Source organism: Cydia amplana, chromosome 3 (genome assembly GCF_948474715.1).
Source record: "Cydia amplana chromosome 3, ilCydAmpl1.1, whole genome shotgun sequence".
Taxonomy (NCBI): Eukaryota; Metazoa; Arthropoda; class Insecta; order Lepidoptera; family Tortricidae; genus Cydia; species Cydia amplana.
In genome coordinates, this window is record NC_086071.1 from 22,132,378 (window position 1) to 22,276,556 (window position 144,179).

Below are 144,179 nucleotides of genomic sequence, written 5' to 3' on the forward strand. Positions count from 1 at the left end.
TCATCATAACTAAAAGATTACAATATATAGTAGTTAATCAAATTATCCTTAGAGATGTATAGGGTCTCCAAGAGTCAAAATCCTGTATACCTAATTAAAACATTCATTAAATTAAAGAAAATGATAGTAAAAATAAAATAGCATACGAGAACCGAATGAGGTGTGTCAATGTAATTATACTCAAAAATAAAGTTACTAAATATAATAGCTCGTGTTAGCTTAAATAGACCAGTCTCCACAAACAGCACCCGTTCACGAGTATGACGCGTATCTCAGCCATCGCCTCTCTCAACCTTCATTCGGGAAAGTGGCGACCCGATCAACAACGCCACCGTAAGCAAAGACTTTTAAGCGAGCATGACATATTCAAGCTGCCGGGCCATATTAATATTTAAATTGTAATAACGTATAGCTGTGAGACACAACATTTTGTTCTTGTATGTTACATGAAAAACGGTATATCTTCACATAATTACTAAGAAAAATGCCCTATATTGATTAAGAGATGTATAGGTCTCTCAAGTGTCAGAATCATTAAAAATATAAATATGTACAAACAAATTAAAAATAAAATTAAAACTTAGAGATGTATAAGGTCTCCAAGTGTCAAAAACTAAAATTAAATTAAGCAATATAAACAATATACCTAATTAATCGAGAACATGATGGTCTCATGTGTCAATTCTACTGGACACTAGCATGATTAATTTACAATGAAAAGAAAAAAAAGAAAAGAAAAACAATACATATTAACTCTTATTATACTATCGAAATCAAGCTGCCGGCTTAAAGGCATCTCTATCATCTATAATAGTAGTTTATGCAACAGTGATATAATAAGGGTTCTTAAAATTCAAGGGTCGAAGTTACAAAACGAGACGTAGTCGAGTTTTGTAAAAAAAGACCCGAGAATTTTAAGAACCAATTATGAGCTGTTGCATACATTACTTTTTCTATGACAGCTGCAAAAAAAAAAAAAAAAAAAAAAAAAAAAAAAAAAAAAAAAAAAAAAAAAAAAAAAAAAAAAAAAAAGTTATTATTAAAACAAAAAGAGATTATTAAAAAAAAAGTTATTATTAAAAAAAAGAGTTGTTATTTAAAAAAAATTGAGTTATTATTTTAAAAAAAAAGAGTTATTATTTAAAAAAAAAAAAGAGTTATTATTGTAAATGAAAACATACCTCTTTCAATCAAGATGATCGGAACTTGTATCTTTAAAAAAAATAAAGCAGTTGTATTATACTCATAAGATGACTGCTAGCAGTCATCTTATGAGCCTATAGACAAAGCATTCAAATGACATTGCTTTAGATATCACTGTCAGTCATTTAATTGACACATTTGAGTGCTGGAGTAGAAAAAATCATTTACAGTGTACGTAGTACGCCTTACTCAACAAGGAGCGCTTAATGTGTGACTTAAATTTGTTAAGTGGTAAATTCGCTATAAATGCCCTATTACGCGCAGTGTACCGAGGGGTTGATGTTTAGGTTCAGACGTTAGTTCGTCGTCAAACTTGCTCAGTCCGTCAGACTTCTTGGGAATGGAAGCAAGAAGCAGACGACGGGTTCCACACTGGTCTGACACCTGCTTTGGTCAGAATATGGTTGAAACTGACCAGAAATAAATGCAAACCGGAATAAAAAACGCGATGCAACTACACTAATGATGAAATGTACGCATTTATGTGTCTGGGGAAAGAACTGTATTACGACACAAGACGCAAAATTAAAGTGTGGTAGGGTAATTCGCCAGTAACTGGCCACCCAAAATCAAAAATTCATTTTAGTATAAGGTGGCCAGTTATTGGAACCTTATACTAAAATGAATTCTGTTTATAGGTGAATAGAATTCATTTTTAGTTTAGAGCGGCCAGTTACTAAAAGCTGCCAGTTACTGGCAAATTACTCAATAATGTAATAAGTAAGTAGATTAATTAAATAATACTTACAGTTTACTTCTTATTCATTGAGAACTGGGACCATGGAGTCCATGGAGTGGTTGAAACTAACTATGCTTCTATACAAACGAGAGGTTCTGTGATAAATTTTTCCAAGGTCCCTTTTTTCACTGAACGACACATTTTTTTCTAATCAAATATTATGTACGCCTTTCTATCTTTAATATATGATCTACCAAAAAAACAACACATTTAGTCGGTCTCCAGAGTGTGTACTTCGGATGTTGTCTATATCGATGCCTATGTCGGTAAAAAGATATTCACCGGCGCGGGACGATATATGTTTTTTTAATGCAATTTCCTTTTCATAAAAGTAAGTAAGAGTTATGTTTTTAAAATCTGCATTAAATAGTCTTTATCGTCATATTTTTTGTATGTAGAAAAACCAAGCAGTTTAATTTTGACAATAAATAAAAAACAAAAATTACACTTTTGTGTTTTTTTTTATTTTTCTACAAATTGCAAATTTTTTATACCAGAAATGAATTCTACGTTATTGATTTATCCGAAATTTATACCAAATATGACCTATTAGCTAAACGGGGCGTGTTAGAAGTTTTAGAATGAATCCGGGCGGGGCGCTACCTTGACCCCCCGCTCTCGGGCTCCAGCGGGGGGGCTCCTTCGGGCTACCGATCTTAATCGGCTTATTTTGATATAAGGAATAAGTGTGCCAAGTTTCATGCTTTAATCAAACAAAAAAAGGTTAGACCTTTTTTGTCACTTAGAACCTATACTATAGTGCTTCGAACAAGATAAAAGTGCAAACCCAAAACACTCTAATTGTGCAAAAATCACACAAAACAAGATGTCCCGGAATCCAGGACAATTTACACAATTCGATAGCTAAAATACGGGAGCAACGAAAAAGCCGGCATTCACACAGAGCATTTTACTGACAACTAAAAAACAAAAGTATTTTATAAAAAACGTGACAAATATTAATAGACAAAAAGGTATAATCATATAAAACCTATTTCGTCCTCGACATCATCCCCCCCGTGTAGCAAAGCTACACAAATTCTTCGTTCAGTCGAGCTAGCTTTCTGGCGGGCCTCCTTAATATGCCCCCTTTGGTCGCCACGTCAGCCACTCTTACAATTCCATCTCTGCCCGGGAACACTTCCACTATACGGCCTATAGGCCAGACACCTCTAGGCAGGTCAGGGTCAACTACGAGGACAACGTCGTCTAATTTTAAATTGTGACACTGCCTTCCGTCGTTTCTTCTCGGCTTTAGACTGGGCAGGTATTCTTTAAGCCACCTGGTCCAAAAGTGCTCGGACAGTCGTAGAACTTTTTGCCACTCCTTTCTTGACGAAAATACACCATCGTCTAAAACGGCCGGTAGCTGCTGCGGTGAAGAGGTACCTATCAAGAAATGGGACGGAGTCAGGCTTTCATACTCTCTGTTCTCAGTAACGTAGGTTAATGGCCGCGAGTTTACTAGCGCCTCTGCCTCTAGGAGAAGAGTATGGAGTAGTTCCTCTCTGGGAGCCCTTTCTTTTAGAGTCACAAGGAGTGCTGTCTTAACTGTCTTAACAAGTCTCTCCCAACAACCACCCATGAATGGTGACGCCGGAGGAATGAAGCACCATTCTATGTGTTTATTGGCAGCAAAGTCTTGCACGGCGTCGCTGTAAAATTCGCACAGCTGTCTGTTGGCTCCAACAAAGGATGTTCCGTTATCGGAAAGTATCTTATTCGGAAGTCCTCGACGTGCAGTAAAGCGACGTATGCTCATTATTGCAGAATTTGCTGATAGACTTGCTACAATTTCCAGGTGCACTGCTCGCGTAGTCATGCACGTAAATAGGGCTATCCATCGCTTTTCCCGACGTCGGCCGATTGTTACTTCTACCGGGCCGAAATAATCTAGTCCGGTGTTTGTGAATGGACGTTTGTGGTGCTCTAGGCGCACATCTGGTATGTCGCCAGTTGGTGGGATGTGGGGCGTTGCCTTTCGCTTTAAACAGTAGGCACATTTTCGGGCAACCATGCGCACTTCGCTACGGCATCGAAGTATCCAAAATCTTTGTTTAAGTTCGTTAATCACCAGCTCGTTGAAGGCGTGTGCAGCTTCGACGTGGTAGTGCCTTATGAGTAGACGAACAGCTGGGTGACGGCCATCAAGAATAATGGGTGATGTAGTGGCATAGTCAACGTTCTTCATGTGCTTTATACGACTGTCCAGTCTGAGGAGGCCATCTTCATCAATAATCGGACAGAGAGGATTCAATTTGCTCGACTTGGGCAAGGGCTTAGCTTCTCGAAGCAAGGCAAATTCTTCGCCGAAAAAATCGGTCTGCGTCTGACGAAGAATGGCAATTTCGGCCTTCTGCATCTCTACGGCGGACAGTGGTGGAAGCTTAGAAGAAGGGTTAGTTTTGGTTTTGGAATTTGGATTGTCATGTGCCAAAAGGGAACGGAACTTATCGATGCACTGAAATATACGTGCAGTTGTACGAACCAGGCGCAACCATTCACTAAAACGTGAGGGATCTGGCACAACCGATGAAGGTTTGTCCAGATTGACGAGTCCTACATGCGTTTTAGAGGATTTTAACTCCTCCAAGACGGATGTAGTTTCAGGTGTCGATGGTTCTTTGGGCCATTCGCTGAGCGGCAGTAACAAGAAATCCGGTCCAGAGAACCACCGTGATAAATCGACGTCACGATCTTTTAATCTAGTCGCGTCATCCGCTACATTCAAACCACTTGGGACGTATTTCCAGTTGGTAACTTTGGTGATTTCGGTGATTTCGCCTACACGGTTCGCGACAAATGGTTTGAATGTCCGTGCATCACTACGGATCCAACTGAGTACTGTGGTCGAATCAGACCAAAAGTAGATCGCATCGGGTTTTATATCGTGACCGATGCATACCGTATTGGCGAAGCGGGAGGCTATCAGGCTAGCTTGGAGTTCAAGTCGTGGTATAGACGTAGGTTTCAAAGGACTCAGTCGGGCCTTTCCACCAATGAGAGACAGCTTTACGGAACCGCTCGTTAATGTAAAGCGCCAATATGCGACGCACGCGTATGCCTCCTCGCTGGCGTCTGCAAACATATGGAGCTGTCTGTCACGAATGATATCATCTGGAAACCCACATCTGTACCAGCGCGGAATTTTGATGCATGTAATCGTAGCAAGTTGTTGAGACCAAGCTTGCCACTTTTGAACGGCATGTGATTGCAGCTCAGTGTCCCAAACAATACCAGTTCGCCATGTCTGCTGGAATAAAATACGACCTTGAATAACCAGAGGAGTCAAGAGACCGAGGGGGTCGTACACGCACATCAGATAAGACAATAACCTTTCGTTTTGTTAATTTGCCTTGGTCAGGTATGGGAGAACCAGTACGAAAACTAAAGGTATCGCTCTTTGGATGCCATATAAGTCCTAAAGTTCTAACAAAAGCTTCAGGCCCTACATGTATATCTTCAACTACAGGAGCTCGTAAGTTTTCTGGTACCGCCGCAAGTGCAGCGGGTACGTTAGAGACCCAACCACGCATCTCCATGCCTGCCTCTTTGTGAACTGTTACTATGTCAGCTGCAAGTTGCGCAGCTTCTTGGACACTGTCAAGACTTCCTAAATAATCATCCATATAATGATCACGAACAATAGCCTTTGCGGCGGCCGGGTAAGACCTTTGCAATTCCTGAGCGTTACGATTTTTTATGTATAAAGCAGTACAGGGGCTGCATACAGCACCGAAGATAACGGAAGTCATTCTGTATTCTTTTAATTGACAGTGAGGGTCATTTCTCCAAAGAAAACGTAAAGCGTCACGATCTTCCTGCCTAATCCTAATTTGTGGAAACATTTCTTTCACGTCAGCTGTCATTGCAACATGACCTTCACGAAAACGGAACAATATGTGTAGCAGTGATTGCAGGAGATCAGGCCCCGGGAGCAGGAGTGAATTCAAACTGACTCCCGAAGTCTTTGCGGCTGCGTCATGGACTACGCGCAGTTTTCGTTTTTGAGGGTGTATTACAGGAAAATGGGGTAAATACCAACGTAAACATTTGTGTGTAACGCTTGTGTTTATTTTATCATGGTATGTTTCCTTTGGACACTCTTCAGTGTAACCTTTTGACATCATGTTATCGATAAAGGCACAATAATCTTTTTTGAGGTTAGACTCTCGAGCCATGCGCCTTTCCAAACCGTAGAACCTTGAAAGCGCTTGAGGATAACTGTCAGGTGTGTTTGGAATATCATTACGCCATAATAGACCTGCTTCAAACCTACCTGATGGCAAACGTTTGGCCGTGGATTCTAAAACCTCTAAAGCGTGTTTATCTTCATTAGAGTACACATTTTCAGACTTAGAAATACCTATGGCATCAAGGCGAAAATAATTTTTCACAAGTTCGTCCATGGTGGTGTCACTAGCACTATTTTTGCTTGAAATGTGATTTATAAAATAGACGGGTTTAGACCAAATGTTGGATTTGCCGTGTAATACCCAACCTAAAACTGTACGTGTGGCAATCGGATCGGTTTGGGCACCTTCCCTAAGCTCGCGGCAGATAGTGAGGTACCAATGTTCTGCACCAAGCAAGACTTTAGGTGTAGCTTCCGATATTGAAAGAACGTCCGCTAAATCAGCCAAGTGTGAATATTTCGTAATGTCGCCTTGGTTGACAGTTTGTGTGAACAGTGACAACGAGTTTACGGCCTTAGCGTTGTTAACCGTGAATGTTTCAGAACATTGTTTACCTTTTATAGAAAAGCTAACATGTTGGATGGGTCTGTGTACTGACATACCACAGGCTCCGTCAACTTTGATTGACTGCATGGGGCCAGTCGCTCCAATGTGGCGTGCCACCTCCCAGTCGATCATAGTTGACATGGAACCATCATCAAGTAACGCATATGTGTCATATTTTCCATGAGGTCCACTTATTTCAACCGGAATGACTCTTAAAAACACTTGAGATTCTGGACTTGACATTTCATCGTTTGAGTGTGATCCAGTGACGTTAGAAATTGTAACTGTTTTATCAATGTTTTTGTGTTCAATAACATCGTAGGAGGAAGACGGAGACTCTCTGGCAGCATTGACTACGTGAGGCGTCGCTGCTGAATGTAGCAATGGGTGATGAAAACGCTCGCACCCGTCGACACCACATCGACCGATTCTGCATGACTTCCACCGATGTGATTTAGATACCAGACACTTAGAACATATCTTTGCTTCACGCAACCAAATCCATTTGTCATCTAAAGTTAGCGACTTAAATTCCTCACACTCCGTAAGTTTATGTTTATTGTTACAGTAACGACATAGTTCGCTATTTGTGTTACGGACAGATGTCACATGTATGTTTTCACTTTGTGTAGGTTTGTGTCCAAAATTATTGTTGCCGACTGTACCATGTCGCCTACCTGACTCTGAAATAATGGCACCATTTCGCCTACCTAAACCTGAAGTAAAGGTGCCGGTTTGCCTACCTAACTCTGGCATAAATGTGCCAGACCGCCTACCTAAATCAGGCATAACAGTGCCAGGTCGTCGGGCGTAATCAGGTACTAAACCGTAACGATTGTGTTTTATAGCCTCAATATCAAGAAACTCAGACAGTAATTGAATTTTAGGCACAGATCGGTCACTTTTGTACGCAAATTCTTTCCACTGACTGTACAATATCGGTGTCAGTTTGGCTAACACACTATGAAACAGTTCTACCGAATAAATATGCTCTATCTGATCTAAGTTTCTAATTACTGCTATACAATTGCGCAATCTACAAGCAATGTTGTTAAGGTCTTTTTGATCAAAGCTTAGCTTTGGGAGATTCCGCACGAGAGTAATCTCGTGTAGCACGATCATTTCAGGGAGCGCGAACGTCTGCTCCAGCACGTCGAGCACTTGCTCGGGCCGCTCCGCCGTGTACAGCAACGACGACACACTCTCCAGGGCCTGGCCGCGCAGCGCACCGCTCAAACGCACAAGATTCTCTGTAGGCGTAAACAAATGTTGAGTATCGCGGTAAATACGTTTAAGCATTAACCATTCTGTTGTCTTACCGCTAAAAGGAGTAAGCTGTAATTTATGCGAGCACCTTTGAGAAATAAAATAAGGCTCGGGCCGATTTGACGGCAACTGACATTCTTTGTTATTTGAGTTGTCAAGCAACGGCATTGATGTCAATACCTTATTATTATTGCTCGTAGAGGTTTGCAATAAATTTGAATTGTCATTTATTGGTATTTGAAATGTCACAGGTTTTCTGTAGACATCGCGATGCATTTCATGATTTTCAGGATTATGACGTACCACTGAATTATCATGATTGCGATGCGACGCAATCATATCATTTGTGTTAGGCTTTTGACGTGTGGTATCTCGTTCTTGAGAGAAATATGGGTTGATACAGTTGTTTACATTATTTTGTTGTATATAACAAGGTTCTAAACCTAAGTTTCTCTCGCGAACGTGAACCGTAGTAGAGTCTGCGCCCGTAGGCGGGATATTTATTAGGGCCGCATCGGCGTTGTTGTCAGCGGGACGAGGGCCACTATGGCTGACGTCGCGGACCCACGATGCAGTACGTGAATAAGATTGACTGACCGTATGAGTGTTGGATCGTCCATCCACTTCTTGGGTTGCCAGTCTTGCCTCTATTTCGAGCTCTTCCACTTGCTTAGCTTGTTCGAAGAGCTTACGTTCGAAGTCAAGCCGCTGGCGTGCGACCTCCTGGTCGCGTTGTAGTTGCAGTAGCGCCTGCTCACGTTCAAATAGCTGCTGTTCACGCTCCAGGCTGCGACGCGCCAATTGGGCCTTCTCGTTCAACCTCAGTGCCTTTATTGTGGCTGATGAACGAGAAGATGACACACGCGACCTGTTACTGGGAGAAACAACATTAATGTGTTCAGCACTATTTACACGACACTGGCGAGGCGTCTCGGGGGCCTCGGGGCCTTTGGAGACGTAGGGTGCGGGCGTATCAGTGGTACCGGTCGTAACGGTGTCCAACTTTGTGGGCTGACCGGACCCACCCGCAGCCGACGCTCCGGGCTCCTCGGGACCTTTGAAAACGTGGGGTGCGGGCATAACAGTGGCACCGGCCGAAACGGTGTCCAATCTCGAGGACCGGCCGGCCCCACCCGCAGCCAACGCTCCTGAGTCCGAGCGCGTCTTGCCAGCACTTTTTGCTGGTGTGCTCAGCTGTTTCGTTTTAGAACGCGTGATCATGTTCCGCGAAGGACCAAAATGTCCCGGAATCCAGGACAATTTACACAATTCGATAGCTAAAATACGGGAGCAACGAAAAAGCCGGCATTCACACAGAGCATTTTACTGACAACTAAAAAACAAAAGTATTTTATAAAAAACGTGACAAATATTAATAGACAAAAAGGTATAATCATATAAAACCTATTTCGTCCTCGACACAAGAGGAAAACAAATAGTGACATTTTTGGTCTTCGCGACCGGTATTTTTGAGCGAACTAATATAAATCACACAGTGAAGTGTCTACTCTATCAAGTGCAAATAAGGACAATATACGCAAGCAAAAAATAATAAAAGTCAACACCATTATAATAATTTGTGTAAGATTTTCAGAAAAAAAAATACCATTGTGAAACAATTTGTCCACACTGTCATCAGCTCCGCCGGAAAAAAAAATTGTTGAGATAATCACCCATACAGAGGTATTAATTTCCACATGCTTTGTCAGTAGAGACATTAACTAAAATATAACACTTATAAATATTAACACTTATTCTAGTATAACTAAACTATCTTTACGAAACCATAATTCAATACATTCATTAACATTTAACATAGGTCCTTAATAGCTACGGGCAATTTCATCTCTCTTCAGGAATTCGTTAACAGACTAGAAGCATTCCTCTAGCAACCATATTGAGAGTTTTCTTTTCAGTTCCCTTAAGGACAAGTTTTTGAGACTATTCGGAAGAGCATTAAATAATCTGATGGCCATCGGATAACAACTGTTCTTAAATAATTTTGTTTTTATTCTAGGCAGGTGCAACGAATCTGGGTAACGAGTATTAAAACTCCACACATCACTCACTTTTTTTTAAAGTTTGGATTTGTCTTTACAAAAACACACATTTTCATAAATATACAGTGATGGCAATGTTAATAGTTTAAGCTCTTTGAATAAAGGTTTACAAGAAACATGTTGTTTTACGTCCGTCACAAATATTGGGTATGCATTGTTTTTGTGCGATAAAAAGTCTATTTATATGTACCGAGTTACCCCATATCAAAATCTAAGTATCGAGGAAATGTAGCCATGATATGCTTGAATAGCAGTTTGTCTATCTGTTACCTTAGTCAATCGCCAAAGAGCATAGGCAAAGCTGTTTGTTCTTCCACATACTTTGTCGATGTGCGATATCCAAGAGCACTTATCATCTAAAAGTATTCCAAGAAATGGCACTTGGTTATTCTCTACTAAAGTTTTACCATCATATTCAACTTTGCCATATATGTTGTGAAATTGCACATAAGTAGTTTTATTAATATTTACATTCAAATTATTAAATTTAAGCCATTTAATTATTGTATAAATAGTATTGTTTATATCATTATTATCATTATTTCTCTCTATTTATTTTTCATCACAAGTTAGGTTATTTATAATATGGATATAAAAGTAAAATATAAAAACACTTACAAAACAATAAAAAAAAATACATATAAACACATTATAAAAAACCTAACCTAGGGTGCCGCCAGCAGCGGGGCAAGGCCCAAGCTGCCGGTGGTCAGGGCTGCAGAGAGAGGAACCGGCGGACTATCCGCGCCGTGTCCAAGATCACCGCCTTCTGCATCTGGCCCTTGATCCAACCACCTAGCGAGAGTCTCTCAAGATGTTGATCGAGACTCTTCGCTATTAGACCGTTCACTGAAACGACTATCGGGACAATGATCGTCGAATCAACATCCCACATCGCGGTTATCTCGTGAGCCAAGTCATCATCATTATCATTATTATTATTATATAATTATCGTTAATATAAAGTAAGAAAAGTAATGGGCCTAAGATGCTTCCTTGCGGGACACCTACTCTATTATGTCAATTTTTTGATCTTACCGGACACAGTTCATTTTTATCGGATAGAGTGCTTATTTCAACATGTTGTATCCTATCGCAAAGATAACTTTTCAGCCATTCATGGGTTGTACCACGAAGACCAAAATAAAGGTGTTGACAATAAAACAGTTAAGAACCATCAGTTTATCGATCACGAAAGTATTGTACTTTCGTACAATACTTTCGTGATCGGTAAAAACTAGCCAAGACAAGTCCTTTATAATTACAGGATTTTCTACACAGCACAGAACTTGGCACCCATAATGATCTCAATTATTTTGTCGGCGAGTCAACAACGACACATATTGAACTTGGCTCTCATTTCACATTTATGTTTTTGTTGGGATCATATTAACTGGATAATGTTCCCTGCTGGTTCAAACATTTAACTAATGGAGGGTTGTGAGCAGGGCCGGATTAACCCTAAGTCAGAGTAGGCAACTGCCTATGGGCCCCGCCTCGGATAGGGGGCCCCGCCTCGGCTAGGGGGCCCCGGCGGCCCGCGCGCGCCGAAAACAATATTTGTTTCATATGGCCAAAATTCATAAATATTGTTTTTATTGTACCTAAATGTTTATACCTAATACCTACTTAATGTCCAATATCAGTTTCTCAGATACACAATCATTAGATGATTATGTAAATTATGTTATTTTATAGATTTAAAGTCTGTAATATCGAGCTCGATTTTCAGGCTCCCGAAGGCCTAATACCTCATCTCCGAATAACTCTTGCTTGTATTATTGTCGAGTAACATTTGACGATTGGTTCGTGTCAGAGCGCTGCTTTTTTCGGCGTCGTTTTTTAACAAATATAAACTTTGATTTAAGAAGCTTGGCCTTTTGCCTCGCATGAAAGCTCACCTCGCTGGTTATAAGTATGCTTCGGGCTTGTTAAGTAATGTGGAGATTGCTGAGCTCGACCTTCAGCCTCACTTTTTACCTCCATTTTTGGTTTGTCTTCCAAATATCCTCTTCTTCAGCTTAGCCTTGGGCCTCGCTGCGCCAAGCTCGGCCTGCGGCCTCGCTTTTTAATACAATGGACATTGGTTGGCGTCTATGCTCTAGCTGAGCTTATCCTGAAGCACGACTTTGACCTCGCATGAAAGCTCTGCTCACTGTGGAACTTCGGATTTTTAGGCCCGGCCCGGCCTTTTTAACACGCTTTCACAATTTTTTAACAAAAAATTTCGCGCTCGCTGCGCTCGCGTTTTTTTGCTGCTTTTCTGGTTGACCCTGTACTTACATGCTAACTTGACTGGTAAATGAATAGGAATTTAAACCTATGGAATATCTTTATTATTACGTTAATTTTAATCATGTGGCTCGGCGTATGGTATTATGGTCGGACAATCGCTGTTCAGCCTCGCACAATATTTAACTACCTATTGAGAAAAAAAGGGCTCTCCCCACACTTGACGCAAAAAGGAATCGGCAAAAACTGATAGAAAAAAGCTTTATGTCCACGCAATAAGAGCGAAAAAGACATCGCTTGGCATGTTCGGATCGGCTCAACCGACACCTGAAGGTTGAAATTAAAACCACAAACTTACTTCCCTGAACTGAAAAATGAACATTATGTATGCAGAATTGACTGTAAGGGCCTAAGGGGGCCCCGAGCATTGCACTGCCTAGGGGCCCCGACATGCTTAATCCGGCCCTGGTTGTGAGGAGTCCCAATTCAACTACTTTTAGTGATCTTGAGCCGATTAGCAGTAGGCACGCGTTAGTTTCGCGTAAGTAGTGACCATTCAAGAGCCTTTTCCCAGCGGGTATGGACTCTATGAAAATTGTGCTCCGGCACACATTAATTATTCCTCCGGGTCTTGCTGAGGAACTTCAACTTAACCTTTTCTCTATACCCCTTTATGTATAGACTTTTCTTTAGATATTCATGCTTTTTGTGATCCTAACAGCTTTATTAAAGACACCTCAAATAATCGAAATAAGTTTAACCTCCTAAGACCCTGCGTACAAATTTTTATACATATTCCAAAACATATTTTTAACTTTCATTGAGTAACTAAGGGTTCCAAATTCAAAAACAAAACAGATTAATGCTTCTGGGTCTCAGGTGGATAAATATTACCATCGGTAAATTTTAACATGTGCAAAATATTGGCTGTTTATTACGTTTATGTCCTGTTTTTATGCAACAAATAATACGCCGACTTATCGCCGACTACAAATGTGGCCGAATAGTTGGCTTTACCGACTAGTCAGCGATTTGTCGGTACATCCCTAGTCTGACACGCTCAACTAACTTCAAAAATCCCCTCTTGGGCTCCCCTACTATAGGTAGGTACTTAGAGGGTTATCTCTCACTGACACTAGTTACAGTATAGTCATAAATTGGCACATTGCTTCTAGTTTCTTACTTAATAGGTTGTACTTTGCAGATAGAGGAGCCCGAGGAACAGAACGATTTCTGGTATTATGTGGAGAGTAAAATGCTAGAATGGATGAAGTTGCCCATAAACATGGGCTTACTAAAACAACATCAAGCGTACCGAATTGCTGCAGCATGTAACCATGGTAAATATATTTTCACCACACCAATGCTGGTAAAGGCTCTCTTGATTGTTCAAAAACGGATAAGAAAGTTGCATTTTTATTCACATGTGAGGCAAAGTAATCAAATGCAAATTTGAAGTTGTTTTGTTATGTTTGCTGGTAGAACTTGACTTTTAAATGATCATTTTGGAGCGGTTAAACAACAACATTGCCCCCTTGTAAAACAAATTAACTATTCTCTAACAATAATAGCGCTTTCGCTGCTACTCCTACTGAAAGATATATAAGACTATCCCGTTCTGTCAGTTATCCCCACCTCTCATGCCCAATCCAGTTTAACACTAGATTCATGCCAATAAACTATTTCCCGCTATTTAAAAAAAGTTATGATTGGTCAATATAAGTTTTGATTGGCTATAATAAAATTATATGCGTCAAACCATGGTCAAATCTCTTGCGTGAGTTGCGCGGCGTTACAATATTTTGGCGTTGTCAAACCTTATAACTCTTATAAGGATGCTACGAACCATGAGGGAACCAATCCATATAATTATTACGTATTTTGACGCGTATTTATTGTTAAGCTTACGCATGTCTATACTTTATAAGTGTATATCGGTACATTCAATAGTTGAAATATAATATTAATGCGTAGTATGTATTTTTGAACAGTGTCGTCAGTACATACATACAGACTTTTATAAAATGCCAGTTAATAAGTTTCCCAATTTTCTTTAAAACACTTTTCGGTAGGTAGGTATCGTTAAAATAATATACAAAATCGTCACTTTAATCCGTGGCATCATTGCTGTGTTTATTGTGTTATAAGTATACTTGCGACAAATAACAAGATTAATTATAGTAATTATTGACACTATAATTAATCCGGGCATGACACAGAACGGGTTTTAGGTTAGGTAGTTTTAAGTAAGCATGTATGGGTAATGTGTATTTTTCGGTTTTTATTTTATTTTATTGTAATAGTAGTATATACAGGGTGCTTCCTGTAACAGGAGCAATAAATTAAACTAAAGGCTGTACTCCTCAAACTGACCAACATTTGTTCAGCAACTTTTAAAAATTATGAATCCTTTAGACTTCCTCTTTTTCATACAAAATAAATATTGCCTTCAATGTACGCTGACATCAGTGTGTTTGACGTTGCTTGTCACGCGTTAAACATAACAAAATTTGCAATACATTGCGTCTTAGAATAAACTTTAAAGTGTAATAAAAATCAAAACATGAGTTATTTTCAAAAGTTGCTGAACAAATGTTGGTCAGTTTGAGGAGTACAGCCTACAGTTTAATTTATTGCTCCTGTTACAGGAAGCACCCTGTATATGTCGAAGAGGGAGAAAGCTAAATGTGTGGGGCTATTGATAGCGGGTGGTGGGCATGGTACCTCGATGTATTACTTCACAGCCAAAATAGTAGGTATGCTACCAACGCATGAAATAAACATTCAGACTTGTTAACCATACTAGTGCCTACTATATTTCAGTACTAAATAATCACTTGAAATCGTTCAAATCTTTATTTTACAAATGTAAGCTTCTAATGGCACATAAGAAATCAAAATAACACTTGGAAATAAACACTTAGCTAAACGGTTAAAGAACGTCAGAATCTATAAGCTTTCAGAATAATCCTTCAGGTATAAGCATTCAGGAACGTAGCGAATTAGGCACGAGCTTGGCTAACGTCCGATCTCTAGCGCGATCCGATCAAGAAGAAGGAAGCCAGTTCCAGCGGCGGAGCCAACCGCTCCCGCCTCCAATTCAAGTTGGTAAACCTGCCTGACCAGTCTACCAACATAACGACAAAAATGGCCCACTCGTGCCTACGTTCACTCAAGATACACCTCTTGACGTTCCAAAGCCTTCTACCTGTCATCTTAGTTTAACAATACGCCAATAGATGGTGGCGTTATTCACTACGCAACTTTATTATTTCGTTACAAGCAAATAATACGTAGCCAAACATTGCTAATCGACTTTATACGGGCGTCTAACTATGAACTGTAATGCTGCAATACGTCTTTCTGGTGTCTCGCTCCGACATATATAAGTTTTTGACACTATATTAGTAAATATATATTTACATCCGGTGTCCTCACATGCCCTCTGTGTGTGTAAAACATATTATTGACTATTTACTGGAAAACAAATTCTAAGGTTGCGTTTTAAAAGCTAGGAACATCGGCTCAATTCTAACAATGCTTCTAAGATGTCACAGCGATACAATAATTACAATACCACCAATTTTGTGTTCCCAAGTTCTGTTAGTTTCCCAAAGGACCCTTTGGGAAAGTAGAATAAATTAAACAGGAAACAGTTTACCGGTAAGTTTGCACCGTAATTAATATTTTACATAAAAACAAACAATCGGAGTTGCTTGTTGCTTTAAAATTAAAATGAATAGCCAACTTACTCATAGACATGTTGCATAACGCTATCCCCATTCTGCCACCCCGTATTAGATTAAATTAGATGATTTATTTCATGAAAGACAATTACATAATAAGTTTGCACTGATGACAAAAATATAATCTAGAATTTCTATCATGATCGTCAAAATAAAAATGAAAATAATAACAAACAATACTAATGAAATAAAATTATAGCTCCAATAAGGATTGTCAACACAATTAGAAAAAGAGTAAGTAGGTAAATTCTTACAAATAAAAATATAAATATTAATGAAAAACTTAATAACACTTAAAAAATAAAAACTTATAAATAAAAAATTTGGCCTAGGTCGTGGTCGCTCGGTAGGGTACCCAGAAGTCTGGCCGCATTGCCCCGCTGGATGGCAATGCTGATCCGCTGGGCAAAATATTGGCCAGCCCTCTGGTCGCCAGAAGCCTCTATAAGGCGCTTTGAGAGCTCCTTATAGAGGCTACGTGCGCTAGGTCCCCACGGCCCCAGGGTTTCCACCCCAAACGCCGCAAATATGTAGCTACTACCTAGTGTCGCATATTTGCGGCGTTTGAGGCTTTCGGCTGAGGATGCCGCCGCACCAGCACCAACTTTGGTGCTTGGAATATGGGACGGCGCCAGGGTATCTACACAGGTAGCGTCCCAGACAAGTGGCCGACCCATACTCCAAGGCACCAGCGTCATTCCGTCAGGCCTCTTGCCATCTTCCCTGGCCAGACCGTTGGGCTCGAGGACCGACGGTATCTTGGCACTGACAATTGGGCCCTTCGGATGACGTCGTTGAGGCTGGCGTGGCGGGGGATCCTACCAGCGCTCCGGAAACAAGAGAGGCCATGGTGGCCCAGTATGTCCACCATGGCGCCGCATTGACAGCGGTGAGGCTGGTTAGCTGATGCCCCAAACGTAAGCTAGCTGCCAGGCGGAAGGTGGTATTATCTAGAAAAGTACCTATGTTTGGAGATGGTAGCGCCTGCAACCACAGACCCGACTCCCACTCCGCAGACGCAAGGAGACGAGCTCGGTCTGCCGAACTAGTTGACGTATGTAAAAGGTTATTCCGTACTAGTTGACAGAGCGGCTCGTCCCATTGCCTCTGCGAACAGGGATTGGCAGGCGGGTCTGTGTTGGGACAGGTTATAGACCAAACGTTCTTGGCCTCAGAGCAGTGTGCGGCCTCCATAGATCCAATGGAAGGATCTCGTGAACGGGTGCTGTTTGTGGAGACTGGTCTATTTAAGCTAACACGAGCTATTATATTTAGTTACTCTATTTTTGAGGATAATTACATGGACACAGACACACATCATTCGGTTCTCGTATGCTATTTTATTTTTATTGTCATTTTCTTACTTAATGAATGTTTTAATTAGGTATACAGGATTTTGACTCTTGGAGACCCTATACATCTCTAAGGATAATTTGATTAACTACTATATATTTGTAATCTTTTAGTTATGATGACACTTAGAGACATTTACATCTCTAAATAATTTTAGATTATAGTTTTGTGTTCTTTTTTTTCAATACTATTGTTATAGCGTTTTTTTTTTTGTAATTCGACATTTAGAGACTTTATACATCTCTATGTAATACTTTAGTTTGATTTTATATTTGCAGCTTAGAAAGTTGTATTTTATAATTGTAGATGTGTTTTTTTTTTGCTGTATGTAAATTCCATGTTGACGTGTAAAAGTGCCCTTGTGGCCTATTTGCTGAATAAATGTTGATGTTTGATGTTTGATGTTTGATCTAATATTTTCCCTATGAGGCTTTGAGCACCGTGCACCGAGGACAAGAACGCAAGTAGAGCAACACAAGAAATTTTGCGGATACCCAGGCCGCCGAACCTAATGGGTAGGCTAGCCTGGGTCCAAGATCTATGATTTATTTATTTATCCAATATAAATTTACAATGTCAAAACTTACGAGAATACAAGAACAGAAAAAGCGGCCAAGTGCGAGTCGGACTCGCCCATGAAGGGTTCCGTATTTAGGGGATTTATGACGTATTAAAAAAAAAACTACTTACTAGATCTCGTTCAAACCAATTTTCGGAGGAAGTTTGCATGGTAATGTAGATCATATATTATTTTTAGGTTTATCATTCTCTTATTTTAGAAGTTACAGGGGGGGACACACATTTTACCACTTTGGAAGTGTCTCTCGCGCAAACTATTCAGTTTAGAAAAAAATGATATTAGAAACCTCAATATCATTTTTGAAGAGCTATCCATAGATACCCCACACGTATGGGTTTGATGAAAAAAATGTTTTGAGTTTCAGTTCTAAGTATGGGGAACCCCCAAAATGTATTGTTTTTAGGGTTCCGTAGCCAAATGGCAAAAAACGGAACCCTTATAGATTCGTCATGTCTGTCTGTCTGTCTGTCTGTCTGTCCGTCTGTCTGTCCGTCCGTATGTCACAGCCACTTTTCTCCGAAACTATAAGAATTATACTGTTGAAACTTGGTAAGTAGATGTATTCTGTGAACCGCATTAAGATTTTCACACAAAAATAGAAAAAAAAAACAATAAATTTTTGGGGTTCCCCATACTTCGAACTGAAACTCAAATTTTTTTTTTTCATCAAACCCATACGTGTGGGGTATCTATGGATAGGTCTTCAAAAATGATATTGAGGTTTCTAATATCATTTTTTTCTAAACTGAATAGTTTGCGCGAGAGACACTTCCAAAGTGGTAAAATGTGTGTCCCCCCTCCCCCCGTAACTTCTAAAATAAGAGAATGATAAAACTAAAAAAAATATATGATGTACATTACCATGTAAACTTCCACCGAAAATTGGTTTGAACGAGATCTAGTAAGTAGTTTTTTTTTATACGTCATAAATCGCCTAAATACGGAACCCTTCATGGGCGAGTCCGACTCGCACTTGGCCGCTTTTTTCTATTTTTGTATGAAAATCTTAATGCGGTTCACAGAATACATCTACTTACCAAGTTTGAACAGTATAGTTCTTATAGTTTCGGAAAAAAGTGGCTGTGACATACGGACGGACAGACGGACAGACAGACAGACAGACATGACGAATCCATAAGGGTTCCGTTTTTTGCCATTTGGCTACGGAACCCTAAAAAACAAAAACAATGAATAAAAGTCAATTCATTTCGAATTGGAACAGTCGATAATAAGAGTAGGTATAAAATAATATCTCCCAATAAGAATCGTCAACACACAACATAATAGTAGTTTATGCAACAGTGATATAATAAGGGTTCTTAAAATTCAAGGGTCGAAGTTACAAAACGAGACGTAGTCGAGTTTTGTAAAAAAAGACCCGAGAATTTTAAGAACCAATTATGAGCTGTTGCATACATTACTTTTTCTATGACAGCTGCAGCAAAGAGATTATTAAAGAAAAAGAGTTATTATTAAAAAAAAAAGAGTTATTATTTTAAAAAAATTGAGTTATTATTTAAAAAAAAAGAGTTATTATTGTAAATGAAAACATACCTCTTTAAATCAAGATGATCGGAACTTGTATCTTTAAAAAAAATAAAGCAGTTGTATTATACTCATAAGATGACTGCTAGCAGTCATCTTATGAGCCTATAGACAAAGCATTCAAATGACATTGCTTTAGATATCACTGTCAGTCATTTAATTGACACATTTAAGTGCTGGAGTAGAAAAACAATATAAAAAATAATTTGGCCATGCCCGAGTCATAGCTCGTGACTTTTAGTGTACCGCACGCATCGTTATATTTTAGAGAGTTTGTTTGCTTGTTAGGGTTCCGTAGCCAAATGGCAAAAAACGGAACCCTTATAGATTCGTCATGTCTGTCTGTCTGTCTGTCCGTCTGTCCGTCTGTCCGTCTGTCTGTCCGTCCGTATGTCACAGCCACTTTTCTCCGAAACTATAAGAACTATACTGTTGAAACTTGGTAAGTAGATGTATTCTGTGAACCGCATTAAGATTTTCACACAAAAATAGAAAAAAAACAATAAATTTTTGGGGTTCCCCATACTTCGAACTGAAACTCAAAAATTTTTTTTTCATCAAACCCATACGTGTGGGGTATCTATGGATAGGTCTTCAAAAATGATATTGAGGTTTCTAATATCATTTTTTTCTAAACTGAATAGTTTGCGCGAGAGACACTTCCAAAGTGGTAAAATGTGTGTCCCCGCCCCTGTAATTTCTAAAATAAGAGAATGATAAAACTAAAAAAAATATATGATGTACATTACCATGTAAACTTCCACCGAAAATTGGTTTGAACGAGATCTAGTAAGTAGTTTTTTTTTATACGTCTTAAATCGCCTAAATACGGAACCCTTCATGGGCGAGTCCGACTCGCACTTGGCCGCTTTTTTTAGATACACATTTTTTGATACACTCAGCATGACCATGCTCTTGGCCGGTTTTTTAGCTTCTATACGTTTAATATTGTCTTCGGTTACCGCGATAGTTACTCATGAAATAAAACTATTAAAACGGATTATATCGCATAAGTATATTGAATTTATACTACATCAAGATAGACAAAAGTAAATAAATTCAATATAGGTACGCTATATAATCCGTTTATAATAGTTTTATTTCTACGTCTAATTTACCGTGTCGTTAAGAGATTATTATTTGCATAGCCTGCATTAAAAGTACATCGCGGGTTACGACGGTAATTTGTATTTTGGGAAAGTATCCTATGAAACTCAGCGACACATTCATCTTCGATGTAATCATTTGCAAGTAAATATATACGAAAAGCGAGCCATTGTATCCGACAACAACCTAGAAGATAATTTATCGCTAGTAGGTACCTATAAAACAAAATCGCTTCCCGCTGTCTGTCTGTATTGCTTAGATCTTTTAAACTACGCAACGGATTTTAATGCGGTTTTCTTTTGTTGGAGGTATTACCGGGTTGATGATGAAAACTGATACTTGTACTAATATTTTAACTTTATTCGTCTGCTACAAGCATAATAACAACCATTTTACAATAAATATTACAAGACGTCTTCACTGTAACTTGTCCGTACTCAAACTGGCCACTTGCCGTTGGTTACCGCCCTTTTTATAACAATTCAAGATGGCGGGAACCAGTGACAAGTAAGAGTCAATTGATACTCTTTCATAATCTAATCAGGAATAAAAGTAAGAATGACCAAAATATAAGCTACTAGCTGTTGCCCGCGACTTCGTACGCGTGGATTTGTATATTGGTGGTTATATATTCTACATTAGCTTAGAACATTATGCAGCAAGAGATTGCGGTAGGACGGTTAATCATTTCTTAATTATTAATATTATACAATGCATGAGACTTGTCTTTCACAACCTACTAAGTTTCAAGCCCCTAACTGAATAAAATTGTCCTCGATATAATCCCTCTAAACCCCCTTAGAAGATTTTCAGTAATAAAACCTACTACCTAACTACCTATTTACGAAGTTTCAAGTTCCTAGCTTTAAATACAATTTGCACCCTAAGACGAACTTTCATCCCCTTTTTAACCCCCTTAGGGGTTGAATTTCCAAAAACGTTGCAATTACTTTTTTTGTAATCGGCTATTATGCCTTTCTAAGAAGTTTCAAAGCATTTGTAATGGATTCAAACATTCAACCCCTGTTTAACCCTGTTAGGGGATGAATTATACAAAACGCTGAAATTTCTTTTCCTGTATTTTAATAATATCCCGAAAAACAAAGATTCAAGTCCCGCGTTCGAAAAAATGTTTGATATCCATACAAACTTTCAACCCCTTTTTCACCACTTTAGGGGATGAATATTCAATAACGCTGAAATTAGTTTTCTTGTATTTTAATAACATATATATTTACGAAGTTTCAAGTTCCTAGCTTAAAATAAAATTTGAACTCCATACAAAATTTCAACCCCTTTTTAACCCTGTTAGGGGATTTACAAAACGCTGAAATAACTTTCCCTGTCTTCTAATAATATCCCCAAATACAAAGATTCAAGTCCCGCACTTTCAAAAATATTTGATATACGTACAAATTTTCAACCCCATGTTTTACCACCTTGGGGGATGAATTTTTAAAAACGCTGAAATTTGTTTTCTTGTATCTTAATTCAATACCTTTTTGCAAAGTTTCAAGTTCCTAGCTTAAAATAAAATTTGCACCTTAAGACGAACTTTCATCCCCTTTTTAACCCCCTTAGGGGTTGAATTTCCAAACACGTTGCAATTACTTTTTTTTGTAATCGGCTATTATGCCTTTCTAAGAAGTTTCAAAGCATTTGTAATGGATTCAAACTTTCAACCCCTGTTTAACCCTGTTAGTGGATGAATTTTACAAAACGCTGAAATTACTTTTCCTGTATTTTAATAATATCCCGAAATACAAAGATTCAAGTCCCGCGTTCGAAAAAATGTTTGATATCCATACAAATTTTCAACCCTGTTAGGGGATTTACAAAACGCTGAAATAACTTTTCCTGTCTTCTAATAATATCCCCAAATACAAAGATTCAAGTCCCGCACTTTCAAAAATATTTGATATCCGTACAAATTTTCAACCCCATGTTTTACCACCTTGGGGAATGAATTTTTAAAAACGCTGAAATTTGTTTTCTTGTATCTTAATTCAATACCTTTTTGCAAAGTTACAAGTTCCTAACTTAAAATAAAATTTGTACCTTAAAACGAACTTTCATCGCCTTTTTAACCCCCTTAGGGGTTGAATTTCCAAAAGCGTTGCAATTACTTTTTTTTGTAATCGGCTATTATGCCTTTCTAAGAAGTTTCAAAGGATTTGTAATGGATTCAAACTTTCAACCCCTGTTTAACCCTGTTAGGGGATGAATTATACAAAACGCTGAAATTACTTTTCCTGTATTTTAATAATATCCCGAAATACAAAGATTCAAGTCCCGCGTTCGAAAAAATGTTTGATTTCCATACAAACTTTCAACCCCTTTTTCACCACTTTAGGGGATGAATATTCAAAAACGCTGAAATTACTTTTCTTGTATTTTAATAACATATATTTTTACGAAGTTTCAAGTTCCTAGCTTAAAATAAAGTTTGAACTCCATACAAACTTTCAACCCCTTTTTAACCCTGTTAGGGGATGAATTTTACAAAACGCTGAAATAACTTTCCCTGTCTTCTAATAATATCCCAAAATACAAAGATTCAAGTCCCACACTCTCAAAAATATTTGATATCCGTACAAATTTTCAACCCCATGTTTTACCACCTTGGGGGATGAATTTTTAAAAACGCTGAAATTTGTTTTCTTGTATCTTAATTCAATACCTTTTTGCAAAGTTTCAAGTTCCTAGCTTAAAATAAAATTTGCACCCTAAGACGAACTTTCATCCCCTTTTTAACCCCCTTAGGGGTTGAATTTCCAAACACGTTGCAATTACTTTTTTTTGTAATCGGCTATTATGCCTTTCTAAGAAGTTTCAAAGCATTTGTAATGGATTCAAACTTTCAACCCCTGTTTAACCCTGTTAGTGGATGAATTTTACAAAACGCTGAAATTACTTTTCCTGTATTTTAATAATATCCCGAAATACAAAGATTCAAGTCCCGCGTTCGAAAAAATGTTTGATATCCATACACATTTTCAACCCCTTTTTCACCACTTTAGGGGATGAATATTCAAAAACGCTGAAATTAGTTTTCTTGTATTTTAATAACATATATTTTTTTGAAGTTTCATGTTCCTAGCTTAAAATAAAATTTGAACGCCATACAAATTTTCAACCCCTTTTTAACCCTGTTAGGGGATGAATTTTACCAGACGCTGAAATAACTTTTCCTTTCTTCTAATAATATTCCCAAATACAAAGATTCAAGTCCCGCACTCTCAAAAATATTTGATATCCGTACAAATTTTCAACCCCATGTTTTATCACCTTGGGGGATGAATTATTAAAAACGCTGAAATTTGTTTTCTTGTATCTTAATTCAATACCTATTTGCAAAGTTTCAAGTTCCTAGCTTAAAATAAAATTTGCACCCTAAGACGAACTTTCATCCCCTTTTTAACCCCCTTAGGGGTTGAATTTCCAAAAACGTTGCAATTACTTTTTTTTGTTATCGGCTATTATGCCTTTCTAAGAAGTTTTAAAGCATTTGTAATGGATTCAAACTTTCAACCCCTGTTTAACCCTGTTAGGGGATGAATTTTACCAAAAGCTGAAATAACTTTTCCTGTATTTTAATAATATCCCGAAATACAAAGATTCAAGTCCCACACTCTCAAAAATATTTGATATCCGTACAAATTTTTAACCTCATGTTTTACCACCTTGTGGAATGAATTTTTAAAAACGCTGAAATTTGTTTTCTTGTATCTTAATTCAATACCTTTTTGCAAAGTTTCAAGTTCCTAGCTTAAAATAAAATTTGCACCCTAAGACGAACTTTCAACCCCTTTTTAACCCCTTTAGGGGTTGAATTTCCAAAAACGTTGCAATTACTTTTTTTTGTAATCGGCTATTATGCCTTTCTAAGAAGTTTCAAAGCATTTGTAATGGATTCAAACTTTCAACCCCTGTTTAACCCTGTTAGGGGATGAATTTTACCAAAAGCTGAAATAACTTTTCCTGTCTTCTAATAATATCCCGAAATACAAAGAGTCAAGTCCCGCACTCTCAAAAATATTTGATATCCGTACAAATTTTTAACCTCATGTTTTACCACCTTGGGGGATGAATTTTTAAAAACGCTGAAATTTGTTTTCTTGCATCTTAATTTAATACCTATTTGCAAAGTTTCAAGTTCCTAGCTTAAAATAAAATTTGCACCCTAAGACGAACTTTCATCCCCTTTTTAACCCCCTTAGGGGTTGAATTTCCAAAAACGTTGCAATTACTTTTTTTGTTATCGGCTATTATGCCTTTCTAAGAAGTTTTAAAGCATTTGTAATGGATTCAAACTTTCAACCCCTGTTTAACCCTGTTAGGGGATGAATTTTACAAAACGCTGAAATTACTTTTCCTGTATTTTAATAATATCCCCAAATACAAAGATTCAAGTCCCGTACTCTCAAAAAATCTCCGTACAAATTTTCAACCCCTTTTTTACCACCTTGGGGGATGAATTTTTAAAAACGCTGAAATGAGTTTTCTTGTTTTTTAATTTAATACCTTTTTACGAAGTTTCAAGGTCCTAGCTTCAAATAAAATTTGCACCCCAGGACAAAGTTTCATCCCCTTTTTTACCCCCTTAGAGGTTGAATTACCTAAAACGTCGCAATTACTTTTTTTTGTAATCGGCTATTACGCCTTTCTAAGAAGTTTCAAAGCATTTGTATTGGATTCAAACTTTCAACCCCTTTTTAACCCTGTTAGGGGATGAATTTTCAAAAACACTGAAATTACTTTTCCCGTCTTATAATAATATCCCCATATACAAAGTTTCAAGTCTAACACTCACAAAAATATTTGATCTCCATACAAACTTTCAACCCCTTTTTCACCACCTTGGGGGATGAATTTTCGAAAAGGCAGAAATTAATTTTCTTGTTTTTTAATATAGTACATTTTTACGAAGTTTCAAGGTCCTAGCTTAAAATAAAATTTGCACCCCAGGACAAAGTTTCATCCCCTTTTTTACCCCCTTAGAGGTTGAATTACCTAAAACGTCGCAATTACTTTTTTTTTGTCATCGGCTATTATGCCTTTCTAAGAAGTTTCAAAGCATTTGTAATGGATTCAAACTTTCAACCCCTTTTTAACCCTGTTAGGGGATGAATTTTCAAAAACGCTGAAATTACTTTTCCCGTCTTATAATAATATCCCCATATACAAAGTTTCAAGTCCAACACTCACAAAAATATTTGATCTCCATACAAACTTTCAACCCCTTTTTCACCACCTTGGGGGATGAATTTTCGAAAACGCAGAAATTAATTTTCTTGTTTTTTAATATAGTACATTTTTACGAAGTTTCAACGTCCTAGCTTAAAATAAAATTTGCACCCCAGGACAAAGTTTCATCCCCTTTTTTACCCCCTTAGAGGTTGAATTACCTAAAACGTCGCAATTACTTTTTTTTGTCATCGGCTATTATGCCTTTCTAAGAAGTTTCAAAGCATTTGTAATGGATTCAAACTTTCAACCCCTTTTTAACCCTGTTAGGGGATGAATTTTCAAAAACGCTGAAATTACTTTTCCCGTCTTATAATAATATCCCCATATACAAAGTTTCAAGTCTAACACTCACAAAAATATTTGATCTCCATACAAACTTTCAACCCCTTTTTCACCACCTTGGGGGATGAATTTTCGAAAACGCAGAAATTAATTTTCTTGTTTTTTAATATAGTACATTTCTACGAAGTTTCAAGGTCCTAGCTTAAAATAAAATTTGCACCCCAGGACAAAGTTTCATCCTCTTTTTTACCCCCTTAGAGGTTGAATTACCTAAAACGTCGCAATTACTTTTTTTTTGTCATCGGCTATTATGCCTTTCTAAGAAGTTTCAAAGCATTTGTAATGGATTCAAACTTTCAACCCCTTTTTAACCCTGTTAGGGGATGAATTTTCAAAAACGCTGAAATTACTTTTCCCGTCTTATAATAATATCCCCATATACAAAGTTTCAAGTCCAACACTCACAAAAATATTTGATCTCCATACAAACTTTCAACCCCTTTTTCACCACCTTGGGGGATGAATTTTCGAAAACGCAGAAATTAATTTTCTTGTTTTTTAATATAGTACATTTTTACGAAGTTTCAATGTCCTAGCTTAAAATAAAATTTGCACCCCAGGACAAAGTTTCATCCCCTTTTTTACCCCCTTAGAGGTTGAATTACCTAAAACGTCGCAATTACTTTTTTTTGTCATCGGCTATTATGCCTTTCTAAGAAGTTTCAAAGCATTTGTAATGGATTCAAACTTTCAACCCCTTTTTAACCCTGTTAGGGGATGAATTTTCAAAAACGCTGAAATTACTTTTCCCGTCTTATAATAATATCCCCATATACAAAGTTTCAAGTCCAACACTCACAAAAATATTTGATCTCCATACAAACTTTCAACCCCTTTTTCACCACCTTGGGGGATGAATTTTCGAAAACGCAGAAATTAATTTTCTTGTTTTTTAATATAGTACATTTTTACAAAGTTTCAAATTCCTCGCTTGAAATAAAACTTGCACCCCATACAACCTTTCATCCCCTTTTTAACCCCCTTAGGGGTTGAATTTTTCAAAATCGCTTCTTATCTCTTGTACACTTTACAAATTCAACCTAGTGTGCAAATTTCAACTTTCTAGCTTTTGTAGTTTCGGCTCTGCGTTGATGAATCAGTCAGTCAGTCAGTCAGTCAGTCAGTCAGTCAGGACACTTGCATTTATATATATAGATAAATAATGATCCTTACAGCTCGGCCATCCTGTTCGAGGCGAGACCCTTCGCCATGAAATAGTTAAAATGATACAAATAATGACTAATTTATACAAATAATGAATCAGAAATGTATACATTAAAAACATTATTTATGCACATTATATGCAAAATTATAATAAGCAACAAGAGAAAACGCATAATGCTCATATGCACTCATGATTGCACGATGTGCTATAAAAATACGATTACAGTTGTAATGTGTAATGTGTATTGTTGTTAATTATTAGATATTAATAAAATGACAATTAATGAGAATTAAGAAGTAGGTGGCCGATATCGAAACAATATTAATAATCGTTTAAATTATGGTTTTTGAAGAAATTACATAACTCTGTTATCAAGATTAAAGAAACTGTATGTGTCATCATAGAAACGAATAAATTTAATTAGTTCGGCCTGCAGAAATATAATAAAATACTAAATCATAGAAAATTCATAAGCTTAATTTCGTTTTCAAACATTATGTATAGTTAAATTACGCAATCTAGCATTATTAAATTTTCCTTAACACTTGTTACATTTCAAGAATTATGAGCAAGAAATACAATATGTATCGTACGCAACACTTCACTTTTCACAAGTAAATATTAAAACCGCTATATACGAATCACACAATTTGATTAGCAATTATATTGTATCACCACACGATTCCCCTGCGGAAGATAGTTCCGACACCGCATGCTGCAGCGTCTGCCGACCCGACGCCACGACCTCGTTAACTGCAATGGCATCACAGACCATGCTACGATAATGCCGTCAACTTCTCTGTCGCTGTCCGCGATGAAGACGCCGACCACGTTGACGCAGCTCACCACGGGGCGCCGGATGTCGCGCCGCTACTAGCCGCAGCCTCCCGCGCCATGATGCCAGCCTTCGAAGACTCTTCGTTGTAGTCAAGGATCGTACTTCTGCGTAAAAACACCTTTATTTTGCCAAGAAACTAGAAAGTCATCGCCCTGGACATCTCACCTAGGCACTCCTGGGTCGGAAGTGATTCCACACCCCGACCCTCTCACCTGGGCACTCCTGGGTGGTAATGGAATACCAAACCCTAGCCCTTTCACCTGGACGCTCCTGGGTCCTTTGTCTGAAACTTTTAAGACTTTCTTTAGAAATATGAAATTAAGACTCCCTTTTAAATTATCATTGAATGTATAACTCATGGGTTTATTTAATTGATTTATTTTATTCTTAGTCGTTATATCGATTAAACTTGTTATGGATTTATATTGTTACGTTTTTAAGACTTTCTTTAGAAATATGAAATTAAGACTTCCTTTTAAATTATCACTTAATGTATAACTCATGGATTTATTTAATTGATTTATTTTATTCTTAGTCGTTACATCGATTAAACCTGTTATGGATTTATATTGTTACGTTTTAAATATTTTAGTACATAAACAACATGGCTACCAAGTATTGTACCTAATTATTTATTTACTATTTGTAAGTGAAGTTTAATAATTTGATTTAAAAACATAATAAGTCTTAGACATCTATAAAGAATGTATGGTTTTGATTTTATAACCTCGGGCCCAGCCCGTAGTTGACGTGAATGCAAGCATAATGCTGCGATATAAAAAACCTCTTGATAATAATAATATGAGTAACAAATTATGTTGTGTTGTTTTGGCTACTGATTATTTGATAATATATGTTGACGTAATAAATGCAAGTGTACACGATTAACTCCTGTTTGTATTAAGATTTTTAAACAATATCTTTTAAATTAAACTTTTGTTATTACTTTGAATATTACCTGTTGCCAACGATTTTTATTAAAATGACTTAATTCGATCGACGAGTTCAAGTTTGATAAGAGATAAATTAATATGAATGTGACCTACTAATCCTCATTGATCCGAGCTTGAGTTCCTTGTTTGAGGATTGCCACTTCAGCTTCTGTTGCAGCAGGCCGACGTACTCAACCGAGAATCGGGTCCAGAAGTGCTGCCGGATGTGCTGGATTCGTTTGAATCGTTCCAGACGATTGATGTTCACATCAGACACTTGTCGCTCGCTCGCACATTCCTAACCAACAATTTGGGTCTCACTCAAATTACTATTAAAATCAAACTTTGTTATTAATCAAACCAGAAAAAATAATTGTTCAAAATTACTTTAACAATCCTCAATTCTCTAGTCAAAAATAGTCCATCGAGCAACGACTAAATAAAAATAATCATCAGTAATCATCGCCGCTATCTAACGGATACACTCCAATAATCATCGCCTCCATCTGGCGGATACTCTCAAATTTATGTAAAAACAGAACAATCCCAAACATCAAAAACACAAATCACAACAGCTCTAATTCATTGCTCGACAGTATCACTACTACTGTCGTCAATATCAATTTACGGGGAAATTATCTGGCATTAAAAAAAAAATTGGTCATATGTGATCTAAATTTTTGTAAGACATCTTAAAATAAATAACATTCTGAATTGATAGTTCCAATTTTACTCATATGAACACAGTACATAAACGGGAAATCATTTTTAACAAAACAACACCAGTTCTTCGGTGCATTGCCAGTCCTTCGGCAGATACCAGACCCTCGTCAGAAGTAACCATCTCAGCCGCGTAAGTGCTACTCCTCGCAAAGAGCATTCTGCACATAAAAAGCAGACCACGTGCACATCTTACATGCTCCGGCACTTCTGATGCGGTCACTAAAAAATACCCAGTCCATCGGACATACTTTCAGTCCATCGAAAGCAAAACAGTATTGCCCAGTCCATCGGGCGTGCCTTCAGTCCATCGAAAGCATGACATTATTGCCCAGTCCATCGGGCGTGCCTTCAGTCTATCGAAAGCAAAACGGTAGTGCCCAGTCCATCGGGCGCAATTTCAGTCCTACAAAAGTACAAGCTTTCAGTCCGTCGAAAGCAAAACAATGTTAACAGTGAATTCCAAAAAAAAGAAAATAAAAACAGGTCTTTAAATCATGTTACTCAGAACCATTCGTACTATCAGCGTCGACTGATCAACTGAAACTGAACATTACTGATCAAAATCACTAAAGATAGCTTTCTTCTTTAGCTTTAACAACAGAAACTCGCTCAAGACTTCTATGCAGAAGTAAAACATCTCAAAATAATCCCAACGAAATGGGAACTGCTCACCAGCTTAATAAAGTATGATGCACGCGACCAAGTCAAAGGTGGTGGTGGTGAGGTCCAACCCAAGCACGGAGGCTGATCCTTTCCGCTTGCCGTTGCCGTTGCTGCGGCAGGTTGCGAGAGACACGATGCGGTTCAACATAGCTGGCTGTTACTGAAATCATCATTTGCACGGTATCAGGTTTATCATGTATGCAGGCTAAACTCAAAAGGTTTATGAAATGCAAGGTAGCAGACACAAAAAACATGTTTGCAATGTATACGGGACTTCAAAAATCTCTGAATAAAATTTAAACTTCAATGAGTGCGTTTTATTTCATTCCATGAACAAACAAACACGTGTTTACAAAAATAAGTAACACGGTAAAATGGGCCAATACGAAAAGTGACAGCTTATTAGTTACGTTCGACTGTTATGCTTCGCCATTACACTCAAAATAAAATTCACTAATAAACCATTAGAACGAAACCTGTCCTTTTATTTCCAAATCTCCAGCACAAAAGATACTGCACAGCTGCTTCTGTGTCACGGGCGTAATGGTATGATGTCTGCAAGTTCGCTCGGCTCTGGCTGCAGGACACTGTAACATTAATTTTCATATGCGTAGCTCATGTTTCCATAGTATGCACGATTTGTGATCTATCACGGTATTACGAGCAATAATTTGTCGCAATTTTATTAATTACTAAACGTTACAGGGTAAAGATTACATAATCCTTGCATTGGCAAATCAGCAGGATCAATTTCTAACGGTGCATTGTATTTTAATGAAAAAATATTTTTTGAGGGTAGATGCACAAGTGAGCGATGAAATAATATCACGTCGCGACAGCCAATATTTGATTTTAATTAACAATATGGATTTCATACCAAAATAACTTAAGATCACTTAGATTTCAAATCAATTATTGAGGGTAGATTCACAAGTGAGCGATGAAATAATATCACGTCGCGACAGCCAATATTTGATTTTAATTAACAATATGGATTTCAAATCAAAATAACTCAAGATCGCTTCGATTTAAATGGATTACAAAAATTAATTATAAAGAAACGTAACGATCCCAGAGATGACGTCACGTAAAGACCGCTATGCTCGACTGCCTCAATCATAATTCACAGTTTCACAATAATTCTCACCAAATAACAATGAATTACACTCACCATTCAATCAAGGTTAGACACGTGAGCTTACCATTACAAAGTGTCCAGATTATGGAATGTAGGTCACCAGAAATACACCACGCTCCCAGGTGGATGGCTGTGTAAGCAATACATGAAACTCCGCATCCATCCCACTTGCTGATGTCGGCGAAGGATGGTCCTAATGGCGGTGGGCACGTGGGGGTAGTACCTAGATGTATTACTTCACAGCCAAAATAGTAGGTATGCTACCAACGCATGAAATAAACATTCGGACTCATTAACCATACTAGTGCCTACTATATTTCAGTACTAAATGATGAAAAGAACTAATTGCTATTAGAATGTTGACTGATTAAATTGAAAATAAAAAGATCACATGAAATCGTTCAAATCTTTATTTCAGTCAAACTAAACCGGTTCCAACCCTACACCTCTGACCCGAGAAGATTTAACCCGGCAACAAACTCGGCGGGACACATCTTTTCAAAACAACACATAGTTTCTTTATTTTACAAAAGTAAGCTTATAATGGCACATAAGAAATCAAAATAACACTTGGAATAAAACACTTAGCTAAACGGTTAAAGAACGTGAGAATCTATAAGCTTTCAGAATAATCCTTCAGGTGTAAGCCTTCAGGAACGTAGCGAATTAGGCACGAGCTTGGCTAACGTCCGATCTCTAGCGCGGTCCGATCAAGAAGAAGGAAGCCAGTTCCAGCGGCGGAGCCAACCGCTCCCGCCTCCAATTCAAGTTGGTCAACCTGCCTGACCAGTCTACCAACATAACGACAAAAATGCCTGCTCGTGCCTACGTTCACTCAAGATACTCCTCTTGACGGTCCAAAGCCTTCTACCTGTCATTTTCGTTCAACAATACACCAATAGATGGCGTTATACTCTCTGCGCAACTTTATTATTTAGTTACAAGCAAATAATACGTAGCCAAACATTGCTAATCGATTTTATACAGGCGTCTAACTATGAACTGTAATGCTGCAATACGTCTTTCTGGCGTCTCGCTCCGACATATATCTGTGTTTGTTGAAAAGTTGAAGGCCTATTTGTTAGATAAGGCATTTTTTACGATTAGAGAATTTTACTGTAAATTTAATGTTAAATGATTTGCATAATATTGACGATTGTGATTATCTTATGTGATTGTTTATTGTCCTTAATTATTATTATTTTGAACTAGTTATATTTTTAATTTAGTGTTGTTTATGTTGTATTTTTATTCTGGAAATGTGTCTATTTTAGTGTTAGTTGTATATTTTGTGATTTTATTTTTATGTTATTATAATTTTGACATGTGTTGTTTAGACATTAAAGTTTTTGAAATTGAAATTGAAATTGAAATTGTGCCTAATATGTCCAGTTTGACTCTGCTTTTGCTGTGGGAGTATATATCTTGGGGGGATGGGGGGGTAAGGGGGGAAACTTGTTGCACCTTATGTCTCGGGTGGCACCTGCGGTGGACGCCGGCGGTCAGGTAGATGTCACTTACTTCGACTTTAGGAAAGCTTTTGACATGGTAGACAATGACATCTTACTGAAGAAGCTGGCGGACGCGGGGTGTACGCCGCATACCCTTGCATTTTTTGCAAGTTATATGCGGGGGAGGAGCCAGTACGTGGACTGCGCCGGTAACAGATCAAAGCTGTACTATACTAGGTCCGGGGTCAGCCAAGGAAGTAATCTGGGTCCGTTACACTTTGTACTAATGATTAATGATCTGCCTAGTGTGGTAGAAAACGCGGAATGTTTGCTCTTTGCCGATGACCTGAAACTTGTGCGTCAAATCGAGGATGTGTCGGACTGCGTCGAGTTGCAGAATGACATTGATCGAGTGGTTCAATGGAGTCACGACAATAAATTGCACTTTAATGTGTCTAAATGCTCGTCGATGGGTCAGACTGTACGAAAGGGGGGGCTGGGACTTAGATTTTTTTTTGACAAAGTGGTATCATTATGACACTATTTTTAAATGATTGTAATGTGTAGATCACGTCAAAATAAGCATCTTTTATTGGAAAAACTTTTCTCTAAAATAAAAAATGGCCGAGTTAGACGCGACCAAAGATTGATGTTTTTAAAGGGAGCTGGGACTTGTAAAATTGTATTATTATAAAAACGTCGGTTCTGGCGCTTCGCCGGCCGCTGCCGCGGCACGCTCGCTTCGCTCGCTCGGCTCGCGCGCTGTATGGTCGCAGTTCTACCTAACACTCCTCCTCGCTTCGCTCGTCGTCGTACCTCTCCGGATCCGGTCACTTACGGCCACATTAATTCTAAGGCCAAGTATTATGAACGGCCACTTCCCCGATGGGCTACTTCCTTTAAGGGCCACTTACAAACAACATTCCCCTTAGGGCCACTTCCTCAAACGGCCTTTTCCTCTTATGGCCACTTCTCCAAACGGCCTTTTCCTCTTATGGCCACTTCCTCAAACGGGAACTTCTCTATATGACAACCTTCCTCGTAAAGGCATCCTTTTGAATGAGCACAATATCAATGATGATGGTCATTCACATTCTTCTAGAGTTTGTCCCGGCTTATTGCTACTGCACCATTTTAACCCTGGAGTCCGCTTGGCAACCTTATCACAATAATTGGCGTGTGCACTAGAGTTTAAGAAAGCAACTGACATCGGAACTTCCAACCCAGAGGGTAAAATCGTCTTTATTGAAAATATTGGAGCTCTTCCTTAAGGATCCAATAGTTGCCTTTACAATTTCAACATTAAGGTGCAGTGGGCGAAGATCGGACTATTTTTCTATTGATTGGGAAGCCTTCACGGTTTATTTTTTTGCTTGAATCTAGTAAGGTTTTCTTAAAATGTTAATGATTATATTAAACAAGTATGAAATTTACTAGTTTCGACGCATATTTTTTAAAACGTCCAGCAATAATCCATTTTTGCATTACAAGTGACCAAATTTCGAGTTTAGTCGTTATTTAGCGGGAAAAGATCGGACGTTCACGGGTTAAGACCGGTAACCTGTATGATTCCTGGGAATTTTAGTCAGCCCTGGTTTAACTTTAGGTAACCTTTTGGATTTTTTTACCTTTTTTATAATATAAGCGAAAAGAAGTAAAATTGTTCTGAACAATCGCTAGTATAAAACAAAGTCCCCCACCTCATCTGTCTGTATGTTCGCGATAAACTCAAAAACGACTGAAAGGATTTTTACGCGGCTTTCGCTTAATTTCATTAAATTGTTCAGCCATTTACGTTTCAATTCAAACTCTTATTTTCTTCTGTTTAATTGGTACTCTATGAATGTCCAATATAAAGTGAACCCAAAATGGCTCTTCAATTAAGTCCGTAATTGTACAGTACCTACACTTAGGAAAATTGATTTTCGAAATTATGCTACGGACCCAACTATACAGGGTGTAATCGTTAATTGTAGCCCAGGCGATCACTCTATAATTATAACAGATATCAGAAAACTTGTAAACTGATATCGAAAGTACTAGGATTTAGTAGTGTAGTAGTAGTGGCCAATCGGGGAATTGGACAAACAAGTAAATTTTGTAGTGCCCGTTCGGGGAACTGGACAAACTAGTAATTTTAACAATGGCCGTTCAGGGAATCGGACAAAAAATGAATTTTTACAGCGGCCGTTCGGGAACTGGACATAGAAGGAATTCCAACAGTGGTCAATCGGGGAAATGGCCGGATAAGGAAACGGACGAACTAGGAAATGGACCATAAAGGAATATGGAAGGTGGACGTTCAGGGAAGTGGCCGTAGGTGACCGGATCCCCTACTCCGACCTGCCTTAAAAGCCTGGCCTGCCTTAAGCTCTATCTCCGCCATTTTCAGTTTTAGTAAAAAGTTTTCCAAGTAAAAGTTGCTTATTTCGATGTGTTCTATACATTAAAATCATTTAAAATATATGTCATAATGACACCACTCTCAATGAAAATTTTCTAAGTCCCAGCTCCCTTTAAAAATATCAATCTTTGGAGGCGTCTAACTCGGCCATTTTTTATTTTAGAGAAAAGTTTTTCCAATAAAAGATGCTTATTTTGACGTGATATACACATTACAATCATTTAAAAATAGTGTCATAATGACACCACTTTGTCAAAAAAAAATCTAAGTCCCAGCCCCCCCTTTGCTACAGTCCAACCACGGAAGTGCGAGATTTGGGGGTGCACTTTACCGCAGATCTTTCCTTTAGGCACCACATTATCATTATTTGCAAGAAGGCTTATAGGAACTTAGGATTCGTTTTGCGGCAGTGTCACGGGTTTTCCAACATAAGAGCTATACGCGCACTGTACGAAGCCCTTGTCAGAAGCCACATGGAGAGCAGTTCTTGTGTCTGGAGCCCAAATGAGGCGAAATACAAGTTTATGTTGGAACGAATCCAGAACAAATTCATCAGGTTCCTGTACCTAAAGTTGTATGGAGTGTACCCCTTCTATCCTCGAATGTACCCAACCCTGTTTGTGCTCGGAATGGTGGGATATAACCAGCTAGAGGTTAGAAGGGAATTGGCACTAGCCTCTTATATATTTCAGTTAGTGCGAGGAAAGATCAGTAACCCAGAGTTACTAGAGACAATAGGTGTTTATGCGCCGCCACAGTACGTGTGGCGGAGGCGCAGACCGCCTCTGCTAGCCGAGCCGCACGCGCGCACCGGATTGATGCGCACGGCCCCTTGGACGAGAGCCCTGCGCACATTTAACCAAGTTGCCAATCGAACTGACGTATTTTATTGTTCTGAAAGTGAATTTGTAAAGGTTACATTGTTTGTGTTGTGTTATTCTTAGTTATAGTACTTATAGTATATACCTAGTTTATAAGTAATTAGCTCTTAATGTTAATAGCCTGCCTACACTATCGCATTGGGAAACTGTTAAGATAGCTGTAATATTTATTAAATAAATAAAAAATAAAAAATCTTTTAAAATGTTTATGTACTTGTTATTTATTCCCTGTTTGTTCAGAGCTTCCTATATACTTACGTGCGAAATACAGTCAAAGGCTACTCGATAAAGGCTATAAAGTTAGAGAAGAAATGTTCATATCTGCCCCGATATTAACTGACATGTAGGTACCTAAATTGAAACAATACCTAATAATATTTTATTTATTTTAGTAAATGCTAATAATGCATTTACCAAAATTCCTTGAACAACCTAAGTGGTTCAGTGCTTATTACGTTTAGTCCATGTTTAATATAATATTTATTAGAATTCGCTCGCGCGGACTAGGGTCGCAAAAGGCGACAGGGCTCTGTTCCTCAGATCGTACCTCGTACAACAAATTAAACAATGCATCTTATTCTGAACCGAACAGAGTTCAAAATCGCCTAAGCTACATTGCATGCCGTCCTAGCGTAAGTAATCTTATTATCTCTATAAAATATGAACATCACTTGTTATCTTTCCTAATTTGCAAAATACACACACACACTACACACACACATTCTAACAAACATCCATTTACTGTAAAGAATATAACTTTTACTCAATTGATCTACGGCAGTGGGACCTTGCGAGGATGGCGGGTCAGGCCTCACAATATGTGGGCCTGGCTCACGGCCCCAGACTGGGCTCATGGTTGTAGTGATAACAATTATAATAGCCTGCTGAATAGTCCGAATACCTACAAGCCTACCACTACCGCAAACCCATTGAATTTTATAGCTATTTATTATGCCTTGTGATAATAATATTTTAAATGAAATTGACGACTCCGAAGTTGCGACTTCTGTACAATGTGACCTTAAGGACCTCAAAAAATATGTACCCGTAAGGATTTCAAATTTAACATTAGTATCCCAAAACATTAGGAGTGTATATGGAAATTTTGACGACTTAATGTTGACTCTCTCTGAATTGGAATTCGAGGTTGATATTTTAATTTTATCTGAGTGTCGTATTAACCCTAATATACCCTTACCCTCTCTTAACAATTACATTAGCTTAGCAACTAGATATAATCAAAATCAGAACGACGGGGTAGTAGTATACGTAAAAAATAATTTAAAAGCCAAACTGAAAGAAATAAAAATTGAAAACTCCACCTGTATCCAAATTATAATAAATGACTGTACTATCCTAGGTATTTACCGATCACCGTCTAACCTCAACGCTTTGAACTTTATTAACTCTTTAAATAGCTTTCTTAACAATAATCAATCGTCTAATATAATAATAACTGGTGACATTAATATCAACCTGATCCCAAGACAGAGCGAGTCGGCATATGAAAATCTGAACAGACAACAATACCTAAATATGCTCTCTTTTCATGGTATCCTACCTGGTCACACGTTCCCAACTAGACTTTCAAACTGCCTAGATCACTTCATGATCAAAATTAATAATTACAAATACTCGGCTTATTGTGCGGTTCTAAATACATCAATAACAGATCATCTAACAACATTTTTAACATTAGTAAACAGTAAACGAAACGAACAAACATTGAAAAAAATTACATCTGTAAATTATTGTGATATTTCATAAGATTTCGAGAATAAATTATAATTATTTAGTGTGAGTTAGGTTAAAATAATGGTATTCAGTAGGTAGTGATTAAAAATATGATCTGTGTATACCCGAATATTTGTTAATTAATCTGTCGGTCGTCGCGAAAATGACCCTTCTCTCCTACCCGCAGATTGTAATGATAAAAGAGTATAAATATAATGTACCATGGGGTGGAAGATTCATTCTCGCTCGGCGCTGGAACGAGTAACACTAAATTTAGCACGAAGGTTACTGCTTGTGAACTTAAGATTGTTTAAGAGTGTACGTAGAAGTAACTAGTCGGAGTAAATTAAAAGTAAATGATTGTACCAAGGACTTTGATTCATCACATTATGAAACGGCACTCAAAAACCTATCTAACGAAAACCTTGAATCCCTTCTTTCTAGTAATGACCCACGATTCGTGGCCGATCAATTAATTCTAAAGCTAAGTCATGCTCTTGAGATGAGTAAAACTACAAAATCGATGTCTAGAACGCAGCGCATAATAAAACCATGGATGACTCCTGGCCTACTACGATGTATTAGGAATCGTAATAAGCTACAACAACAAATAAGGTTGCAACCATTTAACGAGATCCTTAAGATCACATATAAAAGGTATCGCAATTTTTGTAATAACCTATTAAAAAAGATTAAACGTAATTATGAAAGAGCACAGTTAACAAATGCTTGTAAAAATTCAAAAAAATTATGGAAAACTTTAAAAGAAATTACTCACTATAAATCAAATAAAACTTCAAACCTAGATTTGTTAACCATTAAATCATGTCCTGTAGTCATCTTTCAATAATTAGTTTATTCAGAGACCATACTTTTATATCCGCAACGCAGGCTTCGTCAGGTAAACACAAACTTACAATCAGCTACAGGCATCGTCACAAAAAACTACAGCGATAAAATCCGCAACAGGCTTCGTCAACTCACTCTAAAAATACACATTAATAACAAAAAAAAAAAAAAAAAAAGAAAAAAAAAAAAAAAAAAACCTACAAATAAAATACACCCTCCAACTCACCGCCAGCAGCAGCAGCAGCAGGCAGGCTGGCCGCATTTCCCCGTTGAATAGCTATACTAATTCTCTGGGCAAATTACTGGCCTGCCCTCTGGTCACCCGAGGCATCGACCAAACGCGACGCCAAATCCTTAAATAAGCGCCGGGCGCTGGGCCCCCACGACCCTAACGTTTCGACCCCAAAAGGCTCAAATATGTAGCCACTGCCGAGAGTGCTGTACTTGCGCCGTTTGTTATCCTCGGCCGTCGTGGCCGCATGACCAGCACCAGAGCTAGTGCCCGGTAAGTGGGACACGGCAAAAGTGTCTACACACGTTGCATCCCAAACCAGAGGCCTCCCCATACTCCAGGGCACCAGCGTCATACCGTCGGGTCTCTTGCCGTCATCCCTCGTTAAACCAACAGGCTCCAGAATAGCAGGTACCTTTACGCTGACAAGAGCCCTTCGGATGACATCGTTCAAGCTGGCGTGACGAGGAATCCGACCAGCACTCCTGCTACAAGAGAGGCCATGATGACCCAAGCTGTCAACCATGGAGCCACATTGGCAGCGATGCGGGACATTAGTCACTGCCCCTACTCGCAAACTAGCAGCCAGACGAAAAGTGACGTTATCAAGGAGTGTACCTATCGACGGAGAAGGTAAGGCTAGTAACCACTGACCAGACTCCCATTCCGCAGCAGCAAGAAGACGAGCACGCTCCGCCAAGCCAGTTGACGTATCAACAAGATTATTCCGTACTAGTTGACAGAGCGGCTCGTCCCACTGCCTCTGCGAGCAAAGGTTGGTAGGCAGGTCGGTGTTCGGACAAGACAATGACCATACATTTTTAGCCTCAGTGCAGTGCGCCGGCTCTAGATTCCCAAATGATGAAGCCAAAATACACCCTATCAATCCCTGCGCGCTATGCACCGAAGCCAAAAACGCAGGCAACGCCACACTGGAGATATTTCGGATTCCCAAGCCACCGAACCTAATAGGCAGAGTAGCCTGGCTCCAGCACCTCGAATCAAAAGAAATGTTAAAAATCGACGCCAGGGAATTCTTTACCACCTCGTCCAGCTTCAAAAGAAGATTAGGAAACTTCCAGAAGTGACTACAACGAAGAACGTATGTAAACTTAGGAACAAAAAGGCAATGTCGCATGATGGTGTAAGCCGTGTGAACATTAATCTCCAATAGGCGTTCCGAAACTGACTTGAAATTCTGAATTTTGTTCTCAACATAATCATCAAAAGATTGGTCCAAAACAGGAGACCCAAGGAGGTTAAGCGAACTCTCATCCACAATCTTTATTCCAGGAGCAACCTCTCTGAACTTGTCGACTATACTTTCCCTTTCCAGGTTAGTGCTGGAAATGAAAAGTTCACACTTCGAAAAATTCAGAGAAAGGCCAATGGAACCAAAATCTGTCGATAACCTCTGTAAGTCACACAAAACGGTATCCACGTCGCCCCCAAGCGTGCCATCATCCAAGTACCAAACATTCAATCTAGATTTGAGGTCCTTTATAATGGGATGGATGGCGAGACTAAAGATTGCTGGACCCAAGGGATCACCCTGCTGACAGCCAACAGACGAGGCCAAAAGATTTGACTTAAATAACAGCTTAGTTGGGGAGCTGTAACATCCTCCTGTGTCCTGTAGACTCAGTTAACTTTGCTAACAACTTCTTTGCTAATGTGGGTAAGTCTCTGGCTGAGAACATTATTAACAATGACCCAGGGGTAACCCAAGATCTCTTGATAGAAGATACTTCCAACTGGACAACGTCTTCATTTGCCCTTATAGACACAGACCCGCAGGAGGTATATGGCATTGTCATGGGCTTGAGACCGGACAGTGCCCCTGGATGGGACGGCATCACAACCAAATTTCTTAAACTAGCTGTTAAAATGGTTGCCCCTTTAATTAGTCACCTGACTAACCTTTGTTTTAAGGATGGAGTTTTTCCCACGCCGCTTAAGAAATCTTTAGTTACACCAGTATATAAGAGTGGAGAGACGGATGATGTAAACAATTACAGGCCCATATCGGTCTTACCAGCTATTTCTAAAGTTATTGAGAAATTAATCAACAATCGCCTTATGTCATACCTAAATAAATACAACGTTTTGTCGATTCAACAATTTGGTTTTCGCAAATCTAAATCTACGGAAGATGCAATATTGGAACTCACTACACTAATAGCTGATAAGACCGATAAGGGTGACAAGTGTCTTGCTGTTTTCCTAGACCTACAGAAGGCTACACCGTCTCTCTCCCCACTCTTATTCACAAGATGGAGAGGGCTGGCATACGGGGAAATCCACTACATTTGCTAAGTGACTATTTACAGGGGCGAACCCAGAGTCAAGATAGGTGACTTTATAAGCCAGGAGGCAGACATAACATTTGGCGTCCCCCAGGGATCTGTCCTTGGGCCCACACTGTTTCTACTCTATATTAACGAACTGACAAACCTCCGAATACAGTGTGGGCACACTTTGTCTTACGCGGATGACACTGTCATAGTCTTTGAAGGCCCATCTTGGGAGACTGTTGTGATGTATTAAATTCGGCCATGTTCAGTGATCGTCATTATAACTTGAACAGTAGGGTTCAAGTTGCAATGCGCGCGAGTCAATCGCTGCTTCGTGGGTTTGTGACGTAGCACCGGCCGGTAGTGATCCGACAATTTCGCATACCTTCTCAAAGTCACCGTGGCTCTGTGGTAAACCGAGCGATACCTGTGCAGGGGGACGGCGGTTCAAATCCCGGTAAAGGAATTCTTTTTTCTTTCATTTTAAGACATTCTTACTTTAAATATATAGAAACGATATGCAATTGACCGGGCATTCCAGATTATGTTTCAAAGGCGTGCGGTTGTTCGTTAAAATCATGTACCCGCCATGGCAATAATCAAACAAAAATGTAATAGGAAATTGGACTAGAAATGCAGTTACATTGTGATGTTACGGAAATGTTATTTTGTGTAAATTTGTGATCCACTAGAACGAGAAGGGGTAAGTGCTAGTATTTAAGCACAAAATGAAATGCCAAGTCATATCCTAGGACTACAGCATAAAGTGATTTGTTTGTTCTAGCCTATGGACATGCCCTTTACGGTCTGTGACGAATAACGGATTAAATTAAACTCGCTCGATTTCGCTAGCCGATGGCAGGATCAGCAGGGATCCGGAACATAAGTTCAAACCCTCTTGGCGCTCAACAACTTTAGTTTTAAGGAATAAATTTAAGTTACTCGTAGCATTTAGTTTTCCTTCTTTATAATATAGTATTTGTGTTGATTCCGTCCTTTTATTAAGAACCTCGTATTGGACCCGCAACAAATAGCGCCCAACGTTAAAACTTACGGTGTTGGAAATACGGGTAACGGCGGATGACATGCAAAATTGAAGTGTACGTACTATGATAATTTTGTTTGGAGTATAAATTGTAGGTATTAAGTAATTGTTGATTGTTAAGTTGTGGCTTGGCAGTTATTGTTTTTGGGTGATAAATATTATTTAAGTGTTTTCCCGTGCATTTTAAGTTTTTTGTAAATTTACCTATTTTAATTTTGTTTTATACAGTTCGTGTTAGCTTTAGCCTTAATTTTATTTAGAGGTTATTTTTTTTAACTTAAGAAGCAACTTATGACTGGTGCATTTTAGGTTTTCTTTCCTTGCTTTTAATGTATTTTTTATGTATGTTTAGGTTATTGAATTGATTTAGACACATTGTTTTTTTTAGTATAAGGCTTGAGCGTTTTATGATTGATTTAATTGTTTGTATTAGTTTGTTTTATTTAAGTAACGTTGTGTTTTAATGGTTTAAAGATGGATCCGAACTACCTTTTGAAGGATGAACTGGAATATGAGCTCGAGTGTCGTGGGGTTACTCTACAGAGTACGGTGCCGGTTTTAAGGAAGGTTTTGAAGGAATTGTTACTGGCGGAATCGTCGGATGCTCAGGTACGCGAGGTTAAGGCACCGGTTCGTAGTATTCAGTCTGGTAGGTCTGAATTGGATATATGCACTAAGAAGCTAGGCGTTTTGTCTAGTTACATTGGTGAAATAGTAGGTAAGCCAGACAAAGCATTGTTCAAACGATTAGTGTCGAGGTTATACCATGTGCAGAATAGAGTAAGCTTAGTGGTAGAGGTTGAGGATGACGATGGTGTTCGGAAAGATGCGCTGGAGCAGCAATGTCAGATATTACTGGAGAAATTAGAGGGACAGGATGAGAGGTGTGAGGATGAACATTTAACGGCGGACGATAAGGCTATTTTGCAGCAGTCGTTGGGGGACCTAGGCGTTAAGATAGCAGAGAAGCTAAGTGGTAAAGAAGGTTCTAAGGATATACATGGTGGCGTGTCTTTACCGAAGGTGGAGGATCAAGGCATGTCGAATAAAAGCGTGTACTTTGGTGTAGATAATTGGGAGGGTCAGGAAGGTGCCAGAAGAATGAAGTTATTGCGATCGTCTACCATCGATGAGGACTTACCAAAACGGAAGCTGATTCCTTTATATCAATGGGGGCTCAAGTTCTCAGGTTCTAATATGAGCATCGATGCGTTTCTAGAACGCGTGTCAGAGCTTAGAGATGCTAGGAATGCCACAGATCTGGATCTATGGCGATATGCTATAGACCTTTTTGAGGCGGATGCCTTGATTTGGTATAGGGCAAATAGAGAATTTGTTCACAACTGGGAAGATCTAGTGCTTTTACTAAAGAGATCGTTTCAAAAACCGTTCTACCAGGAGGAATTGTTAGCTGAAATAAGGGCAAGGACGCAGGGATGTGATGAGACAGTTGTGATCTATTTGTCAATTATGCAAAACATGTTTAATAGGTTACCAAAAAAGTTACCGGAGGGGGAAAAGGTTAGCATCTTGTTAAGAAACATACAGCCATATTATCAGCGGGCAGTGTGTAGGGATGAATTTACTTCAGTATCGGATTTGAGCAATGTTCTAAGGATTGTGGAAAGGACAAAAATTAGTTGTGACAGCTTTGTAGAGCCAAAAAGTTTGAAAACGACTTTAGAACCGGATTTAGCCTATAAAGTAAGCAACAAAGAGGGGACCAGTAAGGAAGTTATGGAGATAAAAGAAGTGACTGAACTGCACAGCAAACCGATTGTGAATACTAGAAGGTGCTGGAATTGTCGAGAGTCTGGCCATTTATTCCGAGACTGCAAGTTACCGAGACAAAGGTTGTTTTGCTTTAGGTGTGGTCGTTTTGGAACAACTACGAAGGAATGTGTATGTAAGGGAAACGCCCCAGGGGAAAGTCAGAAATCTGCCCCATAGACTTTCCCCAACATGTTAGAACTTCAGATTGGCTGGATTGGTTAGGGGTAATAAAAAGTTATTTTTCGCATACGGATGATAAATTATGTCCGGTTGTATTGCATAAGGAGGGGGATAATCGGTCATATGTTAAGATAAAGGTGTTGCACAAAGATTTTGTGGGGATGTTGGATAACGGAGCCACTCGTACAGTAATGGATCGGGGCTTTGCTGATACACTGGCTTCCATTGGGTTGAAGAGCTATAAAGTGGTACCGCGGTTAATTACGACAGCTGATAAATCTAGGCATACTATTTCAGAAATGTTCGATGTTCCGATTACGTTTGACGATCAATTTAAGGTCATGTCTGTAATGGTAATGCCATCGTTAGGCCAGCCATTAATATTAGGAAAAGACTTCTTTGATGAATTTGGGATAGAGTTAAAGTTCAGAGGAGCTGCAAGTGAGGTATTGTGTTTAAATGGCACCGCAAAGGATATTCCCGTCATCGTTTCTAGGGAAGATTTGGACGCGGAACAAAAAGGCGAATTGGAACGTGTCATATTAAGGATGAAAAGTGAAGTTGGAAATGGATTGGGTCGTACAATGATTTTAAAACACAACATTGATACAGGTGACAATAAACCTATTCACCAGAAACAATATAATTTTTCACCAGTCATAAAAGCAGAAATCGAAAAAGAGTTGGATAAGATGTTGGCAGATGATGTTGTGGAACCTTCGTATAGCTCGTGGTGCTCACCTGTGTTAATAGTAAAAAAGCCCAACGGTGAGAATAGGCTATGTCTGGACAGTAGACAACTGAATAGGGTAACAAAACGGGACACTTATCCTTTGCCACGTGTGGCTAATATTCTTGACAACTTACGCAATGCCAAATTTTTAAGCACGATTGATTTGAGGTCTGCGTTCTGGCAAATACCTCTGGATGATAGTAGTAAAGAAAAAACAGCGTTTGCGGTAGGGGGGCGAGGATTGTTTCACTTTAAGGTGATGCCATTTGGGTTGGTTAATGCGTCTCAAACGCAGCAGAGGCTGATGGATATTCTATTTCACTCCAATGAAGATAAGGTTTGGGCATATTTAGATGACATAGTCATTTGTTCCGCGTCGTTTGAAGAACATATAGATCTCATAAAAAAGGTTATAGAAATTTTAAAAAAAGCTAACTTAACTGTCAACGTAGATAAGTGCAAATTTGCTCGCGCAGGCATGCGGTATTTAGGTTACTTGGTTGACAAGGATGGGCTTAGGACGGACCCTGAAAAAGTATCTGCGATTATTAACTTTCCCAGACCACGAAACTTCACTGAATTGAAACGATTCATAGGCTTAGCTAGTTGGTACCGGAGGTTCGTAAAAGACTTCGCAGAAGTTGCAGCACCTCTTCATGATCTGACAAAAGGTAAGAGGAAAAAGTTATCGTGGACTAAGGAGGCGGAAGGGGCATTTGTTAAACTGAAGACGCTTCTTACCTCTGCACCCGTAGTGACCTGTCCAGATTATACCAAACCTTTTCTTATACAGTGTGATGCATCTAGTAGTGGTATTGGCGCAGTTTTGTGTCAGAAATATGAAGAGGTGGAACGGCCTATAGCATATTTGAGTAGAAAGCTAAATGACCGAGAAAAGAAATATTCCACATCTGAGAGAGAACTGTTAAGTATAGTGTTTGCAATCGAAAAATTTAGACACTATATAGATGGAGTACATTTTACAGTCGTAACTGATCATAGTGCTTTACAATGGCTTCATAAAATGAAAGATCCACATGGCAGGTTAGCCAGGTGGGCTATGAAGTTGCAACAGTTCAGTTACGATATAATCCATAGACCAGGTAAGAGCAATATAGTTCCCGATGCGTTATCTAGGGGCATGGAAAGTAGCGTTAGCGTTAGTAGGGCAGAAATAAATAACTTGGAAATCTTAGAGCGACATAAAGATAAGTGGTATAGGTCTAAAGAAAAGGAATTGCAGGACAATGTGTCTCCCGAGTGGAAAGTTATGGATGGTATGCTATATAAAAAGGTAGTGTTAAAATCATTCCCAAACGCCGAGGACGTCTGGAAATTATATGTCCCAGAACCGCTAAGAATCAAGGTGCTTACAGAATGCCATGACAACATAACTGCAGGTCACTTAGGGGTCCGGAAGACGTATTTCAGGATAAAACAAAAGTATTTCTGGCCGAACCTGTTGAGAGAGGTAAAGCAATATGTCGCAAAGTGTGATAGTTGTGCCAAGCACAAAGTTTCACAACAGGGACCATTAGGGTACATGGGGAACCATAGAGAGGTGACACGTCCATGGCAAATAGTTTCCTTAGATTTGATGGGACCTTTTCCCAAAAGTAAAATGGGGAATACAATGTTGTTGGTAATGACATGTTGGTTTAGTAAATTTGTACTTCTGTTTCCCTTAAGGACTGGTAAAGCAGAAAAGATATGTGACGTGGTAGAAAATCAGTTTTTGTTGTATGGTGCACCAAAGGCAATAATATGTGATAATGGTCGACAGTTTATTTCGCAGCTCTTTAAAGACTTAACAGATAAGTACAATAGTAAGTTGTGGTTTACTCCAAATTATCATCCTCAGAGTAACCCAACTGAAAGGGTTAACAGAGTAATTGGTACCATGATCTCGATTTATGTCAAGCCAGGTAAACACAATATGTGGGACGAAAATTTACCAAAAATCGGACATGCTATAAGAACCGCGGCGCACGAAACGACAGGGTATACACCTTCATACCTATTTCTTGGCAGAGAGACAACGGTACCCAATGTTAATAGACCAAACTCACTGCAATTGATACAGAGGCCGGACCATGAGTATCCTATAAATGTCTCAGGATATTTAGAGGAGCTAGAACAGAGGCATGAGATATATACATTGGTTCAACAAAGGTTACGAGCAGCTCATGAGCAAAGCCGGAAATTCTATGACAGAAAGCGGAATCCATGCAGTTTTAAGGTGGGTGATATGGTGTTGAAGAGGACAAAACTGCTATCCAGTACACCTAATAAATTCATGGCTAAGCTAGCTCCAAAATTTGAAAAGGCGATCATAGTACATAAGCTTTCTGACACTGTGTTTCGTCTGAACAATGTTTTTGGCAAATGCGTGGGTAACTGGCACGTAAAGGACTTTAAGCCGTTAGTGCGCACTTAAAAAAAAAAAAAAATGTTTTTTTTTTATTGAGGGAGGAGGAATATGTGATGTATTAAATTCGGCCATGTTCAGTGATCGTCATTATAACTTAAACAGTAGGGTTCAAGTTGCAATGCGCGCGAGTCAATCGCTGCTTCGTGGGTTTGTGACGTAGCACCGGCCGGTAGTGATCCGACAATTTCGCATACCTTCTCAAAGTCACCGTGGCTCTGTGGTAAACCGAGCGATACCTGTGCAGGGGGACGGCGGTTCAAATCCCGGTAAAGGAATTCTTTTTTCTTTCATTTTAAGACATTCTTACTTTAAATATATAGAAACGATATGCAATTGACCGGGCATTCCAGATTATGTTTCAAAGGCGTGCGGTTGTTCGTTAAAATCATGTACCCGCCATGGCAATAATCAAACAAAAATGTAATAGGAAATTGGACTAGAAATGCAGTTACATTGTGATGTTACGGAAATGTTATTTTGTGTAAATTTGTGATCCACTAGAACGAGAAGGGGTAAGTGCTAGTATTTAAGCACAAAATGAAATGCCAAGTCATATCCTAGGACTACAGCATAAAGTGATTTGTTTGTTCTAGCCTATGGACATGCCCTTTACGGTCTGTGACGAATAACGGATTAAATTAAACTCGCTCGATTTCGCTAGCCGATGGCAGGATCAGCAGGGATCCGGAACATAAGTTCAAACCCTCTTGGCGCTCAACAACTTTAGTTTTAAGGAATAAATTTAAGTTACTCGTAGCATTTAGTTTTCCTTCTTTATAATATAGTATTTGTGTTGATTCCGTCCTTTTATTAAGAACCTCGTATTGGACCCGCAACACTGTGTTTGAAAGGGCTGAGACAGGTCTCAGTAAAGTGTCTTCTTGGCTAAAAACAAACCTTCTAACTCTTAATATTAATAAAACAAATTACATATGTTTTACTAAATATATCAGCTCACAACCTAATAATAATCTTAACTTAAAAATGCATACCTGTAATAATTCTAATCTAATTTCATGTAACTGTATGAGAATTGATAAAGTAAACTCCACGAAATATCTAGGTGTAATGCTGGACCAGCGCATGTCATGGTATACTCATACTGAATACGTTAATATGAGAATACGCAAATTGATATGGCTATTCAAAAAGTTAAGACATATTACTACAAAAAATCTACTAAATCAGTTATATATAACTTTAGCTCAATCAGTAATGTCTTACTGCATATCGGTGTGGGGTGGTTCAGCAAAAACCAAGTTTCTGGAGGTTGAAAGGGGACAACGTTGTCTACTTAAGGTTATGTACTCTAAGCCATACAGATTCCCAACGAAAGACCTCTACCACCTAAGTGACTTACTATCAATGAGGAAGCTGTATGTATTGAGTCTAACAACGAGACTACATAAAACATTACCATTTAACCCGGAGCTGCAAAATCGTTGAAGAAAACATAATGTTGCTCCCCTTTCAACTACAAAATCTGTATTTGCTAAGAGACAATTCGGGGCGCAATCTGCATATGTGTACAATAAAATAAACAAAGCATTAAATATATATAATCTTCAACTGTACAAATGCAAAAAAACACTAACTGAATGGCTTAAAATACTTAACTATGACGAAACAGAGGCTCTGATATACTAAGTTGGTATTATTTAATTAACTTAAATTCTTAAGTACTTACCAGTTTTTAAAATACGATATTATGCTTTACAGTACCTATTGTATAAGAAGTTCCGAAAAGTTCAACATATTCACTTGCACTCACACGATCTCACACACAGTCATATACCTAGACACACACACACACGTACACACACACACACACACACACACACACACACACACACACACACACACACACACACACACACACACAAACACACACACAAAGTTAGAATAAATTGTACTATTAGCTTAAGTTTTCTTTCTGTATGCTAGTTAAATATTTCTTAAATCTACAACTTGTTGCTACGGAGGAGCGGGGCTTCCTCATACAGGTATAATATACTTAATAGGGAGTCCCAACCTGTTACCTTGCTATGTAACATTTATTAATGTAAATAAATATTTTCATTTTCATTTTCATTCTGTATTTACAATATTACAAAATATTAAATTGTTGTTGTTGTTGTTGTCCTATGGCACCCCAGAGGTGCAAAGGGCCTTCACAAGCTCGCGCCACGCCTTCCTATCTTCAGCGACCCTTCTGGCCTCGCTCCAGCTCAACCCGACCGACCTCATTTGCGACGGACCGTTGCCAAGAGTGTACAGGGCGCCCGGGTCCACGGCTCCTTTTGTCCGGCGGTTTCCACCCGAAAGCGATGGTTGCGTTATTCATTTCCCCTCTTCGAATCGTATGTCCTATCCATCTCCATTTCCGTGTCGCGATTTCTTCGCCAATGGGTGTTTGCCGGCATATACTCCATAGGTCTTCATTCCGAATCGTTTTTGGCCAGAAAACGCGAAGGATCGACCTGAGGGACTTGTTGATGAAGACTTGCAGTTTATTCGTTAGGCCCTTAGTCACTCTCCAAGTCTCGCAGCCAAAAAGCAACACTGATTTCACGATTGATTCGAAGAGGGAAAGTTTAACACGTCTCGTGAGCACTCTCGACTCCCAAACAGCCTTTAACTGAGCGAACGCAGCCTTCGCCTTCTTTATCCTGCTGCCGATGTCTTCGTCCGCTCCACCTTTGCAGGACAATACGCTCCCCAGGTACACAAACTTGGACACCGAGTCTAGGCTCTCGCCCCCCAGTGATACCGGATCCGTTGTACTTGCTTTCACTCGCATGCTGACTGTCTTGCGTCTGTTGATTCGCAGGCCCATTCTATCCGCCTCTTCTTGAAGTCTTTCAAGTTTGGCTTCTAGATAAGCAAGAGTAGGCGAAATCAACACGATGTCGTCTGCGTAATCCAGGTCCTCTAACACGTTCGTGCCCCATGGTATACCCCTTGGTGTCGATACCACATTACGCATGACGTCGTCCAGGAGAATCACAAATAAAAGCGGTGATAGAAGGCACCCTTGCCTTACTCCGGCTGATATCTGTATCGGCGCCCCAAGCTCCTTCTCATGGACCACTCTGCATGTGCCACCTTCGTAAAAAGAGCGTATTATGCGGACGATCCAGGTAGGTATACCCCTCCTGCTTAGGCTTGACCACAGCGCGCACCACTTCACAGTGTCGAAGGCCTTTTCGAAGTCAACGAAAGCCATGAACAGCTCCGATTGCCATTCCACACACTGTTCTATAAGGATACGCAGGGTGTTGGTGTGGTCGGCGCAGGAGCGTCCCGGGCGAAATCCCGCCTGTTCCTCGCGCAGAGTGTCCGCCACCCTTGGTGCTATGCGATTGAGCAGGATTTTTGCCAAGACTTTGGCAGCAGCTGGAAGTAGTGTAATGCGCCAGTTATCGCACCGCGATAGATCACCCTTTTTTGGGACTTTCACCAGAAGTCCTTGTTTCCACTCGGCGGGTACTTGTCCAGCTTCCCATATACGGGTTATTAGGGGATACAGTAGCGATGCAGATGTGGCGATATCAGCTTTCAGCATATCGACATGCACATTATCGATTCCTGGCGACTTTCCCGACTTCATGGATTTCAGAGCCGTGACTACCTCATCAAATAATGGCGGCATCGTTGAAATGTCCAGCTTCCAGGCAGGTTCACCAAAGGTGCTGCCGATCGGGTCCGGTGACTGGGACTGGTCTAATATGTTCGTAAAGTGCTCCGTCCATCGTTGCAGCTGTTCGCTCGCTGTACAGAGTAGGCTACCGTCGCTTCCCTTCAGCCGTTTCTTGACTGCACGGACACCAAGCCCACTGAGCGAGCGCGTGATGTCGTACAACTCGCGCATGTCCCGACGGTTAGCGGCGGTGTTTGCGCGATCTGCCAGCTCGTCAGCGGCTCTCCGGCGATCTCGACGCGCGATTCTCTTTATCAGCGAGCGCAAAGTGCCATACTCTTCCTTCAAGCGGGCTGTCTGAGGCTCTACAGAGGACAGTAATTGGGTCTTGATGTTATGCCTAGCTTCAATAGCCTGCCACAGCTCCTGCGACATCCAGACCTTCCTCCTTGGGTTAGAGTACCCGAGCACTTTTTCGCCGGCGTTTGTAAAGGCAGTACGAATGCGGGTCCAGGTCTCCTCCATCTGCTCGTCCTCAAGTTCCTCCAGAAGCTCGAACTGATTCCGAAGACAGAGGCTGAATTTTTCACGACACTCGGGGTCCCGGAGTTTCTGCACATCAAATCTTCTGGACGACCTCTCAGATTTACGATGGGAGATTGCTAACTTAAGTCGTACTTCCGCTAGAACCAGGTGGTGATCACTATCCACGTCCGCGCCACGTCGATTCCGCACATCAAGTAACGAGGACCTCCAGGAACGGCTGATCGCAATGTGATCAATTTGGTTGCGTGTTACGCCATCTGGAGAGATCCACGTCACCTTGTGGCACTCCTTGTGCCGGAAGAGTGTTCCTCCTACTACCAGATTCCGCGCAGAGCACAGGTCGCCGAAGAGTTCTCCGTTTTCGTTCATGTCTCCAGCTGCTCCGTGGTCCCCCATGTAATGCTCGCGCCCTGTACTGTCGTTGCCCATCTTAGCGTTTAGATCGCCCATTAATATGACGATATCTTGCCTGCGTATGGTCCTGAGTGTAGATTCCAACTGCTCATAGAATGCCGTTTTAGCTATATCGGTGGCCAAATTGGTTGGAGCGTAACACTGAATGATATTGATTTTTCTAGCTCGCGAGTCAAAACGTGCTGTGATAATGCGCTCAGATACTGGCTTCCAGCTCAGAAGACTCTTTTTCGCACCACTGCTAAGCAACAGGCCCACTCCGTATTCACGCCTTGAGCTCTCGTCTTCTTTGCCGCTGCATAAAAGAGTGGTGCCATAGTCCGCTGCCTCTTCTCCAAAACCATTCCATCTCGTCTCGCTTAATCCGAGGATGTGGATACCGTATTCTTTCATGACTTTGGCTACCTGAGGAAGCCGTTCGGGTCGAGTCATTGTTCTGATGTTCCAGCATCCAATCCGTGTCCGTTGCTTCATGCCAAAAGTCGTCGTAAAATATTAAATTAGTGTAATATAAATAATTATAAAATTGCAAGAAATTGCAATTTATTGATTTAAGCAAAATATAATAAATACTCATATAATCCGCTGTTAAAATATTATTGTGGTAGTTTTGAACAATGGTGTGTGCAAAACTGCCTACCTTTGATCAATCCAAAAAACATTTATGTACAAAACTACCCCATCTTTGTTGTAACTGCAAATTATACGATTAAAATGTTAACACGATTATTTTTAGTGACAAACTGTATTAAGTACAGATAAAAAAATACGGATATCTCGATATTGTTGCCTTTACAGCCCATATTTCAAATCTGCCCCACGTAAGTTCAAAGCCACCCCCTCTTGGGGCAGTATCGAACATTATTCCTTGAGTTTCAAAAATCTAATTTGTACTTTTATCTTTAGCTTTATATATGTGGAAATGCAGTAATTACATAGGTTGTTGTGTAGAGGCTTAAAACTGGTTTCTGTAGGTAATATTTTGAACTATGACCATTAATGTAAAAAGTGTACTAGGCTGCCCCCCTCTCCCCTAGAGATCTTTATTTTCATACCAGGTATTTTACATAAATATGCATGGACCCTGAAAAGGGTGTAGTAAAATAGGAAGTTTACAATATCACAAGTCCAATTTCTGTAATAAGTAACCACCAAAAACATTTTCATGTAAAATGTTGCCAAGACGAAACCATAAGGCTCGCACTGACAAAAAGTTATCAGATCTCTTGTAGAGCCAAGCTTCTAACTCTACAAGCCCTAACTTCACAAACTCTACACCTTAGTCAAAATATGTGGCTTGGCCGTTTCGTTACTCCAAGAACTATTGTATTATAAAAAATAATGAATAGTGAATACATTTTTTACCTTACGTCCATGTGACAGTAGCGAAACGGTCAAGCCACATATTTTGACTAAGGTGTAGAGTTTGTGAAGTTAGGGCGTGTAGAGTTAGAAGCTTGGCTCTACAAGAGATCTGATAACTTTTTGTCAGTGCGAGCCTTATGGTTTCGTCTTGGCAACATTTTACATGAAAATGTTTTTGGTGGGATTTCGTTGACCACGACCGCTAGTTGAAAACGTTGAGGTATATTTTAAATCTGGGGGCTCGGCAGTGCCCCCGCCAAGTCGAGCAAAACAAAAAGGCACGGCCGTACCATCCTTTTCTCGAGCGAGGTCATTTTCGACGTCCTGTAATTTTGTGCTGGCTGAAGCTAGAACCCTGAATTTTCAGTGACATATATAGGGCTTAACATGCTTAAGGTATATTCTCAAAAACATTAAATCCGAACTTGTAGTTTAAGAATTATTGTACGTCAAAGTTCCTTAGTTTCGACAGTGACACACTCACTCATCGATCATCATAATTCTAAGGTACTTCTAGCATACCCACAAGCTTCAAATTTTAAACATAAGTAGTTTCAGCTTATCAAGCCATAGAAAACCTAAAAATTTTGCAATATCAGTCACGTTTTAAAGATCTAAGAACTGCATAAGTAAGTTTGTAATCCCGCGGACGAAGTAATGATGACGAACAACTATCGGAAATATATCCTGAGGGACGATACGGTCGACATTTGTCGGGCATGCCGCCGTCCCGGAGAGTCACTCAGGCATATCATTTCCGGTTGTTCTCATCTTGCTAACGGCGAGTACTTGCACAGACATAATCTCGTAGCCAGGATTATTCACCAGCAGCTTGCTCTTCTATACGGTCTTGTGGACCGCGAAGTACCGTACTACAAGTATTCACCTGTGCCGGTTCTCGAGAATGGCCGTGCCACGCTCTATTGGGATCGATCTATTATCACTGACAGGACTATTGTAGCCAATAAGCCTGACATTGTGATAATAGATCGAGCGCAACGCCGGGCCGTGCTCGTTGACATCACCATCCCCCATGATGAGAATCTCGTGAAAGCCGAGAAGGACAAGTCCAGTAAGTACCTAGACTTGGCTCACGAGATAACCGCCATGTGGGATGTTGATTCGACGATCATTGTCCCGATAGTTGTATCAGCGAACGGTCTAATAGCGAAGAGTCTCGACCAACATCTTGAGAGACTCTCGCTAGGTGGTTGGATCAAGGGTCAGATGCAGAAGGCGGTGATCTTGGACACGGCGCGGATAGTCCGTCGGTTCCTCTCTCTGCAGCCCTGACCACCGGCAGCTTGGGCCTTGCCCCGCTGCTGGCGGCACCCTAGGTTAGGTTTTTTTATAATATGTTTATAAGTATTTTGTATTGTTTTTGTAAGTGTTTTTGTATTTTATTTTTATATCCATATTATAAATTAACCTAACTTAAGATGATAAATAAATAAAGAGAATAATAATAATAATAATAATGTGTAAGTGTTTTTGTATTTTATTTTTATATCCATATTATAAAATAACCTAACTTAAGACCAAAAATAAATAAAGATATAATAATAAGGGAGGAAACCAACCTTCGTGAGCCCGACACGCAGCCGCCGGATCCTACTGTCATGACTGACTTCTGGCGTAGCATCTGGTCGGTGCCTGTCGGACACACCGAGGGGGGTTGGATGAATGTTGTCGAGCGTGAGTGCGAGTCCATCGAACCTATGGGGGTAGTCACTAATCACCCCCGATGACGTAAGTTGTGCCATCCGCACGGCCCAGAACTAGAAAAGTCCTGGGCCGGATGGATTGCACAACTTTTGGCTAAAATGGTTCCGATGCTCGCACTCGTGCTTGGCAGCACAATTTCAACAAGCCCTCGAGCTTGGTTCTCTCCCACCTTCCTTAACAACTGGTGTCACCTTCCTGCTCTATAAGTCCGGTAGTACCACGGAAGCGAAGAATTACAGACCCATCACGTGCTTACCTACACTCTATAAGCTCCTTACATCCATTTTGAGAACAAAAATCAACGCGCATATTGTCGCTAACAATATTTTGGCCCCCGCTCAAAATGGATGTAGGGTTGGGTCCCGTGGTACTAAAGAGCTCCTCCTCATAGACATGACCATCTGCCAACAAATCCGGCGGAACAGAGGTGCCCTCTCAGCCGCTTGGATTGACTATAAGAAGGCCTATGATTCGGTGCCTCATTCATGGCTGGGGAGGGTCTTAGAGCTGTATAAAGTTGATGCAGCTTTGAGAGCCTTCCTAAGCGCGTGTATGAGGCAGTGGACCACAGTCCTTCGTCAACCAGGAGGCGGGGATGACCGGCCTGGCCCGCAGGATTTTATAAGGATTGAGCGAGGAATATTTCAGGGTGATAGTCTGAGTCCCCTATGGTTCTGCCTAGCTCTGAATCCCCTCAGCACCCTGCTGAAGGATTTGGGACTAGGTTGTCGGCTTCGGAGAGAGGGTGAAGTCATTTCTCACCTTCTGTACATGGATGACCTCAAATTATTTGCACCAAATAACCAAGACTTGAAGGAGCTACTGAAAACCACCGAAGTCTTCAGTAGTGCCATCAACATGGAGTTTGGTGTCGATAAATGTGCGGTTATGCATGTACAGCGGGGGAGGGTTGTAAATTCAACAAATTTACAACCTTCTGAGACAATGTCTTTCAGATCTATCTCTTAATCAGAAACCTATAAATACCTTGGTATGTCACAGTCGTTGGGTATTGAGGACGAGGGTATTAGACGGTCGGTGAAGGAGCGCTTTTTCGGTCGGCTCACAAAAGTTCTTAACAGTCTTTTGTCAGGAGGCAACAAAGTGCGCGCCTTCAACGCCTGGGTAATGCCCCTACTCACATACTCCTTTGGCATACTAAGGTGGACACAGACCGAGCTGGACGCCCTGGATCGGAGGGTCCGATCACTGCTCACCGCACATCGCATGCTACACCCACGCTCGTCAGTTATGAGATTGTACATCCCACGGAAATGTGGAGGCCGAGGCTTCCTAAACGCCAAGGATCTCCACAACCGCGAGGTGTACAATCTCAGGAATTATTTCCTTAACAACGAGTGTGGGATGCATCGTGATGTGGTGGCAGTAGACAGGAACCTCACGCCGCTCTCCCTGGCAAACGAGAACTGGCGCAAACCTGTACTAAGTACTGCGGATCGCAAGGCGGCATGGGAGAGTAAGGTGCTACACGGGCGGTTCTACAAGGCCCTCACGGGACCCGATGTGGACCTGCTCGCGTCGGTGAACTGGTTACGATTCGGGGACCTCTTCGGAGAAACCGAGGGTTTTGCCTGACAATTGCGGACGAAGTAATGATGACGAACAACTATCGGAAATATATCCTGAAGGACGGTACGGTCGACATTTGTCGGGCATGCCGCCGTCCCGGAGAGTCACTCAGGCATATTATTTCCGGTTGCTCTCATCTTGCTAACGGCGAGTACTTGCACAGACATAATCTCGTAGCCAGGATTATTCACCAGCAGCTTGCTCTTCTATACGGCCTTGTGGACCGCGAAGTACCGTACTACAAGTATTCACCTGCGCCAGTTCTCGAGAATGGTCGTGCCACGCTCTATTGGGATCGATCTATCATCACTGACAGGACTATTGTAGCCAATAAGCCTGACATTGTGATAATAGATCGATCGCAACGCCGGGCCGTGCTCGTTGACATCACCATCCCCCATGATGAGAATCTCGTGAAAGCCGAGAAGGACAAGTCCAGTAAGTACCTAGACTTGGCTCACGAGATAACCGCCATGTGGGATGTTGATTCGACGATCATTGTCCCGATATTTGTTTCAGCGAACGGTCTAATAGCGAAGAGTCTCGACCAACATCTTGAGAGACTCTCGCTAGGTGGTTGGGTCAAGGGCCAGATGCAGAAGGCGGTGATCTTGGACACGGCGCGGATAGTCCGCCGGTTCCTCTCTCTGCAGCCCTGACCACCGGCAGCTTGGGTCTTGCCCCGCTGCTGGCGGCACCCTAGGTTAGGTTTTTTATAATATGTTTATAAGTATTTTGTATTGTTTTTGTAAGTGTTTTTGTATTTTATTTTTATATCCATATTGTAAAAAACCAACCTAAGAAGAGAAATAAATAAAACAATAATAATAATTTATTTATAAACATCATATTACAGTGATTGCCTTAAAGACTAGAAACTCTGCTTCCTAAATAGGTATAACCTGTACTATATATACGGTATAAATATATGCTATTACAAAGTTACTGTTGCAGTTCCTACAAATATTCCTACAAATAAAGTAAAGGTACACTACGATGTACGAAGTGAGTATGAATGAAGATGTTTTAGTTATGATATGTGTATACATAGTATGGGTATGGGTACCCGAAAAGAATGACTGCCTACAAAAAGAGATGAGATCCCATCAAAAACATTACATGTAAAAAGGTGCAAGACTGCAAGTCTCGCAACGCTTCTACTACAAAAAAGTTTTGAGACGTAATGTGAAACCAAGTCGGTTGTTTTAATCAGTGCCAGGGGGTGTTAAAACCGTATCAATAATATATCTTTAATTTGTAATACATACCAGCACAAAATTACAGGATGTCGAAAATGGCCTTAATCGCTTCGAGAAAAGGATGGTACGGCCGTGCCTCTTTGTTTTGCTCGACTTGGCGGGGGCACTGCCGTGCCTCCAGATAATGACTTGGCATCTCATGTGTAATGATCAAACTGCAATTAGCGCTAGCGTTTTGTTCAATTAGAGCAATTTTTAATAGGTGACGATGATCATTACTTATGTCATTCTGCAGCCGTGCGATGGCCAAGCCATTATACGTATTACAAATTAAAGATATATTATTGATACGATTTTAACACCCCCTGGCACTGATTAAAATAACCGACTTGGTTTCACATTACATCTGAAAACTTTTTTGTAGTAGAAGCGTTGCGAGACTTGCACCTTTTTACATGTAATGTTTTTGATGGGATTCATTATACGCGATATACTTCGTTTACAAAGTTGCATTTCATGAGTAACTATAGCGTAATCGAAGACAATATTGTGCTTATTCACAGTGAACCAGATTCGTACTACGCGCTGTCGTACAGGTGAAGATGTCCGAAAATGTCTCGCTGAGGGACTATACAGGGTACGTAACAGTCGAACGCGAACCTTATTGGAATGCACGTAGGCTGATATTGGGCTGTGGCTGCGCCGCGCCGCTGCGCGTTTTGGCGGTCGATGGGTATCGGACATTCTAAAAGGACCACGTCAAAAACGCGGACATAAAACGGACGGACGTTTAAAAATAAACTTAATAATAACCTAGAGGCTGAGGGCTGAGGCCTACTTATACTCGTTGGACGCCTATTTTCGAGTGCAATACCTAAGTATAAATATGTGACATTAAATTGATCTTTATAAACAATTGCAACTGGTAAGTTAACCAATTAATAGGGTATTCTCCTACTAGTCAAATCAGTTTCTTTTTTATAACTGTCAAAACGATTTGCTAATATCAAAGAGTATAGATTTGTAGCCTTTTCGAGTTTTAATGGTTGATTTGCTACAAATTGGGTAATTAGAAAATGTACAAAAAAATGAACAGCGCGACATACACGTTAGAGATACGATGCTTAAACCGAAAAGGATATACACTGCAGCCACTAACCTGAGAGCTGATGAGGAGCTGGAATCTTCGGAGTCCACGTGATCTAGGTGAACTGCAGCGTCTTCTATCACGTTCCTTACACGGTTTTTGAGAGTTCGTATGCCGGCCGGCGAGAATAAACACTATGTAACACTGAATAGTTCAATTTTGGACAATCCACTAGAATTTACGGTGAGAGATATGCAATTTCGATGCGAACACGTTGAGATTTCAAAATGGAGTCAGAGAGAAGATTAAAACTTCGGCGTGAGTTGTCTCGCTTGCGCACAGGTTGCGCGTAGATCTTGCATCTCTTTCTAAGCGGCCACAGACGTAGACCAACGATCTACGCTATCCAATCGGAAAGCATCGTGAATATATTGATGGCGCGAAAGTTTAAACTACTTATATATAAAACGTGAACATACCGCCCACCAAAATACAATGTTTTGTATTTTAATAAACCTTAACCTTAAGCGCGAAAATGTGTATGAACAATCTTAACCTAAATCTTAAGAATTAATTGAGTTTTTATAACTACCATTAACCTACCTATTATTAAGTTACTAATTAACCGATTTGGTTAGGTAGTGGACATAATTTAGCTAATGGTCGTTTAAGAAGATTTTCATTAGCAGTTCGGATTGTTGCTAAGCGTACAATTCCGTCCGGCCCAGGATGCAGTTCTACTACGCGGGCTAAAGGCCAGTGTAACGGCATTGTATTCTCAGTTTTGATGATTACAACCGAATTAACGTCTAAAGGTTGGCAATGAGAAGTCCATTTTGCACGTTTTGTCAGCGATTGTAAATATTCAGATTTCCAACGCTTCCAAAAGTCTTGTTGAAATCTTTGAATTAATTGCCATCGACCCAGACGATTCAGTTTTGTCGAAGTGTGATCTTCGTCGGGTACTGCAGTAAGCGGTTCAAGCGTTAGAAAATGACCTGGGGTCAGTGCGTTGGGGTCGTTCGGATCAGAGCTCACGGGGCATAGCGGCCGAGAATTAAGCGAAGACTCAATCTGAACGAATAACGTGGATAGTTCTTCGAAAGTAAGTGTTTGATCTCCGACAATACGATACAAGAGAGATTTTGCCGCTTTGATTTGAATTTCCCACACTCCTCCAAAGTGAGGACTCGACGGTGGGTTAAATCGAAACTCTATGTGTTCTGTGCTGGCAGCTGATCTCATATAACTATTGAGCACGTTATTTGCGCCTATGAAATTGGTTCCACAATCCGAATGAATAACACTCACTCGACCTCTGCGACCCACGAATCTTCGAAGCGCTGCAATAAAAGCTTCAGAAGATAAGTCTGATGCGGCTTCAAGGTGTACAGCCTTTGTCGTGAAGCAAACGAACAGACACAAGTATGCCTTCCCTATTTTAGCACCTCTATATGAACCTAAACGAATGCGAAATGGCCCTCCAAAGTCGACGCCAACTATTGAAAAAGGCTTAGCTTGATTTACGCGAGTTGCCGGTAGATCACTCATGAACGGTTCAAGGGGGACCGGATTCAGTCGATAACATCTGATACAGTTCGATAGACAGTGCCTAATCGCGCGTAGGGGAGACAAGATCCAAAACTGCTGTGTTAAGAGATAATGCAGCGTGTTCATGCCTGGATGACAGTTTTCGCGGTGGAAAGCCTCAATAATGCGGTAAGTTAACATGGCGTTACGCGGAAGTAAAGCAGGGTGTTTATGATCAAATTCGAGCCCAGACCTTGATAAACGTCCGCCCACCCTAAGGATACCATATTTATCTATGAACGGATTTAATTTGCGCATAGATTTGGGAAGAGGCTTCTTAGTTTGTAAACGAATAATTTCATTATGAAAGTGTTGCGATTGTACGTGTTTAACGATAGGCCTCAGGGCGTTGTGAAGTTCATTGAGATTAAAGTAAGTAGTCTGACAACGCGTTTGCTTGTTACGTAGGTTTCTTATAAATCGCTGACAATAAGCTATAATCCTCTGTACCTTTCTTATCGAAGAGAATTTCTCTAGTAAATCGTCAAGGAAGTGTGTGTCGTTTTGGACGATGAATGCGTGTGTGCGTTCTTCAGCTATAATGTCAGAATTGCCCTGTTCGGAAATATCACTCGTGGATGCATCGAGTGAAGGCCATGTTTCAGGTGGCTGCCTAAGCCACTCCGGTCCCGCCCACCATAGGGAACTGTGCAACAACTCTGCTGGAAACAATCCGCGAGAAGCTATATCAGCGGGATTATCTGCCGATGGTACGTGGTTCCAACTGGCGTCGGGAATCGATTCATGAATGTGACTAACTCTATTGGCGACAAATGTCTTCCAACGGTGTGACGGCGCTTTTATCCATGAAAGAGCAACGGTGGAGTCAGACCAAGCAAAAATTTTGAAGTTCGGTAATACTGACGAGTAAATTTCTTTTACGTATTTAAGGAGATCTGCGAGTAATACCGCTGCGCACAGCTCCAGACGTGGGAGAGAAACGCGTTTGATGGGACAGACACGACTTTTGGCTAAAAGTAAGTAGGTGTGTACCTTATTATAGACATCGGTGGCGCTTAGATAGACCACAGCTCCGTATCCAGCCTCCGAGCTATCTGAAAACCCGTGTATCTGACAATTCGTCATATTCGCGATAGATAAACAACGAGGTATCTCTACGAGTTGCAGTGATGATAATTGATCAGAAAATCGTTCCCATTGTTCAACAATTTCATCAGGAGGAGTTTGATCCCAGCCTACGCATGCAATCCACAATCGTTGAATAAAGCACTTGGCGAGGAAAGTTAAAGGACATAAGAACCCCATAGGGTCGAATATACGAGCTAATTCACTAAGAATAGTGCGTTTAGTACAAATACGGTTTAACGGTTTCACTTCGAAAGTGAATACGTCTTTGATAGGGTTCCATTTTAAACCTAGTACTTTAAAACTATGACTTTGATCATAGTCCATAGAGACAAAATCTGTCAAACAATGTTCAGCTGGTACCTCTGCTAATAATTCAGGATGATTGCTGGCCCATTTTCGAAGTTCAAATTGGCCTCTCTTCAATAAGCCTATAACTTGACTTATAGTTTGTTTTGCTTCCTCGAAAGATGGAGAACCGCTGACAATGTCGTCGACGTATACATTATGTTGTAGGACTGACTTAGCTAACGGAAACTCATCTCCTTCGTCTTGGGCCAACTGTTTTATTGTACGACATGCAAGGAAGGGCGCTGAGCTAACACCGTATGTGACAGTATTCAAACGGTATTCTTGTATGGGTTCGGACTGTTGAAAACGCCAAAATATTCGTTGATAGTCACGATCATGTTCAGCTATTAGTAGCTGACGATACATTTGCCGCATATCAGCGGTGAAGACAATTGGATTGATACGAAACCGGCATAATATGTCAAGAATGTTCGTTTGCAGTTTCGGACCTATCAGTAGACTTTCGTTAAGAGAAATACCGCGCGCATCCTTTGCCGACGCGTCAAAAACGACCCGCAGCTTTGTTGTGGCGCTTTCAGGGCGTAAAACACAATGATGTGGTACGTAATACCTACCTTGGGACAATTCGCCAATAGGAACTAGACTCATGTGGCCGCTTTTTAAATAGTCCGCCATGAAATCGGAATATTGTGCATGAAGTTCAAAGTTATTTAGGAGTTTTCGCTCTAGCGAGTGGAATCGTCTAAGGGCCGATTCCCTCGAGCCGGGAAAGCAGAGATCCTTGGCATTTTCTTTAAAAGGCAAGGTGACGATATATCTCCCGGTGGGATCACGAGATAACGTTTCAGTGTAATGTTGCTCACATTGGATTTCTTCGGTGGTAAGCTTTGGAATCGCTTGAGGAACGGAGTCAAGCTCCCAAAAACGTTCTACTTGTGAACGGAGCTGCTGATCTCCTTCTGTGACAAAGAATGAGTTCATTTCAGCTGCTCCGGCAATCTTAGTACGACCCATCAAAATCCATCCAAATATTGTATTAAGAGCAGGTGGCTGGAATTCTCCTCCATCAATACTTCCTGGGGTTAGAAGTAGGGGGAAGACCTCCGCGCCTAACAGGACATCGACTTCTCCAGGCAGGTCACATTTAGGGTCGGCTAGTTTCAAGTTTTGCACATGAGTCAATTGAGTCTTATTTAGTTTGGCGTTAGGCATCGGCCCGCATATAGTAGTCAAAGTGAGAGCTTCAATATTGAATACCGTTTCGTTATTCACGCCTATTTCTAGCTGAATTGCACCCGACACGGGAGCCCGCAACATACTTAAACCGTTAATAGTTCGTGGAGTTGATGATCGATTGAATCCCAAACGAGCAGCCGCACGCTCAGTGATAAAATTGGGTTGACTACCCGGGTCGATTAGTGCGCGACATGATTGAAATCTCCCAGCAGAATCGCGAACGTTAATCTGGGCAGTAGCTAGCAATACAAACGAATTCATGTGTGAATTTGTAACTAGGCTCGCTTGGGTACAAGTATTTGAAGATTCGACTACGTTGCAAACGTTTTCCGCATCGTTAGCTTCCGTAGTTTCAAGATGAAGTAGCGTATGATGGCGTTTGTAACACTTTTGACATTTGAAAATGGATTTACAATCTTTAAGGCCATGGGAAGGTTTCAAACAATTAAAACACCAACGGTGTTGTTTAGCGTGATCGAATCGTTCTTGTGGTGGTTTAGAGGAAAACGTCTTACAGTGGAGTATTGAATGGTCTTCTCCACAAAACGAGCACTTGGTAGTAGGGGTAGGTGTCGCCGTTTGCTGTACCGATGACGTGGAATGAAGCGTTGTTTCACCTTCGTTTTGATCATCTGCTGCTAACAAAGTCGTTGTCGCTTGTTTTTTCACATTGTTTAGTTTGTCCGAACGCTTATCAAAAGGTTTGCCAGAATAATTGAAAGAACGAGATTTGTCGGCTACCCGAGACTTGTCAACATCACGAGTTTTATCATTTGACGAAAAGTGCGTATCACGAACGAGCGCTTCGCATTGTGAATATAGAAAGGTCTTAAGCGACTCATACGTGGGTAACTCGGCAGTAGTCGGCTGTTTCTCAAACAAACATCTAGTCTTCGAATCCAATTTAGAAAGAAGAAGGTACGTTAGAACAAAGTCCCATTTGTCAGTAGGTAAATCGAGGCGCGTTAGCATGGTTAAATTTTCTTGAAAAGTATCGAGGGTTCTACGAAACTCATGAGGTGAATTCGATTTGAACGTAACATCTATCATTTCTTTCCAACAAGTAAACGCTAAATCACGCTTACCACGGTAACGCCCGATTAAAGTTTCGTAAGCAGCGCGGTAATACTCGGCCGCCACGGGGAAAGTGCGGATGAGTGCCAACGCGTCGCCCGACAGACAAGATACTAAGTAATGCATTCGTTCCGTATCTGATAACGCCTTGTTTACATGAATAAGTGAATTAAACATATCGTAGAATTCGGACCACAGTTTAACATTTCCGCTAAAGTTCGGAAGATTGATCTTCGGGAGCCGGGCTTGTGTAACGTTACTCGTTGGAGGATACGGCGGTTGACTTGGTTCATCAGAAGGTACCACGAGTTGCCGATGCAACGAGAGTATTTCAAAGTAACATTCGTCAAATTGACTTCTAATTTCATCCTCCCTAACCTCCAAGTCGCTATCGATAACGCTCAAAATGTCGGCATGAGCCTCTTCAAATTTACTTGCATGCTTTTTAACTTCTGAGTAATGTACAAGAAACGGGTCCATGTAAGTTACGTCATTTTTCGCCTGACGCGCAATCTCTAATGCTTTCTTTACGCGGTTAAACGCAAGTGTACGAATGCGACGTAACGCCGGTAGATCGTTGGCTGTTAAACCTTCCATTTCTATCGACTTCGATTTAGTTCCTTTAATTGATTTCTTTTTATATAATGCCATAGTTCCGACTGTACCGGTTAGTACCTATAGGTAGGTACGTAATAAGTATTTGTAGTTAAGTATTGTATTGTGTCGTAAAGTTATACGTGAAATACTAGTAATACGCCCTAGAGTAGGTACACAATACCTAAAGTAAACAAATCCGTAACGATATAATTTTTATAATATATCTTACAAATACCTATGCACGAATGTGGTTTCAATTTCACTTGCAGCGAAATATGTAAGCACAAAGTAGACGTAAGTACAAATAAAATCTACTTAAATGAATTCTCTTGAATATACTGTACTACGTACGAGATTTATACGAATAACCCAAACGATAGAATAAGTGAATATAGGGTTATACGTATTGAGATGCACAAATAACTCAAAGAATTCAAACAAGTATTACACCTTATACCTACCTATTCGAAGAAAATGAATATTACGATTTACGATGGTATGCAACGCGACTAAATACAGAAGACGATAATGCAATATGAACTTCTCGAAAATGTAGTGTAAGTACACGGACTTCTCAACTTGGTCGGTTTATACCAGAATGATTTGCAAGTTATTGCAGTATTTCGCTAACAATTGCCAGTGTTGTTATATAATCTTATAAGTAATAAGTTGTTCATACACATATACGCCTGTTTTAACACTTGATTTATAGAATTTCAACAAAAACTCAGCAATTGCGCTGCTAGTAATAATACCGGCGGGTAGGTATTTTACGCCTTGGAATGTTGCAATTTTACTCAAAATATTGTAAATAGGTGGGGAATACTTGAATTTGTTAAAGTTACTTTACTAATGATGGAATCTAAAGGTTCCCGGGTTTCGGCACCATAAAATATGTAGCCTTTTCGAGTTTTAATGGTTGATTTGCTACAAATTGGGTAATTAGAAAATGTACAAAAAAATGAACAGCGCGACATACACGTTAGAGATACGATGCTTAAACCGAAAAGGATATACACTGCAGCCACTAACCTGAGAGCTGATGAGGAGCTGGAATCTTCGGAGTCCACGTGATCTAGGTGAACTGCAGCGTCTTCTATCACGTTCCTTACACGGTTTTTGAGAGTTCGTATGCCGGCCGGCGAGAATAAACACTATGTAACACTGAATAGTTCAATTTTGGACAATCCACTAGAATTTACGGTGAGAGATATGCAATTTCGATGCGAACACGTTGAGATTTCAAAATGGAGTCAGAGAGAAGATTAAAACTTCGGCGTGAGTTGTCTCGCTTGCGCACAGGTTGCGCGTAGATCTTGCATCTCTTTCTAAGCGGCCACAGACGTAGACCAACGATCTACGCTATCCAATCGGAAAGCATCGTGAATATATTGATGGCGCGAAAGTTTAAACTACTTATATATAAAACGTGAACAAGATTTTATAGAGAGTTACTGTCATGGTAAATTATGTAGCCACAGTAAATTCACCGCCATCGTTTGACAGAAGATTAAAACTGTTAGAACGCCATTTGACTTTGATCCTTATTCTTTCGTTTAATTATAAACGAAATAAACAGGGTACAGGGGTATTAACCCTGAACATATTTGTAAATAGCCAACCGTAGTAGAACGGTTTTCTCTAAATCCATCTTATACTTTAACGGATTAAAAGGGTATACTCCGTATAGTTTTAAGTAGGTATATAAACCTAATAAATTTGTTTTGGATATGTTCCAACATTAGTCTATATTTGGACTCGTGTGGACTCCAGATGGCAGCATTACCCTCGAAGTGACTCCTGACTATTACCTCGTATATACAATACACGTATCGCATTGATGTTAGTGAACGCATGAGCCTGTCTCATTACAAACCCCAGATTTCGAAAAGCCCTTTTACATACTGAAACAAATATGGTCTCGAAAGGTGAGGTCGGACTTCAGCAGCACCCTTCGACGCGCTGCATCGGTGTCTCTTCTAACACATATTGGTAGCATAGTGGATTCCGAGATCTGGTGAATGAGAATATGGAGCACTTTGCCGTGTTGAAATGCAATCTGTACGTTTGACTCCATTTAACCACCCGATGTATGTCCTCTTGTAATTTCATACAATCAGAGCTGTCATTAATAGGGATGTTGACATGAATCGCGAATATATAACATGTTATGTTTTTACCATAGCAGGGAATATTCGAATGCGGAAAATCATATTTTGCAAGTGTATTTATGCGCAATAAATTAATTAAAAAAAATCAAAAGTATTTAAAATAATGCCCAGTATCACGTGACTGCAAACGCCATTCGGAGCGCGTGACGTCATAACATTTGAATCACCACAGACAAGTCGTCAAACCTGACCGTAATACATACGACACCACCAAAGAGTTTGGATGTTCAAAAACTGTATGTATACTTGGTCAACCAGATCTTGACAGTAGAAAAAGGCGGCAAATTTGAAAAATGTAGGCGCGAAGGGATGTCGTCTCATAGAAAATTTGAATTTCGCGCCTATTTTTACTGACAAGATTTGGTTGACCAGCTATATTTTTTATTTCGACATTAGACATTTATTACGTACAAAAAATATTAAAACATGATATAAAGTATATATTTATTTGTTATTAAATAAATAAAATGTTATATAATACGATATTTCACTAAAAATCTATAATTATTTGGCTGAATGGAACTATCATTGCCACGTTGGCTGTGGTAAACAGAAAAAAATAAAATTTAAAAAGTATAACCGGCGACCGCTATTTGTACTCAAAATTTAGTTGTATCAAAATAATTCATCTTAAATTGTAATCGTAAGTGTTTTTGTGTGAAATCAGTTGTTGTGATTAATTTTTGAAATGTATTCATCATCGCTGAACGTAATATTTCATTTCATTTCATTTCATTTATTTCAGCATATATAATATAAGCATTACAGCGTCATACCAAAGCGCTTACATACTAGTCACAATATCAATTAACTTAAAATAACATGTAATACACATTATAACCACACCAACTTAATTCAATAGCAATTCCATAATACATTCAATAATAATGTCTTTTAATAAATACAATTATAAAATCTAAAAATACATTAATGTTTTGTATGTAACCTGAACCTAGTTATTTACTCACAATATAAAATCTTGCATTAAGTAATTAACACAATTTGCAACAATAATAAAAAAAATCTTTAACGATAGGTATCTATTATAAATTACCTACTGATTACTTAAGGCGACGGTAGAGGTGGGTAAATTTTCAGATTCTGTCAATTTACCCCATTTCACACACAAGCGCACTTCACGCACACTACCTCACTTTACTGGGACAGGTTATTGACCATCAAGTTTTTTTTAAGATAGCGTTTTGAGTTTAGTGGCCTCCTTTTAGGAAAAGCGTTCCATTGAAAGAAGAAAGAGAAACAATACATTTAATCTTGCTTTCCTTGTCTGTTCATGTCACATGTGACGTATTTAAATTCTAATAATTCATTTGGTTGTTGACAATTTTCTACATTATGGCTTTGTCGAGATACGCGTTTTCTAAAGTTAAACCGAATAAAACCAGATGTCATTAAGTCAGATGTAAAATTTTATTTACTACTCTATACGACTTTTCATAAGGCGCAAAATCAATTCAATGAGAATTTAAATAAATAAAGTTCCGGCAGGGTGCAAAATTTCAATAAGGCGGACAAAATAAAATTTGAAAATATATGGAAACAGTGTTGGCTAATGTACCCCTAATATCTTTACCGATTTACTTTTATGTGGTATGCCTTTTGTTTCGCTATTAAATTAATAAAATGAAAATAAAAAATATAATGTAGGTGTTGATAGTTACTTACGGCGGCAATGAACCCCGTGCAGAGTAGAACGTGAGGTGCGTTGGGATAAGTGCATATCGTCGTGTGCCTGCTACACTGCCACATCTCAAAAAACCGTTTTTTCGAGAAATCGCGTCTCAAAGTTGTGAGAGTATAGTTCAGGGTGTTTAATAGGATCTTGCTTCTTTAGTTTTAGGTCTATGAATTTAAAATTTAGCTTTTTTTACTCGGAATGATATAACCCTCCTTATGACCACGCCACTTTTTAAAAGAAGTGTATATTTTTTAAGACACAAGGCCCGAAAGACAGGTATTTAGAGTAGTGGCAGTATTGCAGAAACGTTTTTTAAAGATTTTGAGATGCGGCCAAATTTAAACACAAAATTATTGGATAAAGGTTACCATGCAAATATAAATAAAAACACCAAAATAGTTAAAATCCCTTTATTTTATCAACTTTGATAGGAACAAGATCACTGTACGCGATAATATGTGTAACTAGCTTATAATCAGCAACATTATACCATGTCATTACCAAATAATATTAATTGTTTAAAAGGTTCTTTATAAAATTTGAACAAATAAAACTTTGAATCTTCTTTTTTAAAACATTCAAAATAATAAAAAAGCGGCCAAGTGCGAGTCGGACACGCCCATGAAGGGTTCCGTATTTAAGCGATTTATGACGTATAAAAAAAAAACTACTTACTAGATCTCGTTCAAACCAATTTTCGGTGGAAGTTTACATGGTAGTGTACATCATATATTTTTTTTAGTTTTATCATTCTCTTATTTTAGAAGTTACAGGGGGGGACACACACATTTTACCACTTTGGAAGTGTCTCTCGCGCAAACTATTCAGTTTAGAAAAAAATGATATTAGAAACCTCAATATCATTTTTGAAGACCTATCCATAGATACCCCACACGTATGGGTTTGATGAAAAAAAAATTTTTGAGTTTCAGTTCGAAGTATGGGGAACCCCAATTTTTTTTTCTATTTTTGTGTGAAAATCTTAATGCGGTTCACAGAATACATCTACTTACCAAGTTTCAACAGTATAGTTCTTATAGTTTCGGAGAAAAGTAGCTGTGACATACGGACGGACAGACAGACGGACAGACGGACAGACGGACAGACGGACAGACGGACAGACAGACAGACAGACAGACATGACGAATCTATAAGGGTTCCGTTTTTTGCCATTTGGCTACGGAACCCTAAAAAGTATTTAGAATACCTACTATATTATAAAATAAGAAATCAAAACACAATACTGGCGGCCTAGCCAAGGTAACGATCGCTATCGCTTCGCCATCGAATCGCTTTGTGTCTCTCTATCACTCTTCTATATTAGTGTGACAGTGACAGTTGCGTTTCGTTCACTACGGAGCGTTAGCGATTAGCATGTTGGCTACGGGGCCTGTTCCTTGCTAATTTGTGAAATCAACATCTTTAAGAACATTGCAGGCAATTTATTTATTATAATGTATTCAGTAAGTTAATTCTTACAAGTAGGTAACTTCTTAGAAGTAATCAGTACAAGAAATAACGAATATCACAATGTATTTCAACTTAGCACTAATAAAAAAAGCGTTGATATACAAAATATTTTGTTTTCGTTACTTTAGTAGAATCAACGTATGTAATAATCAGTCTTCTTTAAGTAGACTTACAAAATACAAAGGTAGTAAATTGCTGTAGGTATATTTTCCTTTAAAAGGCCAATATTTAGTACTTACACAATACACATCAATAACACGTAACTACTGGACACTAAACTTAATCATAGGTAATTCTGTTTTCTGGTGAATCCTTCGCTTTTGACAAAGGTGTCACACGAGAGAGACTGTCCGAGGTGGCAGTGAGTTTAGTAATTTTTTGTCTAAACGGAATTCTCATTTAATCCGGATCTACTAGGAAAACCAGAATTAAAGTAATATTAAGTAAGTCATACAAATGAAAAGAGCGTTAAACGTTACAAAAAACACACCATGTCACAGAGCTGATCAGTTTCTGTGAACACGTAGATTCCCAGGGCGTATGAGCCCCGGCAGAGAATCTGACAACAATCTTCGGTCTATAGTACCAATCTCTATGATGTGAAGCGACTCCCAGGGCGTAGTGAGCCCCGGCAGAGAGCCGCGTTTTACGTACTTTTGGCAGGGTCCTCCTTACACTAGCGACCGGTATAGTGATGGATTCTCCTTTTCGTTCGATTGCATTTTGGTTGATAGCACAGCTCAACATGAAGGTGGCCAGCCCCCATGCCGAGACGCAAGTCCCAAGGAGTAGTGGTCCTCGGCAGAAACTTGTGTGCTAGGATCACCCAGCTACCGCCAGTCGTCACAGCAGTGGGATCTCCGACAAACCAATATTTAAAAGTTGTATATATGCAACCAAATGTAAAAACTTTAAAAGCGTGATGTAGGATACGGCTTCTGATTGGTTGGTTCAAATGTGTACGTGTGACGTCATTTAAAGACCATTGTTCGAACCATGGAGTCGAATGCACATTTTAACTCATATTTTTATGTATTATATATAGCAAATTTTTTCCGAACCTACATAATTCACCATAACTAATACTAGTAGTTATTCGTTACGTACTCTTTGTTTTATTAACTTACCAACACAAAAAAAAAGCAATAAAGTGAAAGGTAATAATATAGAGCTTTACTTTACCTAGCTGTACTATATATTAAACTAACCAACCCTGCAAACTTATTTTTTATGATGTTTTCCATATTTTTAGGCATTTTCATAGTTATTCTGCTATTTGGATAATACAACTAGGAAAACTCGTCTTTCCTGTGCACTAAATTAACGGCTTATATACAAGTTGGTTATGATCTTATCGTATATACATATTTATATTTGTGAGAGGTCTGTAAGCTAATAATGAGTCTAACTAAAAATTAGACTGAACCATACATTTCTAATTGTCCACAGGAAAGACGCTACTCTAAATATATGACTCATTTATGAGGAAGTTGAATCTAACAAATCAAAGTTCGTTAAAGTCGGACCAGCCGTTCTTAAGTTAAAATTGAGGTAATTAACCCGACTTAATTTTTTTATTTATTTAAGTAACATTAAATCGGTACCACTGATTTAAACTTTCACGATTTTTACACATTATTAAATTATACAACGGGACTTAATCGCGTATCTAAGTTTTAAGATTTACCTCCGACGTTTCGAGGACGGCGTTGTCCCCGTGGTCTCGGAGAAGACTGGCTTAAGTTGACATCAGCATCGTCTAACCGCGCGAGTTTTTCGAACTACCCGCACTTGGTCTTGTTTATCCGCTTGAACGTTTTGCGCACTAGGGATGTCACTCTGTCGACACACAACACTAACGATATTCGATTTATCGACTGTCGATATTCGTTTACGCTTACATTTACTAATGACTGGATTCCATGTGGATGAGATCTTGAAACCCTCGTCCCGATTGAAATTACTATGTTTTTTGATTTCAATGGCTTCCCGTACTTTCCTGCTGTAGAAATGACGATCCGTGGACAGGATTTTAGGGTTATGCAGCTCAATCCAGTGGTTTGGTCCTGACTCCAGTAAATGCTCAGCCACGGCAGACTTGTTCACCTGACGATTTTTGACAGCTGCAATATGTTCCTTAACTCTTTCTGCTATTGTCTTTGTCTGTATTGTCTTTGTGCGAAACGTCGGAGGTAAATCTTAAAACTTAGATACGCGATTAAGTCCCGTTGTATAATTTAATAACATTAAATCGGTATTTATCAAAATTACAATTAATCGAATATTAATTTTATTATGTTAAAATTAAATATACGATATGTACCTATAGGGTTCTTCAAAAAAGGGAGAGTACTCGTACATGATTCTAAAGGTCGACAACCACTCATGTGACATCATTGGTAGGCATAGCATCAGGTAGGTCGTATGCTTATTTGTCACCGTTATAGTATATAAAATATATGACGACTCCACGACATTCCGAACCATGCATCGGTAATATGCATATTATGCATTTCAAAGAGTCGGCGAGGTGTTTGTGAGTTTCTTATTGCAATGAAAAATGATACTTTTGTTTTTCTTGTTTAATGCAAAGTTGCACTAGGGTTGTACATTGCTTTTAATACGTATGTATGTTTATCTGCCTCTCCGTTATAATCTCATATCAGTAACCGATATAATTAAAATTTGGCTAACAGTGAAAATGTAACAAAAAATGTGACGGTGAAAATTTAAATTTAAGGACCTTTATTAATTTTATAGCCATGATTAAAAATTATTAATGATTTTATTTTATTTGTTAATTTTGAAAATATCTTTGTTTGTAGTACATATTGTAATTCTGAAAACCTTTTTTTTTTTTAATAAGTTTATCTTATCTTATCTTTTTAATGAATAATGTTTCCGAATTAGAGTTTTTACTGTGTCATTATATTTATCCGGTATAAGTTTGTAACTATATAAACGTATAAATTATGATGATCTTTAGGTGTGATTAACCCAATTTGGTGTGATTTGTTAATCACACTTAGCTGGACTGATGTTGGAGTTGAAATGTGATATAGTAAATATGATTTTTCTTGTTATCGTACGGTTCGTACTTATAGATATTTAATTTTATTCAATCATATTTATAAATTTTAGTGACAGCCCTAGCGGTTGACGATAGGTCGGCAATAATTATCTTTAGCATAATTAAATTTATGTAACTAATTCATTTTTATTGCATCATTCCTGTGGTAAAGAAGTACTTGATTTAATTTGAAGAAATCCAGATCTTATAATTGAATAATGATGTAAGTTCTTTATTTTTAATTATACTCACGTATCTTGTCGCATTACCCCATCCTTGATATTATTAAAATAGGTACTAAGTAGGTAAATGTGTTTTCTCAAGTTAAAGTTATTAATAATTTTGGTTTTTCCTTAGGTCGGACTCAGAATACGAATACGAGGCTCCTGTCCTCCACGGAAAGAAATTCAAGAACCAAGACTTTTCAATGAGGTAGTTATTTGGTTTATTACAACGAAAAGAGTAATTGCCAAATGAAAAATACCTTAATGTAGATTAGCAGGTTAATTTAATGATTGTTGTTTATTTTTCTTTTTAGATCTAACTCTGAAGAGACGACGGATTTGATTGAACACACGGATAAAAAGCTAAAATCTCCTGCTCAAAAAAGGTAACATATCGATTTTAATAAAACGACAATGTTTACAAAATTTGGAGTTGATGACGGGTACGTGGAATGAAACATCTTAATACTTCACCATATGTACCTCCTTAGATAATATAATATTGGTTTAGACTAAGGTTTCACAGCAAATTGAACACACCTAATAGGTATAGGCATACTTATGAACTTCCTCTAACATTTCGAGAAACTCATTGGTACTAGCCGGGTTTTGAGCTCGAACCCACAACCTCCATGCTTATGCTCACGGCATGGGTACCTACTAGTTAAAGCTAAAATTAATTTTTAATATATGTTTATTGTTTTAATGGTTTATTTCGTTTTTCCGAAAACTAGTTCGCAAATTGCGGGCAATTTCTCTGTCAATATAATTACGCCTTAATGGGAGTAAAAGAGAAAGATGCTCGCATATTGAGAACTTCGGTGTTCGCGGTAGGCCCTCTGTACCTATTTACCGCCGTCGCGGATATTACAAAAGCTTATTAATTTTGATGAAGCCAAATGTCACATTCTCCCAATATTATTTATCAATATTAGTATATGTCTACATATTAATAGTGACATCTATTGTTGGAATGAAATTTATTTTACCATAAAAATTAAGCTGTGCATACAGCTTAATTTTTTCATAGACGGTAAATATGGTAGAAATTTCACAAGTATCAAGACTATTTAATCCATTTTCTGTGGTGTTGTCGCATACTGATTTTTAAAAACTACTTTTAATCTAGCGCTGCAGACTTTCTTTGGTTTGTCTCTAGACCCCCGAAAAATTTCAGACCGCATCGTTCCAAACCACGTACGAGTATGAATTCTTAATAATTAATCATTGATATAGTATAAAGAACTGGATACCCAATCAGCCGCCAAAAATGGCCCCACAAAAGTGATGTCAAAACAGATCATGCATTACTTTTTCGTTTAGTCTTGTTTGAAACGCTCAAATGTGAAGTTGTCAACAATTACGAAATGTGCCGTTAAAATATGTAAAAATAACAATGATAAAACAAGGAAAAAGGATGGAATGTATTTCTTTCGGTTAGTTCTTTGGATAGCATTACATAATATATGTAATCTGGTGGTAATTTTATGGTTTTGAATAAATTAATTTGTTAGTACCAAAGAAGGGATGTCAAGGAACAAAATTCTATTGAGTCGATGTGAGGTCAATATTTTTTTATATTTTTATATGGAATTCATAAGAAATAATATTATGTTTAAATTGAAGATTTCCAAGAAAACCTATGCGACGTGCAAAGTGGACTGCTATTTAATTATAGCAAGAGATAGGGGTGATGCAGTTTTAAACAAGGCAAAACGGCACTTGTGTGTTTGGCCCATTTCCCTGTTTCCGACATATACACCACCAATAAGGGCTTATATCGACTAACTGTAAATGCTAAACCTGTCGGAACACAGTGACAACCACAGGATTTTTTTTTATAAAGTATAGGTAGACTTTATAAAAAAAATCCAATCAGTATCTAAATGTCCCCGTGCACCCGTGCTATGAGTAAATGTAGATCTTAAATACACAGTTATTTAATAAGTAGAATTTATTTCAAGGAAATTAGTATTTAAAGACGTATACTTACGAATTAAAAATTTAATTTGTTTGAATTTGAACCACGAATTAATTTTATTTGAGCTCCCGATTAAATTAAATTTGTTTTATTTATTACTTCAATTTTAATATTTTCCTGTACAGTAATACATATTAAAGTGTACCAAAGTGACTCCATTCGTTCATTATTCTCGTTTGACGTTGTTTGACGTAAATACGTTACGTTTAGTGCCATCGGACTACATTTTTTAACAGTGTTGGTACTTATGTTTGCAAATTTGACACTTAATGCTTACGACATTAAGCTCTTTTCTGTACGAAACATTTATCTTGACTCAAAATTTACGTAAGCGTTTTTATCATCAATGCAAATGGTGCGAAACGTCATTGGGATCCACATTTCTTGACGTTTTTGTTCTGCTTTGTGTGTCTATTTCTTTTATATTAAGTCAGTGTAATTAATTAATAAAAATATAAAGTTTAAGATTTGATAAAAACTGATAAAATACTATATTTTAGGTATTTTATTGTACAATTAAAATAATGAACTCAAAAAATACACAGATCATGACGCAAAATTAATTATTTTACTTTTAAGAATTTCTACCATAGTTGACAAATACGAATAATGACGTATCCGCAATTCGGACCGTATCTTACAAAGATTTTTTTTACAAAAAAAAAGTTGTCGATTGAAGTGTCAGTTAATGTTTGTTATTTCTATATTATTTTACTGGAATTTATTATTACGTTTTGTTTTTGTGTTCCATTGCGGTAATTAAACTTAATTGTTTGTATATCTTAAGAAAACATGAGTGGAGGTATTAAGTGATGAAGAAGGATTACATTTTTCAAGTTGTCTAATAGTTATGTTCTCACTGCTCAGGTGAAAAATATAGTGTACTACACGAGATCAAAGTTATTTACATCTCGTGCGCTTTTGAGTCCCTTACTATGCTCAAGATTCTAAATTAGATTCATTCGCTAAGCTCGTGAATCTATTATAGAATCTTTCGCTTGCACGGGACTCAAAATAAGCACTCGAAGAAATATCAAACTTTGATCACTTGTTGTACTATTTCTACTATTTCTACTATTTCTACGACAAAGCACTTACTTTTAAATAAAATTGTAAATTTAACAAATATTTTTAATTCAAGAAGTAGCAAACATGTAGGGTACGGGTGGGAAAAGAATGAATGAATGAATGAAATTTAAAAAAAACCTGTCTATGGTTCACTTATTTGTCAGAGATGACATTTAAAATAAGGTTGGCAACACTGTGTTTCATTCAATATTTTTTAAGTGGTCATTATACGAAGTATCGTAAAATCGCCAAAAAGATACTGCGTGTATGCTCAAATTCTTTTTTGGGGAATATACTAAAGACTTGTCTTGATAACTATAAGGTAGGGTTTTAAAGGTGTGTGCACGACCCTTTAAATGAAAAATAAAAGTACGGGAGTCAGTGAACGCATATAAACCATGGAAGTATTCTGTCCGCTCAATTATGACCCAACGTAAAGTATTCGATTGTAGGCGGTGCTTACAGACTGTTCGATTGGCAACTTCAGTTCGGCCGAGATGACAGTCAGTGACGGATGGCTAAATTGGTTTATAAAAACTACGTTTTTTTGTAATTAAAAATGTTTTCATGTGTCGTGAAGTGGTGCAGAAGTTGTTTTAGTTCATATCAAGGACAGTGGAATCACTTTTCACTTGTAGTAAACAGATAACTTCAGTAAAATTTGGAATAAACATGACGACATTTTTTCAATACTACCGTGCTAAGCTAAAACGTAACAACTGCATACGACTTTCATAACAACATACGACTTTTTAAATTGCGAGGATAATAGGGATGGTTTTATGCCAAATGAAGTAGACTATTTTATTAACTTATGATTGGTTTAGGTATTTTCTATATACAGTAGAATCCGCTTATAATGACATTGAAGGGAAGTAACAAACATGTCATACTAAGCGGATGACATATAAAGCATAATTGATAAACTTTTTATTTTATGTTTTCCAAATTAATCTCAAACTATTTTGTGAGAGATGAGTTTTATTAAATTTAAACGCCACAGACGCAGGGAAAGATGTGGGGCCGGCCACGAAAACCAGCGAATTTGTCAGTATAACCGGACATAATTCTATAAAAATAGTATTTATAGGTCGAAGTCATCTTATCCGACTTTGTCACAAAGAATTTCATATGAAAACCAAACTTCGCACAGTAATTGCGTCATAGTAAGCGGTTGGTCAGTATAAGCGTAGTCATAATAAATAAATAAAAAAAAAACGGATAAACGGATAATAAACGGATTCCACTGTAATTATAAATGTAGTAATAAATTCCTTCTTACAGATTTGTATTTTCCTTTTTTATTTCGTGAGATGGAGCTATAAAAAAACTACCTAGTTATTTCAAATTAATAATCAAATTTGGTATTGTCATTTTACATTACTTTCCATTCAGATTCCCACAAGATGCTATTCGCAGAGAACTATGGAAAAAAGCTGTCCAATTAGAGAGACATGAAATTGAGTGGATGCCTGGCAAGATATCTAATGTTCTATTCATGAGATAACCCGTGAGATAATCATACCCGGTCTCCTATATGTAGATACATTTTTTTCTATCACGCTTTCACTGAATTAATTTAACAAATACACACATTATCTCAAAATGTTGATCATTTTAATCCACCCTCTACTGTCACATATATGTAGGTTCTCTCTCAAGCCATTTCCGTCAGTAGAAAAGAGCGGCGAATTTAGAAAATGTAAGCGCGCGAACGGTTATGGTCCCATACAAAATTGTAATTATGCGCCTTTTTCTACTGACAAACTTGCTTGACCGGCTATATACATATAAAATATTTCCATTGGAACTGAAAGTGGGGATTTATTGTGACTCCGCCTGTTCAAATGTTTTTGACCCGATTCGTGTATCCATGTAAATTTTGCAGGCTGTATAGCCTGTCCGATTTCTAAGATCAAGTTCGCCATACATTTACTATGGCGTACTTGATCTTAGAAAAACGGACAGACTATACCAGTACGGCTACCATCAGTTTGGCACTGACAAACGCCGTCGAGTAATTTACTTTCTATACATCTCGCTCGTACTCGCATATTAGTGCAACGAGATGTATAGAAAGTAAATTACGTTCTCGATAGCGTAAATGTCAGTTTTGACACTGTCAGTAACTCATGTTACGGGCTCTGAACGTGACTTCGCACTGCCATACAGATTGATAATAAAATATACAAAATACTTATTATAGCAGAATACATTTATACCTACAACAATGAATATCTAATTATGTTGAGTTAGTCTGTCATTTAATTTCATAACAACATTTTAACTAGTTATCTTTTAATCTGCATTAAATGATTATACGTGAATTATTTGACTTGTTCTTCAATGTATGGCATAAACCTATCCCTGTCCAAGTCATATTCTAATCAAATATGAACCGCGAACTCTCAGCGGCCAGTACGTACAGCAAGAAGGTTATTAGCGGATTAATGTCGCTGATTGGTAGTTATTGACATTATATGCATTTCATCTACACTTAGCTGTGTACGTTAGTGTAATAGAGACAGGCTCTGTAAACGTATCGTCTTATTTAAAGTGTAGGCGTAATTGTGTATGTGTGCTAATTTGGCCCGAGAATTTGAACGGTAATGTTCCCAAAGGCGGTTTCCAGTTATATGCTTTCACTGACGGGAGTAGAAAAATATTATAATCAAATCCCGAACTATATAAAGGCAGAGGAAAGAGACACGGCATACGCAAACAAGTTGAAATCGTTCCTTACAGACAAAGCCTACTACTCAGCCACAGAATTCCTTAATGATAGTTTTAATAAGTAATGTAAATAATTTTCATAAACCTTTAATTCTAAGGCTTGTTTGTGTTCCAAAGAGAATACTATGTAATTTTGTTTATTTTGTTGATACTTAGATTAGGTACTTAGCTTAAGGAAATATTTGCAACACCCTTCTGGGGTCCATGAGACACTTTTAAACTTTGTATTTTTTGTAAGAACTCTTTACCATGGTGCAATAAACGATATTATGATTATTATTATGAATTTCAATATTTACAAATTAACACATATCAGTGAAAGAATAAGGGTCAAAGTCAAATGGCGTTCTAACAGTTTTAATCTTCTGTCAAACGATGGCGGTGAATTTACTGTGGCTACATAATTTACCATGACAGTAACTCTCTATAAAATATATAAGTACTCTTTGCTGATATAGAATTTATATGAAACATTACATCGTGATGTCACGGTCAATTCACCTACATAGGTACTTTTTATATTTCTATCCGATTTATTAAATAGAACTTGTGTTTAAAAGTAACTGCTATCTATGTTATTCTAATAATTACCTGGAGCTTTATTTCATGCATAAATGAATTACAACACATTCTGTTTTTTGATCCGAACCAATTATTCAAATCGATTTGAATAAGAATAATACTTGCACTCATTATTGAAATAAAATGAAAAAAAAAAACATCTATTTTAATTTTAAATCACTACATACGTAGTCTAAAACAAAGTCGCTTCCCGTTGTCTGTCTGTATGTATGCTTAGATCTTCAAAACTTCTCAACGGATTTTGATACGTTTGTTTAGTAGATAGAGTGATTCAAGGGGAAGGTTTATGTATAACTTGTTAACCCGTGCGAAGCCGGGGCGGGTCGCTAGTGAAGAATAAAATAAGAAACAGAACAATTATCTATATTTTGTAAATAGGAGCTTAAATATATTTTATGTTAATAGATATTTGATAACGAGTTCGGCAAGGACGAGGCCGACTACGGGACCGGGAACGGGACCGGGGACCAAGGTGATCAAATGGTAATAGATTGGAAATAAAAATATTGGAACACTTTTTTGTAGGTACCTATGAGGATCAAACGAGCTCGTTATTATACCTAAAGTTGAAATAACATAAACATTTCAAATATTTCATCACACTTGCCCAATTAAAGTGGGGTGTTTCACGCAGTTTGAGCGGGAGTTTTACCGTAGGAGTTATGGACAGCATCGTTTTGAGTGGAGTGAAGTTAGGCACATATTAGTCCATTAAGAAACGTGTAACGTGACATACGCCTCGTTTATCCACTTAAAGTACCTAAGTGAAATTTACTCTGGCAGCTCATGGTAGACGCGTCCAGATTTTAGTAGGTATAGGTTTCTATTATTTCTCGTTTACCATTTTTCCCATGGCTCCTTACTAATTATTTCCCGTTTTTTTTTCAAGGATAAAGTTGTACTGAAAAGTTTGTACTCGATAATTAATCAATGCCGCGAAATGAATCATGCTTGTTTATCGTTGTGTATCTTTGAGAAGATGAGAATTGTAAGTTTTTATGGTACATTTTATCACGGCCTTTGCCCAGCTGCAAAAGTACATGGCCACTTTATTATAGTAGGTAGGTATATGTATGTGTTACCGACAATCTGGTTAATTGAGTATTATATAATTATACAATACCTAGGCAATATATAGAATACCTCTTCTTCTTCCTCGCGTTGTCCCGGCATTTTGGCCACGGCTCATGGGAGCCTGGGGTCCGCTTGGCAACTAATCCCAGGAATTGGCGTAGGCACTAGTTTTTACGAAAGCGACTTGCCATCTGACCTTCCAACCCAGATGGTAAACTAGGCCTTATTGGGATTAGTCCGGTTTCCTCACGATGTTTTCCTTCACCGAAAAGCGACTGGTAAATATCAAATGATATTTCGTACATAAGTTCCGAAAAACTCATTGGTACGAGCCGGAGTTTGAACCCGCGACCTCCGGATTGCAAGCCGCACGCTCTTACCGCTAGGCCACCAGCGCTTCTAATGTATAGAATACCTAAATGCATGAAATATTATTCATTTTATACTTTGCTTAGGTATTGTACACAACACCTATGTACCTAACGACTGCGCAATCGACAATGTGTAAAATAAGTTGTCTCTGGCGCGCGCTGTTTGGTCACAGTCGCTTAATCAAACACGCTCCCCCTCGTTTCGCTCGTCGTTGTACATGTCTGGACTTCTGTCACTAAAATTTCTTTATTTTACACATTGCCGGTGTTCCAGCAGGTACTCTATAGAATCCCTAGGAATTATATAATTACCTAGGTAAAGTACCTATGTAATGGAGAATAATATTCATAATATTTCATAAATTGCCTAGGACATAGGTAGTATTATTCAGATTGCCGGTGACATATACAATCAGAAAAATGAACTTACATATAGGTATCTAAATTAATGAATAAACTACAATGCTAAAGGACTGTTTCACAATGTCCAAGTAAAGTCCTGAATAAGCTACTTGCCACTTATCTGACGAATAAGTCATCTTTGGCGTTTCATAATCTTCAAATACTTAAGCTTAACTGGGTGCCTAGACAAGATGCCAATCGTTAACGCTCCGTAGCGTAGCGTAGTTAAAGTCCGTCAACCAAATCTTGTCAGTAGTAAAAGGCGGCAAATTTGAAAAATCTCGGGTTAGCAACACTGTGTTCAAATAATTCCAAAACGCGTGTCATCTGTGTTTTATCTGTGGAATGTGGATCGTGAATGACAGCCGTCACCTTATTTGTTTTCATTTGGTTTTCATTCTGAATCGTTTCTGTTTCAAGAGATATTTCTGCTGTCACCATTAAATACCAATACATTAAATAAGAATAAGCAAAGCTAAGGGGCCTACAATGTACAATCATGCTCGTTGATGGTAAACATTACTAAAAATTGAGGTTATGACAAGTATTGGAAGAACTCTTTCGAACTTTTAAGATTATGTTCAGTTTTTTGTTTTAGGGTTAAAAGGCATAAATAAAATTAAAACGTATGCCTAAATCTATCCAACAAGACCATAAATTGTGTCCTGGAAACCGTCCATAGGCCCACATGTCTAATATTTTCAGCAATCAGTTGTGACTATTTACAAAGGTAAACCTTTTAAACAGTATTAAGAGCCTTGATTATATCGCAGTTCTTTCGCATTATCTACCTAATCCATACATGTTTGTTGCAGGATTAAATCTTGCCCAATATAAGGCGTTCGTAGTAGGTAGTATCTTTTCAGACAATACTTACCTATGGCGGTTTATGTACGTGTACAACGCAACCAAGTCGAAAAGTGACCCTTATCTTATTTACCTTTAAATTAAATAAACACCCAAATATCAGTTGTTTTATTTTTAATATGTATATTGTACAATATATACCAATCAAAAAAATTACACAGGTATGTCATATTCATCCAGAACAGTACACTAATTTACATTAACAAGTGGCATATTATATTGTAAATAACAAATATATGCACTATCTAATTATCTGCATTTTGATATGATTTTATTTTAGTAAACTTACAAGACATAGATAGGGAACAAAGAGAATATAAGCACTACGATAGGGAGTTGTTTTTGATATCTTCAAATTTGTTCATCATTTTGATTAACATTGTTTTAACATCGCTTTTAAATTGTCCGTCCATGTTTCAATTTTTTTCAATAAACCGCGAGTGACAATTTGAATTGACGTATGCAGGGCGCGCTCAGCGGAAAAAAAAAACTGTTGGTTCGATGTACATTGCTGCTTTTCTTAGCGCAATACTGCTCTTTGAGTGTTGCCCTACTTTAGTTTGCTTTACATTGCTACTGACAAGATTTGGTTGACGGACTATATCTTTCACTATCACTCTTCCATATTAGTGCGACAGATATAACAGTGCGTTTCGTTCGCTACGGAGTGTAAACGATTGGCATCTTGTCTAGTAAGCCCTGGTAGATAACGTGCTAATAAGTTTTGCAGGAAGTTTTATCTGGCAGTTAATTTATTTGTTAATTAAAGATAAAAAATATAAAATGATAAAAAGATAGTTTATTCAAGTAGGCATAATTAGAAATGTGCTTATGAACGTCAAATAAAGCTAACCGGCTCCAACCCTACACCTCTGCCCCGACAAGATTTAAATCCCCCCTCAATTGGAGGAGGGTATCCCAATATGGGATCGGCAACAAACCCTGCGGGACACATCTTTTCAAAAAAAAGTTACATGCATTACGAGAAAATAAGGAAAAAAAATACAATTTAAATTACTATAGAATTCATGCTCATTGCACCTAGGTGTAAATAGAAAGGCCATGGCAGGATAAGCTAAGTGAATCTGCCCCAGCGAGTTTTGGCTTGTAATTTTTTTCGATGATGTGGCTTTGTATTGGTAACAAGTATGCAAAATTTGAGCCCCCAAAAGGTTAGGTATAGTTAAAAAATAACGAAATGTGATCTTTTTGCAATATTTTTTTTCTAGCCAGCCGATTTTGACGTGCGTCACGTATAATGTGCATATAGTAAAGACAATTGTATGACATTAATTATAGGATATATTGCCATACAAAAAAAAATACAATTACATACTTTAAAAAAAAAATTACTTCCACGTCAGCGACACCTCCAAATTTTTCACCAAAGCTCCTCAAAGCACCTCTTTAATAAGTTACAAAATAAATGCGCTTACTTAATTTTATCTGTGGTAGAACAAGGTGTTTTTTTAATTGAATACATCACTATACATTTTCTATAGGTACGCTCGTCAAAACTACTCGATTAAAAAATATTTATATAGCTGGTCAACCAGATCTTGACAGTAGAAAAAGGCGGCAAATTTGAAAAATGTAGGCGCGAAGGGATATCGTCCCATAGAAAATTTGAATTTCGCGCCCTTTTTTACTGACAAGATTTGGTTGACCAGCTATAGAAACGAGCATGCTTTATAATGATGAACACTGGCCACTTGTATAAAAAATAAATTAATTGGACAAATTGGATTGCTTTCTAATGATTATAGTCCGTCAACCAAATCTTGTCAGTAGCAATGTAAAGCAAACTAAAGTAGGGCAACACTCAAAGAGCAGTATTGCGCTAAGAATAGCAGCAATGTACATCGAACCAAAAGATTTTTTTTTCCGCTGAGCGCGCCCTGCGTACGTTAATTCAAATTGTCACTCGCGGTTTATTGAAAAAATTTGAAACATGGACGGACAATTTAAAAGCGATGTTAAAACAATGTTAATCAAAATGATGAACAAATTTGAAGATATCAAAAACAACTGCCTATCGTAGTGCTTATATTCTCTTTGTTCCCTATCTATGTCTTCTATGTTTACTAAAATAAAATCATATCAAAATGCAGATAATTAGATAGTGCATATATATTTGTTATTTACAATATAATATGCCACTTGCTAATGTAAATTAGTGTACTCTTCTGGATGAATATGACATACCTGTGTAATTTTTTTGATTGGTATATATTGTACAATAGGATTACATATTAAAAATAAAACAACTGATATTTGGGTGTTTATTTAATTTAAAGGTAAATAAGATAAGGGTCACTTTAGCTTACACTATAATTCAGGTCATTAATTGAAAAAATATAATGAAGTTACCAATGTTACCGGGTCACTTCAACCAAGCATAATACTCTGTAGTATTATTGCATCTTTGTAAATAGTCACAACTGATTGCTGAAAATATTAGACATGTGGGCCTATGGACGGTTTCCAGGACACAATTTATGGTCTTGTTGGATAGATTTAGGCATACGTTTTAATTTTATTTATGCCTTTTAACCCTAAAACAAAAAAACTGAACATAATCTTAAAAGTTCGAAAGAGTTCTTCCAGTATGTACTTGTCATAACCTCAATTTTTAGTAATGTTTACCATCAACGAGCATGATTGTACATCGTAGGCCCCTTAGCTTTGCTTATTCTTATTTAATGTATTGGTATTTAATGGTGACAGCAGAAATATCTCTTGAAACAGAAACGATTCAGAATGAAAACCAAATGAAAACAAATAAGGTGACGGCTGTCGTTCACGATCCACATTCCACAGATAAAACACAGATGACACGCATTTTGGAATTATTCGAACACAGTGTTGCTAACCCGCGATTTTTCAAATTTGCCGCCTTTTACTACTGACAAGATTTGGTTGACGGACTTTATATCCCATAAATATTCGAAGTTCATGTGAATAACCGGCACAGAGGGACATTTTTTTAATTTTTTATTTTACAAGTGGCCAGTGTTGATCATTATAAGCAATATAAGCATGCACGTTTCTATAAAGATTTTTTAATCGAGTAGTTTTGACGAGCGACCTATAGAAAATGTATAGTGATGTATATATTCAATTTAAAAAAAAACGCCTTGTTCTACCACAGATAAAATTAAGCAAATGCATTTATTTTGTAACTTATTAAAGAGGCTAGCTTTGGTGAAAAATTTGGAGGTCTCGCTGGCATCAAAGTAAAAAAAAATTTTTTTTTAAATAGTAATTGTATATTTTTTTATTTTTTGTATGGCAACATATATGTCGTAGTCAGATCGTATAATCCGCCGTATTACATAACGGCTAGCCGTTATCAAAAACAGGAGCGTTTTGAAATGCGGCGGTTCGACGATTAGCCGGATTGTCATTGCGATACGTTCTTCAATAAGGCGGCATACGTTTAGCCGTATCGTATCTACTATATAGATTGTAGAGTGACCAGTTCTTTCGTTCGCCTACGTAACCGGAGTTTGACAATGTTTGCAATTTAATTTATTTTTACCATGTTCCCACCGCACTACATGTGTTTCTTTTCCAAAACATTTCCTTCACAACTTAAATAGACGCAAAGCGGGGCTCCTATTTCTGGGCGGTTTGCTCTTCGAGCATCTGAAGCTACCTAACGAACCTAACCTACTTACCTACCTACGCTTTTTTCCCCAAAGTGTAATGTTTTCACGGACCTCACTAAATCAATAGGTATATAGGTAGGTATTAGGTTCGTTAGGTAGCTTCAGATGTCCGAAGGGCAAACCGCTCAGAAATAAGGAAACGTTTTTTGAAAAGAAACAGTCCGACGAACTCCAGATTTGATGGACACCCCAGCGTTTTTCATAGTTTGTTGTTGTTATGTCAGGCAGCGCCACGAGTGTTAAAAATGGGAACTAAAAACTGTCAAAGCGGCGGCTAATGACTCGCTGTATTACATTACGGCTAGCCGTTGTTAGCCATTTATATTTAATTTTATTAGTAGCTCGATTGATTTCCGATTGTTAGCCAGCTAAGTATTTTTAATGTTATCAGTAGCACGGTTGATTTCCGATTTACTAATTTGGCGGTATTGATATTTTAATATAAGAGGTAGTTTGACATTTGTCATGATCATTATGCTGTTGGATTTTGTAAAGTGAAGTTGGAGAAATAAAACTGTGATTTGTACTTAAGTGTTTTAATTGCAAGTTATCACCGTGTTGAAGAACGTATGGCGCCGAATACATTCCGGCGGATTTTCATTCAGCCGCATTCAATCCGGCTAAATCGTCGAACCGCCGCATTTCAAAACACCCCTGTTTTTGTAAAGGGCTAGCCGTAATGTAATACGGCGGATTATACGATCCGACTGCGACATATATATCCTATAATTAATGTCATATAATTGTCTTTACTATATGCACATTATACGCGACGCAATCAAAATCGGCTGGCTAGAAAAAAAAATATTGCAAAAAGATCATCTTGGGTCTTTCCGCGTAACTCGGACATGACAACGAAAAAATAAACTATTGAATTTAGAATGTGTTTGAATGTAGAATAAACAAATGAGGGTAGCAGAACAAATTTTATAACCTTAAGTCAATAATAAGTCAACGGTTGTCATAATTTCCGACATTGTAAGTGCGGCTTGCGGAATCAACTACGAACGTAAAATAAGTGATTATAAATATTACGACTTTAATTGATTTTTACGCAAAGAAGGGTAAGTAACCTATATTTATTTGTTGTCTATTAAATTATTCACGCGTTACTTTGATTACAATTATCATAAGTTGAAAGAAAATTATGTAAGAGGTGAATGAAAATTGCATGTCGTTGAGTAACGTGAGTAACGAGAAAAACAATATTTTTCATGTACTGTACTGAAGTTTTGGACAAATGAACTTATATTGAACTATGTATGATTGGGCTGAGATGGTGTCATTCTCGCAGTTTATTTCTCCGCAAAAGTGTTATTTTAAAGAAATACATAACTTGAGATACTTGTAACGTGAGTCACAGTGAATCGCGTTGTTGCAACTGTAAAGCGAGTAACTAAATATTTTAATGTATTTTGTAGCTACAATGCCTCTATCAGCGGCAGAAAGGGCAAAAAGAAGAAGACAGAAGCTGAAAGACGAAGGAAAGTACGAAGAGTATAAGAAAAAACATAGGCTTGCCGCCAAAAAAAGCAGGCAAAAGAAGAAGAAGTTGCTAGATAACATGACTCAAAAAAAGAAAAACCAATTTATAAAGGATGAAAGAGAAAAAACCAGAAAAAGAGTTGAAAAACATAGATCAAAGAAAAAAGCTGAACAAGCAAGAGCCTTAGATGGTTCAATTGCATCGTCATCTTCGATGTTAATTAATCGCCAAGCTTTGGGTAGAGCTAAATCACGTATCAGAAAAGTTTTGCCAAAGGACGAATTAAAAAAACAAGTAGCATTACAACAATTGTTAGAAGAGTGTGGTACTGATTTTTCCCAGACGTCTGATTCAACCGTTTTGTCAAAAACACGTGCGACAAGATTGGATCCCGAAGTAGTTTTGAAAATAGAGGAGTTTTACAAGCGAGATGACATCAGCCGACAGTCTCCTGGTCTAAAAGACTGCATCACTATCCGCAATGATAATGGCGAAAGCGAAAAAAAACAAACCCGATATTTATACCAATCGATTACTGAAACCTATGCCCTATTCTTCAAAGAACATGGGGCAATTGTAGGAAAGACCAAATTCGCTTCGCTCCGACCAAAACACGTTTACTTGTCAAACAAATTACCTCACAATGTTTGCCTCTGTAAATATCACGAGAATTTTTCCATGGCTGTGAACAGCCTCCATTCAGCCATAGGGAGCCCCAAGTATAATCACGAGTTTATAGAAATGTTTATCTGCAATCCAGCTAAACCAGAATGTTGGTTAAAGAAATGCGACAGCTGCAAAGATTTGCTGAAAACCAAACTGCTTGAGTGTGAGCTTATTTGCAATGATTTGCCGAACGAGGTGACTTGGTACACATGGAAAGATGTTGAGAAAAAATTGAGGAAAGTACAAGAAACGGGCACGATTGAAGATCTTATAGAACATGTGACGGATATGTCATCAACTTTTTATGAACATGCATACATTAAAAGACATCAAGCTGATTCTTATGAAGCTGACAAAAAAGCCGTATCATCACTGAACTATGACCCAGATGTCTGCTTGCTACAGGTAGATTATTCTGAAAACTATACATGCATTGCCCAAGACGAAGTACAAAGTTTTCATTGGGTTCAACCTCAGGTTACTTTGTTCACTGCTTCTGCCTGGTATTCTGGAAAGCAACATCCCATTGTTATCGTGTCTGATAATCGGCACCATGATAAAAACACGGCGACCATCTTTATAGATCGCATTCTTCAAAAGCTGCCAAATAACATTAAAGAAGTCCACCTGTGGTCAGACGGCCCTGCTTCACAATTTAAAAATCGGTTTATTGTCGAAGCAATAAAACTCTTGGAAAAACGAAATGGAGTACACATCATCTGGAATTATTTTGCTACCTCCCACGGAAAGGGTCCTGTCGATGGAATTGGTGGCTCTCTTAAGAGAACTGTGAGACTTCAAGTGATGACCAGAAAGGCGGTTGTATTTAATGCAGAACAGTTTGCCAATCGGCAAAGGAGTCTTCTGTACAAGTCATCAACCTCTCTCCTCAGGAAATTGAAGCTGTCTCAAATGAAACTGATTTGGATAAAATATTTTCTAAGGCTCCAACAGTTACTGGCATATCAAAGTGTCATATAATGTATTGGCAGTGTGGTAAGTTGGAGAAAGCACAAATATCTCAAGCATTCGACAAAGGGGTAAAAGAAAAACAAGGTTATACATAAACCCCACTAGCTGAATAAAAAAATATAATTTATAGCCTTTATACAATTTATTTTGTCTAATTCTAATAATAATAAGTAAAAAATATGCTATTTGTTTGCTAGAAATGATAAAAAAATATCAAAATATTCTGGGTAGTCGCAAGTAACGTGATTCACGAAATCGCTGTAACGTGAGTTCGTAAGGTTTTATATTTTATTTAAATAAGTGTATATCTTTGGTTTCATTTGGTTAACTATTAAAGAAGCTTGATTATTTATGTCATTGTTTTGTTATTTTGTTAAAACTAATTCATTCAATAATCAAAGGGAAATCAATAAACACAAAAGACGTAAAACTCCGTGTCCATTTCTTGTAACGTGAGTCATGGAGTTATTTTCCACTTTTCTCCAATTATTATAATTTGTTGGAGAAAAAGTACTTCGATAAATGATTCGCAGTAATGTACTCTGTGATATTATTATCAAGTTTTCGATGTAGAAAGCTCTTGATCTCAAATATACGACAAGATTGTTAGGAATAGTGACTACAAAGTAACGTGTAAACTACTTATAAACTTTTGGGGGCTCAAATTTTGCATACTTGTTACTAATACAAAGCCACATCATCGAAAAAAAATCCAAGCCAAACCTCGCTGCGGGTAGATTCACTTAGCTTATCCTGTCATGGCCTTTGATTTTAAAAATTATACATATGTACATGGAATCATACAAATACGTAGCTCTTTCAGAAAACATATCAAATTCTTACAAAAGGAAAAGAAAACAAAGTTATTAAAAGAAATGGGAAAACACATTATATAAATCCGATTGATTGTTATGAACTTATGAATTACCAGCAACATAAAATATTTGATGTGCTTTCTTACCTGAGCTGTGTCACCTATAACTCTATACATAATACAATGTTTTTAATTGCTACTAGTTTTTATTAGTTTCTGGTTTGGACCATGCATGTTTGTCTGTCAAGTAGGGCTTCCAATACCGGGATCCCGGTATTTCGGGATCCCGGGATCCCGTCTTTTTAAACGCATTTTTCAATACCGGTATTTTTAAAGGCAATACCGGGATCCCGGTATTTAAAAAATGAGGGAAATGCGCAGAAGAAACCCTTTAAATCCATTATATTCGGCTGTATCAAAAAGCTTACTAAAGGTCAGACGCATCTAGAGTTAGACCAAGAAAAGTCTGCAACGATTTTAATAGCACGCGCAGTGCAAGTGTTATATTAAACGCCAAACTTCTATGAAATTATGACGTACAAATAATACTTGCACTGCGTACTGAGTACGCAGACTTTACTTGGTCTAACTCTAACTGGTCTCTAGCCCGCATTTTATTATTGAAACAAGATCCTTGCCTAATGCGTCAGATAAATTATTTGGTGGTTGGTGGTGGATGAATCCTGAAGTTATGTGAGTGATGAATATGATGATAGTGACATTAATATAATTTGTTCTTATAATTTTATCAAAAAATAAAACGAAAGAGTAAGGATAACTGTAATAATGGCAAACCAAATTTGACAGAAATTTGAAATAATGTTGTCTGGTTGGTTAAGTTGGACTACAAATGTGACTGGTGAGGTGAAGTCAACAAATTGGATAAAATTATTGCCAACCTGTACGGATATGATGGTCGTTCTTGTCTACGTGACAGCGTGATAAAACGGTGTCCGTCACTTTCTTTCCCACGGTGTTAAACAGTGACAGTTATTTTATCACGTGGATAAAGATGGATAAAGCTATCCATAATAGGCTGGCTGGAGTGTGAAATAAAATTATTGCAGATGGCGGCATTGATTGTTTATTGTTGTAATAGCTTTTAGTCCTAAAAGCCACTGCTGGAATACCAGATATGTCCATATCTGGCCCCTATTTCACCAAGCTGACAGGTGCGACAATTGTCAAAAAAATGACAGGCGTCTGTCTCACCACGCTGACGGGTACGACAATTGTCAAAAAAAAAGACAGGCGTCTGTTTCACAACGCTGCGACAATTATAATGGGTGCGACATTTGTAAAAAAAAGGTGACAGGTACCATGTTGTCTCAAATATTGTGGTTTTATTTCATACTTATAGGTAACTGCTTCTACATTTTTCAGGCGATAAATTTAAAAATGACAATGTGTCAGCATCATAACAGTATTACGTACAATTCGTCAAAGTATATAATAATGTTGTGATTTCGGGAGCTAAGTGAAATGAGCAATTACTTAAATCTATTCTTGCATCCATTTTGTATTAAAAGTAGAATATTTTGAACGTACGCTCATTGACTGCTTTAATTTTAAATAGAGAGTTGTATGTCAGTTTGCTGAATATAGGTAGGTATATCTTTGGTCTATATTACCTTGAATACAATAAGTATAACTATGAAACTATAATTTGGCAGTAACAACAGTAGAATGTACAAATTCGCACTGTCTTTTCCATACGCTAGTATTTATTATCATCTCTAAACAAGAGATAAGTAAATACATATTGTGTTTTAATCGGCTTTATTATTTACTGTCACTGTCAAGTTAACTTGCCGGTTTTATAACAATAAACGTATTGCAAGTTTAAAAGGGTTTTGATTAAAATATCGCAATAAGTATAATTACGGGCCGGCCACGGCTTTACGCAGCGGCGAGCGACGGCCATAAACGGGAACGAAAGGTCGGATCGCTCCGTCTCGCTCCCTCCTATGGCCGCCGCTCCGTACTGCCGATGCCGCTGCCTTGCAAAGTCGTGGTCGGGACATTATGGCTATCGCGAAAAATGTAAATGGGCCATCGCCGGCCACTCCAAGGGACGCATTTATGCGTTAGAGGGAGCAAGTGATATTGCTATCTCATTCTACCGCATGGCTCCGTCCCTTGGACTGGCCGGCGATGGCCCATTTACATTTTTCGCGATAGCCATAATGTCCCGACCACGGCCCGACCACGACTTCGTGGCTGCAAACGGAGATGGTTAAGAAAGGGAAACTTCTCCTTCAGTATACCTAAGGCGTTTTCAACCATTCTTCTTGTTTGTTTAAATGCTCTTAAGAATCGCATTACTGCTTCCGTTCTAGGTATTTGTATGGGGATGTTAGGCGTTATAAGCCACTTCTTCATACCATATCCGCTGTCTCCTAAAAGAAGAGCATTTGGAAATGGCCTCCAACCATTTTCCCACTGCTCTGCCAAAGAAGAACAACGCATAACTCTCGAGTCGTGGACTGAGCCCGGCCATCGTGCACTTGCATAAAAGAACTCCAAATTAGGGCCACAAACAACCATGGTATTTATTGAATGGTTACCTTTACGGTCCACGTACATATATACATTCTGCCGAGGGGAATCTATTGGTATTAACGATCCATCAATAATGCCACCAATTCTTGGAATGTTACCAATTTCCATAAATAATTGTGGGATTAAAAGTGTGTTCGCTGGCCAACGTACTTCGGTCCTAAATATTTGAGTGACTATCGCAGCGGTGACACGCCTTACACAACGATGGATTGTTGCCTTTGATACGCCGTGGTTGTCACCACTGACATGGTATTGTGACCCCGAACCCATCCAATGCAGCGTACACAGTATTTGTTGACATGGCGTCAAAGCTTTATTTTTTGTTGTGGGGTGATCAATAACTGCACCAATTTCATTTATTAAATATTCGACACTCGTTTTACTTATACGAAATTTTTCTTTGAACGCAAAGGCAGTGATGTCAAATGAAAAATTAATTCGTTCTTTATATATTCGTCTGTGTAGGAACTCATCTAAATCGCTATCACTGTCACTACTACTGCTTTCGAGGAGCGCCATTATATAACTAACAACAAAAACGCTACAATTGTAATCCAAATCTGACACAGCTTCGATCTCATGTCAAGAATTACCGACAATTCGACAAATATGTCGACTTAGAAAAATGCCTCTTTGTTTCACAAAATAATTGTCATTATATTAAAATATTGACAATTGTCACAAAACAGTTGTCATGTTTGTAAGCACTTCTATGTAAAATATTTTTGAAAATTGTCACTTGTCACCTGTCGCTAGACAATTGTCACCCAACAATTGTCGGATTGTCGCCAGACATATGTCACTGACAAATGTCAGGTTGGTGAAATAGGGGCCTGGTATTCCAGTGAGCCTTTCTAATTCCCCTTTTTAATAAAACTATATATTTTTAAGCGATTCATATCCAATACCGGGATCCCGGGATCCCGGTATTGATGAAGACAGTTTCGGTATTAATACCGGTATTGTGAGAAGTCCGGTATTTGGAAGCCCTACTGTCAAGTAGTCCTCGACCTCGACTCTGTAATAAGCCTTCAACATCAATGACTTTATTAAGTAATTCTTAAGAGCTGGAAAGGGTAAACTTAAAGCATCCTCAGGTAACTTGTTATATAAAAATTTGGCCAAGCCCGAGTCATAGCTCGTGGCTTTTAGTGTACCGCACGCATCGTTATATTTTACAGAGTTTGTTTGCTTGTTTTTAGATACACATTTTTTGATACACTGAGCATGACCATGCTCTTGGCCGGTTTTTAGGGTTCCGTAGCCAAATGGCAAAAAACGGAACCCTTATAGATTCGTCATGTCTGTCTGTCTGTCTGTCTGTCCGTCTGTCCATCTGTCCGTCTGTCTGTCCGTCCGTATGTCACAGCCAAACCCGCTTTTCTCCGAAACTATAAGAACTATACTGTTGAAACTTGGTAAGTAGATGTATTCTGTGAACCGCATTAAAATTTTCACACAAAAATAGAAAAAAAAAACAATAAATTTTTGGGGTTCCCCATACTTCAAACTGAAACCCAAACATTTTTTTTCATCAAACCCATACGTGTGGGGTATCTATGGATAGGTCTTCAAAAATGATATTGAGGTTTCTAATATCATTTTCCTCTAAACTGAATAGTTTGCGCGAGAGACACTTCCAAAGTGGTAAAATTTGTGTCCCCCCCTGTAACTTCTAAAATAAGAGAATAATAAAACTAAAAAAAATATATGATGTACATTACCAGGTAAACTTCCACCAAAAATTGGTTTGAACGAGATCTAGTAAGTAGTTTTTTTTTATACGTCATAAATCGCCTAAATACGTAACCCTTCATGGGCGAGTCCGACTCGCACTTGTCCGCTTTTTAGCTTCTATACGTTCAATATTGTCTTCGGTTACCGCGATAGTTACTCATGTAATAAAACTATTAAAACGGATTATATCGCATAAGTATATTGAATTTATACTACATCAAGATAGACAAAAGTAAATAAATTCAATATAGGTACGCTATATAATCCGTTTATAATAGTTTTATTTCTACGTTTAATTTACCGTGTCGTTAAGAGATTATTATTTGCATAGCCTGCATAAAAAGTACATCGCGGGTTACGACGGTAATTTGTATTTTGGGAAAGTATCCTATGAAACTCAGTGACACATTCATCTTCGATGTAATCATTTGCAAGTAAATATTTACGAAAAGCGAGCCATTGTATCCGACAACAACCTAGAAGATAATTTATCGCTAGTACCTATAAAACAAACTCGCTTCTCGCTGTCTGTCTGTATTGCTTAGATCTTTTAAACTACGCAACGGATTTTAATGCGGTTTTCTTTAATAGATAGAGTAATTCAAGAGGAAGGTTTATATATAATTTGTTAACCCGTGCAAAGCCGGGGCGGGTCGCTAGCAGGAATTATAGGAGTCAAAATGGCAAAACTACAGTGCAACGTTACATCGAAGCGCTCAGACTCGATAGGTCCTTAGTATTCTACGGTTCACCATTATAGCTCGGTATTATAAAGTGCTTCAATTTGAACTTTTAGAACTTATTATTTTGATTTGATTTTGTTTCTAGTTCCATACCATGTATATACATACATAGACTTAAATATTATATAGAACTGTTAAAAATTCAGAGTTCGTCGAAGCTAACAAAGTGAGAGAGTGTAAGCAAAATTAGTTTAAATCATATTTTATGGATGAATCCTTTTCGCTAAACTACGTCCAATTAATACTGAATTCAGTACGAGTTTTTGTAATTCAGTTTTTATAATGTACTTCTAATGCAATATATACCGCATTAATAGGTTAATATCTGGGAGACCGAGCTTTGCTCGGAAAACATACTCAAAAATGCGCGTTTTCCCAGAGATAAAACCTAGCTAGATCGATTTTTCGCCCCCGAAAACCCCCATATAGCAAATTTCATCGAAATAGTTAGAGCTGTTTCCGAGATCCCCGAAATATATAAATATACAAGAATTGCTCGTTCAAAGGTATTATGTGACTTTGTTATCTCTATACTATACGCCTCACTAACTCTATGTGCTTTATTGTGAACAAACAAAACACAACGACAGTGAATTCTTAATTTAAATTTTTACAGATAAACTCCAATAATAAATATGATTCTTACTGAACACATTGAGATAGTCCTTTGGTTGGCCCGTTCGAAATTTAAACTTATTAGCATTCAAGGTTGTATTTTGTAGATCTTTTTCTCACTCATACTTATAGTAGGCTATTCAGAAAAAAATTAATATCCCACAAGAGTAAGCAAGGAGAATTAAACTTTGTGTCAAGCACATAAGTCATAAATTGTAAATGCCAAAGTTGGAAGTAAGGATCTTTCTCGCTAAAACTACTTCCTTATATGAAATGACCAGTGTTAGCTAGTAACATTAACCCTAAGATCAGGCTGCAGTTGAAAAAGTAATAAAGATAAAGTTAAGTTGATAATTTTCCCGCTGTCCCGACAACTGTTTTAGTTGGGTATTGACAGGTCAGATGCCTGTTAGCTATAGTTTTCGCGAAAATCGCCAGGACAGAGGTGAAATTTTTTGTATGAAAACTTGCAACTTTACATGCATTTTTTAGCGAAACCACTGCACTCTAAAATGAAGTCAAAATCAGTCCATCGGCTCAATTTTTTGCAATCTTTCCAATGGTACCCGACACGATTCTTACAAATAAAAAATATTTTAAGCTGACCCCTTTCAACCCCCACATTTTCCCCTAATAAGTAAGCGGTTTTGACTTATTAGTAATGTTAGTGCTGGTAATTGCTATAACTGTTCCAAATTTCAGCTATCTGCGTCAAACGGTTTCTGAGAAAAACACATTTAACTGATTTGCAAGACCGATGTGATCCCATAAGTGTACCGCGAACAAAGTTTGTGCGGTACACTAAAAAGTTTGTGCGGTACACTAACAAAGTTTGTGCGGTACACTAAAAATGAATGCATTGCCCAACGAATGACTTTTGTACTTTACGGACACGAAATTTTCTACAGTTAAAATATTAATTTCTTTGAAAAGTTCTTTGAAAGAATTAGCTATCTCATACTCTACTACTCTACTTAGACATTGCGAAACAGTCCCTAAATAAAATATCTTATTCTAAAAGACCTCCGCGAGCTTTACCGGGTGCAAAGGTGCCCATCACCCACGCTCTCTGCACTTGTGGAGCCTCAGGCACGGACGCAGTTGGGCAACGATCTGACCATAATTGTGAAAATCGGGTTTCATACTTGTAACCGTCAGATTAAGAAAACGCGTACAAATAATTGTCAGATTAGTTATAAGAACAATTATGTCGACCAAACTAACCAAATCAACAATCTACAATAACGGTTTTTATTGCTGCCGCCGACCTCCCACCAACCAACCCCTTAATATTCAAGATTAAAAGTGGTTAAGGTAGGTAGGTTTTTTCGGGTAGCAAGATATGGATCCCCTTTTAGGCTCCCCTACCATAGAGGATCATTATACTGTCGCTCTAAGCTTATATTGTACTTACTTTCATCATCATCTTCCTCGCGTTGTCCCGGCATTTTTGCCACGGCTCATGGGAGCCTGGGGTCCGCTTGGCAACTAATCCCAGTAATTGGCGTGGGCACTAGTTTTTACGAAAGCGACTGCCATCTGACATTCCAACCCAGAGGGTAAACTAGGCCCGTATTGGGATTAGTCCGGTTTCCTCACGATGTTTTCCTTCACCGAAAAGCGACGTAAATATCAAATGATAATTCGTACATAAGTTCCGAAAAACTCATTGGTACGAGCCGGGGTTCGAACCCGCGACCTCCGGATTGCAAGTCACACGCTCTTACCGCTAGGCCACCAGCGCTTTTTTTGTATATTATATTGTACTTACTTTGCAGATACAAATGGGACTGTACGAGGAATATAAAATGCTAGACTGGATGAATATTGCTATTAGTATGGAGTTATTCGATCAACGTAAAGCGAATATAATCGCTGCTAGATGCAAGCGTGGTAAATATACTCAATTATTTAAAAACATTATTGCACAAAATAAACACTACAGTCACCTGCAATAATATGTTACACAACGAAGGCCGCAAAAATAAATATCTTTACACGATCTTATCTGTAGACCGTGTCACATATTATTGCAGCCTTCGAAGAGCATCTAACTAACATATTATTGCAGGTGGACTTAATGCCTTGAGGCATTTTCTTCCAGTCAAACGTATTTTAAAATATGCCTGTGTGGCGGCTCACCAAATGAGCTCTTAGATAAATTTAAACCTGAATATTTATGCACTACGATCGTTGCTTTTTACACGACATTGTTGCTCTGGCACGTGCCAAAGACGGGAGCTGGCGGCTGTACATAAAAGAAACGAAGGCTTTTGTTTAATAGAATAATATTAGTTCATCTCAGAAAACTTCAACTATCGTTGCCAAGCAGATATGCTCCCATAAGCTCCCATAAATCCGGATCAACGAGATGAAGATAATGATGATGTGTGTTTAACTATACTAAGTAATATATGCGATTATACATGATAGCGCTAAAATAGGCCTGATACCCCTTACTTAATCAGTAGGTAATAGTGTCTGTTTTACTAGAGATTGTAAAACTCTGTACCTAAACATTATAGTCTGTCAAGCAAAGTATGTCAGTAGCAATGTACAGCAAAGTGAAGTAGGGCAACACTCAAAGAGAGAGAGAGTTATATTGCGCTAAGAAAATCAGCAATGTACATTGAACCAAAACATGTAATTATCATAACCTCAAATATTTACGATCAACGAGCATAATTGTACATTGTAGGCACCTTGACTTTGCTTAAGTCCATGCACAATCTTATTTAACATATTGGTATTTGGGACCGTGCACGATGGCAGCGCCGCCTAGCGTTCGCAACGTGGTCGGCGCTGTCAAATAACGAGCGCAACAAAATAAAGATATTCCTTTAAAATATTCACTATAATATACTTAACAATGTGCGGAATCTATTCCTATTTAATGTTAAATACACTCGGTTTTTGCTTTAGTGAAAACAGTAAGAATTATCCGTGTATTTTATATTATTCGGTCAAATTTCTTCGTTGTTGTTTCGTTACAAATTCAATGAAAAAATGTATGTTTGACTATGTTTTGATGACTCACTTAGTGATCCTCTTCCTGGGGATACGTAGGTACGATGCTTGCAATTATAAAAACTTTGACCTTTTTCACAGGTTTTAATCAACACATTTTATGTTAAAAATGTATGTTCTCCCGCTTTAGGCACAATGTCTGTTGTGACACTTGTGACATTTGTGACAGACGACAGATAACCCTACGTGCCAAAAGTGTGCTTTTGACGGGCTTTCAATAACTAATATTACAATCACTTAATGTTGGTACACTGTATTAGCCATACTATTTTATTAATATACAAGAAAAACTCTGTGTTGACATAGACTAGATAAAATGTTTAGCCATTACGTTGTTAAGCCTGGAATAGTACTATATGATATAAAAGGCTAATGTCTAGCTCGGCGTTGAAAATATATAAAATTTAATATACTGTTTCGTCCAGTATTATTGCAGTTTACCACACAATAGCTATCGTGACCCATTTTTATCGTAAGTGTGATTATAAAGCTAAAATAACTAAGAAGTATGGGAATTGACAGAAACACTGTTACCAAACTTGTCAGTACCTATTGGCCACATCCAGCGCTGCGATCGTTTCGGCTTCCCCTACCACCCGCTTTGCTCGGAGCGAAATCTATCGCATGTAGCATGTACAACGGGGAGTCCTCCGAGGAAGGGATTGTATTAATCCCTGCCGCTTCTTTTTGCCATCGCCCTACGCGACAACATTATCATCTTCACCACTTAGATGGTTGGCAGTCCTCAACTGTGCGTTTCTCCAGAAACTTCCTGCCTCGCACAGCTAAACTATGGAATGAATTGTCGCCTGCGGTATTTCCGGACCGATACGACCTTCAAACCTTCAAGAAAAGAGCGTACTCCCATCTTGAAGGCCGGCAACGCACTAACAACTACACCAGAAGTTGCGGGTGTCCATGGGCGGCGGTAATCGCTTAACATCAGGTGATCCGTCTGCTCGTTTGCCTTCTATATATCATCTTTAAACGCAATTCTTGTATATTTATTTAGAGGGAGAGGGCTAAATGTGTGGGGCTATTGATAGCGGGTGGTGGGCATGGTACCTCGATGTATTACTTCACAGCCAAAATAGTAGGTATGCTACCAGTGCATGAAATCAGGGGCGGCTGGTAGCTATGTATTATGGGTGTTCACTCACAATAAAAAACAAAAACTAAACCTACACATTCAATTAACCGTCGCAAAGTACCTAGATGTCGGTTTCCGTCCACCCGGTCATTGAACTCTCTCATAGATTTTCGGTAGGTATTACGAATATCTTGACGACCGATAGACGCCAACTGCACTTCATTTTACAAATGGATATAATGTTTTTATTTCAATTTTATGAAAAGATGTGTTAAATTGTTAATAACACACCTGTTTCGCTCCAAACAAACTCACCGCACAGCCGTCGCTCGCGCCCGCGCCAAACACAAAACATATACTTACATAACACGAAAAACAAAATAAGCTAGTTACTTTTATCACATTCACACAACACAACCACGGTGTTTTTGCATATTGATCTGACTTAAAAAATATATAAGTTTTTGTTTTTGACTAACATTGCTACGAAAGTTCAAGGTCGTCCATAATTTAACTCGAGTCGATTTTGTAAACATTTTCACATTCTCACGTTAAATTCATTAATTTTTAAACACCTCACAACAAACAGATTATGTGCTTTAACTGTTTAAACTTTTGTTTCATTATTTAGAATGAAAAAAAGCCAAAATTGCATTCCCGCACATAATTTAAAATTGACTAAGGTTTGTTTAGAAACACGTGACAAAATCAACATGGCGCGCGGGACGCGCGCGCAAGGTCAACCGGGCTCGGAGCGCCGCACCGATTTTGCCTCTTCCCTCATAGAAAATCTTCCGTTTCACGTTCGGAGCTGTGGTGAAACTTCTCTTTCGCTCTTATTGAATTTCCTATTGATCGAATGTACTAAATCTTTTTCCATAGGAGCGCAATCCAAAGCGATCCGCTTCGCGCGTTACCTTTGATTTCTATGAAATTATAGGAGTACCTACGCCGTGTAGGTAGTGGTGAGCTGTCTATAAACTTATAATGAATAAAGGTTATTATTTAATTGGTATTGAGTTTTTTACGATCGATCTTAAATAGTAATATATTAAATAGGTACCATAATTTCATTTTGATTATATATGGGAGTGCACCGCACATGCGCTCCTTAAGGCGGGCCGCGCCTGCATGAAATAAACATTCGGACACGTTAACCATACTAGTGCCTACTATATTTCAGTACTAAATAATCAAAATAACTAAACGATCTTACGATGGAATCGGATTCAATTAAAATAAAAAGATCACATGAAATCGTTCAAATCTTTATTTAAGTCAAACTAAACCGGTTCCAACCCTACACCTCTGACCCGAGAAGATTTAACCCGGCAACAAACTCGGCGGGACACATCTTTTCAAAACAACACATAGTTTCTTTATTTTTACAAAAGTAAGCTTCTTAATGGCACATAAGAAATCAAAATAACACTTGGAATAAACACTTAGCGAAACGGTTAAAGAACGTTGGAATCTATAAACTTTCAGAATAATCCTTCAGGTATAAGCCTTCAGGAACGTAGCGAATTAGGCACGAGCTTGGCTAACGTCCGATCTCTAGCGCGGTCCGATCAAGAAGAAGGTACCAGCGGCGGAGCTAACTACTCCCGCCTCCAATTCAGGTTGGCAAACCTGCCTGACCAGTCTACCAACATAACGACAAAATTGCCTGCTCGTGCCTACGTTCACTCAAGATACACATCTTGACGTTCCAAAGCCTTCTACCTGTCATTTTAGTTCAACAATACGCCAATAGATGGTGGCGTTATTCACTACGCAACTTTATTATTTCGTTACAAGCAAATAATACGTAGCCAAACATTGCTAATCGACTTTATACAGGCGTCTAACTATGAACTGTAATGCTGCAATACGTCTTTCTGGTGTCTCGCTCCGACACGGCCGTCCTGCGCTACACACGTCCTCGTGTGTGGGTGTATGCATTTGATTCTGTAACAAAATACTCAGCACAGTATCTCATCGCTCGGTCATTCCTGACTTTTGGTCTCACTCAAATTACTATTAAAATCAAACTTTGTTATCAATCAAACCAGAAAAAATAATTGTTCTAAATTACTTTAACAATCCTCAATTCTCTAGTCAAAAATAGTCCATCGAGCAGCGACTAAATAAAAATATTCGTCAGTAATCATCGCCGCTATCTAACGGATACACTCCAATAATCATCGCCTCCATCTGGCGGATACTCTCAAATTTATGTGAAAACAGAACAATCATCAAAAACACAAATCACAACAGCTCTAATTCATTGCTCGACAGTAGCACTACTATTATCGTCAATATCAATTTACGGGGAAATTATCTGGCATTAAAAAATAAATTGGTCATATGTGATCTAATTTTTTCTAAGACATCTAAAAATAAATAACATTCTGAATTGATAGTTCCAATTTTACTCATATGAACACAGTACATAAACGGGAATTCATTTTTAACAAAACAACACCAGTCCTTCGGTGCATTGCCAGTCCTTCGGCAGATACCAGACCCTCGTCAGAAGTAACCATCTCAGCCGCGTAAGTGCAACTCCTCGCAAAGAGCATTCTGCACATAAAAAGCAGACCACGTGCACCTCTTACATGCTCCGGCACTTCTGATGCGGTCACTAAACAATACCCAATCCATCGGGCATACTTTCAGTCTATCGAAAGCAAAACAGTATTGCCCAGTCCATCGGGCGTGCCTTTAGTCCATCAAAAGCAAAACAGTAGTGCCCAGTCCATCGGGCGTACTCTCAGTCCTTCGAAAGTACAAGCTTTCAGTCCATCGAAAGCACAAAAAAAATGTTAAGAGTGAATCCCGAAAAGAAAATAAACACAGGCGTTACAATCATGTAACTCAGAATTACTGACACTATCTGCGTCAACTGATTGACTGAAACTGAACTTTAGGTACTGATCAAAATAACTGAAAATCGCTTTTTACTTTAGCTTTTACAACAGAAACTCGCTCAAGAGTTCTAAACAGATGTAAGACATCTCAAAATAATCCCAACGAAATGGGAACTGCTCACCAGCTTAATAAAGTATGATGCACGTGACCAAGTCAAAGGTGGTGGTGGTGAGGTCCAACCCAAGCACAGAGGCTGATCCTTTCCGCTTGCCGTTGCCGTTGCTGCGGCAGATTGCGAGAGACACGATGTGGTTCAACATAGCTGGCTGTTACTGAAATCATCATTTGCACGGTATCAGGTTTATCATGTATGCAGGCTAAACTCAAAAGGTTTATGAAATGCAAGGTAGCAGACACAAAAATCATGTTTCCAATGTATACGGGACTTCAAAAATCTCAGAATAAAATTTAAACTTCAATGAGTGCGTTTTGATTCATTCTATGAACAAACAAACACGTGTTCCAAAAATAAGTAACACGGTAAATGGGCCAATAAGAAAAGTGACAGCTATTAGTTACGTTCGACTGTTATGCTTCGCCATTACACTCAAAATAAAATTCACTAATAAACAATTAGAACGAAACCTGTCCTTTTATTTCCAAATCTCCAGCATAGAAGATACTGCACAGCTGCTTCTGTGTCACGGGCGTAATGGTGTCTGCAAGTTCGCTCGGCTCTGGCTGCAGGACACTGTAACATTAATTTTCATATGCGTAGCTCATGTTTCCATAGTATGCACTATTTGTGATCTATCACGGCATTACGAGCAGTAATTTGTCGCAATTTTATTAATTACTACACGTTACAGGGTAAAGATTACATAATCCTATGCATTGGCAAATCAGCAGGATCAATTTCTAACGGTGCATTGTATTTTCATGAAAAAAAAATATATTTTTTGAGGGTTGATGCACAAGTGAGCGATGAAATAATATCACGTCGCGACAGCCAATATTTGATTTTAATTGACAATATGGATTTCACATCAAAATAACTTAAGATCACTTTGATTTAAATGGATTTTAAAAATTAATTGTATTTTCATGAAAAATCAATTATTGAGGGTAGATTCACAAGTGAGCCATGAATAATATCACGTTGCGACATCCAATATTTGATTTTAATTAACAATATGGATTTCATACCAAAACAACTTAAGATCACTTAGATTTAAATGGATTTTAAAAATTAATTGTATGTTCAAATCAATTATTGAGGGTAGATTCACAAGTGAGCGATGAAATAATATCACGTCGTGATAGCTAATACTTGGTTTTAATTAACAGTATGGATTTCAAATCAAAATAACTCAAGATCGCTTTGATTTAAATGGATTACAAAAATTAATTATAAAGAAACGTGGCGATACCAGAGATGACGTCACGTCACGACCAGTCTGTTCGACAGCCCCAATCATAATTCACAATTTCACAATAATTCTCACCAAATAACAATGAATTGCACTCACCTTTCAATGAAGGTTAGACACGTGAGCTTACCATTTACCACGTGTCCAGATTATGGAATGCAGGTCACCGAATACAGACCGGAAATACACCTGCGCTCCCACGTGGCTGTATAAGCAATACATGAGGATCGAAATATTCAAAATCCCAACTTCTGATGTCGAAGAGGGAGAAGGGCTAATTGTGTGGGGCTATTGGTAGCGGGTGGTGGGCATGGTACCTCGATGTATTACTTCACAGCCAAAATAGTAGGTATGCTACCAGTGCATGAAATAAACATTCGGACACGTTAACCATACTAGTGCCTACTATATTTCAGTACTAAATAATCAAAATAACTAAACGATCTTACGATGGAATCGGATTCAATTAAAATAAAAAGATCACATGAAATCGTTCAAATCTTTATTTAAGTCAAACTAAACCGGTTCCAACCCTACACCTCTGACCCGAGAAGATTTAACCCGGCAACAAACTCGGCGGGACACATCTTTTCAAAACAACACATAGTTTCTTTATTTTTACAATAGTAAGCTTCTTAGTGGCACATAAGAAATCAAAATAACACTTGGAATAAACACTTAGCGAAACGGTTAAAGAACGTTGGAATCTATAAACTTTCAGAATAATCCTTCAGGTATAAGCCTTCAGGAACGTAGCGAATTAGGCACGAGCTTGGCTAACGTCCGATCTCTAGCGCGGTCCGATCAAGAAGAAGGTACCAGCGGCGGAGCTAACTACTCCCGCCTCCAATTCAGGTTGGCAAACCTGCCTGACCAGTCTACCAACATACCGACAAAATTGCCTGCTCGTGCCTACGTTCACTCAAGATACACATCTTGGCGTTCCAAAGCCTTCTACCTGTCATTTTAGTTCAACAATACGCCAATAGATGGTGGCGTTATTCACTACGCAACTTTATTATTTCGTTACAAGCAAATAATACGTAGCCAAACATTGCTAATCGACTTTATACAGGCGTCTAACTATGAACTTTAATGCTGCAATACGTCTTTCTGGTGTCTCGCTCCGACGTATATATATATACGTATATGTATATACCTTTAAACGAGCAAATCTCGTATATTTTTTTATATAGGTACTGACTACTGATATATTTTGAGGATCTCGGAAACGGCTCTAATGATTTCGATCGAAAGTCGATGTCTCTCTGATCTGATCTTATCTCTGGGAAAACGCGCATTTTTGAGTATTTATATGTTTTCTGAGCAAAGCTCGGTCTCCCAGATATTTGGTATTTAATGGTGATAGCAGAAATTTATTTTGAAATAGCAACGATTCAGAATGTAAACAAACATGATGGCTGTCATTCATTCCACAGATGAGTCTAGTATTGTTTAGTTATTATCGTTATGTATTTCCTACATAAGACTACTTGGCAGCCAAAACCGAATCAATATTGCTGTTAATAAATTAACTAGCCAAATTAAAGGCAAATAATTCTTATTAGATAACAATACTTACCATTTTATTACAAAACAATAGTCTTGCAACGAACAAATCACATAAAGTATCATCTCATACTACTACATTTTTTGAATTCTTCTGAAATTGTTATGAAACCAATGATTCTACTATTAAAATAGCATTAGGTATTTTAAATTACTAAGCACTGTAAGGAAGATAGTAAATAATCTGTAGTGGGTGCGCTACGCGTACACTCACACTCCCTTAGTTTAGCCCCATATAAGCTTTTACATGACGTTATTCAAGACATTATAGATCGATACTCCAAGCAAGTTGTTTCATTTAACGTCCCACATCACATGGCGACCCTGCCAGTGCGGCCCTGTGCTGCACTGGCGGCGCGCCGCGCCAGCCAATTAAGAAGAAACATCAAGATGAAAAATAAAAATAAATCAATTATTTAATGGACAAATGTGCGAAATATAAATAAAAGTGATATTGACAATTTGACAGTGTTGCAAAGTGGACAGTTTAAAATTTAACAACTATTATTATAAAATACGTCAGACTATATTATGAACATTTTTGGTGAATTGGTATGGTGTGGAACTTAATAGAAATAAATATAGTGTTATACTAAAAAAAAGTGCCAATAGATACGTTCGACTAAATAAATAAAATTTACCTTCCAGAAATGACTAAAAATATATAAAAATAAATAAATGCGTGAGTACGTTTTGGACAGTTTTCAATTAATAAACTATAGATAAATAAACAAGAGGAAATTAACAAAATTCTGGCTGTAAAAATGACAAAATATATAAAAATGGACTTGTTTCAAACTCATTTCAAAGCAATGCGGGACTTATATCGTAAATAGTGATGGTGTTGGTATGCTGCTGGGCGTTGTTCGTGTCGTGAGGCCAAATGATGGGTGCTGGGAGAAATAAGAAGGATTGGCACGCAAGACGAAAAATTCAATATGTTATTGGATGATAAATTGGTTCATATAAGTACATATTTATAATATAATATTTCCATACAAAAAATCCCATTTTGTTCCGGGACAAGTATAATTATTTTAACGTGTACCTATAATGATTTTGATTAATGACCGTAAAGTTATATATGAAAGAGAAATAGGTTCTAATTAATAAGGTGTGCTTGATGACGAAACACTAATATGGTTAAAAGTTTGCTACATAATGATTTTATTTCTAAATGCCATTTTTTTTCTTTAATGAAAGCAAACCTATTTTTTATATTATGTTGATCGAAATTGTAATTTTAAATTTCAAATATGTTAATCCAATTTTATTTCAGTGTTACATAAGGTGTGTTTTAAAATTATTCCGAAAACATTGCACAAGTCACTTACAGGTAATTAAATTTCATCATCACTTACGAATAAGCACATTGGTCACGTTGCTACCACGATTGGTATGCGCCGTTTGTAATTTCAGCTCAAATTTCAAAGTAAACATTGTAGCATTGTGCATCGATATAGATCACTTAAATTTTGCCATACTTAATACATATTGTTAATTATAAAGACAGAACCCACTTTTAACCATATACTAAGATTATGATTAAGTTTAGTACCGGTACCGAGGTATAGTTTATAACTTTTAGTAGAAACTTAAACATGTTTTGTTATTTTGTGTGACTTATACTTAAATATTCTTTTTCTACTCCAGCACTTAAATGTGTCAATTAAATGACTGACAGTGATATCTAAAGCAATGTCATTTGAATGCTTTGTCTATAGGCTCATAAGATGACTGCTAGCAGTCATCTTATGAGTATAATACAACTGCTTTATTTTTTTTAAAGATACAAGTTCCGATCATCTTGATTGAAAGAGGTATGTTTTCATTTACAATAATAACTCTTTTTTTTTTAAATAATAACTCAATTTTTTTTAAATAATAACTCTTTTTTTTTAATAATAACTCTTTTTTTTTAATAATAACTCTTTTTTTTTTTTTTTTTTGGCTGCAGCTGTCATAGAAAAAGTAATGTATGCAACAGCTCATAATTGGTTCTTAAAATTCTCGGGTCTTTTTTTACAAAACTCGACTACGTCTCGTTTTGTAACTTCGACCCTTGAATTTTAAGAACCCTTATTATATCACTGTTGCATAAACTACTATATGTACCGGACTTGACATTTTATAAACACGGATCTGACGTATAAAACAAATAAGATATCACTATAGAGGTATAATTATGGCTATGACTTTTTTTTTATTGAAGAATGTTATGTACTATAAGCGACGAAATTGTATTGAGTTAGATGGGATTTGGTACGTTTAAAAAGCGGCCAAGTGCGAGTCGGACTCGCCCATGAAGGGTTCCGTATTTATGCGAATTATGACGTATTAAAAAAAAACTACTTACTAGATCTCGTTCAAACCAAGCGCTGGTGGCCTAGCGGTAAGAGCGTGCGACTTGCAATCCGGAGGTCGCGGGTTCGAACCCCGGCTCGTACCAATGAGTTTTTCGGAACTTATGTACGAAATATCATTTGATGTTTACCAGTCGCTTTTCGGTGAAGGAAAACATCGTGAGGAAACCGGACTAATCCCAATACGGGCCTAGTTTACCCTCTGGGTTGGAAGGTCAGATGGCAGTCGCTTTCGTAAAACTAGTGCCCACGCCAATTACTGGGATTAGTTGCCAAGCGGACCCCAGGCTCCCATGAGCCGTGGCAAAAATGCCGGGACAACGCGAGGAAGATGAAGATGATGATGTACTATAAGCGACGAAATTGTATTGAGTTAGATGGGATTTGGTACGTTTAAAAAGCGGCCAAGTGCGAGTCGGACGTATTAAAAAAAAACTACTTACTAGATCTCGTTCAAACCAATTTTCGGTGGAAGTTTACATGGTAATGTATATCATATATTTTTTTTAGTTTTATCATTCTATTATTTTAGAAGTTACGGGGGGGGGGGACACACATTTTACCACTTTGGAAGTGTCTCTCGCGCAAACTATTCAGTTTAGAAAAAAATGATATTAGAAACCTCAATATCATTTTTGAAGACCTATCCATAGATACCCCACACGTATGGGTTTGATGAAAAAAAAATTTTTGAGTTTCAGTTCGAAGTATGGGGAACCCCAAAAATTTATTGTTTTTTTTCTATTTTTGTGTGAAAATCTTAATGCGGTTCACAGAATACATCTACTTACCAAGTTTCAACAGTATAGTTCTTATAGTTTCGGAGAAAAGTGACTGTGACATACGGACGGACAGACGGACAGACAGACAGACATGACGATTCTATAAGGGTTCCGTTTTTTGCCATTTGGCTACGGAACCCTAAAAAGTAAAGATTTATAATGTTGGATTTTTGGGGTTGAATTTTAAGGTTCGTAAAAATGTTTGTAACTGTGTGTCTATAGGTAATATTGTTGTGTAAGTTATAGAAATGCGTAGTTAGAAGGTGAAATATACGTCAGTTTGGTTTTAGGGTGATTCATTTGGATTTGTTTGGTATTAGTTAGTGCGTTAGCACTGTTTGAGTAAACTGACGCAGATAAGTTTTTCAAAGAGCGATTAGCCTGATCAACTAAGAGTTGTTGAAATTCTTAATTCTTGTTATGTGAAAGTTTTCATGGTGTGTTATGTGGTTGATTTTTGAATGTGTTTCTTTTTGTGACAGTGAAATATGAAAGAAAATGAATAGAAATAAGTATAAGTATTTTGTCTGAGTACCCACAACACAAGCTTTCTTGAGCTTACCGTGGGGCTTAGTCAATTTGTGTAATAATGTCCTATAATATTTATTTATTTATTTATTTATTATTTATATATACCTATCGCATCTTCGGTGGCCCGAGAGGCGGCCTTGAGCGGTTAGGTTAGCAAGGGTACGCCAGGTTACAAGGCAGGCACGAAATCCTTGGAGGTCAGACCATGATTCGGTCGAGTATCAATTGTGGAGACACCTTGGACACATGGAAGGTTATGATGTAAGGAAGTGTTAAAAGAACTGCCTGAATGTGAATATAAATATATTTATGGAGCGCGCGCAAAAATAAAATATCCTTGTATCCTGAGCCAAATAAATAATTATAGTAAGGTCGGCCGACGACAAAGGTAAATGCGTTGTGTACCCTTGCCGTAAAAGAGATGCACGCTTTAGATGCACACTTTATGAAATAATTTAGTAAAAATATGTAAATGATGGAAGTACTGACGTGTTAAACTAGTGAGTATAGGTATACCTAAATGAAATGAACTTAAAAATAAATGCTTGCAAGAACCATGATATGACAAAATAAATTAATGAAAAAGAAACTAGGTACGTAAAATAACCAACATGGACAATTATCTATATATATATAAATGCAAGTGTCCTGACTGACTGACTGACTGACTGACTGACTGACTGACTGACTGACTGACTGACTGACTGACTGACTGACTGATTCATCAACGCAGAGCCGAAACTACAAAAGCTAGAAAGTTGAAATTTGCACACTAGGTTGCATTTGTAAAGTGTACAAGAGATAAGAAGCGATTTTGAAAAATTCAACCCCTAAGGGGGTTAAAAAGGGGATGAAAGGTTGTATGGGGTTCAAGATTTATTTTAAGCTAGGAATTTGAAACTTTGTAAAAATATATTATATTAAAAAATAAGAAAACTAATTTCAGCGTTTTCGAAAATTCATCCCCCAAGGTGGTGAAAAAGGGGTTGAAAGTTTGTATGGAGATCAAACATTTTTGTGAGTGTGTGACTTTAAACTTTGTATATGGGTATATTATTATAAGACAGGAAAAGTAATTTCAGCGTTTCTGAAAATTCATCCCCTAACAGGGTTAAAAAGGGGTTGAAAGTTTGAATCCATTACAAATGCTTTGAAACTTCTTAGAAAGGCATAATAGCCGATTACAAAAAAAAGTAATTGCGACGTTTTAGAAAATTCAACCCTTAGGGGTTAAAAAGGGTATGAAACTTTGTCTTGGGGTGCAAATTTTATTTTAAGCTAGGACCTTGAAACTTTGCAAAAAGGTATTAAATTAAAAAAAAAAGAAAACTAATTTCAGCGTTTTTAAAAATTCATCCCCCGAGGTGGTGAAAAAGGGGTTGAAAGTTTGTACGGAGATCAAATATTATTGAGAGTGCGGGACTTGAGTCTTTGTATAAAGCCATAATATTAAAACTCAAGAAAAGTAATTTCAGCGTTTTTAAAAATTCATCCCTTAAAAGGGTTAAAAAGGGGATGAAAGGTTGTATGGGGTTCAAGATTTATTTTAAGCTAGGAATTTGAAACTCTGTAAAAATGTATTATATAAAAAAATAAGAAAACTAATTTCAGCGTTTTCGAAAATTCATCCCCCAAGGTGGTGAAAAAGGGGTTGAAAGTTTGTATGGAGATCAAACATTTTTGTGAGTGTGTGACTTTAAACTTTGTATATGGGTATATTATTATAAGACAGGAAAAGTAATTTCAGCGTTTCTGAAAATTCATCCCCTAACAGGGTTAAAAAGGGGTTGAAAGTTTGAATCCATTACAAATGCTTTGAAACTTCTTAGAAAGGCATAATAGCCGATTACAAAAAAAAGTAATTGCGACGTTTTAGAAAATTCAACCCTTAGGGGTTAAAAAGGGTATGAAACTTTGTCTTGGGGTGCAAATTTTATTTTAAGCTAGGACCTTGAAACTTTGCAAAAAGGTATTAAATTAAAAAAAAAAGAAAACTAATTTCAGCGTTTTTAAAAATTCATCACCCGAGGTGGTGAAAAAGGGATTGAAAGTTTGTACGGAGATCAAATATTATTGAGAGTGCGGGACTTGAGTCTTTGTATAAAGCCATATTTAATAAAACTCAAGAAAAGTAATTTCAGCGTTTTTAAAAATTCATCCCTTAAAAGGGTTAAAAAGGGGATGAAAGGTTGTATGGGGTTCAAGATTTATTTTAAGCTAGGAATTTGAAACTCTGTAAAAATGTATTATATTAAAAAATAAGAAAACTGATTTCAGCGTTTTCGAAAATTCATCCCTCAAGGTGGTGAAAAAGGGGTTGAAAGTTTGTATGGAGATCAAATATTTTTGTGAGTGTGTGACTTTAAACTTTGTATATGGGTATATTATTATAAGACAGGAAAAGTAATTTCAGCGTTTTTAAAAATTCATCTCCTAACAGGGTTAAAAAGGGGTTGAAAGTTTGAATCCATTACAAATGCTTTGAAACTTTTTAGAAAGGCATAATAGCCGATTGCAAAAAAAAGGAATTGCGACGTTTTAGGAAATTCAACCACTAAGGGGGTAAAAAAGGGGATGAAACTTTGTCTTGGGGTGCAAATTTTATTGTAAGCTAAGACCTTGAAACTTCGCAAAAAGGTATTAAATTAAAAAACAACAAAACAAATTTCAGTGTTTGCAAAAATTCATCCTCCGAGTTGGTGAAAAAGGGGTTGAAAGTTTGTACGAAGATCAAATATGTTTTAGATTGCGGGACTTGAATCTTTGTATAAAGCCATATTATTAATTCTCAAGAAAAGTAATTTCAGCGTTTTCAAAAATTCATCCCTTAAAAGGGTTAAAAAGGGGTTGAAAGATTGTATAGGGTTTATATTTTATTTTAACCTACGAATTTGTAAATTCGTAAAAAGTTATTTCATTAAAAGAGAAGAAAACTTTTGTTAGCGTTTTTCAAAATTCAACATTTAAGGTGGTGAAAAAGGGGTTGAAAATTTGTATGGAGGTCAATCTTTTTTGTAAGTACGGGACTTGAATCTTTGTATAATGACATATTATTAGAATACGAGAAAACTAATTTCAGCGTTTTTAAAAATTAATACCCTATAAGGGTCCAAAAGGGGTTGAAAGTTTGTATAGGGTTCAAATTTTATTTAAAGCTAGGAACTTGAAACTTCGTAAAAAGGTATTTTATTAAAAAACAAAAAACCTATTCAGCGTTTTTAAAAATTCATCCCCCGAGGAGGTGAAAAAGGGGTTGAAAGTAGACGTGTGCGCCGCGCCGGCGCGCCGCCGCCGCCGGGCTTTTTTGCCACGCCGCCGCCGCCGATAAATGATCGGCGTGAAATCGGCGTGACCTTGAGTGTTGTTAATTAGCTATTGGAAGTTGGTATTTGGATTACAATATGGATTATTTAGAATTATATATGTTACAATGGTCAAATATACATCAATTTTGACACACCGATTAATGTAATTGAGTAATCCTCAATATTCAGCGTCAAGAAAGATGAGGGAGCGATATATGAAGTAGGCTTTACAATTGACTAGGCAACGAAATCACAGGGCTCATTTACCATAGGACCTCAAGGTGATGTAACAACAAGAAATACATCGAAATGGCGGCTCTTCTGAAGAAAATTAAAGATGAATGAAAGTTCTAGGAGGTCTTAAGATCAACCATTTCAAGACCAAAGTAATGGTAGTAGACAAGGCAAACGCACTCCCAATTACCAACGCACGACGCACTCGGCGATTACGAATAAGCGAGCTAGTTTATATATCTTGGGTTGATAACCAGTGCCAGTGGTTGCACCGCCGAGAAACGCCGCAGAGCTGGCATGGCTAAGGGTGCTATGGCTAACCTCGACAAAATCTGGAAGAACAGAGGTATTCGACGTGCAACTAAAGTGCGCTTGGTACGAGCTGTCGTGTTTTCAATATTCCAGTATGGTGCCGAAACGTAGAGCCTCAAAAAGTGCAAAGTGGCAAAGGTAGGCGCTTTTAAGATGTGGTGTTAAGGAAGACTTAATACCTTGGAAAGCTAGAAACCCCTCCATTGTCAGAAAGCTCAGATCTCAATACCGCCACTCAGCTCTTCACAATATGCCATGGGTGAGCCCTTAGATTCTTCGGACATACAGTGCCAACCACTTAAATAGCCTCACCTATTTATTGTGAGTATTATAATGATACGTGATTATTTTTATCAATATACCTTAAATTTGAATTGTACGCCCTGACGTTTATCGAACTACACATTAACAAGTCCGAACTGGTCTGCGCGCGAAACGTCGTGGACGCAAGAGCTAATACGGGTCGTCCACATGAATAGCCTCAGTGTAACATAATCGTCCAAACCATGCATTTAAGTTTCGCTTTCAAATTTATTTTATTATGATTAAATAATACAGATGGCATTCTATTAAATACCTGCAGTAACGCGATAAACACAGTGTTTTTGTGACTATGGGACGTGGTAAAAAACTTACAAGTTTAGAAATTGAAAAGGTTAATTTTTATTTAACTCTAAAATTATCCCATCTTGAGATAGCTAAAAAAATAGGTCGCAGCCCTAAAGTTATTAATAATTATGTTAAAAATAAGGAAAATTACGGCCACCAGTATAAAGGACGCACAAAATTTGCCACTACGGATCGTGAACGTCGACTTATTTTACGCTCTGCTTCAAATTCCACCAAGACCGCCAGGCAAATAGCTAGTGAAATAAATACTAGAGCATCTCTCTCTACAGTTCGACGGATTATTAGAACATCATCCCACCTCAAACGAAAAAAAATCATGAGTAAACCTCCTTTGCGCGAACAACATGTGGCGGGTCGACTGTCTTATTGCTAAAAAGTACATGTGCTGGAAAACCGAGTGGCGAAATGTGATTTTTAGTAATGAGAAAAAGTTAATCTAGATGGTCCAGATGGATTTAAATATTATTTTCATGACCTAAGGAAGGAACCGAAAATACTATCACGTCATCATTCAACTCTCGCATCGGCGATGGTTAGGGGAGCAATTTCTTACTATGGTACTGTTGATTTAATTGTGGTAGACGGAAGACTAAATGCTGAAAAGTATTTAAATTTATTAAAAGAAACAAAAAGTACGATCAGAAAAGTAATAAGTAGAAAAAAAAATGTTTTTTCAGCATGATAATGCTCCTATACACAAGTCAGCCATAGTTACAAAGTGGTTTGAAGAAAACCAGATTGAAGTTCTAGATTGGCCATCCGTGTCCCCTGATCTGGACATCATGGAAAATTCCTGGGGTTGGCTGTCTCGGCAAGTTTATTACAACGGAAGACAGTTTAGTAATAAAGAAGAACTGATTCAAGCTATTTACACTGTTTGGGATTCTGTGGACGTTAATTACATACATTCTTTATATGAATCACTACCTAATCGTATTTTCGAATTAATAAGGTCTAATGGAAGGTATACGAAATATTAAACGAAAGAGTTTGAATAACTAAACAGTATCTTTTAGCATGTGAGGCTATTCAAGTGGAAGGGTCAATTATTTGTTTGACGTTATTTCTTAAAACTTTGATTAGATAACAATAAAGATTTTATTTGCCATTACAAGGCTTCTTGTTTTATTTCATATTTAATGTTTAATGTATATCTCCTGTTTATATTACTATGAGAAATATTAATTTTGGTGAGTGAGGCTATTCAAGTGGCTGGCACTGTATTATGCGGTTTCCAACGCACGATGTAGAGAAACACAACACACATACCGGGTCACATACCGTTTGATATTGAAAAAATAAAGAAATAGAAATTTTGTTGTTACAATGCATATCCTATATTGAAGTATAAACATTTACAAATCCTATTTCACGCACAGGCTGTTCAAAACTATAAGTAGTTCACTGACTAGCAACCTAGATTGATCAAATTGTCAAGAAAAACAACAAATTAATGATTTTACTTAAGAAACCTGAAAGTCAAGGTCACGCCGATTTCACGCCGAAAACACGCCGCCGCCGCCGATTTTTTGGCAAACGCCGCCGCCGATCATTTTTTAATCGGCGCACACGTCTAGTTGAAAGATTGTTACAGGGGGGGGGGGACACATTTTACCACTTTGGAAGTGTCTCTCGCGCAAACTATTCAGTTTAGAAAAAAATGATATTAGAAACCTCAATATCATTTTTGAAGACCTATCCATAGATACCCCACACGTATGGGTTTGATGAAAAAAAAATTTTTGAGTTTCAGTTCGAAGTATGGGGAACCCCAAAAAATTATTGTTTTTTTTTTCTATTTTTGTGTGAAAATCTTAATGCGGTTCACAGAATACATCTACTTACCAAGTTTCAACAGCATAGTTCTTATAGTTTCGGAGAAAAGTGGCTGTGACATACGGACGGACAGACAGACGGACAGACAGACAGACAGACATGACGAATCTATAAGGGTTCCGTTTTTTGCCATTTGGCTACGGAACCCTAAAAATGAATCCAGAAGTAATTCCGATCGAAAAACTTGTCGTATCCTACAAAACTGTAAAAGGAACTATGACAGTACTACTCTTTCACAATTGCCTTCCACGCCATCTTTACGCCAAATTGCGTATAGACAGAAGCAAAAAGGGAAACCAACTTTAATCGAACCAAAGGATATTTTCTTCACTTTGCATGATGATGTATTGCAATTCCAGAACAAAAGTTTCATTATTGCCGATGAATTTATTGGTGAGCGCAAAAGAATAATAATACTTTCATCTTTGTGTATAATGAAATATTTAGGGAAATCTGCTCTATGGATTATGGACGGAACCTTTGCTGTGGCGGGAGTATTCCAGCAACTATACGTCATACATGGAAATATTTTCGAGGACAACAGACAAACATATCCTTTGGTGTATACATTTTGTAGTCACAAAGATAAAACCACCTACATAAAAATGTCTGAAGCCATTATTGAATATTGCCAAGATAATTTTTAAGAAAAAACACCGACTTCTATGCGGCCCGGTGAAAGCTTATTGTAGATGGTGCGCTATGTAGAAAAGGAAGCATTTCGTTTCTGTAAGGCTCGCAGTTCTAACCTAACCTAACCCACTTTTGTTCGGTTCTGTGAGGATAGCAGTTCAAACCTAACCTAACCCATTTAACGGCGCATGCGGTGCGGTGTACGGGGGTTTGAGCGGGAGGGGTTTGGCCTCATCATACTTTATACCTACATTTTATGGTAGGTAATCATAGTGGTTTATTTAGTTTAGGTATAATAGTGGTTTTCCGGGTCAAGGTCCGGGTCTGTGTCCCAGTCCGGGTCCCAGTCCAAGTCAAAGTCGAAATTCGAAATCACCAAACATGTACTATGCGTCGTTGAAGAGTTCTGTTCTGATCATCATCAGCAGTTCCAGTTCATCAAATGCGACAGTTTTTAATGTTAATGCTTTATTTTATGATGAAAATACAAAAAATTCTATACGTGTGCCTTTAAGATTTGAGGAGTTCCCTCGATTTCTCATGGATCCCATGTTCAGAACTTGAGCTTGACATAAATATGGCTTAAAAACCTAACTTGCTTAACAAACATAACGAAAAGAAAAAATCGCCAAACGCGAGCTATGCGTCATTAAAGAGTTTCGTTCTGGTCATCATCAGCAGTTACACTTCCTCAAATGTTACTTTTTAAATGTATATGCTTGATTTGTTGATTAAAACACAACAATCACTATATGTATGCCTTTAAGATTTGAGGAGTTCCCTCGATTCCTTATGGATCTCATCATCAGAACTCGAGCTTGACAGAAATGTGGCTTAAAAACTAAACTTGCTTAACAAACATAACGAAGAGGACAAATCGCCAAACGTGAACTATGGGTCGTTGAAGAGTTCTGTTCTGATCATCATCAGCAGTTCCACTTCATCAAATGCGACAGTTTTTAATAAAAATGCTTGATTTTCTGATGAAAATACAAAAATCTCTATACGCACGCCTTTAAGATTTGAGGAGTTCCCTCGATTCCTCATGGATCCCATCATCAGAACTCGAGCTTGACAAAAATGTGGCTTAAAAACTTAACTTGCTTAACAAACATAACGAAGAGGACAAATCGCCAAACGTGAACTATGCGTCGTTGAAGAGTTCTGTTCTGATCATCATCAGCAGTTCCACTTCATCAAATTTCACGTTTCTGAATGTATATGCTTGATTTGTTGATAAAAACACAAAAATCACTATATGTATGCCTTTAAGATTTCAGGAGTTCCCTCGATTCCTCATGGATCCCATCATCAGAACTGGGTTTTGACAAAAACGGGACCAATCTGTATGCATATACATACAATCAAAAAAAGAATTTTCAAAATCGGTCCAGTAATGACGGAGATATGGAGTAACAAACATAAAAAAAAATTAAAAAAAATAAAATAAAAAATTAAAAAAAACATACAACCGAATTGATAACCTCCTTCTTTGAGATTTGGAAGTCGGTTAAAAACGACATTGAAATAAATGTTAAACACGTAATAATGGACTTCGAAATGGCCGCAATACAGAGCGTAAAGTATTATTTTGATCATGTTCAATTAAATGGATGTTTTTTCCACTTAGGCCAAATAATCTATAGACGTATTCAACACAACGGAAAAGCAACTTTATATGGAATTGACAAACAATTTTCTATTGAAATGAAATGTCTTCTAGCCTTGGCGTTTTTGGAACCTGATGAGATTCCAAAATACTTTAAATTACTTCAAAACTAATGTTCGTCAGATGGCAAAACCATAATGAAGGATTTTGGTAAAGATTATGTATTAAATCAACCAATATTTCCGCCGACGCTATGGAGTATTGCAAGTTTGGAATCACGTGGCTTACCGCGAACTCAAAACAGTGCCGAATCATGGCACCACAGATTTAACCAAATCATCGACAAGGTGCAGCCTGGTTTTTATCATGTGGCTGCAGAACTCCTGCATGAAAGTATAAAAATATTGGCCGATATAGAAAAACTTAAAAACGGTGAGCCAGCACCTAAGCGTAAGAAAATGTACGAACAACAACAAGCCCGAATTAATAATGTGTTAAAACGGAAAGTGAATTTCTAAAAGCAATCGCCTCAAACTTGAGTTTGAAAAAAGCAACAAAATAACATTAGTTAAATTTTAGTTTTTTTTTCTTTGGGGGGTCACAGTTCTAACCTAACCTAACCCACTTTTCTGGTAGCAGTTTCTTTCTCTGAGGGGTCACAATTCTAACCTAACCTAACCTACTTTTGTAGTAGCAGTTTCTTTTTCTGGGGGGTCACAATTCTAACCTAACCTAACCTACTTTTGTAGTAGCAGTTTCTTTTTCTGGGGGGGGTCACAGTTCTAACCTAACCTAACCCACTTTTCTGGTAGCAGTTTCTTTCTCTGAGGGGTCACAATTCTAACCTAACCTAACCTACTTTTGTAGTAGCAGTTTCTTTTTCTGGGGGGTCACAATTCTAACCTAACCTAACCTACTTTTGTAGTAGCAGTTTCTTTTTCTGGGGGGTTACAGTTCTAACCTAACCTAACCTACTTTTCTGGTAGCAGTTTGTTTCTCTGAGGGGTCACAGTTCTAACCTAACCTAACCTACTTGTCTGGTAGCAGAACCTACAGTGATTAGTTTCGATAACCTTTGACATTCAGAGCTATTCAAAAAAAATTACCGATGTTTTGTTCAGATACTTATATGAGATGTTATTATTTTTTTTAATTTATATGCGTATTGAAAGCTATATTAAATGTAATTCGTTTATTTGTATGTTATTCCAAACAGCGATATGTATATTGTATGTTATATTATTTTTATGTTATAATAATTGAAAATATACATTTAGTGCATTATACATAAGATTAGTATACTTTTTGAACGTTTGTAAACTGAAATTATACCAAAAGTGCGTATTCATTATGATACGCACCCCTTCGTCGTGATCTTCAAACGTTTCCGTAAATCATTAAGAAACGATTGCGCTAAGTCTTCATCACTTGCGGCTACTAATCCGTCATCAACGTACAACGTGATCAATAGCTTCTTGCCATCTTTTTTTTTTTTTTTTTTTTTATGATATAGGAGGCAAACGAGCAGACGGATCACCTGATGGTAAGCGATTACCGCCGCCCATGGACACCCGCAACACCAGAAGGGTTGCAAGCGCGTTGCCGGCCTTTAAGATGAGAGTACGCTCTTTTCTTGAAGGTTTGAAGGTCGTATCGGTCCGGAAATACCGCAGGCGACAGTTCATTCCACAGTTTGGCTGTGCGAGGCAGGAAGTTTCTGGAGAAACGCACAGTTGAGGACTGCCAACCATCTAAGTGGTGAAGATGGTAATGTTGTCGCGTAGGGCGATGGCGAAAAGAAGCGGCAGGGATTAATCCGAACAATTCCTCGGAGCACTCCCCGTTATACATGCGATAGAAAATGCAGAGCGAGGCCACATCTCTACGCAGTGCCAAGGAGTCAAGCCGTTCCGAAAGACGCGGGCAGTCGACAATTCGAGCCGCTCTTCGTTGGATGCGGTCCAGAGGGAGAAGCTGGTATTGGGGTGCCCCTGCCCATAGATGAGAGCAGTATTCCATGTGTGGGCGAACCTGCGCCTTATAAAGCTGTAGGCGCTGGGCCGGTGTGAAATACTGTCTCGATCTGTTGAGCACACCGAGCTTCTTGGAGGCTAATTTAGCCTTACCCTCTAGATGACCGCGGAACTGGACTTCACTCGAAATGTCGACACCAAGGATTCCGATACTGGCTGCGGCACTTAGGGGAGTGCTTTCAAAACGAGGTGACACGACGAACTCTAACTTTTTTGCGGTAAACGCGCAAACCTGTGTCTTGCTAGGGTTAAAATGGACTAAGTTAAGTCGACCCCATTCAGAGACTTCCTTTAGGGAAGTCTCAATTTCAGACACAAGTTTGTTCCGGTTCTCGATGACGATTTCCCGAGAGATATTGGTGCGGCCGGTGTAAAAGGCATCACCTGTACTATCATCAGCATAACAATGAATGCCGCTGATTTGCAGCATGTCATTGATATGCAGAAGGAATAGCGTAGGTGATAGCACACAGCCTTGGGGGACACCAGCATTCACAGACATAGGGTCTGAGCATTCACCGTCAACTACGACCTTTATGCTTCTGTCTGCTAGAAAGCTACTGACCCATACACATAATCTCTCGGGAAGCCCATAGGATGGTAGCTTCGAAAGAAGTGCTCTGTGCCAAACGCGATCGAAGGCCTTCGCAATATCCAAGCTAACAGCCAATGCTTCACCCTTTGTCTCGATCGCCTGTGCCCAACGATGTGTCAAGTAGACTAGAAGATCACTAACCGAGCGGCCTCTACGGAAACCGTATTGTCGGTCACTAAGCAACTGGTGATCCTCTAGGTACCGAAGGAGCTGGCAGTTGATAATGGACTCCATTATCTTCGAGAGGCGGAAAAGATGGCGTGCAGAAATTCCCCTGGATAGCTTTGGCAAGAGACCAGAACGCGCGAGTTCCCGAAGGGAGACGCTCTAATTTCCCGCCAATTCTACCAATGTGCAGCGACTTTGCTCTGGCAATAACTCTTTTGAAGGACCTGGAGGCAAAGTTATACTCCTTTTTTAATGCGCTAGTCTTTACGTCCCGTACTGCCGCTGCATCTACCCAGGCTTGGTAGCACTCTTGCTTTCGGCGAGAGGCCTTATTGCAGAAGCGACCAAACCAAGGTTGGGATTTGTCACCGACAGGAACCACAGAGAATGGAATGAAAAGCTCCATACCCTGCAGCACCACGTCAGCAACAGAATCAGCAGCGACATTGGGATCATCCGGCGTGAAGCAAACCTGCCTCCAAGGGTAGGATGCAAAGAAGGAACGCATCCCGTCCCAATCTGCTGATCTATAGTGCCACACACGGCGGCTACGAGCAACTCGCCGACGCGGCGGGCACGCGAGTGGCACCATACTCCGGATCAGGCAATGATCCGAAGAACCAAGTGGGGCTTCAACGGATACACGGTAGTCAACCGGGTGAGAGGTCAGCAGAAGGTCCAACAGGGAAGGTTCCTGGCCTTCCACATCTGGGATTCGCGTAGGCGCAGTGACCAATTGTGTTAAGCCATATGCCAGAGCAAAGTTATAAACAGATCTGCCCGCATGATCAGTCTTGCAAGAGCCCAGCCATTCGGCGTTGTGGGCGTTGAAATCACCAAGTATAATGATCTCAGCGGATGGGATCTGTTGCTGTACAGAGTCTGCAGCCGTTTGGATCTGCTCAATGAGTCGGTCAGTTTCGGCATCACCGCTATGGGACCTATATAGGCACGAATAGACACGGGGATGATCATCGTTGTCTATACGCAGCCATAAGGTGGAGAGGTCCCTACCTTCAAGGTTGCGGAGGCGGCGAGAACTGATATCGTCTCTAACGTACACGCACACTCCAGCCCTAGGCGAAAAGGAGTGTTCCAGTCCGTACCCAGGGTAGGAGAGATAAGATGTGTCCGCTGGAGACGATATCTGCGTCTCGGTCAAAAAGAGCAAGGCCGGCTTAGCTGTCTCGAGGTGTAGATGGACAGCATTAAGATTGGAATGTAAACCCCTGATGTTGCAGAAGTCCACGGCCAGTGTGGCAAGGGGTGCCGAAGTTGCTTTGCTCTTGCCTCGGGCAGATGGCAGATGATTGAGCGCGGTTTTGCCCCCCCCAGAGTACGATGTGGGGCAGCCTCGGCGTCCACGCTCAGGCATAATATTACCTGAGCATGGAAGCCCAGTGAGGGATTCTCCAGCGCTAGCGCAGCTGGTACCCTCCTGGGGTAAGCTCTTTAACTGCGACATCATCATTAAGAGAAGAAGGGGGGGGGGGGTTGGAGCTCTGGGAACCTTACTCACCATCAGGAACACAGCACTACATACCTACAGAGTAAGCAGCAGTGCTATTATGGCTGTGGTCTTCCGTAAGGTGGAGGTACTCCCCCAGTTGGGCTGCTCCAAGTTCAAGCGTGATGACATTACGCTGTGCCCTACCTCTCTTGTTGGACGTAGTTTAAGGACATACCCGGGTCCATCTGTTTCTTTACGTATAGACAACAGTCAGCCTCGCATTGCGTAAAGCCCATATCAAGTAAAATGCTTTCAAAACACGAGTTCCAACATCTTGGAGCTTGCTTTAAGCCGTATAAGCTTCGGTTAAGTTTCCAGACCTTAGGCGTTCCATCGCCAAAGCCTTATTCAATACTATTTTGGTTGCATTTCAACTTTCTGTCCATCTTCTCTGCAGTAGTGCCGGAATTTGAAACGAGAGCTTCCTGTTGAAGTACGTTTTTACTCTGAAGAGCTCGTTCAAATGCACATAAATGGCTTGTAAGTCTTTCTATAGTTCGTTCAGATTTAGGCAGTAACAGCCAGCTGCTTCTGAAGGAAAAGTAGGATTCGTCAAGCGTATCGAGAATCTTGCAAAGGAGTAGCAGTTCTGGAAGCTTACTTGTATTGTCCTTACTTATCTCCTGATTGAGCTGCGTCCAAATATTTTTCAATTTTGACATGTGTGTAGCTATGTCATCTGCCGGATCTTTTCTAAAGCCAAAGAAGCTCATACATAGATTGTAGGACTTGTCGTCGTCCGTGCCGTCGAATAGTCTATGTAGCTCAAGCCAAACGTCTCTTGCATTCGTGTACCTCATGACCTTTCGAAGTGTCTCTTCTTTTACATTGGTAGTTACGATCAGCAGAGCAGTCGCGTCAGCTTTTACAAAACGGTCTAGTTCTGTCTTGTACGTGGACACTGCATCTGTATCTGTCGGACTTTCGGGTTCTGTGGGTTTTTTGAACGAGCCTTCCACTACTTCCAGCGCGTGCGGGACGGTTCGTAGCAGACAGATGGCTTTATATTTCCAAGTATCCCAATTTGATTTCCCTTCCAACAACCCAATTTGAATCTTAGCGATATTCTCCATTTCCGTAGGTGGGACCGATAACCTGATGTTGTTGTTTAACACATGCGTGTAAGCAGAGCCGCAGTGGTGTCCGCCTTGGGACACGGTTTTGAAGAATGATCACTTTACGAGAAGATTAATTAAAATATAGCACAAATCTAATACGTTATTTTATTTTCCACATACGACATTGACAGAATCAATACATGACATATTTCTTTCTTTACGAGTTTAGTAAGATGCAAGTCACACGTAAATAGTTTGAATACCTATTACAGATAGTATAAAAATTCCTTTAACAATTTATAGCTACCTACTTGAGTAAAAAGTTTCTTCAAGGAGTATTCACTTCATTCCAAATACATTTTAAGGTATTAATACAAACTACCAACCTAATAGAGTCTGTGCGGAAAGAGAAGAGTCGTGGAATGTATGGAGCCCAATACATTCCACGACTCTTCAGTCTTCTCTTTCCGAACAGACTCTAATAACTATACTGGACCAACCAAATCTTGTCAGTAGTAAAAGGCGGCAAATTTGAAAAATCGCGGGTTAGCAACACTGTGTTCGAATAATTCCAAAATCGGGTGTCATCTGTGTGTTATCTGTGGAATGTGGATTGTGAATGACAGCCATCATCTTATTGTTTACATTCTGAATCGTTTCTATTTCAAGAGAAATTTCTGCTGTCACCATTAAATACGAAGATTATGCATGACCTCAAGCACAGCTAAGGTGCCCACAATGTACAATCATACTCGTTGACGGTAAACATTACAAAAATTAGAGGTTATGAATGTTATGATAATTCACTCGAACTGACGTATGAAGGGCGGAAAAATAAACACGTTTTGGTTCGATGTACATTGCTGCTTTTCTTAGCGTAATTCTGCTCTTTGAGTGTTACATGGTGTTACCCTACTTTAATTTGCAGTACATTGCTACTGACAAGATTTGCTTGACGCACTATAATTTCAACAACTCGGGCAGACTACGCATTACTGCTTACTGGCTGGTAAAGGTATGATGCTATTAAGCTGAATTACAATAAAGAAAATAATTTGTTTTGACGTAGATTGTCTCGTAAATCGTTGTCGATAACTTCCGCACTTTAGCAGATTATGTTATTTATGTTAACGCGTTGCCAGAAGCTGAACGTATGCAGACGTGGTTCCAAAAAGATGGTGCTCCTGCACACTCTTCAGTTCGCGTTGTGCCCCCGCCGTTGGCCAGTTGGTTCGCGAGACCTCACGCCGCTCGACTTTTACCTATGGGGAGCGGTAAAAATGAAGTTTATTCCCAACCTAGAACGACTGTCGAACAACTCCGGGAAAAAATTACAGATGTATTTGAAAATCTCCAACAAGTTAATATGGAAAAGGTACGACAATCACTGTTACGCCGTTGTGTCGCCTGCCTCGAGGTTCAAGGATGACAATACATGTGGAAAATCGGTACCTCAGACGTGTAAATCGTAATGATATTTATTGTTAATACAAACTTATACCAAACACAATGTCGGCTATTACTTATTGACAGCAATTATAAGTTAACACTTGTGGCATTTGTGACGTCACGCCGGTAAGACAAAGTAGCGATACATTGCGTGCTGAATTATTTTATTAAGGAAGAAAAAAACATAGTTAACGAGTTTTTTTCTTGCAATATCGGTTCATAGCACTAACGCCTACGTCTGGTTAAAATTTGGCTACGTAATATTAAAAATACACGCTGTATATCGCTAAAGGATTTTTCATAGCCCAACCTTCAGCTTCGCGACCTCGTCATACACATGCATTACCTAGCAACGGTTGTTATTGTATCCATACTTGTCACTTGAAAAATATAGTTGATTATGATTGAACTAGCTGTTGCCCGCGACTTCGTACGCGTGGATTTGTATATTGGTGGTTATATATTCTACATTAGCTTAGAACATTATGCAGCAAGAGATTGCGGTAGGACGGTTAATCATTTCTTAATTATTAATATTATACAATGCATGAGACTTGTCTTTCACAACCTACTAAGTTTCAAGCCCCTAACTGAATAAAATTGTCCTCGATATAATCCCTCTAAACCCCCTTAGAAGATTTTCATTAATAAAACCTACTACTTAACTACCTATTTACGAAGTTTCAAGTTCCTAGCTCTAAATACAATTTGCACCCTAAGACGAACTTTCATCCCCTTTTTAACCCCCTTAGGGGTTGAATTTCCAAAAACGTTGCAATTACTTTTTTTGTAATCGGCTATTATGCCTTTCTAAGAAGTTTCAAAGCATTTGTAATGGATTCAAACATTCAACCCCTGTTTAACCCTGTTAGGGGATGAATTATACAAAACGCTGAAATTACTTTTCCTGTATTTTAATAATATCCCGAAAAACAAAGATTCAAGTCCTGCGTTCGAAAAAATGTTTGATATCCATACAAACTTTCAACCCTTTTTTCACCACTTTAGGGGATGAATATTCAATAACGCTGAAATTAGTTTTCTTGTATTTTAATAACATATATATTTACGAAGTTTCAAGTTCCTAGCTTAAAATAAAATTTGAACTCCATACAAAATTTCAACCCCTTTTTAACCCTGTTAGGGGATTTACAAAACGCTGAAATAACTTTTCCTGTCTTCTAATAATATCCCCAAATACAAAGATTCAAGTCCCGCACTCTCAAAAATATTTGATATCCGTACAAATTTTCAACCCCATGTTTTACCACCTTGGGGGATGAATTTTTAAAAACGCTGAAATTTGTTTTCTTGTATCTTAATTCAATACCTTTTTGCAAAGTTTCAAGTTCCTAACTTAAAATAAAATTTGTACCTTAAAACGAACTTTCATCGCCTTTTTAACCCCCTTAGGGGTTGAATTTCCAAAAGCGTTGCAATTACTTTTTTTTGTAATCGGCTATTATGCCTTTCTAAGAAGTTTCAAAGGATTTGTAATGGATTCAAACTTTCAACCCCTGTTTAACCCTGTTAGGGGATGAATTATACAAAACGCTGAAATTACTTTTCCTGTATTTTAATAATATCCTGAAATACAAAGATTCAAGTCCCGCGTTCGAAAAAATGTTTGATATCCATACAAACTTTCAACCCCTTTTTCACCACTTTAGGGGATGAATATTCAAAAACGCTGAAATTACTTTTCTTGTATTTTAATAACATATATTTTTACGAAGTTTCAAGTTCCTAGCTTAAAATAAAATTTTAACTCCATACAAACTTTCAACCCCTTTTTAACCCTGTTAGGGGATGAATTTTACAAAACGCTGAAATAACTTTCCCTGTCTTCTAATAATATCCCAAAATACAAAGATTTAAGTCCCACACTCTCAAAAATATTTGATATCCGTACAAATTTTCAACCCCATGTTTTACCACCTTGGGGCATGAATTTTTAAAAACGCGGAAATTTGTTTTCTTGTATCTTAATTCAATACCTTTTTGCAAAGTTTCAAGTTCTTAGCTTAAAATAAAATTTGCAATCTAAGACGAACTTTCATTTCCTTTTTAACCCCCTTAGGGGTTGAATTTCCAAACACGTTGCAATTACTTTTTTTTGTAATCGGCTATTATGCCTTTCTAAGAAGATTCAAAGCATTTGTAATGGATTCAAACTTTCAACCCCTGTTTAACCCTGTTAGCGGATGAATTTTACAAAACGCTTAAATTACTTTTCCTGTATTTTAATAATATCCCGAAATACAAAGATTCAAGTCCTGCGTTCGAAAAAATGTTTGATATCCATACAAACTTTCAACCCCTTTTTCACCACTTTAGGGGATGAATATTCAAAAACGCTGAAATTAGTTTTCTTGTATTTTAATAACATATATTTTTTTGAAGTTTCAAGTTCCTAGCTTAAAATAAAATTTGAACGCCATACAAATTTTCAACCCCTTTTTAACCCTGTTAGGGGATGAATTTTACCAGACGCTGAAATAACTTTTCCTTTCTTCTAATAATATTCCCAAATACAAAGATTCAAGTCCCGCACTCTCAAAAATATTTGATATCCGTACAAATTTTCAACCCCATGTTTTATCACCTTGGGGGATGAATTTTTAAAAACGCTGAAATTTGTTTTCTTGTATCTTAATTCAATACCTTTTTGCAAAGTTTCAAGTACCTAGCTTAAAATATAATTTGCACCCTAAGACGAACTTTTATCCCCTTTTTAACCCCCTTAGGGGTTGAATTTCCAAACGCGTTGCAATTACTTTTTTTTGTAATCGGCTATTATGCCTCTCTAAGAAGTTTCAAAGCATTTGTAATGGATTCAAACTTTCAACCCCTGTTTAACCCTGTTAGGGGATGAATTTTACAAAACGCTGAAATTACCTTTCCTGTATTTTAATAATATCCCGAAATACAAAGATTCAAGTCCCGCGTTCGAAAAGATGAATTATACAAAACGCTGAAATTACTTTTCCTGTATTTTAATAATATCCCGAAATACAAAGATTCAAGTCCCGCGTTCGAAAAGATGAATTATACAAAACGCTGAAATTACTTTTCCTGTATTTTAATAATATCCCCAAATACAAAGATTCAAGTCCCGTACTCTCAAAAATCTCCGTACAACTTTTCAACCCCTTTTTTACCACCTTGGGGGATGAATTTTTAAAAACGCTGAAATTAGTTTTCTTGTTTTTTAATTTAATACCTTTTTACGAAGTTTCAAGGTCCCAGCTTCAAATAAAATTTGCACCCCAGGACAAAGTTTCATCCCCTTTTTTACCCCCTTAGAGGTTGAATTACCTAAAACGTCGCAATTACTTTTTTTTGTCATCGGCTATTATGCCTTTCTAAGAAGTTTCAAAGCATTTGTATTGGATTCAAACTTTCAACCCCTTTTTAACCCTGTTAGGGGATGAATTTTCAAAAACGCTGAAATTACTTTTCCCGTCTTATAATAATATCCCCATATTCAAAGTTTCAAGTCCAACACTCACAAAAATATTTGATCTCCATACAAACTTTCAACCCCTTTTTCACCACCTTGGGGGATGAATTTTCGAAAACGCAGAAATTAATTTTCTTGTTTTTTAATATAGTACATTTTTGCGAAGTTTCAAGGTCCTAGCTTAAAATAAAATTTGCACCCCAGGACAAAGTTTCATCCCCTTTTTTACCCCCTTAGAGGTTGAATTACCTAAAACGTCGCAATTACTTTTTTTTTTGTCATCGGCTATTATGCCTTTCTAAGAAGTTTCAAAGCATTTGTAATGGATTCAAACTTTCAACGCCTTTTTAACCCTGTTAGGGGATGAATTTTCAAAAACGCTGAAATTACTTTTCCCGTCTTATAATAATATCCCCATATACGTTTCAAGTCCAACACTCACAAAAATATTTGATCTCCATACAAACTTTCAACCCCTTTTTCACCACCTTGGGGGATGAATTTTCGAAAACGCAGAAATTAATTTTCTTGTTTTTTAATATGGTACATTTTTACGAAGTTTCAATGTCCTAGCTTAAAATAAAATTTGCACCCCAGGACAAAGTTTCATCCCCTTTTTTACCCCCTTAGAGGTTGAATTACCTAAAACGTCGCAATTACTTTTTTTTGTCATCGGCTATTATGCCTTTCTAAGAAGTTTCAAAGCATTTGTAATGGATTCAAACTTTCAACCCCTATTTAACCCTGTTAGGGGATGAATTTTCAAAAACGCTGAAATTACTTTTCCCGTCTTATAATAATATCCCCATATACAAAGTTTCAAGTCCAACACTCACAAAAATATTTGATCTCCATACAAACGATCAACCCCTTTTTCACCACCTTGGGGGATGAATTTTCGAAAACGCAGAAATTAATTTTCTTGTTTTTTAATATAGTACATTTTTACAAAGTTTCAAATTCCTCGCTTGAAATAAAACTTGCACCCCATACAACCTTTCATCCCCTTTTTAACCCCCTTAGGGGTTGAATTTTTCAAAATCGCTTCTTATCTCTTGTACACTTTACAAATGCAACCTAGTGTGCAAATTTCAACTTTCTAGCTTTTGTAGTTTCGGCTCTGCGTTGATGAATCAGTCAGTCAGTCAGTCAGTCAGTCAGTCAGTCAGTCAGGACACTTGCATTTATATATATAGATAACCTACATCCATTAATTAAGTATTAAACAGCCACGCACGGTCGCATTTTTATCGTTTGTCACCATGCCTGTCACATTCTAACAAGTATGTAAGTGCGAAAGTGACGGGCATAGTGATAATCGATAAAAAGCGGCCAAGTGCGAGTCGGACTCGCCCATGAAGGGTTCCGTATTTAGGCGATTTATGACGTATTAAAAAAAACTACTTACTAGATCTCGTTCAAACCAATTTTCGGTGGAAGTTTACGTGGTAATGTACATCATATATTTTTTTTAGTTTTATCATTCTCTTATTTTAGAAGTTACGGGGGGGGGACACACATTTTACCACTTTGGAAGTGTCTCTCGCGCAAACCATTTAGTTTAGAAAAAAATGATATTAAAAACCTCAATATCATTTTTGAAGACCTATCCATAGATACCCCACACGTATGGGTTTGATGAAAAAAAAAATTTTGAGTTTCAGTTCGAAGTATGAGGAACCCCAAAAATTTATTCTTTTTTTTTCAATTTTTGTGTGAAAATCTTAATGCGGTTCACAGAATACATCTACTTACCAAGTTTCAACAGTATAGTTCTTATAGTTTCGGAGAAAAGTGGCTGTGACATACGGACGGACAGACAGACGGACAGACAGACAGACATGTCGAATCTATAAGGGTTCCGTTTTTTGCCATTTGGCTACGGAACCCTAAGAACCGTGCTGAGCCCGCAGGATTGATACTTTTTAGTAAAGTGCTATTCAATACAACTTGCTATGTAAACAAAAGTTACTACAGTACTACAGTTACTACTAAATTGACATTCAGTGTCAATTTTAGTATGGCGGTTTGTTTACATAGTTAGCAAGTTGTCATCAAGTTGTATGGAATGACAGTTTAGGTACAGTGGGTATTAGTGTTACTTTAAATAATAGCATAAAGTAAGTATAGTATAGAGTAATCGGCCCATACAAGCCTCGCTTAGTTCCACAAAAATCCAAGAGATGTCACTCAGAGCACCATTGGGCCTAAATATATATTTGTGTTATTTCAAATCTTGCCAATTTTTAAATTAACATGTATAGTTCTAATTTATTTAGCATATTACAACAAAAACCTTTTAAAACATCCATTTACACATAGTAAATCGACGCAGAAAAAAATAAATAAATAATGGCATGAACTATTCTAAGCGCCATCTATCGCATTACTAGACAGTTAGTTTCTTGCCGTTGTAACACACTAAATAGCTCGATTGTTTGAGAAAGACTATCAATAGATGTCACTGTAGTAAATCCTCATACTTTATGATCATATCACAGACAACATATCAACATTATTAAGTAATAAATAATATAATTTTTCTCAAAAATGGACGGCAAAGTCGACGTTGCCGGTTAAAAAATAGGTCGCGAAGTGTGTAGTTTATGGTCATTCTAAAAATTAAAAAGTTAAAAACATTGCTGTCTCGATTTCGGGACTGCAATGTTGCATACAAATTCCATTATTAAACGAGTTCCAAACTTTTTAAAACTTTAAATGGCCATATCAAATGAAGGCATAGGTCCATTAAACAGCCGAACAGATGATCAGCACTTATTATTAATATAATGTTGGTACCGCGACTATTTAGGTGTCTCAAATACGTTGGCGTATTTTCAGCAGAAAAATACACTTCTATTTTTTTTAAAGGCGGCAAGCAAATCTTTTTAATGGTTTTACTTTTCTCTGTGAAAATTAGAACGTTGCTTCTGTAAAATATCTCTTGCACCATTTTTGAGAAAAGCACTATATATGACTCGGCTGGAAGGCTACTTGCTGGCTTCGGATTCAATTAAACGGACTCCCAAGGTCGTCCGTTTAAAACGAATCCTCAGCTTGCAAGTAGCTACTTCCGAACCTCGACAATAATGTACTATTGTTCTTAGAAACGTGATAATAATTAAAATATATTAAACCTACATGGTATCATCAGCCACACTGTTAAGTGTTAACTGTACCGATGTACAGTTAGGAGTGTTGCTGTTTGTATATTAATTTACTTAACCTTACGCATTACAAAATTGTCCTCATATAGCTATACATATATTTTAGGACAGTCTTACACTAATCGACCTACTTGGTAACAAAACATTGTAAATTCTTGAGTAGTTTGAATAGCAGGGCAGGTGACAAAAACTTGCTCAAAAGCATAGAAGGTAGCATCCTATAGAAGTGGTGTACGCGTGCCTCCGTGAGGGACAAAACATGTAAATTCGACCAATCATAGCGTCGCATTGCGCCGCTATGATTGGTCGAATTTATTTGTTATGGTGGGCAACAAATGAATTCGACCAATCACGGTGGTCAATTTACGGTGGGGAATAAAACAAGATGTGAGACTGTGACAAGGACAAACAATAATAGCGCTTTCGCTGCTACTCCTACTGAAAGATACATAAGACTATCCCGTTCTGTCAGTTATCCCCTGCTTCTATTCATGCTCAAAAGAGAAGAGACATCCGACATTTAAAAAAATATCCCTATATGTATGAGAGCAATAATACAATGTGTAAATGTAAATACATACATATCTTATATTTTATGATCATATCAAAGCTGGAAGTCCTAGGTTCGGATCCCCCTAAAAGTGTATTAATATGGTGTCCCATGGTGGTGGCCCATTTGTCCCCGCCGCCATACAAGAGGTGTGGACAGATGGGAATAGATATAGACCATTAATATATACACACACAATTAAAAAACAAATAAATGTCCTATGAGGATTTGAACCCAGGACCTCCTACTTCATAGCACATAGCAGAGCAGGGTCACTGTCACTACTGACTAGCTAGGAGGCCGTAGAAATAATATACAATTTATATATATTTAAATTAAGTACAGTCAGCGTCGTATAGTAGGTCGCATCCAAAGTATTCAAATAGTTCAGTACGCCATACAAATAATATGGCGTACCGAACTATTTGAATACTTTGGATGCTACCTACTATATGACGCTGACTGTACTTATATAACAATTAACAAATCAGACTGGCAGCCACAGTTTAATGGCTAATCTAGGATTAAAACTTTTTAGTGGCTTGCCATTATGTTCAAAACATTTAGCTTCATACCACATCAAATATTTAAGTTTACCGCCATTGCCCGCCAGCATTGAACAAATTGGTTGTTAGTGGGTAGACAAAATAAAGTCACTATCATGTTAAACATTGAATTTATTAATTGTATTTTATTATTTTTAAGAGAATCTTCATAGCATGTGTCTGTCCGTTGAAACAGGAATCAATCTCAACCATCTTCCACTCAAAATATTTTACTTGTGGTACAGTCGCCATCAGATATATCGGAGCGGCCAAGGCGCTCACAAATATCTGAACACGCCTCTATTGTCAGGGCGTTAGAGTGCGTGTTCAGATATTGTGATGCATTGACTATTTCATCTTCACTCTCTTGTTGCATACATTGTAACTTCTAGTGGCTAGAGGCTGGGTCCTGAAATCAGAAACATATTTTTTATATATAAAATGTAATAATATCACAATAAAGTTTAATACACATTGCCTTCACATTGGAGTCTGTTTGCAAACACTAACCATTGTATAGATTTAGACCAAGAAAAGTATGCAGCGATATTGATCGCCTGCGCAGTACATGTGTTATTTTAAATGTCAAACATCTTTGAAATTATGACGTACCTTTCTTCTTTCTTGCTCTAACTCTAAATACTTTGGAATCTTTTGCTTGCTCGGGTATCAATATTAGCATGGGGGGTTAAAATAAAACTTGACAATAGTTATTAGTGGGCAAGGGGGCAAAGCAGTTGTTTAACCGCTCATGCTAATGTTGATTCCAGGGCAAGCAGAAGATTTGAACTATGAGCGTAGCGAGTGGTTCGAGAAGTGGAATCTTGAGCGTTGTGAGAATTCAAGGCACGAGGGTTAAACAAACATTGCCACCTAATGAAACACAGAATTTATCACCATGCCAATGCAGGGAAAATACCAACTATAAAATACCAAAAAAATCAAATCCACATGAACATTATAAAGAATTTATAATTCAAAATCATCATTTAAAAGTAAATTCTACCAGCTAACATAAGGAAACTCAAAATTTAGATCTGATTACTTTGCCCCACATGTGGGATAAATCATAAATGCAATTTTCTCATTAGTATTTGAACAATCAAGGGGGCCTTTACCAGTTGGTGTGGTGATAAATTATTTAATTAACCTTTGTATTCAAAACAAACTTACCTGAAGTGTTAATTTTTTATCAATTTTATCATTTATTGGCAAACAGTAGACACTGTCAGATTAATATGTAGGTTTTACCATTAGTAGTGTTCCGTTACTACATCGGCAATTCACGTCATCATCACAGGTCTTTTCGTCTATTGCAGACGATTTATGCATTGCTGTTTAGACAACGGGTTTGGTGATTGTGGAGGCCGATGCGTGAGCGGCACGACCTCCCACATTTTGGGCACATGTCACGCTTAGCACAGTCTTTAAAGCGCCACATCGGTCTTCCAACTTTCCTTTTAGCATACCTACGCAACTGCACCAAGCAAGACACGTCTAGGTATTCTATTCACGTACTTGTACTATAGTTCAAATGAAGCTATAATATGAAATTAATAAGTTTGTATAAACAGAAACAAAGCAAAGGCAACCAACAAACGCGGTGCCGCTTTGTGGCGACTTGACTATTTGACAGTTTATTTTTAGTGTTGCCGTTGAAAGTTCTTTCTTGTCCCTAAATAGAGCTTTTATGATTTATTATTATACAATATTATTAGTTCAAATAAAATATGATATTCCAAAAGACTACAAATAATATTATATAGTACTTAAATTCCAAAATAATGATAATTATGCCTCAGTGTCCATTTCTGAGGGCCTACCGCGAACCACGTTCGACGTGTTGCCTCTCTGTCGCACTTGTAAATTCGTACGTAAGTGTGACAGGGAGGCAACACGTCGAACGTGGTTCGCGGTAGGCCCTCAGCTTTTTTAAGGAACAGGCGTATAACATTACCCTGAAGTAGGGGACTAATTTTAAAATAGCAATAATCATTACTTGATGCCGTTTTTGACGTTTCTGTGCACGCTGTTGTCTGTCTATACTTATAGGTCACATAATTAGTGATACAAACACCTGCCTGGTCAATATACGCAAAATTAGATATATTTATTCTAATTATAACAGAAAAAGTTTATTAAAACAAACATTAAATGCTTTTGTATAATAATTTCAGGTTTGATAGGTACGGGTTTTGCCATGGGAGAAGTTGAAAAGGAACGTTATGAAAACATATCTTTGTATGTATAGGTACTAAGATGGTACAAATCATGTACAAATCTGTTGCTTAAAAATAAAAGCACGACGCGACGTTGCCAAACTGCTATGAGTTACTGCGAAGCGAGTCCAGTTTAACTCGACAACGTCGCATCGTATTGTTACAATAGGGTATTTTCGTACTAGTCAAATCAGTTACTTTTTTATAGTTATTGCAATGCAACTTGTATCGTAAATTTTTAGAAGGCACGATAAGAGTGAATTGAGCATGAATTGAGGTATTTTATCTCATTAGGATCGAAAGAGCTCGTGAATTTGAGTACAAATAACACAAAAGTGGCAAAAAAGATCACAATATAAAAAATGGCAAAAAATAGTAGTTTTCGATATAAGTGCGAGAAGTATGTCATTTTGCACGAGTACCGAGCTTTCGATTTTTCCGGAAATATACTGAGGGGCTACCGCCAAAACCGAAATTCGCAAATTGCGGGGATCTTTCTCTTTTACTCCAATGCAGGCGTAATTAGAGTGACAGAGAAAAATGCCCGCAATTTGCGAAATTCGATTTTCGCGGTTATAGCCCTGTCACTTACAACGGATGCCTTTGCTTTGATATCTGGTGGCGTTAAATTAACTCCAAAATCGTCTGAATCACTCATTTTTATTTAATAACTTATGCTTTCTTGGCAATTACTTACAAACATAAATCACTTTAAATGTTGAATAAAAAAGGCGGGAAGGGAATAAAAAAAGTTTTACTTTTAATTGCCATTTTTTTCAATGTGGATTCTGTTGTCACTGTTGTCAGCATTATGCCAATTGAAGAGAAATTGTATTATTAAAATTAATAAAATTAATTTTCAGAACATATAATTATACATGGTCAACCAGATCTTGACAGTAGAAAAAGGCGGCAAATTTGAAAAATGTAGGCGCGAAAGGATATCGTCCCATAGAAAATTTGAATTTCGCGCCTTTATTTTACTGACAAGATTTGGTTGACCAGCTATATGTAAAAAAACATGAATCTTTTGTTATTTCATTATATTGATATATATCTAATTAATTACATTTATATTAAGTGTATAAAGTGTATTGTACGAACGTCAGCTTCATTCTGTCGCGCGTTGTTCAAGTAATACTATTGGGTCTCGAATAATACTCCTTTATGCCCAATCGCGCGTTGTTCAGGTGGGTCATTTATAAGCGGGTCTCGCATAATACTCATTTATTTAAAATGTATCAATCAGATTACTTTTTAGCACTAGTGTAAAAAAATCAAACTTTACGCACGATTTGCAGCTACAAAAACTAAACTTTTTGAGCAATTGGATTAAAAAAATATAAAGAAACGCTCAAGTACCAGTGGCATGGTGGCATATAGACGGACTTACGCCAGTAGTAATGTCTAATCCTTTTGCCATGCACCAATGGTAGCATGCGCAAAATTATTATGACAGGTATTTATTTTCAGCCGGTTTAAATAGTTTCGGCAAGACTTATGTAGCATTCTTATAATATATAAATATTATCATCACCACAGTATCGTTTTCCGAAATTACTTTATGGTTATACCGTTTGGCTACGCTATTTCTCTGTACCCTGCCTCTCCCTTCCCTCCCTGTACTCCTTAAGTGCCCGAACTCTCTTTACTCATACTGAAAGATACATAAGACTATCCTGTTCGGTCATTTCCTTCCACCCCTCATGCTTGATCCAGTTTTAAACTAGATTCATGATTTATTCAATACGCTATAAAGCGACATCTGTTGATTACTTCTAATCGTTGGCAACGACATATGTCTACTAACTTTCAATGAAGACGTATAGATGTCGTTAGGAATTCTATGATTTGGATGTGACACAGCGCCATCTTGTATCCATGATAGGCAACAGTGCTTTTTCAGTGACGCCATCTGGTAATGGTGCGCTTTTAGGCGGTCACATTTGAATGTATGGGATAGCAGCGTCTGTATATATGTAGTCTGTGATAATAGTAACTATTGTATAACTAGCTTTATGCCCAGGGCTTTAAATACCGTTAAAAAGTTGGTATCGTTACCACAAGGTGACAGATTTAACGTTAAGTTGTAACTAACGTTAGACCAGGTACCGTTAGTTATACTACTCTTTACCGGTAACAAAATGGTAACGTTAGCAGCTGTCAATTTGAGCTAACGTTAAGTCAAAGGTATCGATACACCATTGTTAACGTTAGTAGGTAACGTTAACAGCTGCTTATTTACCGTTTGATTAACTGATAGGTGCCATCATCGTTGACAATCGAGCGAATGTTCATTCACTCTCAAGCAGAGATGGGCAATTTTAATAACAAAACTTCCGTGAGACAAAGACATATTAAATGGAGATGGGCATTTCGTAATTGATTCCTGGTTCCACGATTACTCGAAATTACTTTGTAATCTGATTACCGATTCCCAGATTACTTTGTAATCTAACAATACCGAATTACTAATAGTGGAGTCAATATAAAGTTAAAGTTACATTAATTGCACAGTAAAATGTTTCTACACGGGTGAATTATATATCATATTGAATACCCGTCTGCGAATTAACAACTTGATATCTGTTCCCGTTTTTTAGAAATAACATTTATTTTATTTTATATTTTATACTACCTAAACAGTAATTTCTAACTAGAATTTTTTTGAAGAATGGGCTATGAAGCTTACACGACTACACGGTCAGAATTTCTCCCGACAATAATATTAATTATAGATTTAATGAAAAAAACAATAATTTTGTAAGTTTTCCATGACCGAGAATATCCAACACTGAGAGAAAAGTTTACTATTGTGGTTAATTTAATAGTATTTGTTTCGATCATGTTTAATTTATCTGCCCGAGGAACTGCTATATTCGCAGAATAGCAGCATGATTTTGGAAACAAACAGCAAATAATGTTCTACACAATTAATGGACACTTCTAGTTTTTTGGCAGTACATAACTGTACAAGTTATTGAAGACTACATACTTATTTTTCTCGCAATAATTAAATCAATTTCCAGCATAAAAAGTCAATGAAGTATGCTGTATTTCCAGGCTTCCACAGAGGCCAAGTCAAACTTTGTTTAAGATGTCAAAAAGATATCATTTTGTTATCATTCGCCCAACCGTCTCGCTCGCACCAATACATATTTCATCTAGTACGAGTGAAATGCACGCGCGAATGATATAAAATGACATCTTTTATAACAAAGTTCGAATTAGCATCAAGGTATAGGAAAATATACCTTATGACTTATGGCATTGCGTTAAGGTTTAATAATTCAATGCATAAAGTGTCTGTGTTTATGTGAAAAATGATAGGTGTCAATTTTTATATCTATTCACAAAACGTTTAGAATACAGGATGCACAGTCAGATATAAATAGACCCTTAAAGTCTTACAACTATCTATGATACTGGATCTCAAGCTTATTTGGTTAGTAAGTACCGTCCACCAAGTTATACTTCGAATAGCCACCCGGACAAATTCCAAAGCTAATTTCGAATTTTAAAATTTGACAATTCACGAGAAGAGTAACGTAACGTCAAAGGATATGTTTGTCCCTTTTCAACGATCCTGTCATCCGATGCTTGAGTAGAGAAACTAAAAGAAGCAAATGTCAGCAATTCGTAACGCTTAGTTTTTGTTAGCGTTAGCGCATCGCGACATGAGAACTAGTATGAGCCTGGCTCTCGATTACGTATAATTGCAAGGAAACTTGGGATCAAGTTATCTTAGTCAATTTAGAGCAGTTGGAAATCAACTCATTGTGAAATTTTTGAACGTTTTCAAATAATTTGTTGGATTAAGTAGTAAAAGTGTTACAGTATGTTATATATTTGTGATGTACTCACAAGGCCCTTTCATTTGGTACCCCACATGGTATGTTTAAAAGAAAAATGGTAAAAACTTTGCATCACAGTAACTACCCTCACCACTTTCGCGCTTGTCATCTCATATATTTGTGTTGAGGATATTATACTGAATGCACTGATACCAAATATACTCATATCCGAGACGACATGAGCGTAAATTTTTCTAGAAGACTTTTCGAGAAAAGGCCAGGCTACAATATCTTTACAGGTTGATTGATACTGAGTGTATTAACACCATGTTCACCCATATCCAAGACGATATGAACGAAAAGTAACCTAAAGCCACCCTACCAACATTTTCGTAACAATGAGAGATTACACTGATTTAAACTTTCACGATTTTTACACATTATTAAATTATACAACGATACGCGATTAAGTCCCGTTGTATAATTTAATAATGAGAGATTATTTCTTGGAAATAATGTTGTAATATAAACTCCTTGTAGAGCACCTACCTGCGAAGAGATCGTGCTGTCAAAGTTGTTAATGATTTAATATAATATTGTTAGTTAACTAAAGTTTTATTAATGCATCATTTCATCTTATACACCGCGGGATTTAATAACCCGAAAGATTTAAACCACGTATTTTTGACGACAGTACGAGTAAATAATGTTATATCAACATGGGTCCAATTATATATTTTAATTAAACTACTATTTCAGTACAAATTAAATCATATTAATTTACCGCTTCTTTGTGAACAAACCTTTATTCAGAGAGTGAGCGAGTTTAATTAATCTCAAGTAGAGAAACAGAGAGCGAGCATGACATTTCACGAATCACTCCGATATCATACGATGCACGGCGAATGCAGTGACATGTGTTCCATGACAAGAAGTGTCAAGTTATGTCTAGGATCATGTTTACGTTGAAATTATTTCAATTGATTGGCACCTCAAAATACCACAAATTGTATCAAAACTTTATTAATTACTACAACAGTAGGTACAGTGCAGTTATTATTGTTGAAACTTTGCGATAAAATCTTTTCCTTTGAGTGAGATAACCAAAGCCATTAACCATGATTATATCCGAAAGAAATCATGTCTCTTATTGTTTTAACTCATACTACAGCTGGAAAGGGATGATTACTTTGTTAAAATCAATGAATGACCTTTTGTTAAAATATCGATCATGCTTATCAGTACGTATTTTAAATTCTCGATGTGTTGATTTATACTGAGTAAAGTAAAATAAACAACTATGTTAAACAATTACGCTTTTTTATTAATTTAATGAATTAGGTTTTCACACCTGAGGATGCCGAAGACCGGGCAAAGTGGAGAAGGCTGAGCAGGAAAGCGGACCCTGGCACTAGACCGGGAAAACGCTAGGTTGAAGAAGAAGAATGAATTAGGTTTTCGAAGTGTGTACCACCGTTTTCAGCACAAAGATTTAATTTTAAACGGATTTCATTATTTAGGTTTACAAAAGTGTTCTTTATTTCTTCGGAAGACGTTCGAATTTTTATTAATAATTCTTCTCCAGACTTCACTGGTGTTGAGTATTCCTTCCTTATCTTTCAGAGTTCCCCATAGAAAAAAAACCAATGGCGTTAAGTCGGGTGACCGGGCGGGCCAGGTTAGGACGTTGCTTCCACGGCCAATCCACCTCTCAGGGTATTGTTCGTCTAGCCAATTTACGAACTGGGAACGAGGCTGAAGTGGGTCCGTCGTGCCGGAAGCACATAGTTCTTCGGGTTTCCAAATCCGTACACAAAGTGAATATCCGCTAAATGAGCCGGAGGATAATGCGGCATGGCGAATTTTATTTATTACAGTCAATCAAATTTAAAGATTTTTGTCTTGCGCATATCTTGACATCAATTTCGTCATTTTCGTCAAACTATCACCCAGTTATCGTGAAGGTAAATAGTTTGCACTCTCGTGATTGAGAACAGAACAAAATTTTGTTAGAAGTTCGAATTTGGCTAATAACCATGCAGTTAGTGCGTCTGCGTGTAAAATTAGTTGGTGGCTACGTCACGCATAAGGGTGTGTTAGATTAGAATTGAGATTTTTTAACTTGTGATTTGTTTTAAATAATTAATATCTCTTAAATTGAGGGTTTTTGGACTATGTGTTATATAACTTTATATTTGACGACCGGTCTGGCCTAGTGGGTAGTGACCCTGCCTGTGAAGCCGCGGTCCTGGGTTCGAATCCCAGTAAGGGCATTTATTTGTGCGATGAGCACAGATATTTGTTCCTGAGTCATGGTTGTTTTCTATGTATTTAAGTATTTGTATATTATATATATCGTTGTCTGAGTACCCACAACACAAGCTTTCTTGAGCTTACCGTGGGGCTTAGTCAATTTGTGTAATAATGTCCTTTAATATTTATTTATTTATTTATTTTATTTATTTATTTATTTTATATACTCTAATTAGGATCTAAAATCGTTGGTTTAAATCTTTCGGGTAATAACCCCCGCGGTGTATATAACCCTATTACCCTTTGAATGACCTTTTTCACGTTTTCTACAGCAATGCAGTCGACTGCAGCAATTTTGAAGCGCCACATTGCTACCGACTGCATTACTGTGGTAAATGTCAAAATCGAAGTTCCTGTCTGGATTTTGGCGTCCATTAAAAATAAATAATCAAAGGAGGTCATCGATCAAATGGCCCGGAGGACAAGCCATCGTTAACTGGTAGAGAATGCCTTATGGCATTAAGTCCGCCTCTTGTACTATAAGGTTTTTCTTTTGTGCAATAAAGATTAACCACTTTATTCATAAACTTTACGGGCCTGATTTAGTTCAATTATGTTTATCCCTTACTTACAAATACATAAGTTAAAGTGACAGATAAGGACAAACGATTATTACTATTATTAGCTAATTGAAGTTTGTAGCGCGTTTATGAATAAGGGGTTAAAGAAATAAAATAAATACAGATGATGACAGTAATTATATACGCATTTTATTACGGAAAAAGATTTAATATTGGGTGTAAATGAAACGGGAATTGGAAATGTAAAATAAAATGATATTAAAATCTCGAGTGTCGGATTCATGTTTTGATATATTTTTTGTATTTTAATAATAGTTTGGATTTATTAAAAGAATGTGACATATTTTGTGGAGATTTCTTTTTAAATATAGTATTTGCAACATAGGTTATCACATCTCAAAAAATCTCTGGTGTGAGAATTCATGTAGAGCTCTCATACATTATGAACTGTGCTGACCAGACTATTTTACAAGCAAGCAGTAACATCAATAAATAGGTGTCTCATTTAATATAATCCGACTAAATTACATTTCAGCAACACCTCCATATTTCACAAAAAAAATCAAGACATTATCCAACCTATATAATCTTGACGTATATTATATCAAAGACGCCTGTACCTAATATAAACCGACCAAGTAACGAATTAGCTATACCATCATATTTAACAAACTAATTTATGACGTTTTGCAACCTTCTTATTTTGGCAAATATATTCCAACACAGCCGGGTGGTATTTTATCTGTCCAATCTCGGTCCATTGTGTATTTGTGTCTCACATTTTGCTTAATGAGAGAGTGAGACGCAATGCATATTGGACAAAGATCTTAAACTAGTAGAATACCACCTCTTTCATTTGATAAACATAAAGAATAATGACAAAAGACTATGAACTCTAACTACTAGAATTAAAGTTGAGTTTTACTAACGTACATAATTATCTTTAATGTATTTTGACTGATTCTATTTCAATTTGACAGAAGCCCTGCCGTATTTATGGTCAATAAGGTCTACTGGCCTTAAAATTGTGTATGAAATTACAAGCAAATATCAGCTTAAAGAATGATAGTGTTAACGTTAGTTTGGTAACGTTAGTTTATAATGTGAATTGGGTAACGTTAACAAGCCCTGCAATAAAAAGTAAAATTACCGGTAAAATTAACGTTAACTAGCTAACGTTATAATAATGTTAAGTTATCAAGTATCGTTACCATTTACTACCGGTAATAAGGTATTTTTATGATTTTAACGTTAAGTAACGTTACTTTATAATGTGAATTGGTAACGTTAACAAGCCCTGTTTATGCCCTTATTGTGCATGTACCTACAACCAGCCTTAAAAACGTAAATTGCACTTTCTGATTTTGACGGATGAATATATTTTTCCTCGGTCTCTCGTTGACCAAGACAAGACCAAGACCGCTGTAAAAGGTTGAAAACGTCGGGATGTATTTTGAATTCATTATACGTGATACGTATGCTTACAACGTTTACAGATTTTAATTTCATGTAACTGTCGCGGTAATCAAAGACATGTGCTTATTTACAGTGAATTATCAATCTTATGAAAATTTATGTTATATGGGTGAAGAAGTGCGAAAGTGTTTAAATTCAGAAATAAATCAGGTACGTAGCTAAGTTACAGTAAAACCAGCTTAACCTTTGAACGCCACGTCTGTCGTGTGCGGCGCGACATTGTGTATAAGGTACGTAATAGCTAAGTAACAGTAAAACCCGCTTAATGGAAAACACATTTTTTTCTCGTAATATTAATAATGTATAGGTTGCCCCAAAGATATTTATACTATAGGTACTTGTATTAGCCTGACGCTAGTAAACTGAGTATTAAGTAATATTAGTAGGTAAGTTACCGGATAAAATAAATATGGAAACAAAGCAGACACATATTATGTGACACAGATTATTAATCTCCGTTGCGCCGGCTTGAAGCAGATAGTTGGGCAAAAATAAACTTGCACAAGAACAAGAACAGTTTTTTATGTTTATTATTTAAAATAAAATGAAAGCGAATAAATCAATTGATTTTTATTTTATATGAAGAATAAAAAAGAGAATAATTATTTTAGAAATGGTGTTTCTCAAAATAACGTTTTATTCGAATTAAATGGTTTTCGGATAAGTATACTTACTCGTAGTTAACTTTGTGGGGCATCCAGTTATCAATATGTTGTATGTATATAGCACGCGTTAATATAATTATTTTGTGTTTATAGATACTTTGGGGCGAGACGGATCCCGGAAAGGAAAACCTGGTAATGGATTGGAAATTAACATCGTGGAACATTTTTTACCCGACTACGGCAAAGCAAAACGAGGGTTATGATTTTGACCCGTATGTATGTGGGTATGTATGTACATACATACATACCCACAGGTGAACATTCACCTGTTCCCTCATAACTTCAAAAGTAACAACAAATGTGGTGACATTCTATTCGTCTTGACTGTCCGCTGGTTATAGGCTATATCAGCTATATGACGTCACATTAAATTGAACATGGC

The 144,179-nt window shown here is 37.9% G+C and overlaps 1 long non-coding RNA gene and 1 pseudogene across 1 annotated transcript; both read right to left on the reverse strand.

Moving 5' to 3' along the window:
- Positions 1-18,000: 18,000 nt before the first annotated feature.
- On the reverse strand, positions 18,001-109,089 carry LOC134662864 (uncharacterized). Its single transcript, XR_010098096.1, has 2 exons — positions 108,821-109,089; positions 18,001-18,287 (listed from the first exon to the last, which is right to left on the reverse strand). It is a non-coding gene; the product is annotated as an uncharacterized LOC134662864 (long non-coding RNA).
- A 10,662-nt stretch (positions 109,090-119,751) lies between these two features.
- Positions 119,752-122,765, reverse strand: LOC134662591 (uncharacterized; annotated as a pseudogene).
- Between the last annotated feature and the right edge of the window lie 21,414 nt (positions 122,766-144,179).